Source organism: Thermobia domestica, chromosome 4 (genome assembly GCF_964235325.1).
Source record: "Thermobia domestica chromosome 4, izTheDome1.hap1.1, whole genome shotgun sequence".
Lineage (NCBI taxonomy): Eukaryota > Metazoa > Arthropoda > Insecta > Zygentoma > Lepismatidae > Thermobia > Thermobia domestica.
This window is the reverse complement of record NC_137457.1, coordinates 158,014,446-158,158,624: the sequence shown is the minus strand read 5'-3', so window position 1 is coordinate 158,158,624 and position 144,179 is coordinate 158,014,446.

The window sequence follows — 144,179 nt, the reverse complement described above, 5'->3', positions numbered from 1 at the left end:
TGACTTCTTCTTTCACATTTTGGAATATCTTTTAATTGTACAGGAAATTCAATAGCATCAAAATATTTCTTTTGTAACTTATTAACAAGCTGTTTATAATGTGAAGGTCTTTGATACCGAGAACATCTGTCTATAGGTTTTAAGTAACTTGCAATAGAATACAAGAAACATTTATTGTCTTAATTTTTAATATTAATCACTGCTTTTATACTTTTAATTGGTTTAGGAAGTTCTATATAGGAAGAAGCTCTTAATGGTAGATACTTGTTTATTCTGATTTGTAAGTATTTAATTTGATGCAATGTCCATCCTGATCCTCTAACTTCAAATTCTTCCATTTCTCTACGAAGCTTTTGTTTGGCATGGGATATATATTCATCTAAGTCAGTTGATTCTAATATTCTCTCATTTGATGTTTTGAAATTGCGTTCTTGTATTTCTCTATCTTTAATATAGTCACAAATGAAAACAAGGTTTACTTTAACTGGATGAAATTTTAATTCTTCTTTGATTTTGTTTATAGCAACTCTTCCACTCGTATCTAAAAGTTTATTGGATCTTTATATCCACCTGTATTTTCAACTTTAATAGTTTGTAAAGGCTTCTTGAATGCTGTTTCTTCTAATTCTACTTTGATGGGTATACGTGCTGGTTTAATTTCTTGAAATACATCTTTTTTAAACGGGAACAGTTTTAAAGCTTTCTTCCTACTTAGTCTCTTATATTTTGGTTTTTCAAAAATGTTTTCTTGAAAAGGAAATGTTTATTTAAAGTTTATTCTGTTTTGTTCATTATCATGCTGTTTAATACGGTCTATCAGTTCTGCTTTTCTTAATCGGGAATAACCTTTTATTCCCTTTTCTTTACATTGCTGTATTAACTCTACTACAGTAAATCTATTTCAATTACTCATCTTATTTATTATATAGAAAATCTTATTATCAGTTTTTATCTTCACCAAAATTTTTAAATCATTTTCGTTATCTAATACAACAGCTAATGTTCATTCTGACGCGGGAAATCTCAATGTCTATTAGCATATTGTATTAGAACATGGCTTTCGTGGGGAGAACCATCAAAGCTACTATTGATTTAATGAAAAATAATTCAATTTTATTATTCTTTTTTAAAAAAACCTGCCTCCTCACCATCATTTGTGGACTCAATCTCTTTATCGCTATACCAATTTGATTCTGGTGTAAATCTTGTTTTAATAACATTTTCGTTCTTTTAATAGCATTTCTTGTCCTTTTACTAATATCTGTTTTTCTAGTAGTTCTGTTATGAGTTTAAGATCTTAGTGAATAAGGATAAGCTTATTGTGTATCAATTTACAATGTGCTTCCATATTTATTATATAGAAAATTAGCAAAAATGATTATTATTTTTTAAAAAATTTATATACAAAACGAGACTATGGATGGAAATCAATTCCCCAACTTATACAATACTGCAGAGAGAAAGGAATACATGCTTATTCAAAGCTTAGGAAAGCAGAACTAATAACCTTAATCAACGAGCACAGAAATAAGTATCTAAGAACTACTACCAAAAATTCACAACAAGCAAATGAACAAGCTAAACAACTGTAAATTCACAACAACTAACTGAACTTATAAATGACATGCTTCAAAAATTAAATCCTGAACATATTGTAAACTACTTTCAAAATCCACTTTGTAGAAATATAGTTATAAATGAACTTAATAACCGAAATGCCAAAGAATGGAAACCAATTTCAGAAACAAAGAGCTTATCCAATGAATTTTTACATACTTTCAAAAACGAGGTATTTAGTTACATCAAACCATAATCTATCACTTTCGTTTATTGAAAATCATTAAGAACGCATCGATTGGGTCAGATTACCAAAAAGAAAAGACCTACTTAAACACGAAAACATCATTAACAAATATGGTGATAAACTTTCCTGGGACAAATTGTGTGAACCAAAGTATAGATCAAGGTTTTATCCTCATTTAAAACCAGAATTCGTATTAAAACATAAAGGACATACAAGACAACATATTCAATGGGATTACTACACGTACGAATATGCTCGACAAATGAGTGAAGATTTTCTTAACGAGTTTAAAGAAGAGATTGATTGGCTTGCGTTCAGTGAAAAAATAACTAAAGAAAGTATACACAGAAACAAGCATACAATTCAGAGATTGCAAGCAACAAGCAACAAGCAGAGAAACAAGCAACAGTTTTGCATCCAATTCAGAGAATACTAACATTGGGATATAATCTCTCATCATTCAAATTTGCTTAAACTTGCGTTCTTAAGAACCTTTAAAGATAAACTCCGCTGGAATATAGTTTGTAATAGCTGTTACATTGAAGGAAAAGAACTAACAACCTTCTTGAGCGAATTTAATTCTCTTATCGATTGGCAAGCTATTACACCACAACTAGATGAAACACATGTGAGAAAATACCAAAATCAAGTTTATTGGCCAAAAGTTAGTTTCGATGACAAAAGCGAAAAATTCATTCTCGAGTTTGAAAGAAAAGGCTTAGATTTAAGCAAGATAGTATATACTTGTTGGAATAGGAGGTTCTCTGAAAACTTTCTAATAGCGATCAAAGACAAGATCAATATAGTTCAATTCTTAAGTGTAAATAAGCATGTCAGCAATCCCCTTAGAAACAAGCTAATATTACTTTCATCAGGTTTTCACTTAATAAAAAACTCAAAAGAATGTCCAATATGCAAAGAAACAAAAACGCAATTGTGTAAAACAACATGCGAAAATGTGTTCTGTGTTGAGTGTATGCTTAATTGGTTAGGAATAACACTTGTCCATTAAGTAGAGCGGTTAACATAACAACAACAACAACAACAGCGACAACAGCGATACTGAATATTCTACAGAAGAAGTTGTTTTTGATAATCTGGTTTATGTTAAGCTTTTACATAGGATTAGATATTAATCGATCATATAAACCATCAATATCTTTAACCAAATCTTCTTCTGATAGGGATGTCCAAAACTCATTACCCTTACTTTTACGAATATCTAGTTTTTGCTGCATTAGGTTGAACAATTTAATACTGTTAGGATCTATAACCTTTTCGTATATTACCTCATGATTCGGATATTTTTCTTCTGCTTCATTAAGAGGATTCTCTTTTGGCATCTGATAGCAAAATAAGGGAAAGGATCATGAAGTTTGTTCTTCTTGTATATGAATAGGCAATTATCTTTTGAATTATCGTCTGCGTATGGTGCTGCAATTTCTTTTAAGCCCTCGTTTTGAATTCTCATTCTCTCCATTGTTTGTTCTATTTTCCCTACTCTTATTTGCAACTCTTTTTGGTCATCTTGAGTCTGTTTAAAGTCTTGTGTGAAGTAATCTTCGATTATATTGTAACACTTATCATAAAACTCATTTGAAATCCAAAACGAGATACTCAATATTAATTCCTTTCTTACATATGTTCCTGATACTAATAGATCTTGTTTATTTGTTCCTTTTGACTCAAATATGTAAATTGAGTTTTGGTGGTGCAGATCTGGCCCACCTAATTTCTTGTTATAATATCGTAGGAGATCTTTTGATTTATCTAACCTTGTCCAATGTTTAAATTCTTTCCCCCCATTTTGACACAACTTAGTAGCATTGAAATATCCTGTACTCTTATCTATAATCAATTTATAATCACCAAAACACCATACCAATAATTGTCTTTAATCTGTTCGTGACAAATATCATTTAAACTAAGATAACTATCCATAGTACCCATATTTATTGTTTAGAAAATATTTTTTAACTTTATTTCGTAACCATCTAGTTTTACTATGTAAGATGTGCCCTTTGTTGTTTGAAGACTAACGTTTTGTTACCCTTATCTCAATCAAACTAAACTTTTATGGTTATTATTCCATAAAAGACAACATCTATATTTACAACATTACTTTTACATATCTAGCTATTATGTGAATCATCAAATCCTAGCCATTTAACGTATACCTTGTCACCTTTCTTTCTCAACACTTTTCCACCAAGTATTCATCTTTATAGTTCGTCTTTAATAGTTCTGGTTCGAAAAATGTACCTTGCACATATTCTTCTTCTAAATCTTTAATTGTATACTTAGGTGGGTTAGATGGAATAACTTCGCTAATAACAAGTACTTCTGTTGACCAATTAGGTGTATATCCTTTCTCAAATAGCCCTTTCGATTTACTTATACGAACATGATTACCTAATTTGTATTTGGGTTTAACACGCTTATATTCTTTCTTATCCATTTGCTCCAATATTGTTCGCTCGTTCTTCTTGCTAACATCTATAGGCTTTAAACCAATTGTTCTATGCATACGTTTATTATATTCGCTAACTAGAGTTGGTAATATCTCTATCCATTTATAATTTCTTTGTGTTGTAAATTTTTTCCACATGTTTTGTTTAAGAGTTCAATTGAATCTCTCAACAACAGAAGCTTTCTTACCACTATAGGTTGAGTAGTGATTAATTTTATTTTCATCCATCAACTTCTTAAACTCTTTATTGTAAAACTCTTTACCTTGATCAGTTTGTAAGTTACTAGGCTTTCTCGTTCTTAATATGGATTCGAATGTTTCTGTAACATTCTTCCCACTCTTATCTTTAGCAGGAACAGCAAACGCATATTTCGAGAACACATCTATAATCGTTAGCAAATACTTATAACCTTTATTGAATTTGGAAACACCTTTTAATACTCCACTATCAATTTCTACAAGATCAGCTTGCCAAAAATCATCGATACCTTTTATAACTACACTTAATCTGTCAAAGTTTTTTCTAGATGGTTTGTGAATTTCTTCTATAATGTCTTCTCTAACACCTTTACCTTCTTCTAGTCAATCAGGCTTTTTAACGAATTGAGTTTTAATAACACCACATACAGAACAAATACCTTTCTTTAGATATCTTCTTAAATTATTTATTGTAAAACTCTTTGCCTTGATCAGTTTGTAAGTTATTACTTTTTCTCATTCTTAATATAGATTCAAGTGCTTCTGTAACATTCTTACTGCTCTATCTTCAACAGGAATAGCAAAAGCATTTTTCGAAAATACATCTATAATTGTTAGCAGATATTTATAGTCTTTGTTTAACTTGGAAACACCTTTTGATAATCCGCTATCCATTTATATAAGACCTGCTTGCCATAAATCATCTATACCTTTAAAAATAACACATAACCTAGGATAACTCTTTCTGGAAGGTTTGTGAATTTCTTCTATAATGTATTCTCTAATACCTTTACTTTCTTCTAGTCAATCTTTCTTTTTAACGAATTGTGATTTAGTAACACCACATACAGAACAAATACCTTTCTTAATATATTCTATTAGCAAGACTGACCCCATACGCAGATGAAATTATTGGAGATTATCAATGCGGATTTAGAAGGAATCGATCAACTATCGACCAAATTATTACCATTCGCCAAATACTCGAAAAAAGTTAGAATACAATACCCCGGTACATCAACTATTTATTGATTTTAGAAAGGCGTACGACTCGGTTAGGAGAGAAACATTGTACAACGTTCTTACAGAACTTGGAGTACCGAGAAAGCTAATTAGATTAATTAAGATATGTTTAAATGAATCGCAAAATAAAGTCCGGGTAGGAAAATTTTTGTCCATGATCTTTCACGTCGAAAATGGCCTGAAACAAGGAGATGCATTGTCGCCATTATTATTTAACTTCGTTTTGGAATACGCTATAAAGAAAATCAAAGATAGCAACCAGGGCCTGCAGTTGAACGGTATTCACCAGGTTATGGCATATGTTGATGATGTAAATTTAATAGGAGATAATAGGAGAAATATAGAAAGAAATGCAGAGATCTTATTACACGCTTGCAGGGATGAGTTCAGAAGTAAATGCAGATAAAACTAAATACATGGAATTGCGTTGGGACCGCAATACAGCAAATTATGGATGCGTTAAAATATTAAATAATACTTTTGATAAAGCGGATACTTTCAAATATCTAGGATCAATATTAACAGAGGAAAATCATATTCACGAAGAAATTAAATGTCGACTAAAAACGGGGAATTCGTGTTACTATTCGGTTCAAAATCTCTTGTCGTCGCGAATTCTGTCGAGGAATTTGAAGTTTAAAATAAACAAAACGATAATCATGCCTCTTGTTCTGTATGGCTGCAAAACATGGTCACTTACTCTGAGGGAAGAACATAGGCTGAAAGTATTTGAAAACAAGGTCCTGAGACGAATATTCGGACCCAAGAGGAACGGGAATGTGGAATGGCGGAAACTTCATACCGAGGAACTATATAATTTATATGGTTCACTCAACATTGTTAGGGTCGTGAAATCTGAGAGGTTTAGGTGCTCGGGTCATGTAGCTAGAATGGAAGAAAGTAGAAACGCTTTCAAAGTCTCGACTGGAAGACCAATCGGAAAATGACCATTAGGAAGACCTAGACGCAGATGGGAGGACAATATTAAAATGGATCTCGCAAAGATTGGAATACAAAGTAGAAACTGGATGCAGTTAGCTAAGGATAGAAGTCAGTGGAGAGCTTTTGTGAACGCGGCATTGAACCTCCGGGTTCCATAAGCCATAGAGTTAGTTAGTTAGTTAGTTAATATATTTTCCATTCTTTGTTCTATTCTAATGGTATTTTTCTTCGTATCTGTTGATTTCTTACACTTAACACAATACATCCAGTTTATTATACAGACAATCATTTCAGTTCTCTTTCTACGTACATAATAACATATAGTAATTGTCCTTCTTCGAAAACATAATTTTTATCTGCTTGAAACGTAATTATATCAGCATTTTTAACGTCTAAAGGAAAAGTTTCAACTAAAGTATCGTTCAAAAGTATATGTAGATAGTATTTATCCAAACTTAATTCCATATGCATTTTTTTTTCATTATAGAGAAACTTATAAAAACTCGATAGATTAAATATTCTGAAGATTGGGTCTTTAACATTCTTAGTTCTCAATCGACATAATAAATTTATAGTTTCTTTCTTCATAATGAACATGTTTGTTTTCTGTTTGATATTTGGAAATCTTCTTTTGTAACAAATTTATCTACATCATTCTTTCTAACAACATTCTCTATTTGCGATGACATTTCTGCTTTGTATTTATTGATACTCTGATATAGGAATCTTTGCACTAAACAAAAGAACTTCATTATTATTAGTATTTTGGATTTCTTCCATATACTTTGTCCTCAAGGCATTAACATAATTTATCTTTATGTATGTGTTTTGTAATGATTTTAATACATCCTCAAATTTGTTTCTATCACTTTCTAATTGACTATTTATTGACTCAAGCTGATGAAAAGTTACTACATCTTGTTGGTCAATAGCATCAGCTACATTAAGAAGTTTTTTTTTTCTTTTAAAATTAAACCATGTTCTATTATTTGATGTAAAAACTTTATCTGAATCAATTAGGTCTTTGAACTCTTCGCTAATGACGCCATTCTTCCTACTTTTAACATTACCAAAGATATCCAAATTTATTATATACAAAATTTAAACTTATTTAACACCGAGAAGAACAGTTATACGAGCTCCATCAAAATCAATCAAATCACCATTCTCATCTCGAATTGAAACTTTGATATTATTAAATCTGTTGTAATGTATTGGGAAAATATCTTTTCTCTAGGCTCATATATAATTGGCTCTCTAAATTCTGCATTTGCTCTAAACGTTGCAATTAAATCTGTTTCGTTATGTGTTGTATCATTATGTTTTAAAATCATGCCTTCTGCTAAATCACAGTGAATATTTATAGTATCGAATGGATGAACTTTGGTACCTTATCTCCAATATGTTCTGAACCTTTAGCTAACTCCTTCTGACTGAAACCTAATACAGTGTTAATGGTATCTAAGGTTATATCACAATGTTCGCAAAATATTTTAACCCTATTTTTTCTCTGTCTTCGGTAAATTTAATATTTTTAAAAGCATCGGCTGAGTATGGAATATTTGATCTAATATATTCTTCTAACTCTTTTAAATTATATTGACCAGGTTGAATTATGAGTTGTTCTGTAAGAATAGGATAGTTAGAAAAGTTACAACAAAATGTTAATTTATTATTTCTTTCTGTAATGTTTGGTGTTATGTGTGTTGTATAAAATCCTGCAACAGCTACTTCTAAATCGTTTTCAAATGGATAATGCTAGTACATGCTTAGTACAGATGAATAACCGTTTAAGTCAAATACTTTCATTTATTATATAATAAAAGTTGAAATGAATAAATGGGATATCAGAGTAAGGTTATAAGACCAAACTGTAAAAAAGAAGAAGAATGGTATATTGCTACCTGATGATATAAGATGTTTAATTGTAGGACCTAGTGCTTGTGGTAAAACAACACTAATGACTGATAACTTTTTACTAGCACCGGATTGGCTTAAATATACAAATGTTTATATCTATTCTAAAAGTTTACATCAATCTAAATGCCAAAAGCTAATACAACTTTTCCAAGACATAGAACGAGATTTTAATAAGAAAATTGCAATAGTAAAAGGAAACAAGGAAGAGATTATTCTATTAGATGAGTGTGAGAACGATTCTGTGGTAGTGTTTGATGATTTCATTTTAGAACTACAAAACCATGTTAGAGAATATTTTACTCGAGGTAGACGTAAAGGTTTAAACTGTTTCTATCTTGGACAAAAATATTCTAAAGTACCAAAACAATTAATAAGATACAACTTAAATTTTCTTCGTATCTTTAGGCAGTAGAATATGAATTTAAAACATATATATGATGAATTTGTTGGATCTGATATGTCGTTTGAAAAATTACAATCACTATGCAATAAGTGTTGGGAAGAAGAGCATGGTTTCTTAACAATAGGTATGACTAGGAAAACGAATAATGGGAAATACAGAAATAAAATTAAAAACTTTTTAAAAGTATAATGAACGTGAATGAACGGACTTGAACGTGTACGTTTTTATTTTTTTCTTTATATAATCAATGAGTGAGTTAGATGCTGCTGAAGAAAGGAAATATATAAAGTTAAAAGAAGAACTTGTGAAAAGATTTAAGGAAATTAAACAAGCTAATCGAGGTAGATATGAGAAATATAAGGAAGAAAGTCAGCCTGTTATAGATGAATTTGAAGGCTTAGAACAAAATATAGCAAAAGTAACAGAGGAAAATAAAAATTTAATTCGAGAGTTAGTTCCGGTTGTAAATAAAAATGCAAGACTAGATTTTGATTTATTTGAAACATCTCCAAGAACAAGTTATGATGGTTCAATAGGTGACGATGACTCGCCTGTGACTAAAGAAATTAAGTATATGAGAAAACGAATTAAAGATAAAGTGGAAGGTATAGAACCAATTGAAAAGGAAAACGGGTTGATAAAGTTGCTACAAGATATTATACAACAAGAGATGATAAGGCTTTTGGAATACAAGCATATAATGAGGATGGGAAAATAATAAATATGGTTGGAGATAAAGAAGTTAAAATAAATAGTGATGATTTAATAATAAAAAAATCGACATTATACAGGAACAGAAGGCTTATGGGAACTATTGACAAGGAACAATCCAACAAATTATTATGAGGTTGATTTACAAAGTATACCCAGATAGTTATTGATTCTAATATAGCATTCAAGATAGCGACCCATGTAGAAGAAATCAAAGATCTAACAGAGGTAAAAATGACTTGAAATCATTAAACCCATCTGGGATGAATATATAAAACCAACACCACCAAGGAAGAAAACAACAAAGTCAGGAGAGGGAATAAAATATATAACGAATTACCTAAAGAATATGTATGGATGGATGATGTGAGAAAATTAGTTGATAGATTGATAGTTATAGATGGAGAAGAAAAAGCTGGAAACGATAATTTTTACAATGAGAAAGTAGGTATAATGGATATGTTGAATTTTAAACTCGCAAAATTTATTCCTAATGATCAAAGGGTATAGATTTTTTGATAAAGATATTGAATACGTTACCACAAAAGTTATGGAATAGTGAGAAGTATGGAAAAGGATTAATGAATAGAATTTTAAACATGAAGAGTATACCAGAGTTACATATTTCAGGCTATGAATTTTGCGGGCCTTTCACGAAGCTACAGGAAAGGTTAGAAAGAGGATATACAGGCATTAACCCAGTAGACGAAGCTTGTAGAGAACATGATATTTACTACAGAGACAATAAAAATACTGCTTCTAGACATATTGCAGACAAAGAATTAGAAAATAAAGCATGGGAAAGAGCTTTTGCTAAAGATGCAAACTTATTAACACAACGATTACCTGCTTTAGGAACTGCTTAGGCTATTATTACAAAAATAAGATTTGGTATAGGTTTATAAGTATTTGTGTTTAATTTTTATGGATTTTACCATAAAAGTTTTATAATAAATATATAAGTATGAAGTTGACTAGTTTTATATTTAAAATTCCTAACGAACAACTTGAACAATTAAAAATTGATCACACTTTAACTAAGGAACAATTCAAACAAAAGGAAGCGAAACTGAGTAAAGGACAATGTATGTCTTTAACTCTTTCTATACCACAAGTTAAGAAAATAAACAAAGAAATAAAGTGAAATGATAATAAAGTTCATTATGGAGGTTTTATATTTACAATTCCAACCACTCTAGCTTTAATAGGTTCTCTTGGTTCAAGTTCTGGAGGTGTAGCTACTATTGTAAAAGCTGCAAATGATATAAAAAAGAATACACAGGAATTAGAAAAACAAAAGAGACATAATTTAGCAATGGAAGAGAAAGAAGGTGGTACGCTTACAAAAAAACGAAAAGCCCAAAAGAGTAAAGAAAAAGAAGAGATCAAACCTTTAAGTAATTTAGACCAACAACTTGTTAAACGACTTAAGATAAGAAACTTTAGAGGAGTGTTTATGAGTGATGAATTGCCTAAACAGCCAAAGAAGAATGAGTGTGGTATTGTTAATTTTGATGCATCTAAAAATATAGGAACACATTGATTTCTTACTGGAAAGAAGGAAATAGAAAGTACCTGTTTGATTCATTCGGAGGTAATCCACTAAAAATACTTGTAAAATATCTTGGTCATAATATAGGGTACAATACAAAAGAATAGAATACAATATCTTAACGAAGTAGTCTATGGGCATTTATGTATTGTAGTATTAAAAATGTTTACAGATGGATATAGTTTTTCAGAAATCATTAGTTAGGTGAATAGAAATAATGATATTTGAAGAAGTTACATTTAAGTTGTTTTATGGATTCAATTCATAAAACGATAAGAACATTTTTTTCTTTATAATTAATATGAATATGATAGAACCATATGAGTTACAGAAATTTAAACCTAATCAAAGAACAATTGAAAACCTAAACAAACCAAACAGATCAATTCAGTTTGATATCGACATTGGTGTCGAGTATATTCATCCTTATTATGCTTATATGTATGTACGTTTTGAAATTAGAGGAAGAGATGCAGACGGTGAGTACACTGGTAAACCAAATTTTAAACTCATTAATAATTTCTTTCCACATCTGTTTTCTCAAATTCAAATTAGCAAGCATGTACAAATATTAGATACTACAGACCATCCCGGGTTAACTTCAACTGCTGTAAATGCATGTACTATTTCAAAACCAAAAGAAAATCATTATGATGAAAGTGGATGGGAAGGAAACAAATGGTGGAGAAGAGATGAGGAAGTATTATTTCTATTAAGCCCTTTACCTGGGTTTTGTTCTGATTATAAGACATTATGTGGAAAAGAGGATTGAAATATATATTTAAAAGAGGGGGAACAGATGATAGCGCATTTTTCATTTGGAAAACTAAGAAACAAGATGGAACATTTGAAAATGGTCAACCACATCCAGGTAAACTTAAGATTACAAATACGGAGTTAAGAATGCCTGTTGTTAATTATGAATCTAGCTATGGTACCTTTTTAAGAACTAACATGTTAAAAGAAGGTGAGATTCCTATTTCCTTCAACACATATAAATATTTAAAAAGCCAGTTACAGGGAAATATTTACAATTTGATTTAACCACACAATTTAACTAACGAATTCGATATGCCTGATTTCGTTATTTCCTTTTTTCAAAACTGATAGAAATGATAATCAAGAAAGAGACTCAAGCAAATTCGATCACTGTAAGGTTCAAAATATTCACTTTAATAATGGAAGAAATTAATGTTTCAACTTTGAATCTTTGAACTTAGATTTCGAAAAACACAAATATCTCAAAGCTTACGAAATGTATACGGTATTTAAGAGAGTTACAATTGGAAACACGGAGATGTTCTACTAGCCAAGAGAATTCTTAGAAAATAGATCAATGTTTCTTATTAATACAAGCAAGCATAAATCAGTAACCGTAAGTGATAGAACTAATTTGAAATTGACTGTGAATTTTGAAAGTGATGTTCCTGATAAAACCATTTGTTATGTGGTTATGATTGGTAAGAAAAACTTCGAATACGATGCACAGAAAGAAACGATGATTGAGAAAATTTAAATTCGATTAGATGTTTTTTAGTTTGTAAAGTGTTTTTATGGTAATTATCATACAAACTTATATATAGACCAAGAAGGTAAACAGATTGTAATCCAAACCGTACAAAACGGAACGAATTTTTCCCTTTGTTTATTTAAAGAAACCGATAATTTAAAAATGATCATAAAAACTTATTTAATAATATGAATATACCAGATAACATTCCACGAGAAAATCTAATTGCGTTAATTTAGGATAATGTATTAACACTCCAAAACTTACTAACAAAAAATAAGAGAAAATTTAAGAGATTAAAATGTATCTATGTTACTCTTATAGCATTTTCGATAGTACTTTCTGCTTCTACAGGGTTTATCAATATATTTATTCCTGTTACTGTCTATTCAAGTATTACAACAGCATTTGCACCTGCTTCTTCCGTTATCACTGGTTTAACAACTTATAGCTATATATTTAATATAGCTTCGAAGAAAGAGTATTATAAAAATATGGTTACTCAAATTGCTATGTTTAAGAATCAGCTTAATGTTATTAAAGTAATGAATGGAGAATTGACAGACGAACATATAAAAGACATTGTTGATAGAATAAAGTATATATATAACGAGATAAGATCACTACCAAAGAAAAAATTTTTAAAAGTTTTATACAATAAATGAGAAATGGCCTCACAATTAAACAAGAAAAACATTATTAACATTTTAAAGCTGGTTAAATTGCAAGATCTGGAAGAAGGAAAATCATACGAAATAACCTCATGGAAATTGATACTAACAAAATACACTGGGGAAATGGTATTAATACATCTAAATGAGAAATGCAAAACCTTATTCCCACAGAGATATAATGAAGATACTGATCAAGGTTTAAAAGAGACGAAAACTAAGAAACTGTGTATGACGTATGTTGGAATGAAGGAAATTTCTAATGGTTACAAAATACATCAACTGTTCTTTAAAAATGATTCTAAGAAGTAAGAAAATGAATATTTTTTCTAAAGTAATAAAAAATGGAGTGGTTATGGATCCCCAAAAGAAGATTATACTTACTAAAAATTTGAATGTAATTGTGAAAAATGTGCAAACCGAAGTCCAGGTAGGTTTTGATATTAACGGTTGTCTATTCAGCTTGAACTATGATCAGTAGACAGAGTTTAAGAAATAATTGTTTCCGATAGAAAACGAGGTTAACAGAAGCTTCCATTATCAGTATCGAAACTTGTAATTTTAAGTATGTTTTAAATTATAGTTAATTGATTTTAAGAGTTTTATTGTTATAAGGCTATTAATCTAACACCTTTAGACATACAGAACACAATGCCATTTGAATTTTAAAGATCCGTATATAAATGAGAGGGTTATTTGAGTTTTTGTAATATATATCCGTAGAGTTATGCAGCCAACAAGACATTCAAAAGATAGCAAATTTATTAATCTATCGATTGTCGTTTGAATTTTGAAAATCAGTTAATATTTGGCAAAGTTATAACAAATTCAAAATTTTGAGAATTTTGTACGGGTTTATGTTTGCGTTTTCAGGAAAATATTATTCTTTAAAAAAGTCTTAGGATTTTATGTAGATGACGCTATTTTTATTTTTCCAAAGTGACAAAATTAGTAAATTTATAAAAAAAAATTAAAATCGTATCCTTAAAGGTAGGTAACCAGTTAGACATCAGAAAATAGTAGCTTTTATTCTCTATTGGTCGCCGTTTGAATTATGAAAATCGGTTAATAAATAAGGATGGTATATCGATTTAAAAATATTACCCATCAAATACGCTACTGAATTACAGGGTTGGTTATCTTGTTTAAAATATTATCATGTTTACATTATTTGGTAGTAATTCATTAGTAATAGTTTCAAGGCTTAATTCGTAATTTTAACAATTCTGGGGAAAAACATGTTAAAAATAATTAGTTTCCAACCCTGTTTATATAAAATTCTTTCAGGTCTAGAGATGTGACCGCTGCATGCGGTATGTTTCAAAGTTCTAAACGCTAGAGATATGCGGACAGATTTTCATCAAGGACTTTTCTTCAAAGTGATGACCTTGAATCGAAAAAAGCGTGACAGACAACGAGCCGTGACAGGTAGGACAGGACAGTTTTGGTGTTTTTATTATTACATACTCAGAGAAAAGAGAAATCTCATGTTAGGGTGTTCCGGCGCGGGTACTGGAATCGTTCAAATGAATCAGTGACAGATCACTTACTCCAGTAAATACTGTATATATTAATCGTTCCTTCTTATTGACTATTTAAACTTAATTTTAACCGATTTTAATGATTCAAATGTCAAATGAAAGCTTAGAAACTTGAGATTAAGACATAGTAAATATATTTTGTGTAGGATACTATTGTAAGTTTTTGGATGTAAGTTTTTATGGTTTTAAAATGCCATAAAAGCCTATGTTCAGTGCAATTACTCAATCTACTTTGTGCTATTCTTCTTTGTTAAAGTAGTATGGTCAGTTGCGGATTCATAATTATTTTGCAGTTAGGGATGGAGGGGAAAAGTTGTCTGCAGAACATACATACACACTCTACTTGCACAAATTGTCGCTCCGCGGGAACTGACGTATGAACATATTAAATGAAGAATGTAAAGAATTCTCGTCCTACTTTAAGAGAATATTTACATGTCCTTCTTCCTGTCTACTTAAGCTCTTATTGTTCTTAAAACTACTGTGAAGTTTATTGCCGTGTATCTATCTATTTAAGATAGAGGAAATAAAACTCACTTTATTTGTTTAATCAGTTCGCTTTCTTGTCACGTTTCCTTCTGCCGTCTGATGCAAAAAGACATGATGTTTCACTTTGACATAACACAAGAGTAACAGAATTTCAGATCGAGTCGAGGCCGGTTAGCGGATATCACATGTAAAGCTCAAAACATATCCTAATGGTGAGTTAATTATACTCTCTAAACAATTTAGAAATGCAATTCAAAACTACTTACAGATTAAACTCGTAATATCATATGTGTTGTAATATTTTCCTTGTTGCCACGCCACTGTTCACTAGCTACATACTACGTAGCTTGAATTCTTGGACTCCAATGACAACTTTCATAATTCATTTGATGTAAAACACACAAAAAACGAGACGGTAGCAACACTTAGACACAAAAAATCACAGAAAAATAAAAGTAATAAAAGAGAAACTGTATTTCTGAGTCAGAAGGGCAAAGGCCCCAAAGATGCACATACACGGGTAAACGATATAAAGAGTGTAAGAGTAGAACAACGATACCAACGGCGCCTGCGACCAACTATTACGGTTACGGTGTGGTTACATGGCTAGCGCGGGCCACTGATTGTGAACCGGTGGCCGAACACTAACATCTCAGGGGCCGAACACTAACAACTCTAACATCCACCGTAACAAGACTTGTGATAGAAACCACACAGTGTTAGTTCGTGACAAAGCGTGAATACAAAGTATTGCGCCTAAGATAATTTTCATAGAGAACCTTGATTTATACGGAGTTAGGAATCCCTTCTCTCTCTCTTTCTTTGCCCAGCCAAACGGGGCCGTAAAGAGATAACATACTGCAATTAATCTCAGATAGTCCTATCATCATAGATTCGCTGGTATGAAGTAAAGCTGAAAGAGAAAACGTATCAAAGTCGTTGCTCAGGTAATTGGTTGTCTGTAAATGATTCTTACCCAGTCAATGAAGACTGAAATTTCAGAATAGTAGAGTTTATTGCAATAACAGGATAGTTATACAGAACCAGTACAAGAGAGAGAACATGAGACAAACACTAAATTCTTACAAAAGTCATGATTACTTACTTGAGCAATGTTAAAATATTATTGACACTTTGTCTATTCCAAACGTCTAAGTTTCTAGAATACGACCACGCTTCAACTATTCCTTTAACTCGTTCAAAAATCGCGGGAAGGAGTAAAACTCATAAAGAGAAGGAAAAGGAAACACGTAGAAAGAGGCCAAAGCGATTCAAACTCGACCGATGGGACATAGTAGTCTGTCTGACCCAGGCAATGTGAAGGGTGAGGCCATTTGCGGAATCTAAGTCCAAAACCTACATATTGAAGAAAAACTCAGCTCAGAGGCTAAGTTCAATGTTACCTCACTAGTGTAGGACACTAGATGGTGGACTTCTATTCGTCTTGAAATGATGACCGAAACTGATCAAGGCCGTTTACGACTCCTTATATAGAACATGTTCAAGGTCAGAATCAGTGTTATGATGTGGAGAGGGAACTTTAATCAGAAGAGGGAAGGAAAACAGAAAAAAAAATGGGATGAGGTAGAAGTGGTAGAGCTTCTGAGCAAGCTATACTACGCCACGATTTCCAGCTGGGGCTAACTGGCTAATCCAACCGGCTTTATTTGCTACAGATATGTTTCGCAAGGTGATTTTTTATATTACAAACTTTCTTTCTTTTTTCACTTCCTTGTATGTAACCATTGTTTACACAAAGTACAATTTATTTTAATTATATGTAAATAATTTCCTCAGCCGGTTGGACGCGTATGCTAACCAGGCGAACTGAATTAAATAATTCGTTTAACACTACAGTCATTCCCAACCTCTTCTGTTCCATCAATGCCTCCACGTTGAAAACAAAGAACGCGGAGTTCACAATCCAAGAATCGAAAGCCGGCCATCAGACTTTTGTGCCTTATGTAAGAATACCTAGGTAGTAGCTAGTATAATAATATAATACAGCGTTTTTTGTATCGTATACACCTGTAAGTATGAAATATTTAGTTTTTACTTAAGGGAGCTTTCAAAAACGTTTTGTCGAGACTAACTTCTTGTATAAGAGACAATATAAGTTATACAATCAATTAATTTAGTTAGAAATCGTTTGTTTCCTTTACAAGTAAATTTATTACTGTGGGTTATTAACAAAAAACAATAATTTCAAATATTGTCTATATGACTGGTACTCATATTATTCTGGGAAAATTCTTAATAAACGAATAATCAATGTATTGCTAAATTAATTTCAAATTTATTGTCTGAGACTAAAATAGTTATAAAGTTATTACGTGCACAACTCACACTTTTGTAAGAGTATTATATTAAATGTTTTAATATGGACGAATAAACACAGGTGCATTTCGCCAGCCCCCCCACCTTGGAGTTTCGAAAAAAAACTATGCCAATCGTTTGTGCTACGTTTGTGCCGGAATGTACCGCAAAAATTTTCGCTTGCACCACTTCCGGGTACGAAGTTATAAGAGTTTTAAAGTGGGGGGCTGGGGAAACGGCAGCCCCCCACCTTGAAATTTCGAAACAAAACCTATGGCAATCGTTTGTGCTACGTTTGTGCCGGAATGTACCGCAAAAATTTTCGTTTGTACCACTTCGGGTACGAAGTTATAATGGTTTTAAAGTGGGAGGGCTGGAGAAACGGCAGCCTCCAAACTTGGAATTTCGAAACAAAACCTATCGCTGTCGTTTGTGCTGCGTTTGTGCCGGAATGTTCCGCAAAACGTTTCGTTTGTACCACTTCCGGTACGAAGTTATAAGGGTTTTAAAGTGGGAGGGATGGAGAAACGGAAGCCTCCAACCTTGGAATTTCGAAACAAAAACTATGCCAATCGTTTGTGCTACCTTTGTGCCCTAATGTAGCGCAAAAAATTGTCATTTGTATCACTTCCGGTACGAAGTTATAAGGGTTTTAAAGTGGGGGTCTGGAGAAACGGCAGGCTCCAACCTTGGAATTTAGAAACAAAAACTATGGCATTCGTTTGTGCTACGTTTGTGCCGGAATGTACCGCAAAAAATTTCGTTTGTACCAGTTCCGGTACGAAGTTATAAGGGTTTCAAAGTGGGAGGCTGGAGAAACGAAAACCCCCTACAGTGAAATTTCGAAACAAAATCTGTGCCAATCGTTTGTGCTACGTTTGAACCGGAATGTACCGCAAAAAATTTCGTTTTGTACCACTTCCGGTTTTGAAGGGGGGCTCGGGAAACGGCAGCCCCCCACCTAGGAATTTCAAAACAAAAGCTAGGCATATCGTTTGTGCTTCGTTTGTGCCGGAATGTACCGCAAAAAGTTTCGTTTGCATCACTTCCGGTGCGAAGTTATAAGGGGTTAAAAGTGGGGGTGCTAAATAAACGGGAGCCTCCAACCTTGGAATTTAGAAACAAAAACTATGACAATCGTTTGTGCTACGTTTGTGCCGGAATGTACCGCAAAAATTTTCGTTTGTACCACTTCCGGTACGTAGTTACAAGGGTTTTAAAGTGGGGTGTTGGAGAAACGGCAGCCTCGAACCTTGAAATTTCGAAACAAAATCTATGCCAATCGTGTGTGCTACGTTTGTACCAGAATGTATCGCAAAAATTTGCGTTTGTTCCCCTTCCGGTACGAAGTTATATGAGTTTTCAAGAGGGGCTGTGGAAACGGCAGCCCCGCACCCAGACATTTCGAAATGAAACCTATGCTCACTCTTTGCACTACTTTTGAACAGGAACATTTCGCTAAACTCTTTTCTGTACCACTTCCGGTACAAAGATACGAGAGTTTGAAACTGCGGTGCTGCCGTTTTCATTCCCCCTCTGAATTTCGAAACGAGACCTATGCAAATCGTTTAACAACATTTGTGTCGGAATGTATCGCAAACATTTTTGTTTGTATCACTTCCAGTACAAAAATATGACAGTTTTAACTAGGGGGCTGCTGGAACCCCCCACCTTGGAATTTCGAGATAAGACTATGTCAATTGTTTGTGGTACGTTTTTACCGGAATGTACCACAAAAAAAAATTACGTGCCTGAAGTTGGCCCCCCACCTCTCCCAAATTACACTAAACGTTCCACATCGCTAATGAATCGTTAGTGCACGTTAGTGCATTTAGAACTAACATTAGTGCTATCAGCGTTTACGAGATATTGAAGATTTTGGTGGGGGACCAACTTCATATGAAGTTAGCACCCCACCCATCTTTATGCAGACAGATTTTCACAAAACTTAGCGTATCGTTAGTGCATCGTTAGTGCATAGTTAGTGCACTTAAATACATTAAGCACTGTCGTAAGTGTTACCATATTTTGGGATTATTCAAGATTTTCGGTGGGTGGGGGCAACTTCAGAAATATCAAATTCTATACAAATAGAGGTAAAAACATGGGGTTGACGGTAATCGTTAGTGCATCGTTAGTGCACTTATAAGCACTAAGCACTAACGTTAGTGCTTCCATATTTTGTGATTTATTCAAGATTTTTGGTGGGTGGGCCAACTTCAAAAATATCAAATTTTATACAAATAGAGGTAGAAACATCGAGTTAACGGCAATCGTTAGAGCGTGATTAGTGCACTTAAATGCACTAAGCACTAACGTTAGTGTTACCACATTTTGAGATTTATTCAAAACTTTTGGTTTGGGCCAACTTCAGAAATATCAAATTCCATACAAAGTGTCAGTATTTTCAGGAATCAGTAACGAATGCACTAATTACTTTGTTAGTGCTTGAAGAGGGCGCAAATTCACGCTGACCACCAAAGATATTTTACTTGTAGCACCTACACTAATTAAGCACTAACGTTAGGGGTTGGTGCACGAAGAAGCACTAACGATGCACTAAGGATTGTACTGGAAATGATCATTAGTGCTTTTTAATTTGGCAGAAATTTGACACAGTGAAAAACTCCCCTTAAATTTCTTATGTGAGTTTCCTGAGATGTAACTGGTCATAACTACACTAATAGTGAAGCACTAACGAAAACGGCTCTAATGTTTTCGTTATTGGTTGAAGTGGGGCGCCAAGTTCATGAAAGCTTCCAAAGGTTTTTTTACCTGTAGGACCTATATTAATGAAGAACTAACGTTAGCTGTTAATGCACTAAGAAGCACTAACGATTTCAGTAGAAGAGGTCATTAGTGCTTTTGATTTTGGCGGAAATTTGAAGCAATGAAAAATTCCACATGAATCTCTTATGGGATTTTTGTGGCATATAATTGGCCATATCTACATCAATAGTTAAGCATTAACGGAACTATGAGTGTTTTGCAGAAGCGCTAACGATACATTAACGAATGGACTTATTTTTCGTTACTGCTTGAAGTTAGAACCAAGTTCGCGCTGGCCCCCAAAGGTTTCTTACTTGTAGCACCTACACTAATGAAGCACGAAACTTAGGTGTCGGTGCACTAGGAAGCACTAATGTTACAAGGAAAGAAAACTTTCGAAATTATCGTGAACTTAGCCCCCACTACAAGCACTAACGAAAAAATTAGTTCTATACGTTAGTGCATTGTTAGTACTTCTAGAAGATACAAGTAGTTTCGTTAGTGTTTCACCATTAGTGTAGAAATGGCCAATTATAAGTCTCAAAACTCCCATAAGAAACACATGGGGAATTATTCATTGTATCAAATTCCTATCGCATTCAAAAGCACTAATTACCTCTGTTAGTGCAATTGTTAGTGCATCGTAATTGCTTCTTAGAGCACAAACACCTAACGTTAGTGCTTCATTAGTGTAGGTGTTACAAGTAAAGAAAACCTATGGGGAATTCAGCGTGAATTTCGCACCGACACTTTAAGCACTAACGGAAAAAATAGTGAAATTCGTTAGTGCTTCTATAAAGCACTAACAATTTCGTTAGTGCTTCACTATTAGTGTAGTTATGGCCAATTACGTATCACGAGACTCACAAGAAATTTAGGCAAATTTTTCATTGAATCAAATTTCCGCCAAATTCAAAATCACTAATGATCTCTTCTAGAGCGATCGTTAGTGCATTGTTAGTGCTTCTTAGTACATCTACATCTAAGGTCAGTGCTTCATTAGTAAATGTGCTACAATTAAAATACCTTTTGAGGCCAGAGTGAACTTAGCGCTCCCACTTCAAGCACTAATTAAAAACTTAGAGCCATTCGTTAGTGCATTGGTAGTGCTTCTGGAAAACACTAACAATTTAGTTAGAACTTCAATATTAGTTTAGTTATGGCCAACTACATTTAACGAAACACATAATAAATTTATGGGAAATTTTTCATTGCATCAAATTTCCGCAAATTCAAGAGTACTAATGATCTATTCTAGTGCAATCGTTAGTGCATCATTAGTGCTTCTAGAAAACACTAACAGTTTCGTTTGTCCTTCAATATTAGTGTAGTTATGGACAATTACATGTCGCTAAACTCCTATAAGACATTTATTGGGAATTTTTGGTCAGTATGTCTTCTTAGGTATATAAGGAGTAGTCACTAACTCGCTAATATTTCTACAGATAATGATATACCTTGTGGAAGTGACGGATTCTCACTAATAATGCTGGATTTACGGAAACCGGGCACAATTATGTTAGAATTAAGAAAAAGATGGAAGTCGTGATCAGGAAAAGAAGCATCTAACTCAAATTAAAAAAAACTGTTCTGAACTTTGACTTTAAACATTTATAAAGAAAATGCAAAAGTACCAAAACAATTGCAAATAAAATTATAAAACAGAAAATAAGTAAAAGATTCCAATGAAACTAATGACGTAAGTGTAACTCGGGAAAACAGTTCGGAAGATTACTGCTTTCTTGCTGAAAAATGACCATGTAATGATGTAATTGTTTGCTTGATTGTTTGTTGATTAAAGGTGAAGTTAAAACTGTAGTCAGATGGAATATTGTGATATTGCAACTTAAAATGTCCCAAATGTCGGGTGGATCAATTAAAAGTATCAGTTTTAAGATATTCATAATCGTCATACCGAAAACGATTATCTATGAGAGTTCGCGAAACTCATCTGCAATATGGATATGGTTTTGCTGTCGTGCATTCTATCGTCCAATAGTAAGTTGGAGATCATTCGGTTTGTATAAATACTTTTCCCCATTGTCGAAAAAGATGTTTTAATTTGACAATTTGTAGTATGATTCCAAGAGGTACAGTTATGGTAACAATGAGTGTTATGTTACCTGATTTGAAGGTGAAACTTAAAAATTTCATCGAAAATTCCAGGATCATGTACAATGACAATAATATAATAATGGACGTGATTGTTTGGACACCCTCCTTATAGTAATGTGGATTTGCATATGTTGAGCGTCTGTATACTGAGAAGAATATGTTACGCTATTGGTAGTAAGATAAGTCACATTGAAGAAACAATATAAGAAGCAAGAAGTTATTGTAGTTTGTTCTTGCAAAGATTATTGATCTTCGAAGCCGAAGAAAGACAAAATGCGAGGTTATTGGTTTTCATGCAGTGAAGAATATTCGTGGTCAGCAAAGTTAAATAACACATTAATATTGTATCTATAACTGGACGAGAAAATGCAATTACCTATACATTATTCGGCGTAAGCTCTAAACTGCGATAAACAAAGCCACGTGAAACTAAATATCGCTGATTTGCTGTTGTCCAACCAAAGCTTTTGCTCCTCCGCAAATTAGTTCATGTGTTTGCATTATTACTTTTACTATGAAGCTTCATATAAAAGTGTTATATTATTATAAATGACAAAAATATAATACGGATTATCTAATAATACTGCAATCGAGTGTGCCTAATAAAACAATAGAAATAAAAAGTAAGCAGGCGCAGTAATTATGGCGCCAACTCAACTGTGGACGGGTGTTCTGCTTTTGAAGTCTAAAAGATGACTGGTATGAATCCCGGTTCCGCAAGTGTTGTGGTGAAACACCAACAAGGCAAACACTTATTCACTAAGCAACTATTGTTTACGAGCGAAATTCAAATACTTTTTTTTTAATCTTCCGAGTGTCTTTTCTTTCTTTTCTGCTGCTGCTGTAAGTATCTGGACAACACGGGACAGTATTGTCAATATGCACGTGTATAATTTGCTCCTCCCCGTGGGGAGTGGGAGTGAAACATCACTAGCCAATCGTATTTGTGAGAAGCGGAAGGATACAAATATTTTGTTTATCAGAGTTTAGAGCTTACGCTGAACAATGTATAGTTACTACTTGTCCACTTGTCCTCTCCTTGTACTATGGTCTAATTCTATCCTTTGAATAATTTTGAATTGGCCTCCTAAAGGTACTCTGTAACTCCACACGCTACAGATTAGCATTTAATTATTGGAACCTGTACTTTAAGACTAAAAAGTCACTAAATTCACTGTGTTTTCTAAAAATGTCGCACGTTTGGTGGGCGTTAGTCCAAAATTCTCTCCAACTCCCTAAATACACCACTTATTTGTCATTTAGGCCGAGAGTAAAGATCGTTAAATACAGTAAGTACGAATGACTCACGAATGAGATTTTAATTCACCTTATGCGCACTGTGAGGTGTGAAAAGGTCGTGAATAATATGAAAATATCCAATTGTTGTCATATTTATGTACAGCTAAAATAAAGCTACTAACTAATGGTTATTTTTCTTCCTTTCGTAATAGCGTCTGATAATCTCCGGTAGACATCTTTAATGAAAGGGTGCAACATGAACAAGACACACGAAAACGCAGTAGAGATCTACATTTTGCGGAAATGAAGGGTTCAGAACTACCAAAGGACATATCACGCAGTGTCAGAATATCAATAATCTTTCATGTCAAATCTGAAGAGATGGCAGAAGTCAAACATACATAAAATCGTTTTTTGAAAGACAATGTGACCTGGTTGCAGTGCAATGATATGTTCTTTGAAGATGTAAGTCAAGTTGTACCGAGCTTCAGTATGTCAGTCACGAAAAAAGGCACACCGTCATAAACATTGCAGCTCTAGCTGTAAGGTACAAAGGCGGAAAGAGAAACCGCTCGTAGATTCTTTCAGTCAGGAAGGGCTGTGTTAAGCTTCAGAACTTAAACTGTACAACGAAGGAAAACGTGATTTTGCTGCGATCATTAAAGAGCAAAATGTTGCCTCCCCAACAAGAAATACTAAACTCAAGAAGACCGAAAAAAAACTATCTGTGCGGTACCCGAAATATGATTTCCTGATCAAGCGCTAGCTTTAATAACGGGCTGTGATCTTTCCCCAAATCATTAAAACATTATGCGCATACAAGCTGAACAAGTTAAGTGTAAATTTAACCGTCCTTATTATAAAGTTAGAGAAGCTAAAACGTTGTAAAATCCTTCTGGTATACTAGTAACAGAAACGTCAGCGGAAGTATCAGTGCAATCTCTTATAGATCACACTGTGACACGACTAAGCCAAGTGGAAGAAAATGTTTTTTGGATATTGTGCAATAGTGATAATGTGAGGACTATTATAAAGTGAGGATGTGATGGGGCAAAACAGATTAGGTATAAACAGAAGTTTACTCAAGGGCAATTTACGGACGAAAGCCTTTTCAGTGTAGCCCTGCTAATAATTCAAATGTGTTTTGTCATATGGCAAAACAAAACTCCATCCGTTACGCGATATTGTCGTGATATGAAATTTGCCTTTCATAAAGAAGCTGTAGAATTCATAACTGCAGAATTGGACAAAATTAATCGACATACTTGTGAACTTTCACCAACAATTGCAACTGTGGATGATGTAAAGTTTGCTCTTAGTACCACACTGATCGGCATGGTTGTAGTATCATTGTATGCTTCGTCTCAAAAGATATTATTTGTGTCGCACAAAGCCCAGTGAAATGAATTCCTTTAATCGTGGATGACATACGTTTTATTACCTTCAGATATTTGAATACTTGAATGTTTCAATAGTTGAACTAGCAAATCTTCAGGAATAATTGTACTACTACTACTACTACTACTACTACTACTACTACTACTAATAATAATAATAATAATAATTATTATTATTATTATTATTATTATTATTACTTTATTATTTTATTATTATTATATAGTAGAAAATTTCAAGTTACGAGCTTATAACCGCTCAGGTGATACCATTACAAGTAGAAACCTGACATTCGTTAAGATTTTTGAGTTATTGTTGAGTGTTCCCCACGAGAAGAGCCACTTCTCATCTCGTTTCTTAAATAAATCGAGACGAGTGTTAACACTTTAAATTCGAGGTAGGACGAGGTTAATTCGAATTGCCGTTTCGCATTGGAGATGAAAATCTTCACGAGTAGAAATGTATCGTAAACATTTCTGGTTTTAACTCGTTTTTCGAAATAGTGTATGTCCATTCTTTAGGTAAGAATTGCTCTTTAAGACTGAATCCTGTATGTTATTTTGTGTTTCGAAGCACATCGTCTGTGTACTAAAACTTTTATAATTACTTCTGCACATCCTTAAAGTCACTATGTTATATGGCTAACTTTTCAGTGAGATTCAGTTACCCTTATTATAGTTATTTTCGTTTAAACGTAGAGTAGAATATTTGTATATGAAATTTCAGTAAACACTTTCGTTTAATAGTTTCGTAGTTGCAGATGCGAGTCCTCGAGGTGCGGAAACCCACCCCGAAATAGCGACTTCCCTGTATATTTTCTAAATTTTAGGGTAACTTTAAAAATAATATAATAACAATATTATTGTTGTTGCTGAAGATTTCTGAATTTATAGGTTCAACCTTTCCCAAAATATTTTACTGCCTTGCTCACGGTTGTTTCAGTCGTAGCCCACTCAACTCTGAAGCTTGAGTCCCAGGATCTATCCCAGCTCGCCTCCAGTGGGCATTGTGGTAGACAAACGCCGTGTGTGCAGTTTTTTCGAAGATACGTTTCCTCCAACTATCTTCATTTCAATATTTCTTTCATTCTCATCATTGACGTTTACTTAACTTAGCCGTCATAACCATGAAACGTAAAACTTAAAAACATATTTTTCTTAGGACCCTTCAGAATTTGGTAGTCCTTTCTATAAGAAATTTTACTGGTAATCTTTCATTTAACATTTAGGTTTTATAGGTACCTACTTCTGTTGTATGTTCTGGTTGTCCGGACACTTTTTTCCAATGTCGACTATTTTGTAACTTTTCCCATTAGTAATATGATTATTATTATTACTGAAGATTTGGGATGTAAATATTATATAAGACTTCCTTTGTTCAGTGGTAGAGCTTTTACCTCTGCTGCAAGGTCCCTGGTTCGATCCTATCTCGGGCCATCTGAACGTTGTGGTTCCAAAAATTTTTACATGTGTTTTCTCGGGCAAATATTTTATCGCCCGATCGCAAATATTTTATGTATTTTTAACATATAGGTGTGATGCAATAATAAAGAGTCGGGCCACCGTCTTGCATACCGGCCCTGTGATAGAGAGTCGGTAGAGAGTCGAGACGGCAGAAAGTCTTAATTGTACATTTTCTGCTTCTCTAAATCGACTCGACAAAAAAGCAGCAATTAGCGGCGGCGGCTCCCCTTTCCCAACGGCTCCTCAATGCTTTTCCGACGGTGCATCGGCAAAGGCACTACTTAGCGGTAGCGTCAAAGGTTTTCCAACATTTGAAATCGGAAAACTAAGGCTCCTTTCCACGATCGGTGCCGCTTGACTTAGCGGTCTTCCTAACTGTATCCCAACTGGAAAACTACAGTCAAAACGACCGATATCTGCCGATGACACCGCCGCGTGTCGCAATCTCTCCTTCCCTTCGCCACATGAAAATCACAATTGGATCACCCTCCATTCACTGTATTCGAAGCCGCTTGCTGCAGCCTTTCCTATCATCTGCCACCTCAAAGCCACCGTTAGATCACCCTTGATCCACTCTGTTCACCTGTGCTTGCTGCAGTTCTCTCTACGGTCTGCCTTCTCAAACCAACCGTTGGATCACTCTCGATTTCCTTGTATTGCCACAACTTGCCGTCGTCGCCCTTACAGCTTGTCAACCCAAAAAACACTATAAATAGTAGGCTTCCAGAATCCAAATGTATCCTTGGCAAGTAGTCCTTTATACCACTGCCACCGTTCACCTAATAGGCATGCCTCTGGTTCTTCGTTTCTCTTTCTCAGAGAAAGAAGGGGATATCATATTGCTTATCTTTAAAGTAAATGGTGGCAAGAGGTAGAAATAACTACTTGCCAAGGATATATTTGGAGTCGGGAAGATTACTATTTACAGCCTTTTGCGTTGACACAGAAAACGCAAAACGGAAATAAAAGCAGTGTACGAACCCAAAAGACTCATAAATACATACAATCGTATTCAATGGTGTGTCAAAAAAGCCATGAATAATATTGAAAAGTGTAAGTGAAACAGTAGTAAAGTAAATTTAGTCACCAGGATCTGCATATGTGTTTATAAGATAATGATTACACGTTTGAACATGACTGTACATACAAACGAATCAGAATACCTTTCTGCACTCCTTTACTTATTTAATATTTAATAGAATATACTTATTTAATAGAATACTATCGTAGAAAAGAACGAAGAGAAATAAACACAACACTTAACACAGAAAATGTGTAATAATTTTCATCGCTAATATCACACTTTGTCTTTTTAATGCAATGTAGCCCTTTATATTTATATATATATATGAGATTATATCTGAAATTTCACTATGAATGCTTCTCTCACACCATTGACGCACTTGGAGGATTTGCAGTGAGGAAATGATCGCCCAGGTAATCCCACGTAGTATCGTGGTTGCCACTCCAAACAGTTCTGAGGAGCCGACGTGAGTCTTCATCGAAATAATTTCCGAAGTGGAATGTTGATTTTGGAGGGCGCGTTTATAACTTTTTAGGCGCACAAGATTTGTGAATCTGGGACTTCACTAGTTGGGGCTAGCCGTAGGAAAACGTCCTTCGCCGGCTAATAGCTTGTGCCCCTTAACACAAAATCAGACTTAATTCCCGACGCAACGTGCGGGGTGGCTGCACACAATTCCACAGTCAAACTCCCCGAGTTCAAAATTTCTAGATACGTGCTGCAGTGGTCGACTGAAGAGTGTTGAAGTTCATTCTAAGAACCACTCAGTTAAATAACCTGCATGCACATGCAAACAGAATACGGAAAAGCATTTCTGTTAATTTTAGTCCACTGGTCACAATGCACGAGACATTGCGATAACTCGGGCGTGCGAAAGTACAGATAAGAGATTGCAAAAGTAATGTAGTTGGTGCCACTCTGGTGCTCAAACATCTGGTTCTTCACTGAAATGTTCTCACCGAAAAGCAGTTTTAAATATATATATGAAAAAGGAATGAAAGATGTCTTTGTCCAGTTGTGTGGGAAAAAAAGCAATTCCCACCGAAGAAAGAACTTGTATGCGTCGCAGAACATAATATAAATCGCAAAAATTATCATTGTCTTTACGAAATATACAGAGCGTCCACAAAAATACTTGTATAACCTGGTAGCGGTTATAGCTTTGACGTCAGTAAAGGAAGCGACCTTTCAAGTGCACATGTAGACAGGTTGAGAAATCCTTGCCGTATTATGAGATATGAACAAAATTAGGTTTTTCACCAAAAATTTCAAATCAGTTAGTTGGCAACAGTGTGATATCATGTGAGACTTAGTGCATAAACAATGAATGGTTTTTCACGTGAAAAAGGGTTATTTGAAATAGTTAAATAACTGGTTGTTCACTAGCTACAACATGATGAGGTTCCTGCATGAGCAGGATCCAATCCAAATGTTCCATGAAGTAATAAGATCCTCTTGAACTATTGATGCAGTTGGGTTTCCTTATCTTCCGTTCCTTCACATGTTGAAACCATGCTGTCTTCCTGTGTTGAATATAGTCCACGGTTCTCCAACGATAAGTTGATGAGGGAGAAGGGGATTTTTTAACACTGGTGTGACAAATGAGGTATTGTTATAACACCTGTATAATAACTTTACTCAAAATTGCGCAGAAAGCGTTTATACGACTATTTATTTCTTACTTTTTAAAATAATTTTCGTAAAATATTTTAAGTGTTCCGTTTCGGTCACTTTCTTGTTATTACATGAAGCAAATATACACACTCAATAACCATTCGTTAAAATATCGACTTAAAGAATTATCAGACATCTCAATAAAATTAGTAAATGTCTTCTTTTAAAATATACTAATATACTAATACTTTTAAAATATACTAATATCTGTATTTAAAGCATTAAGAATGAATGAATGTGCAAATGCAAACAGGTTAATGGCATTTAAATATTAAAATTATTGTCAAAGTTTCAATATTACTATAAGATATTTGAAGAATATGAAAATTATTGAAAAAGTAAAATGAATGAAAATGTAAACACATAGTAAACTGACAATATACAAAGAAAATAAGATTGTCACCTGTATGTCCGCTTTTTTTTAAAAAAAATTGCAAAAGCAATGTAGTTGGTGTCATTATGGTGCTCGCATATCTGGTCTAGTCTGACCTGCTCTAATCTATTCCAATTTTTCCATAAACGATTAAACAAAGCACTTAATTCACTTCCCAATAACTTCATAATATATAGTGTGCGTAATTATAACTCAGGGAGAAACAGTAAAAAGGTTCGTACTTCACTGAAATGTTCTCACCAAAAAGCAATGTTTTAAATATATATATGAAAAAGCAATGAAAGTCTTCTATGTCCAGTTCTGTGGGAAAGAAGCAATTCCTACCGAAGAAAGAACTTTTATGCGTCGTAGAATAAAATGTAAATCGCAAAAATGATCATTGTCTTTACGAAATATACAGAGTGTCCACAAAAATACTTTTGTAGCCTGGTGGCGGTTATAAACTATGATATGAAAGCCGAAGGCACTGCTTTATTGAATACATTATTGCGTCAAGTAATTGCAATACTTAATTACGTCAATGGTTGTACAACAGTCCCACCAACAGAGAAAGAGGCGGAACCAGATAAAGCATAAACAACAAACAGTTTAACATTTTGTACCAATAAGATACTAGAAAGTAGAAAAATACATTAAAGGAAGTGCAGGATAACTGATATTTTCAGCATACTTAGCTGTTTATTTTGGCCATTGCAGGCAATTACTTATTACATACAGCACTTAGGAAAGCAAATATATATCACTAAAAGTGAAAATTATTGTGCACACACTATATAATTCTACTTCAGTATCTATGTAAGAAATGTGTAAGAACTCTTCTTCAAATGAAAACGTTAACAAACATACCAACATGACAGCAATATTATCAATTTTCACTCGCCTCAGGAAAAAAATATATGAAAATTGTTGTTTGTACCCAAATGAATAAGAACATTTGTTGATGTTGTTGTTTCCTATTCACTGAAATCAAAGATGTAACTTCTGTAAAAGATTGACTTCTTTAATGTTCTTTAAGTAAAAAAAATCTACATCTACTACATGAAATGTATGAATTTTCCTCACTCACTTCATGTGTTCCTCCTTCATCGTCCACATCGTCCTTCCACTGCTGTTAATATAGAGGATTTGGATATAAAAAAAAACTTGCCTGAGTGTCATCTTCAGACTCAGACGCTGCAGAATTAAACGCCAACCTGGCAAGGATGGCAGTTGCAAGAAAAAAGAACATCTTAGTTAGTTACCTATCGACGTACCCATGGAAGAGAAAGTTTCTGCATGAAGAAGTAAGTGTTGAGACAGAAACCGACATAATTTTACATGCCTCAGGTAAGAAACATGAAAAGTATGCATACTGGCAATAATCAAAATACACATATGAATGCATAAGCCTGAAATGCCAGGGTAACAGGAGAATCGTATACTTTAAACTTCGTCTCTGTGACTCCATTCAATGTCCTACTGTCAGTAAAATTACAAATGAAGGACGTTCATAGTGAAGAACTTAGGAACCAAAGAGCCTAATAAAAACTCCAAGTTCAATTGACAGTTTGTAAGTATATATAAAGGATGGAGCCACATGCAAAAGTTATGAAAAAACAAATGAAGAAACAAAAATGAAACGAAATCTTTCAGATTTAAGCCCACGATATGCGGTGTAATCTAAACAAAACGGCAATAGTGATAATGAGGAATAAATGAAACAATAGAATGAAGACAGTGATAGGAAACAGGAAAACACCGAGCAAACCCACGAACACACTGTTGATCCATCACAAAGTTCACTTCGTGCCAGCTGGGATCGAACCAGGGACCCTATGTACCAAAGTTGAACGCTCTACCACTGAGCCATTGTGGCCTTATGGAGAAACAAACATATATATATATATATATATATATATATATATATATATATATATATATATATATATATATATATACAGACTGTTCCATAATTCGTGTAATTTTCTACAGCACTAGGAGAAGATGAAGTTTTCACAGTATTAATGAAAAATTTGGCACTCTTATTGGAAAATATCGGAATTTTTCGCATTTCTAAAGGAAATAAGAGAATATTGCTCTTCATCCCCTCTTTTGAGGATGTAAACACAAAAGTTCGTTTTCTTTATGGGAGATTCGATGTTAAATTTTGGAAGCAGTTTTCTCCAATAATTATGTGGGGCAAGGGGCGTAAAAAGGTGGTGGGTGATGTGTTATCAAAATCCCAAAATTTATTTTCAGATTGCCAGTAAGCGTCAGATTAATCACGAATGTCACAGAATTAATGCTCCAATGCTCCTAACATGTAAGAGTGACTGATAATGGAGCTACAGCCCCCTTTCAAAAATAAGAAAATCACAATAAATATCCTTAGTAGGGACATACCAGATGAAGGTATTTTTTTGTTAATTTATGTGACATTTGGCGTCATTGTAGCAAAAGAGTATGCTTTTTAAAATCTGGAATGCTATTTTGGTAACGCACCGTCTTAGAGGTGGCACTGGGGACGAAGCAATACATGATGGATCTTCATAAAAATTCAAAATTTTGTTCAGGAGGTGTCAGTGAGCGTCAGATGTTTCACAAATGTCACAGAATTAATATTTTAATGCTCCTTGCATGTGCCAGTGACTAACGTGGGGCTATAGCCCCCTTTCAAAAATAAAAAATCACATATAATATCCCTAGTATGGACATACGAGATAAAGGTATTTTCTATCAATTAATGTGAAATTTGGCGTCGTCGTAGCAATAAAAGTATGCGTTCTTCTTATCTGGAATGTTATTTTGGTAACCACGGCCTTAGGGAGTCAGGAAATGCAATTTTTTTTCAGATGATTCACAAAGGTAACAGAATAAATATTCTAATGCTCCTTGCATGTGCCAGTGACTTATATAGGGCTATAGCACCATTTCAAAAATTAAAAAATCACCGTAAATATCCTTAGTAATTAGTATTGACATACCGAAAGAATGATTTTTTTCTCAATTAATGTGAAACTCGGCGTCGTTTTGACAAAAAGTTATGCGTTTACCAAATCTTGAATATTATTTTGGTAATGCACCTCCTTAGGGGGCACAGGGACTGAAGCATAAATTATTGGATCTTTTTAGTTTCTCATTTTATTTTGGAAAATCCAGTGTGTGTGAGATTTATCACAAATAATGCAAAATTAATATTCCGATGCTCCTTGCATGTGCCAGTGACTGATATTGAACTACAGCCCCCTTTGAACAATTACATTAAAAATTTATAATAACTATCCTTAGCATGGACATACGGAAGAAGCTACATTTTTCGAACGCCCGTCATCTCTACAAATATTTAAGAACATGCCCGAATCTCGGTTATTGTATTCGGGAAGTGTCGAAATTACTGCAGAAAAGGAAGCTGTTTTTGTTTTTACCTACAGGTGGCTCTATTGTCTGCTGAAGGCGGGAAGAAGACAATTGGGGTTATGGACGCATCTGATCCAGGTACATTGATTGAATAATTTCTCAGAAAATAAAACATAGTGCAGTAAATTTCAAGTTTAATGATTTATACATATTTTATGCTTATATTACGAAGGGAAATATAAATTTTCCTCGTGCACTGTATGCAATACATAGCAATTTGAGACCCAAAGTACTGCATACAATTTGACCCATTACCGATCAATAGGAAAGCAGTATAACAAAATGGTTTTTAAATATGTACTATTGGGTATATTGTTACCTAATATACAAAATTTCATAAAAAGTTCTTGACAAATAAATGCTCGGGTCTCAGGTTAATGTGAAATTAGGCGTTGTGATAGTAAAAATCTGGAATATTATGTTGGCAAATCGGAGACACAGGGCACGGAGGGTAATTTGGTACCTTTGGGGTTCATAGGGGGAGGACTGATAGAAATTCCAAATTTTATTTTGGGAGTGCTCATGAGCGTCAAATTAGTTGTAAGATGTACAAAATTAATACTCCATACTGCTTTTATGTACCAGTGGCTAATATGTTACTACAGACATCTTTGAAAAGCATCATAAATTCAATAGGATTATTCTTACGCAAAGACCTACTGGCGGAAGCACTTTTTTACAATGTGAAATTTGGCATTATTTTAGAAAACAATGTTTGTGACAATAAGATAAACGCATAAGTGGATATCTTTTAGGGGCGTGGACTCAGAATTTCTTTTGCCAAATTGGAGAGCCAAATGGGTAAATTTCAATTTTTACTTATAAAATACAATAACACTCTTTCGCGTGTATCTATGATGGTGCATGCGTCTGGAATTTTATTACGACCATTCCTCCTTATTGAGCAACATAAAACAATGAATTGTTCAGAGCGTAGTCATCCAGATATGTATGAGAAGATGTTCACAGTGGCTCTAGGAAATAGCATTAATTCATTTATGGCTTGCTCGTTCACGAGGACATGCCAAATAAAAGTAAGTTCATTTTATCTGTTTTACACTTAGATTAATGAAATCTTTAAGCTAATGACAAATAAACCAAAAGAAAAGTGTGTGTTTAGAAAGGAATAATATGATTTCTTGGGTTTATGGTATAACCTTGCTCAACCTGATCCTTATTCCTCGCGGGACGTTTGTTTTTACTACAACCATATGTCCATAGTATACGATTTCCTGACGTGCTTACATGTGCAGTATACGAGTAGTCTACTGCGTGGAAAGTGGGATCATACAGTTATTGTGTAATAAGTAGGGAAAAGATACTTTTTTCTATGAATAAAGAAAACAACATTTTAATTTTTAAAATATTACTTTTGATTAAGATCTTGTCGTTCGTGGTACCTGTGGCATTTTCCATTGTCATTTTGTGTTCTATTTCTAGCTGATTTGCTTAAGTGTGCCGAAAATATGCTGGTGACTCTATGTGTGACTTCATGCTATAAGAGGAGATCAATTTGGTTTTTGAGAAAGCAAAATTCTTTGATTATATTCCAGTGATGTCAAAAAAACGAAGCTATATCCTCTATCTGTTACACTGAAAGACGATATTCATTTACACTAGATTCGAATTTTTTTGAAAAATCAAAGCTTTTTTCCACAATAAAGACAAATTGCACATTAATTGTAAAGCATATTTACCTCCTTCCGGTACGTCCCTGCTAAGGATGTTTACCGTAAATTTTAATTGTGAATAAAGGTATAATTGTGAATCATTGACAGGTAAAATTTGATTGACTTGTATATCTGGAGCAGTTAATTTCAGATGAAATTCTTTGCGGCCGTTAATGATGGTCGTTTGGCTGAAATACAGCGAGTCGTCCCCAGAACGCATTCAAGCAGAGTTTTGCAAGACTACGGTGTTCTGATATTGTCATTATATTTGCTGCATTCCAAGTTATGCCTTCAAGTTGTGGTAACATTTTAATGTACTGTTGGTTTCCTTCTTCGGTGACGCAATTGGCCGGCCATCCAGAAGCTTCCATCTTCGATTTCAAAAATGTGTTTATGTATTCGGTGAATCCGCCTGTCTTGGTTTCTGGATCATATACAAAATGATCTGGATGTCGTAATACAAAATTTCGTAGATTTTAACTACTTCATTACCAAGTTCGAAGGCTTTTGGAAATTCCATAGGACACCACTGTTCCTGTTAGACTTCGATCACTGTCTGGAATGTGTAGAATTCAGAATCTTGATTTACTGCTGTGGCGCAAGCAGCACAAAGTGGGAACAGCAACTTTTAATTTGTGCCAAATGGGAGCACTGGATGGAAGACATTTCTGCTAGGCAAGATTTTTAACTTGACTAAACCGTTCACATCTTGATTGCCACACATTTTTGTATCTCCCTGCAGATAAATTCGTGGGTGCCCTATTGGATACCGTCCACATTTATTGATACACGGATACAGAGGAACACTATCAAATATCGAATTGCTTCGTCTTCATTTTCAACTGCTAGTGAACAATTTAATGCCATTGTAACATCCACCCTTCAAGGGATCATCTTATTGTGATAGTAGCATTGCCCAATCAAACAATGTACAATCAATAGCTGAGTGAACGAAAGAGAGAAACCCATAGTTAAACGCGCAGCTACCCAGAAACACAGGAGATACAGGGAAAAGGAATATAGAATCTTGCGAAAATAGCAATGCAAAAGATACACTACCACAGAAAGAACTTCAAAATAATTAAAGTAATCAAAGTGATTTTTAAACAGCAGTATAGTAAGCAAAGATTGTACCCATAGACATGCTCAATTGCATCGAAGATTATTCAGTGTTGCCAACTTAGCACAAAATGAGCTTTTGTTAAATGACACGGAGCAAAAATTATAACATGTAGAAAATCCAATTAGGAGTAGAACCATACCTGTGAAGTCGTTATGTACAGTGTTGACAACGTTTGAAAATAGGCCTACATGAACCTTGGATGTGGAAGAGTACATTCAGTACATGATTCGGACTAATTTAAACGAAATTATAAGACCACAAAAAATATAATTACTGAAGTACAAAAATAACGAACGAAACACAGCTTCGAAGCACAATGTTACCAAAGCAAAATGTTAGAATAGAACGAAACCACTGTACATCAGCTGAATTGATCGTTGCCCTCCATTCTTCTTTGTGGTCTCTTTTTGGTTTTAACTAGTTCGAATCGTGTACTGTATGTACTCTTTTTTCATCCAAGATTCATATAGTAATTCATATAGGCCTATCCTCAAACGTTAATAACACTGTAGATAAAAATTTCAAATGTATGGTTCTACTCCTCATTAGGTTTTGTAGCTGTTATAATTTTTGTTCCGTGCCATTTACCAAAAATCCATTTTGTGCTAGGTAAGCAACAATGCATTACATATGATGGTTTTGAGCATGTCTGTGGGTACAATGTTTGTTTACTATACTGTTGTGTAAAACTCATTTTGATTATTTTAATCTTTTTTATGTTCTTTCTGTGTTAGTTAATCTTTTGCATTGCTACTTTCACTGATTCTAGATCCCTCTTTCCTCTGGATCTCCTGTGTTTCTGGTTGTCGGCCGTAAAACTTTGAATTTCTTACTTTCCTTCAATCCTCTATCGATTGCACATTGCTTGATTGAGCAATGCTACTACCAAAATAAGATGTTTACCTCTTAGAAGCTGCCTCTTGAATTTAATGTTGCCTTATTGGTGTAAGCATGTGTGCTTTAAAACAAGGTAAATGCTGGTTTAGATTTTAACACTTGACGAAATTCACATTCCCATATTTTATGTATTCTATATCCAATGCATTAAATAATTTCGCTTTACGCTTTGTTCTCTCGTAGTGATAGTTCATAGTTTCTTCGGAATGTTCATAAATGATGTTATCTCGGAGAGAGACACACAGAGGGCAAGCATAGAACCTACATCCTAGGACCACCAACAAAAACTTATTTTCCTCTTGCTGCACGTAGAATTGAATGACATTCTTTTTCCATGTAGGCAAGCAAATGCAAAGAAATCCGTGATTGATTATTCTTGTGAGGGTATCCTCGTGCAGGAGGAATTCTAATTGTATTGGGTTTCAGAAAGTTTCTAGAAGGAGTATACTAAATTAAAAGCTCTCGCCAAGATGATAGCCTCCAGGAATACATTTACGTGGGTTTCTTGTTCAAATTGGTTATGAAATATATGCAAGCCATTCGAAGTAGACTTACATCCTGGACATAATATTTCATCAATTCTTCTTCGAATATAAAAGTATCGTTCTTTTGTTCGTTATACTATTTCATAAATTTCTCTCGTTCATCCACTTTCATTTCATCTGCAACATAATAATGAATGACCGGTAATTTTTTCACATACATTTCATTTGCAGCAGTATTTCAAAATACTGAAATATCCTCTGGTCGCAGGTAAATAAAATGCCTTGAAAAAATTATTTAAAGCCATTGACATACAATTTCAGAAGTCAATAACGATAGTTGATTCATTTTCATGCTTAACATTTTTCTCGGTTCAATATCAAAGTAGGTTTCAATTCATGTTCTTCTACTAAGGATTAAAGAATAAGATGAGCATCATATCCCTTAGAATTATGTGCCAAAGGTACAATATGCTTAAAGTTGGATCTTGGTTGACGTAGATATGCAAGAAAGGCATTATTGCAATCATTTTGAAAAATCTGTACCAACTGTCCACAAACTTCACACGGATGATGTATACCTTCATCTTGAATGCAGTTGAAACATACTTGTTGGGCGACCCGTACGTTGGGCTTATGAACGAACGTGTTTTCATCAAACAAAGTATCCTGTTTGGCTTCGATATCATAAAAGAAAATCATAGAATTCTTTGCATGTAACACTGATGGAACTCGGAGTTTTAATTCAGTGGCATCAGTCAAAGTAAGAGGACGAAACGTGTTTGTTACACACAATACAGTACTTATTTGTAAAAGCATGTTGCTTTTCCCCTGTATGAAAAAATGCGTAGACATTCGGAACACTGTTTCTCCATCTTGCATATTGGTTGACCTTTATGGTGTAGTACAGTCAGATGATTTGTATAGCATGTTTCACCATAAAATTTACGTTTGCAATCTCGGCACTGTTTTTTTCTATATTGGTCTTACTGTCTGGCGGTTTCTGCAAACATTTAACACACAAGGCCGAAGACGTCTTGACGTGTCTATTAAGATGGTCATATTTTCGTGGCATGCAACACAATAGTACTTAGTAGAAAAACAGATATTAATGATGTGATGAGAATCCATGCACATTAAATTGACTGGAATTTTGTCGTCGCCACCAGGTCCTTCAAACAAAATATCTTCTCCGGAAAAGCTGGGGTATACTGTAAGTTTATAATCGGTCAAGTAAAGTTGTAATTGTCGCAACACTTCCACGGATCCGGCATTATCTAAATTCCCCGAGGATCTGGAGAAAAGTTCACGTCTGGAATAACAACACACTTACGCTGGCTTTGATATTTAGGTACAGTTTCTGATTTTTATGCTTATAACTTTTCAGTGCAATATCAATCGCAATCGCATAAGCTAAACATTTGTTTTCCACTCGTAAAATGCCTTTGTTGTATTTTAGTAACCCCTCATTTGAAAAATCCTTGACGCACTAATCCAAATACACGGGGCACATTAACAAGATGGAAATGTACAACGAACGGTTCGTTCATGAGAAAAGTATCGTTTTCTTAAAGGATGCGAACGAAGGAAGTCCATAGTTTCCACTGTCAGATTAGAGACACGGCTAAAAAATAAATAAAACGGCTTGTTCTTCTCATCAGACAAAATAGATAATCCAACCATCGATGACTCATTCTCAATTCCCAATAAGTAATACAAAATATTCTGAAAGGAGGTCTGAACCCACTCAAAAATATCAGCGGCGCTGGCAGGAATATTTATTTAATTTCAATCATTGGTCCGTCGATATTAAAACGCCGATAAGGTCTATTGATTTCTGCCAAGACAGGAAACCCAGAGGTATCAGTATTCACACAGGAAAAGGAAATGTAAAAGAAAAAGGAATAAAAACGATGTAGGCAAAAAAATATCTAAAGCGAGAAAAAAGTAAGCACGACTTAAAAATTGAGGTCCCAGATCGGAAAAAGCTAACACGTTTATCAAAGAAAGAGAGAGGGCGAGAAACTTTGAGCGATATCAAATGACTACACGATCAATCTTCCAACAAAAAACAATTATGATATCACAAATAGTCCTGCTGCTGAAACGTTTTATTGTCGTCATACTCGAACATGAAACGGACACAAAATTTCATGTATGTGCTTTGTATGCACCCTTTTTGGAGCTAAGTTGTTAGAGTACGCGCCTCTGGCTTGGAGGACTCTAGTTCGATTCGCCGTGGTAGATCAGATACCAAATTAAATTCTAGGTACACGTCCCGCTATTGAAACGCACGCTGTAGAGGAACAAATTCGTCCGTTGATATTGAAAAGTGGTTATTTTAGAAACTGAGCTTCCCCATATGCAAATGGTTAGCGTATTCGCCTCGCCTCATTTCAACACCTTGTATGCGCTCAGATTTAACATTAAGCTATATTCCTAGACTCGCTGTTGAAGTGACACTAAAAGAAAATCAAGAAATCATATCGTTCCTCGTGCTCAGCTTTAGAGAACACAATACTTTTAAGGTGTGGGGTTCCTGATTCGATCCCCGGCCAAGTAAGTGAGAGTTTATTCGGGTACTCACAATAATTCTTCCGTGATCATTAAACTTCTGTCCCTTAGACTAAATATTTCATAATAAAAGTAAAGGGTACGAGATATGAGACTAATTTTATCTTTATGCGTAATACGGTTCAAAAAGCATTCCAATGATATTGAGTAAAGTGGTTTATAAACTTGTCTGACGATAAAATCTTAATGAGCCTACTTTAAATTGAAGAAACGAAAATTCGTTGAAGTAAAGTCACGCTGACACAAGAGTTACACATTCGTTCATTCCACGACTTTCGTAGATGTAGGATGTGAAAAACGAAATTTATATTTTTAGAAACATGTTCAACTATATAGTGTCATAAATATCAGCCAATCAGAAACGAGCACATTAATAAATGACATCACGAACAACAAATAAAACATAGCTTTCAATATTGAGAACATTATGTATCACGAACCGAAACGATATGTAACAAACAATCTGATTTATTGATCATTGTTATGATTTCATAGAATTACAAATTCCCGCTTCGCCTGACTCATTGCACTGTACCTTGAGACGGGATATAAATCTTCTCACAAGACTTCTTACGTGTTTTTCCAGAACTTTCTTCTATTTATTAGAAAGAGAAAGATAGTGGCTCAGAATTTTAAGAAATTCTAGGCCAATACCTTGAAAGAAGTTGCAGATAAAGTATAGGTCGGTCAAACCGAATTTGTGAAAGATCATAATAACCTAATTCAAAAATGAATAAGCAAAGATTTAATCGACATAAAAGGCAGTCTGTACAGTCGTTTTAAGATTAGCCCGTCTTTGAAAAAATCATTTGTTTTTATTCTTTCAAAAATGTATCAAACTAATTTAAACCTTTTTTACTTCATTTTGAATAACTTGAGGGTAGCGACTCAGTATATACGCAGAATAATTTTCTCTTCCCGGAATGTGTTCAAATTGTAAGGTATATAGTTGCAATTTTCAGATTAATTTCGTCGTTCTAGCGTCTAAATTTTTCATTGCGAAAGCATTGGTTACTGTGCTATTGTCGCAGTGGACAATAGTTTTTCTCGCTAATATGTAACTTGAAAAATATTCAGAGAGGCAAAAGACCGAAGCTCATTCTAATTGGTACACAGACACAGATACTTCATGGAGTTTCATACGTCGACTATCCTACGCTTTCACTAATGGATCAGTAGAATTATCTTGAAATTGGCGAGAAAACCTGCTAAATTAAAAGCACAAGAGTCACGGTATATATAGATACTGTTAGTAAAATAAGGTTGAGCTAAGGCTGCAGCCTCGCTGGCCAGAATTCGTAGAACATTGAAAGCTTTTAGCGCTTCTTCATTAAAAACAAATGGACGATTCTTTTTTAACACATCAAACGAAAATGCAGTCAATTGCGTGAAATTTCCTAAATGTCTATGACACCAACCAATGTGACTTAAAAATCCCTAAATGCTTCTTGTCAGGTGGTATTGGAAAGTATATTATACTCTCATTTTATTTTGGATTGATTTTGACTTGCTACGTATTGACTACATATCCCAAGAAAACTATCTCTTCTAGCTTGAATTTACATTTTTTAATGTTGAGAGAGAAATTTCCTTTATCAAAGATGGTAAAAACAGATTCCAAATGCTGTAAATGATCCTCACTAGATGCCGAGAAACATAGAACATCATCAAGACATACTATAACATAATGTCGGGTGTTCATTGTGAAGAAAGCTTCATAGTTTCATGGAAGATAGCAGGCGCCGAACGAAGTCCCATAGGAAGCACAAGCATACTATATTGCCTGCCCATATACACAAAACTCGTAAACTGATAAGACGATGGATGAAGCCGAACACCGTAATAACCTGAAGAACAATCAAAAGAAGAAATATGCTTGCCTCGGATAGACGTGATGACAGTTCAGTAATGGGCTACGCCTGCTCCTTAGGAGAAATAACTTTTTGATTTAATCCACTTAGATCGAGCGCTGGCCGTACTCCTAGATTTGCGCACGCAATGCATGGGATTACGGTATGGCGAAGTCACACTTTAGCATTGTCATGTTCGAACCATTTGTTCAGTTAATTCTCAAGCTCGGTTCTCATAGCTTGACGTATCCCATATAAATTACCAACTACAGGCACATTATCTGTCACCTCTAATTTGTACGGCTACTTGTAAATACCTCTGGGATTTTCAAAAAATAAATGTTTGTATTTGGAGAGAGATCGAAATAATCTTAGTTTAATTTCTTCATTTAAGTCTTCTCTTTCGTAAATCGTTTTCCTCAATTCATCGTCAGTAACATTAGGCTCGGGAATAAGATAATTAGTTTAAGGTTATATTTCATGAGCCTCATGATTATTATTATCATGAATAGATAAATGAGTATGGATAGGTTGCGCTGTTTTAATAATAATTGCATCCATCCTTGTCTGCTCGTTGTATCTATTGTTGGCAACTATCTACTACACCTTCATATCTTCTTAAAAATGGGCTAGCCAAAAGTAAATCAGGTTACATTCCTTGAACAACAAATACGGGAACTTCAAACAAATGATCTTGTATACAGAAATGTAAGTGCGAACTTTGATATTGGAATATGTTCTGAATTTAGCAAACGGAAATTTTGATTGGATTGGTTTCCAAATACGAGCACTTAGTAAATTTCTCTCGGCTCTTGAGTCTATTATTCCAGTTAAATTAATAGAGGCCACACTGCAAGAAAAAGTAGGATACGGAAAACAATGATAATTAATTCCCAAAATAGCTTCTTGTTCTACATTTCTATGAGAAACGATACGATATAGTCTACTCCCTTAACATCATCTTTGACAAAAGGGTATTTACTAATTTACTCATTTCGGAATTCCTCAGAACAATTGTATGGTTTTAGATTTCTAAAATTTTGTTTCCCTATAAATTTCCACTCAAAATAGCAAATTTCCTTAAAAGCTTAGTAACAATATAAGGTTTTGTATATGTTAACATATATTTGTGAACTTTATTTATAGAGGCCACCGATATGGGATGCGTTTCAAGCATCACTAGATCATTCTCCCGGATTGACAACTGCGAAGAATTAATTTCTTTACTTTTCTTTGCATTTCTTCTGTTGGACGTATCTATTAGTCGTTGTCGATCTTTTACATCTAACGACAATAATTCAGACGGCCACGGGAAGTGACGTTTGAAGTTGTTTGTGGCAGAGAAAGATATCAATTCTTCAGCAGGGCATTTTCCTGTAGAAACACTAAGGGAATTATTCAACAAATCTTGCACTTCCATCATCAAGTTACTCCATTTTGTGTGCTCCTGATGACATTATTCAATCACCGATACTATCGTTCGATCAGGCCATTCGCTTGTGGTGAGAAAGGAGATGTGAGGTGATGAGTTATGTGATACTTCATACCTTTGAGAGGAACTGTGGCCCTTGACTATTAGCGATATGTTCCTGATAAGGGAAGTTATGAAAATATAGTAAAACACTGAATATTTCTTTCGTATGCGCCGTTTTAAGTGAACAGAAACTCACAAATCTGGGATATACATCGACTACTGAGAAAATGTATTTAGAGCCTTTATTTTAGGCAACTTTTACACCACATATAAACACAGTTTTTTAGTATTGCACGATTCCGATATCTCGCTCTTGCGCAATTTAAACACTGTCTTATATGAAATGTGAAAACCCGTTTCTGTTCTCTGTAGTAAAATAACGATTTAGGGAATCCGACATATTTCTTAACACCAATATGCCCCTGTTCATGAATTTTTACCACAAATTTCGCAACAAGAGATTTCTGTGTTACGAACAGCCATATTTGCTTCTTTTCATCTTTTACAAACAAAAGACCTTCCACTATAGTCACATTTTCTGGCCGGTTACCACTATTAATTACATTCCTTAATTTTCTACAATACTTGTCTGTAGCCAGCTCTTCTAACATTTTATCCGATGAAAAGATGTCGGCATCTTCAGTATATACAAAATGAGATAAAACTTCGTTGACTTGTGGAGGGCATTCGTCCTTCCGCAACCATATCCCCCTTCTAGACGCGGTTGCTCACGTGTTTCCCGTGTTAGCGGCTAATAATGCCTGCTCGGACGTGAGATTTTCTGGACTCCCGTCAGTTGTTTGACAGCTCTGATCAGTATTATAACGTCTTCTGTCATTAACATAATAAAAATTGTTAGGCCCCTGAAAGTTGTTCGAATATTGCTTCTCGAATATTGCCGTGCATTATCACTAGATCTACTTGCTTGCATATTAGATTTTTTTTATTTCTGCTTTGCAATCGGTCTGTGTCACTCTTCATATAGCGTTCTATTTACATTGTTGGAGTTGGTTCGACTCGATGGCACTTCCACAGATGTCACCTCAATGAGTCGTTCTACTATCTCTTCGGTCGTTTTAATTGGCATTACCCTTACTAATCGAGATCCTTCGGGTGGAAGACATGTTAAAACGATATTAACTAACTCCTTTTCATTATATTACTCCGCTAGTCCCGATAATTTGTCACTTAATGCACATACATATTACAAAACAGCCGAATATTTAGATTTGTCATATTTCATTGACAATAAATGTCTTATTTGTGCCCTTTTCAGAGTTTCATATCGGTGGTTAGCCATAAACCGCGCTTCAAATTCTGCAAAGCTCGAGATATCTTTCTCGATTTTCCGACACCATCCATAAGCCGCTTTACTTAGACATCGTCGCACGACTGCAAATTTCTGTTCATCTGTTATACCAAGCAATTGGGAAAATCTGTTGAATTCTTCGAGAAAATTTCTGGCGCTATCAGGAGTCATCTATCCCGAAAAACGGGGAAAATCGCGCACATTTCGAGGTTTAAACGAGGAATCCGCACAATTCTATTCCTTAATTCATTTTGCCTATTATTTTTAGAATTTGAACGAAAATCTCCGGTATGTAAAGGATTAATCATTGAGATAACTTTGAACGGGTTTCTATGCACATTTTCTAAATTAACACTATTTGATCACTTATTACCAAACATATAGGTTTCCGTGCATTCACCATTGCTTACACTATAAGGAAAATTACTCCTAGAACTAGATACAATCGTTACCTTATCGCTAACATTTGATGTAACAATAGGTATTACAATAAGATCATTAAATTAATGCATGTAAAAGTGATTCGTTTTCGATAACATTGATTGAAAAAATGTAACACACATCGATATGTAACGAAACTTTCTATGACAAAAAGATCAGTTTAGAAAGACTGTCGTTGCAGTAACAGCGTAGAGAAAAATGCTGATGTAGTAAGACATAGTACTCTTCGTAAAAGCAGATTCTGCTAATTCACAACGAACTGGTATGCATAACAACTAGGAGCAAAAATGTGTAATGTAATATAATATGGTTAAATCTGCTCATGTTGATTCCATATGTGGAAATGCTCGCACCGAAAAAATAAAAAAGTGTCAATTTGCCACGGTGGTTCAGTGCTTACCTCTGATGTGTGAGGTCCCTACTTCAATCCTCAACCAACTAAGTTTATGATGTTTCCTCTGGTTTTCTCATTTCACGATTTGTCTTCATCATCGTTTCCATTAGAATCTCATGGGACATTACACTCAAAATTTCTTAAACTATCACCACGAATCAAACTCGAATCATTGGAATGTCTATAACATAGTATTCAACACATGTATGATGTTCATGTTCATCTCTGAGGCATATTTTAAGAAGTGAAGTGGATCACGAAGTACATATCAAATGTAAGGGAATAATCTTACGTACGTCTCCATATAATCATGTAACGTAATAATCATTTATTGATACTCATCAAAGGGATTGAAAAAAATTAACGTGGGCTATACTTAAAGCATATCATATAAGAAGTGAAGATACGAATCTTCAAAATTTTGTACTCATAAAAGGGTACAAAATCGGCCCCTTCGGTGGGATTATCCCATAAAGACGAAGCGTAAAGCCATGTAAATCAAAGGGGCGGGGCAAAAGATTTCGGCTGACGTCACAATCCAGGTGTCGCAAACTTAAAATCAACCTCCACAAATTGGGCTATACATACACCTGCACTACATGAAAAGGGATAACAATCTCCTAATTTTATGCCATAAAAAGGTACGAAATAAGACCCTTCGGTGGCACTATCCATAAAGAAGGAGTGATAAGCCATGTAAACCACAGGGAATGGGGCGTGGCGTAGGGGCGCCTGGGGAGCAAAAGTAAAATCAAGTACCGCAAAATGGGTTATACATATAACTGTATTCTATCATAAGGTAACAATCTACAAGTTTTATGCTGAAAAAAAGAACAAAATCGAACCCCTCGGTGAAACGTACCCGATGAAGGCTTCACCTAACACCAGGAGACCCAAAGACGCATGGCCTAACATCACGTGATAAAAAGTGGCGTGGCCTAATAACAATGACGTCATACCACTTGATCCCGAGGTGCAAAATGTTTGCGGGCGTCGGGGGCCACGATCCAGGGTGGGGAAAATTGAGATCAAGTGGGTCCAATACTACTCGCTTTGAAAGTACTGAGTTGAAGCCCAGTAGATGGATGTAAACCCGCGCGAGTGACCATGAATCCAATTGAGATTAGAGAGCTCTATCTCAATTAAGCTTGTGTCTGAAAGAGATTAGAGAACGCGAGCTTGAAGGAGTTTAGTCACTGCCAGCCTGATTGAGCGATATCTTCCCGAGGCCAAGTAGAAGCTAGCTTGATTGAAATATGTAAGCCTCAGTTCGAGTAGGCATGGGCGTCAATGAATAATATAAACTAGAGCACAAATGAGTACAAGCCAAACAGACATCACTAAGACCAAGTCCCGCTGAGTATAGGAGCCTGAGCCGAAGTCAGGGCGTACTCGAAAGGATTAATTGAATTGAATTGAATCTTTAAGTTTTACGTCCAACAGTTAGGCCCGTTAGGATAAGGAGACGGTGATGAGGAGAGATACGTGAAATGTTGGAATGAAGAAACTGGGAGGAAACGGGAAAACCCCGAGAAAACCCACGAGCACGGTGTTTGCCACCACAAAGTCCACACGGCTTGAGATAGGATGGTACAAAGGACCACAAGCACCTGAAGTAAATGTTCTACAACTGAGCCACCACGCCTCCCTCCGAAATGATTATTGAGCGCGAATTCCTAGGAGACTAGTGAATTCGATCCATATTGAAGGATGTGAATCCGGGTCCAAGCAAGCATGAGTCTCAACGGGGTCTGCAGCGCGAGCAACACTGAGGCCATAAGCTCCACATATAACCATTTTGAACGTTATAGAGAAGAGTTAAACAAAAATAAACGCAGCAAACTCTATATGTTCAAGGACGGAAAACTACGTACGTTATTTTAGTTTCTATATTATCTCTTCGTTTCTGTTTGTATATAGAAGGGTACGGTAGCTCAGTGATAGAGCACTTGCCTTTGGTGCATGTATTTGGCTATGTACGTATGTGGTGAACGACTTTGTGTCCGTAGGTGTTTTCGGGGTATTTCTTTTCTTCCACATTCACATTCCATCAATTCATCCAATTTTTCCTTTTCTTAGTCTTACATCTCTCTTAGATTAAAAGACATAACAGTGAGAAAGATTTCATTTCATTTAAATTCAATTTGAATGAAAAAAGAAATCAGTGAGTAGTTTCAAGATGTGTGCTTATTTTACCCTTAAATATAGCATATTGTTAATAAGGTATAACTTTCAGAACGAAAACGTTTGTACACACTAACCGTATTAAGATGTTGCCCTCATACATGTATAGGCACCAGTGCTGCAAAAGGCCATTGAGAAAAAATACAATCTTTCGTTGTTACCCTTAGAAGTCCGTTTTGAACCACCCCTGCGCATGCTACCATCTAACAAACGTTAGTTGATTTTGGAAGGCTGTAGTTCGAAGAGCTGCACTACACTTGGGGAGAAAACTTCATTAGCTACAAAGTCCATACGATATAGTTACACAAAATTTCGTTGACATTACACGCAAGACTTTGACAATATTTTTGAAAAAAAAAAATAATTGATTTAAAGATAAAATAATGGACTGGAAGATAACATTATCAAGAAAAATATTCAGAGCGTGGATAAGGGATTCAACTTATTCAAGAAATGACATCAACACAACGCTTATGTATTAGAGAGATTTTATGAAGCTATTCACACTGGTATGGATGAACCTTCAATAAATGAAACATAAACAATACTCAAACACACATCCAAAACACTATCGTTTGCGAGAAAAAGGATATTCGCATATAATAATTATACATTGCAGAGCTTAGAGCAACAGAAGTAGAAACCGCAATAAAAATGAAAGGCACAAATCTCCTGGTGTAATTGGAATACTGTTTTTTATTTATAGATGAAGGGGAATAAATATCGAACATTATACATAATTGCACTCTCCTTATCCGGAATAAGTTGGAATTACCATAAGTGTGGAAACAGTCAATCATTGTTCCCATTCACAAGAAAGGCAACAAAGAGGATTGTAATAATATCAACACTTCTTTCCTCTGTCATCTTTCTATAAAATCCTTTCAAACATTCTATTAGCAAGATGGATCCTATACAAAGATAAAATTGTTGACCATCAGTGCGTATTAAGACAAAATCAATCAACTATCGACTAGATATTTATAATACGATACATACTTCGAAAGAAATCGAAATACAATACTCTTATACATTAATTTGTAATGTACCATTACAGAAGAGGAAATGAACTTTTTGTTTGGAGGGACCTAATATTTTTGAACATACTGTTTACTGTAGATTTTTCAATATATGTTTTGCGGTCCATGTAGTAAGAAATTTGTTCTTTATTTAAATCAAAATTAATGTGGGAGTTTCGTAATAATTATATTTCGGGGAATAATATCTTCTTTTATACATTATTTTAATATAAATCCTGTATACGGGCATTTCAAATAGAGGAGTAATAAAATTATACACTTTAATGCTATACGAAGAGATAATACGCAATTGGACAAAAAACTTGAAAATATCCATCAATCTGACAATTGGGAGAATAAGTAAGACCCCTTCGCCCCTCTGAAATGCCAATATCCTCCCAAAATCTGTGTCATCCAGTTTTTACTATTTTCTATTTGCTTTATATTTTCCGCCGCCAAAATTCTTTGTTCTCGTTGAATCTATTTCCGGTGATCTGCTATTAAGGCTCGCTTCTTGTCACTTTGTTTCCGGGAGGCCATCGAACACCACCCTGCTAGTTTTGCTTCTGAAATATTTTGGTTTTGTGCATAGAGAAGCAGTAACATCAAGGTAATGCTCAATTAAACAGTTACATAAACATTTCAGAGTTCCAAGAATATTGAAATCTTATTTCGAAAGAGACTAAACTCAGCTAAATATGGATATTCAAGTCAAGTATCAGGATCGAATGTTTGATTGCCAGGACAGGTGTCAAGTGATTTGGTTTTCTGATTTTGTGTGAGCTCAGGCTAAGATTTTCAGGTTTAAAATGCTTAGAATCGCCCTTTCAGACCTCCCAAAGTTCAGTTTAGGGTTGCGACAGCCTGTTTGTTTACATATCTGGGTAGTGTATATGTTTGTGTATCTAGTATAAGTGATTTTTTATTATTAATATGGCGGTATTTGTAGATAAGTTGATTCTTACTATTTCAGTGCAAGTTAGCACAGGAAGTCACATTTATTCCTAAATTTACCAAAGCTTGTAACGTCCCTTAGGTATTGCTCTGTCGTGGGCCTCCGGCGGTTAATGACCAAGGCAAAGATCTATAAAGGGAAACATGCCCTACAGTAATAATTGTTAAATGAGTGAAATTAGGCGATATCCTCCTACTGCAAATCTTAACTATAAGGATTTCTGCGTATTTCAGCTTAGCAAAACAAAAAAAAAAAAGTTGTAAATAATCAAAAAGATGCTAATGGGATAGTTAAATAAGAGCTTATATGTGTGAATTGAAAAGTTTATAACAATAATTAACCCGAGATTACTAACACTGCGTACATTTTACGCATAGTCACTAAAATTTTAGTGCTGTTTCCCACCCTGATGTCACAGTTTACTAACCTACTAGCAGTGCTACTTCCGTTCATTCGGCTGTCTGTTAGTGCAAGTGATGGTTCATATTTGCAGTGGGACAGCTCGCAACAGGTGCTTATTTATAAATTAGTGCGTCGATTTTACGCATGGTTAGTATTTATAGAAATCTGTTGTACGTATAGTTTACTCATGGTTAGTATTAAGAGGTTATAAATAATACGTAATGTTTATGAAAGTATATGATTAACAGTGAATCTTTCTGCGGAAAACAGGCGCAACATCCACACATAAGTTGAAAAGAATGCTATAATTATGAGGACTTTCCATTTTTCATTTTTTAAATTACCGAATGACTATGAGTGAGGAAGAACGAATAATTCGTATGCTGATAAGCAGAGAACTTAAAGTTACAACAACTAAGCTCTTGGGGATAACAGAAGAACAGTAATCCGAGCCAGTCACTGGAAAATGAAACCTCAAATACTCTTTTCTGTGTCATTATTCGAAACGGCGATTCACTACAACATACTGTAAAAAATGCAAGAAGCCAATGCAAATGCAAGTGGTGAGGATCAAAGGAAATTTTGTCTAAACTGTTAAAATAACCGTGAAGAGTGAGTGAAACTGATAACAATGTGTGGACAGTCTGGAAATCTTCATTTTAATGAAAGACAAATATTTCTGTTTTCGTAGAAAATTTTGTGTACGTGATATCAGCATAAAATTAAATTGGCTTTTATACTTAGCACATAATTTTGTATGGCAACATAGTGTAAAGCATAAATCAAAGAAACTGCTTATGCATATCTCATAGTAAGTTGTTCATGTTAGTATTGTAATGCAATAAAACACATTCAATATTAATATCTTATTATTATTCCATTTTGCCTTATATTTAACACATTTTTGGATATATGCGTCAGTTTTACGCATAGTTAGTAATAAGAGGTAAAAAATAGGGTTAGTAATCTCGGGTTAAATCAAGCAATATATACTTTCAAATGGATTTTAACAAGAACAGTAGTTTCTACATATGTAAATTTATATCCTGATATATATATATTTTTCTACTAGGAAAAACTGCTTTTACTGTAAGTATATTTCAGGAATCTAACAGCGTAGCAACCTACCACAATTCCATAACATTAATTTTCTTTTTAAAAAATCATATTCAAAATTGTTCTAATAACACGCTGTTAAATAATTTAAATAGATATAAAGTATATTTACTCCTAACTAATGTAACACCTTAAATCAGAAAATATAACAAGTTAGTACAACAACTCAACCATCTACAAAAGTGGCGTGGGAGACCCGGGTTCAATTCCCGGCGGGAGCTCATGCGGTTCGGATTCCACGCTAATCAGTATGTCCACGTCTTATATAGCCTCGCTGCTGAACGGGACATTAAACCCAAAATCAACTCAACAACTCAACCATTTACAAAAGTGGTATATAATTCCATTCACTCTCGATTTAATGAAATTGGTGTCACACAACAGAAATTTTTAACCACACAAATTTTGCCAAACCGAAATAACACTTTTCGGAAAGTAGATACCAATACTTTAGAAAATATCTGAATGTAGACTTATTTTTCAGGAATAAAGTGTAAAATTCACTAATTCTGAAACGCGTGATATGTAGTAACCTTATTCGCAGTTGAATATAGCAGAACAGATAGTGCCCACTTGCACAGTAGCAATCGAACGGCTAAGCCATCCTCTTCAAGCACCGTCGTAGGTACGTAATTCACAACTTTCCGCCAGAGGCGCTAAAAAAAATTACATCTTTATTTGGGGTTGAATACTCCTAAGGCAATACAATCCAACATTTTTTTGGTTTTATTAAGTGTAGATCAAATTTCCGCACGTAACAAGCTTCCAACAGTAATTAGTTGAACGATATTTTGTTAGGGTTCTTCTCCCTTCAGGAAAGGGACCCCTACTACTCGTAATTTCAATGTGTTCTTTCTGGGGTTTTGAAAGCATTTCAGTAATTGATAAACCATAATTTAATTAGTAGTAGGGCCATTGGGCTCTGATTATTCCGTTTCCTTTTTCCCAGTTTGTAGAACCTGTTTAATTTTGAAATTTAGTGATTTGTTTGGTTCACGTAGAGTTATGTATCGTGGAGTTATGTATCCATTTCGTGATAATGATTGAGAGTTACTAGGTACTTAAATAAATCCATTAGATCTGATTAGGTAGTATAGTGGTTTAGATTTATATTAAATGCTAATTAAGGTTTTAAATGACTATAAATGAAATTCAAATTGATGTACATTTATAGAATCATAAAATGACTGATTAACTAAACAATTCATTACAACTGTTGCATACATATTCAATATAAACCTTGGTTAAGTAGGTAAACATTTAAATAAGTAATTTAGTAATTTAGTGCACTAAAAGAATCTGCTGTCTCAAAAGACTAATAAAGAAGAAACTTTATAAAGTTACCAATATCTGAAGGATCTGGTCTTTGGTAGGCCTATCAGGAGACCTCCATGAGAACAATTAAAAACACATTTTCAAACAAGACAAACTTTAACTATATAAACGGGTAACTTACATACAAGTCTTCCTGCTAAGCGAATTCTCATTTCTCATTGATATCCACTTAATCCAGTAGTCCTTCCCGTTTTCTTTCAAATCCCCTCTCAACGGGAAGTTTTGGGAAGTTTTTATATGTATTTCAGAAATACTTGCTCTGCCTGATAATACATAAACAACTAAGACGTCACACATCCTTGTAGAATATTTTGGAGTTGATTCTGCATTTGAAAGCTTTTACATTTTAACAATAAACCATGAATATAGGTTCCTATACATACTTATACAAAAGTTTTTGATACTTTAATAATACAATAAAAATTTTAATATTTCACAGATATGATAGACGTTGTTAACGTTAGTCAACACATAGCCTTCTCTCGTTCTGAAGTTCTCTTATTTTTATAAGTCGTTTACCAGATTACGAGGAGAACGACGTTTTAATATCTCATACATTACATGCACTATCATCGCTGTCTACGTAATAAGGTTTTACTGTATAATATTTAATAGGAATGAAGAAAGCATTTTCACTGTAAGGAAACACTAAATCATGTGCTTGTAAACAAAATTGACGATAGTTCACTGAAATGGAGAAAGTCGGTTGAGGAATATTAATCACATCATGTCCGCAACTGTAGTTGAAGCATGTAACGACGAGAGTTATAGACTGAAGAATGAACATATGTGAGGGTGAGGATGAAGATGAAGATGACGCATCTAAGCATTGATTGAAGAGCGATGCAGTGAATCTTGAAACGTCTGATCCCATGGAACGTCTTCCACGAATCACGTTGAGAAGGCTCGTGCAGGATACATCGACTTGCTGAATGATGAACACATCCAAAAGGGGGTAGTGAGCTTCGAAGATGGCCAGTGTCGTAGATGACTACGACGAACGATGTGATGTGTTGATGGTTGAATATAAACTTGTAGCCAAGAATCGAAGTCTGGACCCTTGCTGCTGAAGATTAGTCAATGGCTGCAAAACCAACGATAACAAATGGACTAGGTTGGAAAAACTGCTGCAGTTCATGTTCCTTTTGCCGCGTTGATGCCGCGTTGTTAGAGATGCGGAGAATCATGGTGAGCGATAGCTGACTAATCGGAAACTTGACGTTTTCGAAACAGATGATGAGGTAACTGCATTACTCGTGGGCTGTAGGTGATGCTGAATGCAGTAACCGGGAAGCTGGAACAGCGTTTGGAAAGAGCACCTTCTTCTATCTGGAACAGGTAGTCAATCCTGGGAACGGATTAAGAAATGAGAAGGACATCTTCTTCTTCTTTACACCATGTGGATCAATCCTTGTAAGCGGTGTGTGTAGCTGGTGTGTGTATATTGATAGTGTGTGTAGTCTACATTGATGGTGTGTGTAGTCTACATTGATGGTGTGTGTAGCTGCAGAGCGCTCTGGGAGCTGCTACTGCAACTGGAACTACCATGCTCTGGACTGCATTGTTGTCATCGAGCGTCATGGGTTGTGGATATCCCGTCTAAGGAGTGGTCATATGAGGTCAAAGCGGTGTCCTCAGGAAGTCTAGTTTGTAGCTTTGTATTTTGGCACTCATATAACAGTTGAGCGTGCAGAGAATGAGAGATGGAATTAAAATCTCATATATACATATTAATATAAAATATATACAAGGGGAAAAAGAAAAAAGATTGGAGACGGGTTTGTAACTTGATAATCTAACTAGGATGGGTTAATGGGATATGTATTTATCAACATCCTGATACATATAGAAACATACTATTCATATATATTATGTAATTTATTTATATGATATACTACATATATAATACTTACTATGTTAACCTACCCTAAGAATTATACAGGATAGCAAAAATTGACCGCTTTATAAAATGAAAATTAAAAAATGATATAGAAATTGTATACTGAAATATGCTATATGAAAGAATAAAGTGCATAGAAGAAATTGAGATTTACGTAATAATTTGAAATTAGAAATATATGATTACTGAGACTGAAAAAAAAATATGGGACAAAAATTAATGAATATAGAAATGTAAAGAACATTAATACTGCGATATGATGAACGTTTTCTAAACAATTTTTGAAAGAAAATTTCGTTCTAAATTTTTCGGATTTTTTTATTATTATTAGGCTTATACAACTTTCTCTGTGTATGAAAAGAAATATGGTATTTAAGGTTAGTGTAATGGGACAAGTTTTGCCGATGGATGTCACTACAGTCTTCGTAACTCTTCCATGTATTTTCTTTTTACTTTGCACTAAAATTTACAATTTCTTTTATAAATTTCAACCTAGAGATTTAAAAATTTATAGAGGGAAATTCATAACCTATTAAAGGGGACAATCTTTGCCAGCTTTTTATTTTGAGTTATCTGCATTGCTCCAACAGTTCCATTGTTACAGGTTTGGCTATCCATTTCAACAATCAAGCCATTTCGACAATGAAGAAAATTCTAAACAAATAATTGCCACGGACTATTGCCTTTGATAAATTATGAATTCCTTTTCTAAATATTTGAAATGTGTAAGAAAAATAATGATTTTTCGTGAAAGATAAAAAAATACCTCGGAGAGACGCGAAGACTGTAGTAGCAACTAACGGCAAAACTTGTCCCTTTAAACCAACCTTAAATAAAATTTTAAAAAAACTACAGAAAAGGATGGGAAAATAAAAACAATGAACTATAGGAGATGAAAAGAAAAGTAATGTACAAATATTATTGTCGAGAGTGAAAATGTATGCATCGTACTATATGTATACTAAATGTATGCTAAATGAACGTACAGTGAAGCCTGTCTATGTTGGCCACCATCGCGATCGGTTCCATCGAAAAGTGGCCAACTTAGACAAGTGGCCTACTTACAGCAAATAAGTGTGACTTGTGTATTTTTAGAATAGGATTTCTAGTATTACTTGATTGTAAAATTTTAATAAGCAGTGGAACGACAGCTACCTATAAATAATGTATATAGAGTAATCATAAAAGTATACAGTACTAGAAAATATTATTATAGTATGCTAGAGCGCCGATTTCTCTGTAAATTTGGGGGAGGCCCATTCAGATGCAGAATGTATATTTATGAAGATTTTAAGACAAATTGCACTCAAATTATACCAAATATTGTATACTCATATATAAAATAGGGTCCACATGAGCTTTCGGGGTCCCGCGCCCCCTAGGTTCCCCCAGGATCAGCGCTCTTGATAGTATGTTTAATATATATGCATACCTTTCCCTTTCTGAAAACTAGTCTGGTACATTGGATTATTCGGATTGAAAACACAATAACACAAACAACCATGAAATACAAGTGTATGTACATAGTTTATTGAAATTGATATTATAACATACTGAGTTATTCAGATTGAAAACAAGAAAAGTTAAGTTATAAATTGAGAAATTCATATGCAATTTATATGACTTCATTTCAGTTGTTACTGAATTGTGGTTCATTCTAGACATATTTGCTTTATTCTTTTTAGCAGATATGCACATTCTAATATTGTAGTTAACTACCTCTTGTTAATGAGCTAGAAGTGTTTCCCTCGGGGCAAAATATGTTTTGAGAAAATCTTGAGGGAATTCATATCTCAAAACCTCCGCAACCTTTGACATGCAGCCAGGTGCCAATAAATGACAATTGAGCTTTAACCTTGAGAATTGTCCGAAAAGCGTCCCACTGATGACAGGAGCTGGTACTGCTGATGGTTTTAGCAAAACAGACAGGGTAAACAAATACGTACAACCATTTCCTGAATTCCTGTACGTGCTTTTTCTTATTCACATCTTCCTTAACGCCCTTTTGTGAGGGTAGTGTTCTGGCCATTGACCTCCAAGAACAAATCGTGCGAATCTATGCTTCTTTGTGTCCAGTCACAAATACAGAACATCTGCCTCTGATATGGGAATTCGAAAGAGCTAAAAAATATAACAAAACTGTATTATTCGTGGCCAAGATACGCAGGTAAATTTATCGTTATCATCATAGGGTAAACATTGCTTCAGTGTGGCCATCTTCCAAGATAGACAGGTGGCCAACTTATAGAGTAGTAAGTAACGAATGTCTTATGGGAAAATGCAGGTTCAAGACGAACTAGGCCAAGATAAGCAGGTGGCCAAATTAGAGAGGTGGCCAAGTTGACAGCTAGTAATCTCAAATAGTTAAAAAATTAATATTTAATCAGCCTTAAGGAAATTGGACTTTAGCGCTTACGCCTCAAAAGAGGTGCTAATGAATAAATTTACTCTTAAAATTTAGAAACATTGGAACATCTTCAATAACCATGACCAAATTTCATATTAATAAGGAGCAAACGTCATCTACTTGCAAAGCTGTAGAATATAACACAAATTATGCAGCAGTCCTCCTCTCTCTCTCTCTCTCTCTCTCTCTCTCTATATATATATATATATATATATATATATATATATATATAGATATAGATATATATATAGATAGATAGATAGATAGATAGATAGATAGATAGATAGATAGAAGAAATAGGGGATAATAGGTGTTGTAAGGACCTTATCTCCGAATTTACAGTGCATAATTGGAGTTGATTTCACAAGAGAATGGAATATAAACTACAACCTAGGCACAATACACGTTCCAAAATCCTGTTAAGTGGCTTGGGTTCGATTTAAGGTTGAAACAGAATCGCTGTTGCTCTCTCAAAGTTTGTAGTATTAACAATTTAAATGTGCACTACTAATGATGGCCACGAAGTTAATTTATAAAAGTCTGCTTTCCCCTTCTTAGAACTGAAAATGCTTTCCTCACATGGGAAGTACTAACAACATGATATCACATGTCTACAATCTTGGTTCTCACTGTCTGAGAAGGTGTCGTGTTTAGCAATCAATTCACGAATGCATAATGTTCATATCTAAGGCCTAGTATGAGTCATAAATGTGTCTGATTAATAGCAACCGTTTTATCGTAGCAATTCTTGAATTCTCCGTAATATTTCCACTATTACTACTATTGCTAGAAATATTATTTTCGTTCGAGTTATCTAACACATTACATATATCCGTTCAACCCAAATTTGTAAATAAGAAATTTCTTTTTATATTTGTACTTATGTTTAGTTAAAATATCAATGCATTGCATACATAAAACAAATTGTTTACCGAAAGAATTGGAGTTACTCTGTATAATGATGAAGACAATTCCTACTTATGTTCTGTTAAAGCTCCCGAAGTTTTGATCTTCGTATTCTCCAGGAGCTTTTGTTTTCCCCTTTCTTTGTTCCAGTCAATAATCATTCTAAAGTGTCTCTTATAAGGTAATTCATCCATAAGAAGTGTTCACATAGATCTTTTAGTCTCACCTATCAACTTTAGCGGGCTTAATTGCATTTAGTTCAGTCTTATTTCATCCTTCCAAGTGTTACTGATTATTCTAGGTTTGCTAAACCAAGAACTAAACCAAATATTTGTTTACAACTAAAAGTTAACAACATGGCCGATAATGCCTTCAATATTGTTGAAATATGATGTAATATTCGAGACTGAAATCTTCATTAATAATAATAATAATAATAATAATAATAATAATAATAATAATAATAATAATAATAATAATAATAATAAGAAGAAGAAGAAGAAGAAGAACAAGAAGAAGAACAAGAACAAGAAGAAAGACAAATTTCATATGAACAGATTGTATTAAAGTCTGTCAAAACACCCTTAACATTAGGCAAAAGTTACAAAATAGTTGCAATTAGAGAGAAGTTTCCGGACCAGCAGGACATACGATATGGGTACGTTCTAGCAATTCGCTAAATATTAAATGAAAGGTTTCCAGTCAAATTTGAAGTAGAAAATACCGTCACTGAAATCACAAGTGCCCTAAGAAAAAATATGTTTTTAAGTATTACGTTCCATGGTTTTCCCGGCTAAGCTTAAGTAGTCGTCGATGATGAGAATGAAAGAAATAGTGGAATGAAGAATGTGGGAGCAGACAGAACCTCGAGTAACCTGTACACACGACGTTTGTCTAGCACATGGCCCACTGGGCGATATCTGCGATACATCACGGGAGGCAATCTTCAGAGTTGAGTGTTCTACGATTGAAACAATCATAAAGAGAGTGCTTAAACTTTTTGGAACAGGGTGGACTATTAAATTCGCAAAACTTTAGTAATGATAATAATTCTAGCAACTTCATTAAAATTTTAAAGTTGACTAAAATTTCGGAAACTTACAGAAAAGTCGGGATTTGGAGGGAAGAGAAGTCCTGGTTCGCACCTTTATGTCATACCTCTGCAACTAACCAAATATTAAACGAAAGCGTTAAAGTAATGTTTCATGTAGAATGTATTCTACTGTACGTTAAAAAATACTGCAATAAAAATAACTAAATATCATTAAAATGTAAGGTATATAATAAAGTAACTTTTAGGATACGCAGTGCCCCGGGGAAACAAATTTTTCATGGAAAAGATTTTGGGCTCCCCACACTAATTTGATATGTATTCGCAAAGTTTCCTTACTCGACCGTTTCCGAAAATCTGATCCTGAATGTGACCTTTTAATGTATAGTATGGAGCTCAATTTCAAACTTTTCACGCTTATATCTCCGTAGCGATTGCGATCGAGGATGTATTCCTTTTCGTTATATGTTTCATGTTATGTGAAGGTATACAATGGCTACAGTCTCGACTCGAAGTCAAAGTTACACTTGGATAGGTTTCCTCGTTAGAGAACAGTATCAACCTCATTAAAGCCTTATATCATTAAAGCCAAGACACCTGACTCAAGTCAATATATTGTTGACACCGATGAAACCCTACAGAATATTGCTCAGGAACGTCTTAAATTATATATTCCTGATGTTCCATACGATCCGCTTTTTACGCGAAATATCGCAAATTTATAACAAATCAAGCCTCGAAATAACCACACAGAGTTTACACCAGAAAGGCTATGACCCTATGTATACTCGTAAATTCGATCTCTTTCGTGACATATCACATTCCCGCCTTTTACAGTCCCTATTACGAATATAATATTTTTTCACTTATGTCTTATAGTTTCAGTAAGATACGCTCTTTTGTAACAACTTTAGCCAATTTGGATGAACGTCGGCATATTGGGTTTTTTGAACATTTTAATTGCGAATGTCATATTTATTTTTATCTACGTCTATTTGTATGTGTGGGATACACCCTTTTATAGCGATTTTAACATATTGCATAAAACTCGGTATATAGAAGTCTTAGAACATGCTGATTATCAATATAATATAATACTATTTTTTAGCTAGATCTTATAGTTTATCTGTCTGTGCCTTTTATTGGCTACATCTTGTAATGTCGAGGAAAAAGGTATAATATTTGACCATATATAACACGTGAGTGCAATGAAATAATAAAATAGTACTTCCACAGTTAACAATAGGGTCTTGAGTTCTACTAATTATCTGCTTTCCGAGTTAACCAAAATATTTACGTTTAGGGATAATATGTAAAACTGGATTAACACGAGATATACGTTCTTGTCTAGATTAACCCGAAATATTGCGTCGTGATGAAGAATTGTGCCCGGAGGAAATATTTACACATGATTCAACCGTCATATATATTTTACGTTATTCATTTAACACCTTGGGGCAGTGTATTATTCCCATAATAGTCCTGTGTCTCATATTCAGTATTATCGTTACGAATGAGCTGTTTCTGAGATACTTTATTTTCCTCTTGAAGACGTTTTGTGTTTACGACTTCATTCTTGAGTGTATTTTACAAACAATAAGCAGTGATGAAGAAAAAAATTGTAGTGATAGCGAATTCACTACAGAAATTTTTTTTATTTTAACATTTCCAAATTATACGAAAGTAAGTATAATTGCAAACGCAGTTTATAAATTACTCTAAAGATGAAACACAGAGGAACGGGAACAGTGGAGGTCAACATGATGTAGCGTTAACGGCTCTCTGGCCTGGTTACAGTGTAATTTGTAAATTATCATAGGTCGTGCATCTTTATTTGAATTCGTATTATTCCGAAGATTTACATTGGATTTGCTTGTAACTAATGAAAATAGTAGGGATGCGCACGAGACAAGATTTATGGATGTCTCGACTCGAAAATGTGCTGTATAAGTGATGTCTCGACTCGAAAAATATATATTTTTCTATTGGAAGAGCCGTGTCTCGACTGGAATTTTGTGAGGAAAATCCTGTCTCGACTCGTCTCGTGCGCATCCCTAGAAAATAGCATATACTATGAAGATATAACCATTATACAGGATGTTCAATATACAATGTAACCCGGAGTTTGGGTAGTAGAACTTTTGAACCTGAATAAATACACAAATAATGGTTATACCAAAATGAAGCCGTGTTCATGCATATATTTTTAAACTAAGAAGCAGCGATTCTAGTACGCAGTGTTGCCAGATATAACCGAAGGTGTAGATAATTTTGTTATTGGGAAACATGTAAATTGACTCATAACTCACACTATGGATGTTCTGTCGTTAATTTTCAGTTTGTTTAGTTGGAGTGGCTTGGAAACAATGGAACAGAAAAATATTTTTTTCTTTTTCACCTATAACCTATCGGCTGAGGCCTCTGAAAGGGGTAACACAAGAAATCGTAGTTTTTACAAATTAATACTTTGAATTGGCATCTTTGCTGATGTTTCTGTGCATCAAAAGGTCTGTTAAGGATCTGTCTACATTATACAATTCCTATCAAAAATGAAAAGCCAACTTTGAAATTATAGTGACAAAATTTTTACTTGCATGCAACCAGCAACCCTGCTATTCATTTCTATGGGGCTATTTAAAGCAAGAGATACACAGAAAAAATTGTCGAGCTATTCTATAGCTTGAATCGAACATTCACAGTGTCATTGAAAACATTAACACTTCTAATCTTCAGAAAGCTGCTGCCAAGCTCGTGAATCGTATAAACCAGTGCTTAAATCAAAAGAGGGGACACTCCCAGCATCGGCAGTGGAGCTGGTAACTCATTTCTGATAGTAAGAATGTTACCGGGTGGATGTAAGTAAACGTTTTATCTTGATAATTTCAAAGTTTGATTTTCATTGTTTTCAGGATTTGCACAATGTAGACAGATGCTCATCACACTTTTGATGAACGGAAACATCAAATTAATTTGTGAAAATTATGATTTCCGTACTTGCTCCTTACAAAGGACTCATCCAAATAGTTACCGGTGGAATGAAAAATTCTTTTTTTCTGCTCCATATTTTCCAAGCTACTACAACTAAACAAACTGTAAATTAACGACAGAAGAGCCATATCTATGAATTATTAGTCAATTTATATATTTTCGAAAATAATTTATTTACACATTCTGTTACATTTAGTAACATGTGTTGTTCCTGGTGTACTTCAATCGTTGTTTCCTAGTTTTAAAATATATACATGAACACTGCTTGATTTTGGTATAACACTTGTTCGAGTATCACTTCAGGTGAAAAAGTTTTACTATCCCAAACTCCGGGTTGCATTGTATATCGGACATCCTGTAGTATGACATGTGGGAAAGTATATGACTAAATAAAGCATATTTTCAACGTATATTTTACTTTGTTCTTACTTTTTTCTACTTTTCAGTGCCCGAAATAATTCGGAATAGTCCAGAAGGTGTGGTTACTTTTTTTTAAAAAGTAACTCAATATTAGTATGACACCGAATTTTTGCTTTGTTTCTGTTAGGCAATAAGTAGATAAAGATGTTTCCAAATAGGGCATACTTTTTAGAGCGCAAATAAATTCCATTCTTAAAGTTCTATTTTGAACTATGCCGGTAACAACTCGGGATAATCCAGGAGTTTTTCAGGGTCTATAACTTTCGAAATTTAGTTCTGAATGACAATTAACATGGCTCATGATAGTTTGAATTTATGATAGATTTAAAATATGAAATATAAAATAACTTTTCGGGAAGTTTTTCCGCAAAAATATAGACCGGGATGCGGTTAAAAAAGTGATCACTTCGAACTCAAAGCTCAAATATTTAACCATGCGTAATCGTAAAGAAAAAACAAATTGAAATTTTGTTTTTAGTTTTTGCTATAATGATACCAAAAATTTTATGTGAAGAAAGCGCAATCCTCACAAGTCAATGACATTTTTGTCTATTTCTATTTAACGTAGAGTGACGTCACATGAACAATATTATCCATTTTAAATGCTATTTCTATTATAGTTGAAATTACACATGAAAGAATATGACCCTTCGAAAAACCCGATGTAGCATACAAGAAATTATATAACTAATTTAGAAGATTATATGTTATCTTTTGAAATACTACGAAAAATATTCTATAGAGTATCTTATGAATACGCTTTATATAAGTTCGAATTCAAAGGACGTAAACGATAAAATATAATGAAATTATGATTAAATATTTTTATGAGGACAATGGAAAGCGCGGACCTTCTGAATTTAAGGTAACCGTTACAGGAAACCATTTTGTTTTTGATTACGACATTTAAATAGCAGCAGATGCAAAATATTTTCCTTAACAAACCATAAATCAAAGTTGCATTAGTAGCGGCATATTTAGTTATATTGTAACATTTTTTCAAACTTTAATTTTACGTAACTCAGAACTTTGTACCTACCGGACGAAATTCAAACTTGTTAAGCAAATTTAGCTATTTTGGAATTATGTATTATTTAAATAAGTTTATAAAGGTAGTTTTAGCTAGCTCACAATTGTATACCTTTTTCCGCAACTAAGAAAATATTTATATAACTTAAATAAAAAGAAGAGAATTATTTAATATTTGGTTGACCTAATTAATTTCATAATATTGTGTGTAGCTTTCTAAAAGCGAACAAAAAATTGTATTATTTAATTAAGCAACGCAGGTATATTTTAACTAGCTCAGAGTTTAATATCATTTTGTGCTATTCAAATAAACAAAGGAATAAATTTATGTGTTGTTTTAACTATATTACCAACCAGAAAAACCGAAGAAGATCCATTTTAACAACTTCAGAATATTACAACATTTTCAGCTACACAAATAAACAAAGAAATAAATGTGACTGTCCTAGTTAATTTTGTAGCAACCAGAGAAAATGTAGAAGGTTCATTTTATATAATTTTTCTGTATTCAAATAACCGAACGTACTAATGTGGGTGGACCATTCTTTGTGTCAACTAAAAAAGTACCATTTTAACTAACACGGAATTTTATAACTTTTTGTGCCTCACAAATAAACGAAGGAATAAACTTGGGTGGAGTTTTCAATTTTGTACCATCCTAAAAAGGCGAAGAAAGACCATTTTAACTAACGGAGAATTATGTATCATTTTATACTGCTGAAATAAAGGAAGGAATAAAGTTAGCTGAAATACTTTAATTTTTGTATCATTAAAAAAAGCCGAAGAAAGGCTATTTGAAGTAGATATGATTTTCTTATCATTTTGTAGTGTTCAAATAAATGAAGTAATAAACCTAGGTGGACTATTTTTGCTTCAACCAAAAAAGAATTATTTTAACTAACTCATCATTTTATATCTTTCTGTGTTACACAAATTAAAGAAGGAATAAATTTGGGTAAATCATCTATTGTTGTACCAAACTTAACAAGGCAAAACTGGACCATTAAACTAACTCAGAATATCATATTTTGTACTACTGACGTAAAACAAAGAATAAAGTTTGATGGCCTATTTTATCTTTGTACCAACTAAAAAAGGCAAAGAAGGACCACGTAAACTCCCTGAAAATTTCATATCAGTTGGTACTATTCAAATAATCGAAGGAATAAATTTGGGTTTACTATTTTTGAGTCAACGAGAAAAACTACAATTTTAACTAGCTCAGTTCTTTGTACCTTTTGTACATTTCAAATAAACGACGGAATAAATTCGCCTGGCATACTAGCTTTTATACCAACGAGAGTAATAGCGAAGAAGGACCATATTAACTAGAACAGAATTTTAAACCTCTTTGTGCAACTAAGAAAATATTTGCATCCTTTAAATAAACGGAAGAGAATCATTTAAAATTTGATTGACCTAATTACTTTTATAATATTTTGTATACTTTTGAATCAACGAATAAGAAATTGTATTATTTAATTGAGCAAAAAAGTACTTTTTTACTTAGCTCAGAGTTTGATATCATTTTGTGCTATTCAAATAAACAAAGGAATAAATTTGAGTGGTGTTTCTAACCATTTTACCAACTAGAAAAAGCAAAGAATATCCTCTTTAACTAACTCAGAATTTTATATTATTTGTGCTACACAAATAAACGAAGAAATAAATATGAGTGTCCTATTTAATTTTATACCAATCAGAGATACCGAAGAATTTCCAATTTTGAATCATTTTTATCTATTGAAATAAAGGAAGCTATAAATGTGAGTGGACTATTTTTTGTGTCAATTCTAATTAACTCAATATTTTATATCCTTTAGTGCCAAACAAACAAACGAAGGAATAAATTTGGGCCGAGTATTTAATTTGTTACCAACCTAAGAACATGACGAAGGGCAATTTAAACTATCCCAGAATTTTATATCATTTTTTACTACTGAAATAAAGGAAGGAATAAAGTTTGATGGAATATATTATATTTGGATCACCAAAAAAGGCGACGAAGTTCCATTTTAATTAGCTGGATTTTTTTATAATTTTATAATATTAAAATAAACGAAGGAATAAATTTGGGTAGACTATTTTTGTGTCAACAAGAAAACGCACCATTTTAACTAGCTCAGTGTTTTGTACCATTAATGCTATTCAAATAAACGAAAGAATAAAGTTGAATTGTCTATTAAGTTTTGTAACAACCTTAAAAAAAATACGAAGTAAGGACGTTTTAATTAAATCTAAAAATACCCTTTTTAATACGCGAAGTAATAAATTAAAGTTTACTCTTTATTTTTGTAGGAAAAAGAGAAAAATTCATTTAAGTAACTCATCTTTTTATACAATTTATGCTATTCAAAGAAACGAAGAAATAAATTTGGGTGGACCATTTTTATGTCAACTTGTAAAATGACAATTTTAACTAGCTCTGAATTTTGTACCTTTTGTGCTATTCAAATAAGTGAAGGGGAAATTTAAGTGCAAAATTTATTTTTGGACCAACGAGAAAAATTAATGAAGGTGTATTTTAACCAGCTAAGTATTTTATATCTTCTGGCGCTACTCAGTTAAACTAAGGCATACATTTGGGTTGAGTATTTAATTTTGTACCAGCCAAAAAAGTCGAACAGAGATCATTTTAATTAACTTAGAATTTGTACCTTTTGTAGTGTTCAAATAAATGAAGGAGTAAATTTTGGTGGACTGTTTTATTTTTGTAATGACAAGAAAAAGGATTGTTTTAACTAGCTCTTAATTTGTACCCTTTTGTGCTTTTAAAAAAACAAATCAGAAACTTGTGGTGCCTTTTCTAGTTTTGTAACAATCAAAAAACGAGAAGAATAACCATTTTAACTAACTCATTATTTTACACCTATTCTACCATTTAAACAAACGAAGGAATAAATTTGGGTTGGTTATTTGCTTTTGCCAATGTGAATTAATGTGAAGTAGAGCCATTTTATCTAACTCAGTAGCTGTAACTTTTGTGCTTCTCAAATAAACGAATTAGTAACTTTGGTTAGAGTATCTTATTGTGGAACCAAGGAGAATAGGAGCTATTTTAAATATATCAGCACTTTGTACGTTTTGGAGGTATTGAAATAAACTAAGTAATAAATTTGGGTGGCGTATATAGTTATGGTGCTATATTTTGTACTATTTTGTTATAGTTTTACGTCACCCAGAAAAAATACCGTCTTAAAATTTTACAAACCAATTTTTGAGGATAGAAATTTGTAGGTCAAAATTTTATAGTACCCTTTCACGAGGGGAGACATACTACTATATTTGTGCGTTTTGCATTAAGGAAGAAAAACTATATCTTCAATTCAACTAAGAGGGGTCATTTACTTATGTTGCGACACTTTTAAATTTAAATTTCCTGTTATTATATAACACTAAGAAAATGTTTGTATCATTCTAAGAATCAAAGGGGAATTCAGACGTTTCAGTAATTTATGGTACTACATGTTTAAAGTAGATTTTTTGTACCAACAATAAACAAATATTCCGTTTGAATAAACAACACATTGTTGTGATATTTCTTCCGGGTTAAAACTCAGAGGTGATAGGCCAAATTCCTCATGAGAAAAATGCTAAACAAGATAAAAGGAGAACCATTTTGAATTTTAATTGCCTCTCTGGTCACTAAGTGTGGTTCATATTTATATGATTAATGGACGCACGTTTATCGAATTAAGTCTTAGTTTTAGTTATAGTTTGATACTTCAAAAAGCTTCAATACTAACTGGGACGTAAATATCCAAATTTGCAGGGCCACTAACTAATGTTGAACATAAAAGAAATTCGCTGTATAAGTAATTAATTATGTTGATGTTCTTATTATTTTGCATTAAACAGCTTTTGATTAAGGAAATTACACTGAAGCAAAAAAGCAAAAAATAACATTAATACCCGTTTCATTTCCACACTGGGAAATGCCTAATGTAATATACCGGGTGTTTCAAAACAACATCGATACAAAGGAGAACAGGAGCTATTTTGCATTTTTCATAGTTTGAGAGGCAATTCCTAACACTGAAATAAGACAAAAGTATACATGAACCTGGGTGCACAAATGCTTCCTTTCGGAGTTATAGGCTTACGAAAACATAAAAAATGAACTTTAAATCTCCATAGCTCCAATTCTATAGGCCCTACACTCGTCGGCCAAGACTTCACCTAAGAACTACTATGTGCCTTATCAGGCACGTAGCCAAGGAATGAGTCCGAGGGGTCCGGATCCCCCTTCGAGACCTGAAATTTTAAAAAAAATTAAGGAAAGATGATACAAAAAGAAACAGGAAAAAGAAGAATCAGCGCTAAAAATAAAAAACTACAGCAAGAGTTTGGTTACTCTTTCTTATGGGGAGTTTTGTGTAGAGGAAACGAGGGGAGGGGGTCAGGCTAAAAATGGATGTTATTGTAACGAAGCATTCCGAATTCCATCAAGCCCCATGCTAATCCTATGGACTACCGAAAGCGATATCGTTGCTATCCTTAACGACATTAAACGAAGATAAAAAGAAGAAGAAAGAAGATAAGAAGAACTTAGATCAAGTTACTTCGGAAGATCTTTTTCAATACTGTTTTGTTTACTTCTACTCAAGAATGCTTCATAGTTTGTTATACCAATACTTACTAATATATCCTATTTTTTGTCCTAACAAACAATTATGGGTATGTTGCCAACAAAATAGCATAGATGGCTTGAGTCCCTGGTGTGTAAGCACAGTTTTCATGTCATTACCCCCCTCACTCCGAAATTCGAAATCCGAAACGAACCAATAGGGTCTATACGTTGCCGGTAAAATATTTGTGAATTGTCGAGCCCTTTGTGTGATAACCACAGTATTTCGTCACGGACCACCCTATTACGAAATCCTGTCTTCGTGCCTGGCCTTATCCAAATATCCATGTTTCAGAATCCAGCGGTACTTCTGTAACAGTTTTTACAGAGGTAGTTGGTGAGTACTTAAATTTATATGGCCTTAACTAAAATCCCTCTATAAAAATTGTTGCGTGAGTACAGCTGGATTCTGAAACATGTATTTTTGGATAGGGCACATATTAGTTCCTAAGTGAAGTCTTGACCTGACTACGGTAGGTCCTACAGAGCTATGGATCCTTAAATTTCATTTTTCATGCTTTTGGCAGCCTATAACTCCGAAAGAAAGCATTTGTGCACCCATGTCGGCCTATACCCTTTGTGTTATTTTGTTGTCAGGAATCACCTTCCAAACTTTGTCGGTGTTATTTTGAAACACCCTGTATAAAAACGAAGTTGCGTTCAATAGACTGTACCTTAGGATCTTCACTATACATCACTAAACGCATTCTCTTCAGAAGTTATATAGGGTTAAATATTTGAGTTTTACCTCGACATTACAAGTAGTAGTCAAGAAAAGTGCGTATCCCACATAAACTATAAGTGGTAGGTAAAAATAAATACTATATTTATTTATTTATTTATTTATTTATGACTTCTTTTACGTGGCGAAGTTAAGGCTGAGCAGCCTTCTACGAGCACTTAACCACGTGCATACATTAAAAGAAGCACTAATACATAGAAACTATTAACAATTATAACAGAAAAGTATTTTACCACATAAAAAGAAGAATATACTACGTAAGCAAAAAAATTAAACACTTCAAAAAACTGAAAATAATATACAATAGGGGAAACAAAACTACATGGAGAAACCTAAATCGCATATTTCATATAGCGGTCCTAGAAGTATGAATATATAAGCAGTACAAATTAACATAGGTTACCTATTGGTTGTGTGTTCATATGTGGGTTATTAATAATCTGGTAAGAGGAAGATATCTCATGTGCTACCAGTATCCTTATCTTTACTGAAAAAAGGGAATTTACAGATTTTATATATTTGTCAATTGTGGAAACATTGTGTAATAATTGAGGTAGACTGTTCCAGAGACGTGTAGTACTTACTGTGAAGTACGTACTAAATACGTGCTTAATATTCGTAATGAGTTAAGTTGATTTTGAGTCTAACGTCCCTTTCAGCAGCGAGGCTATATGTGACAGGACCTACTGATTCATGGATGGAATCAGAACCTCATGATCTCTCGTCGAGAATCGAACCCTGGTCTCCCTCACCAAAGGCGCACACTCTAACCGATTGGTCACGAGTGAGCACTATTCGTAATGAGGGAACTCAAAAACCACTATTTACCGATTTTCATCCACATCGGTTAAAAATATTACAAAAGGGTGTATCCCACATAAATTAAAAGACCTAAGTAAAAATAAACATATGTTCGTAATAGGGACTGTAAAAGGAGGGCATCTGCTTTGTCGTTAAAGAGAAAAATGTATACATAGGGTCATAGCCTTTCTTGTGTAAGTATAATGAAATCTTCTCCCTATGAACTTCCCGATTTTTTTCACCGCAGGTACTTTAAACCATATGCAATATACACTACATTACGTGTTTAAAGCAAGCTAATGAAAATGTTTTCTTCTACATAGAAAGCTACTGTAAAGTGACCGATCTACGTCATGAACTTATGTGAGGGAAGTCATATGGCAATTGTTAAGTGTGATGCACTATATATTTTTCCTGATGTGGATTATAAGTATACCACATGATGTAATTTTCCTGTTCACCCATCTTATGCATATGACACCGAAAGCAGAATATAAAAACTGTAATATGCAGCTGCCAGCAACCTAATAACAAAACCAATAGATAATTTTGATATTGGTAGGAATGACTTGTGGGTGATTGGTGGAGTCACTCTACCATATCGGATCGAACCGAAGAATAGTAGAATAATTTTTGTGAGTGGATATACGAGATGTTTCTATTTTCTAATACTAAATAATCATTTTGCGTTATTTTTGCGCTGTCTTGAGCAGTACTTGTGAATGTACGAGATGTTTCTATTTTCTAATACTAAATTATCATTTTGCGTTATTTTTGCGCTGTCTTGAGCAGTTCTCGAGCTATCCTGGTTTTGTACTTTGTGATACTTACAATGTGAAAAGTAAAGTATACCTGGCATCGTACTTAAAGCCAGTTCGTTCTTTTCGCTAACCGATGCAAAACAGGAGTTTTTCTATTTAATATGCCTGAATGTTTGGTCTAGTATTTCTGAGTTCAGGTTGTTAAATGAAGACAGGATATAATAGTGTAGAGCATACATGCCCATACTATTTAAGGTTTGTCTTATTGGGTTACGACCTAGAACATATATGAATATGAAGATAGGTTTCGTATGGGTAGGTCCAATTGGAAATTATCATTGCCATATGTGTAATGGTGTTGCATCTATAGATTCCTTACAGTACCAGTCTCCAAACTAAACGGTACATGATTACGCTTGCCTCTAAACTGATAAAATAATTCTTACTGTTACCTGCGCTTGCTAAAATGAGAAACGAAATTTTAAAAAAATGGTAAGTTATTTGGACGAGGAAGGAATCTTGTTTCTGTGAATCAGCATTCACATTATAGTTTGATATTTCTTAACTCGCACAACAAAATAACGCTTCCTTTGACAACACTAATCGCATCAATATCTAATTGAATGGCGTAGATTATTTTTTTTTAAATATAGTTTTTTTGTATCAGTAAACGAAACATTTATAACATTGGAAATTTCGATGATTTTTTTGTGTGTTTCGTCACTCGTATTATTTTAAAACAGAACGTTATATCAAAGACAATAATTATAAAGAACCTTTTTGTGTAATAAGTGGTCACAGAAGCTCAAATATTGAGGTTACCATTACACTATATTTGTATGAGTTCATATTTACTTGTTTGTATCAGTATACATGTACTTGTGTACTCCTACTGGGTTTAACACGTTACTTTTCAAGTGAAAAAAGCGAAAAGCAGACTGGATCTATTGTGGAGAACTTTGATTAAAGCATATTAAACGTATTTAGCTGCTCTGATTAATGCACATCCGAATTACTCTAACATAGTTCTCTGTGTTTTGCATTAAAATACAGTTGGTAAGAGATATTGCATATGCAAAGGTTAAAAGCCGAATATACTCTTTTCAATTTCATAAATCTTGGTAAACGAAAACCGACTTTTATTGTGGCAATATGTGACGTTTAGAATAGACACACTTAGAAATCAATATACACAACGTTTTCTTTTTATTGCAACAAACTTGCGGAATACACTGGGACCAACAGCAAGTTTCAAATTTATATATATATATATATATATATATATATATATATATATATATATATATATATATATATATATATATTAGCATGTCTTTTATATAAGGTAATTTTGTATTACGGTTCGCAAAACCCAAAATGTATTATATGTGGCAGTAAACATGCATTACTGAAACGTTAGTACCTCACGCCCTGGATGTAGAGTCCGCGGCATAAAATTTGTTACAAAAATTCTAAGCCCAAATGAAAAACAAACTCTTGCCCAGTTTTCTTATGCATTCCCACAATACATGTATCAATCGATTAGTTGCTTCTAGTATTTATTCCAACTAATTCCCGTCCACCACCTCTCCTTGTCTAAAGCAGTGTGTGTGACGTAGTACACTCTTTCCATTCAGCTGAAAAACAAACACGAATCAAGTTTACAACGTTATAGCTTTAAAACAGTCTTTTCCATTCGTTTGTTCTGAAATATTTTTAAGAGCCTAAATTAAAGGAAAGTCACACAATCTTCCCATAGCTTCATAAATACCTTTAGTTTCATTCTTTTCTTTCTTTAAAGAGTGCAATCTAGTAAGATGCTCCCTAAGAAATTTATGGAAATTGCCAAGAGCTCTAAACTATCTACGGACAGAAGCGAGTTTTATTCAATGATTCATTGAATTTCTTTTCAGTAAATGCAAGCAAATGTTTCAGGGGCGTCATTTGGGCAGGACAGGAGGGTGTAATTCCCACTCTCTTGAGCTTCAAAAATATGTATTTTTTGATCAAATGTATAGTAATACACTAATAAAAAATGAAAATCTTACGTCGCAGGAGAATCTCTTTCTCTCCCCTTCCCGAATAATTTCTAAAAGACACTGGTTCTAACAACAAACCTATAGAGTTACGATAGCACATTGCTAAAGAGCTTATATTTGGTTTCAAGAGTCGAAGGTTTGATCTCAAGCCATATGACTTCCTGGGTGACAATGAGAGAGACAGAGAGAGAGATATTCAAGTATGGAGACAGAGAGGGATGATTTGTATAACAGATTTAGAATTGGGGAAAAAATGATCGGACAGCATTCGTATTATGACGAAAATTCTGATTTTGTGAAAGATAAGAAGGGAAGTTTTCGAGCTGCGAGGATCACATTAGGCAGTTGTCGAATTAACCTGGAGAACTCTTTTTAGAGCATCAGATGATTACGAAAGGAGAGAATGATCTTCAGAACTGAGGAATTAAGATTTTAAAAAATCTGGTTTCGGCGACGGGTTTCGAACCACGAACCTTGTGGTCATCGAACCATGACTTTATCCATTCTGATTCGAAGTATTCAATTCCTGGTCCACATACGTTTCCCTTAGTTGCATTGAAAGCCACCTTAAGGGGATATTTCAAAAGTTGACTCGGTAGATGGGCCGTTCAGTTAGGACGTAAACCTCTTGTAACTTAGTTACAAAGTGCAAAACGAACTTCCTCTTCTTCAGGACACTTTTTGAAGCTTTAAAATTTGTTACTATTGTTTTAATTAAGTTACATTTGATAGAACCATCTGATCAAGTAGTGCCAAGCCCTGTGGGTCATTGTCTGTTAGGTGAATGGTTAATGTAAATTACTCCTAAGTTACTCCGAGCTTCCAATCAAGACTATTCTTATTGATTATTTTATTTGAGCTACGCTCATACTGTATATTCCACAAGTTCAAGTTTGAAGTAATGTAGTCACAGCTAGTTTAATTCGAAATAGTTTTCCAATATTATATTTCTTACTAAATTTCCATGGCACTCCTCACTGTTTGTAGCCCTGCATAAATGCAAAATTGTTTTAAAAGTATATTTTATTTTCAAGTTTTAATGTTTTTTTAATTGTCCTTCAACTTTATTTTAGAATTATTTTCTATTTCTTAATTATCACATATTTAATATTTACATTGTATTCTATGTTACACGTTTATTATTTATATTTTGAAGAGGAGTCTTACCTTTGAAGAGGAGCTTTTGACAATTCAGAGCAACAGGGACATACACTGGATGCAGGCCTTTGCAATCAAAAGCTTTTGCCCATACGAAATCACTACTTTTTTTTTGTAAATTATATCTAATTTTACAGATGATGATAGCAGGGGCGGATTCAGGGGAGTGCGTTCGGGCGATCACATCCCCCAGAATAGGGAACTTTTTACACTTTTTATTTTAAAAATAAAACATATACTAAGTATTTTCATCTTTGTATTATAAACTTAAATTAAAATCTAAACTAGATAGGCCTTAGTTTCTTAAGAAAGTTAACTCTGCAGAAGAGCTACTTCTCCTTTTCTAAATTTGTTTTTTTTCTTTTCTTTCTTTCTTTCTTTTTTTTTTTTTTTTGCAATCCGCTCTTACCTTGATTTCACTTCGAACGACCGCCCTCCCAAACAATCATTATGGATCCGCCCCTGGATGATAAACATTTTAGTAAAATATGCCCTCAATCGCTGAAATAAATTCCTGTCAAGATTTCGATCGCTGAAATAAATTTCTGTCTACGGCCCTGCAAAACAGTGACGATTTTAGAGAGTGATCAGTTAGTAATGCCTCCCTGGAGCAACGACATTTCCCCAGAAGTCATATCTCCGATAATTCAGAATGTGATTTGCGCATTATCACTTTTTACTCTCAGTGTCTTGAAACGCACCAAAAAGGAACTGTTCTGAAGTATTTACGTGTTCTCCCTATGAAACTATTTCAATATGGCCAACCTTGGAAATATACACATCTGAAACATCACCTTTTATGTCAGTGATCCTGAAAACTATCCATTCGACACAAATATAGGATATTTTCGATTCTTTATTCCAGTCACCCTCCCATTGCCAAGTCAATATCAGCCAAGGCTTATTTTGGACTTACGCAGCATCCACAGTGTCACGTTTCATCTTTGCACACGAATCCGACACTAATTTCGTTCGAATTTGACTACTTTTACATGTCACCTTCACCTCTTGGTAGGGACTTTTTCAGTATCTCGCCCCCACAACTATGGAGAAATTTCAACCAACTAAGTATAATTATAAATTATCATCTGAAACAACAGAACGGGTGATCTTTTTCGCAGGGGAATTCGTTAACTACTGTTTCAATATCAATGTATTGGCTTTTTTTTTTGCTCTGCATGCTGGAGATAGCCAAAGAGCTAAACTTCATTCTGTACTATTGTGCTATGAATATAGTGGTTTGATTTACTGAATACTCGCTTAGATGATGCTCTCGTCACAGGAAAAGTAAGATACAATTATAAAAGAAAAGCGAAACGAAATATTTAAATTTTACGTCCCATGTTATGCCAACTACGCTAATGGAGACAGTGATGGTGAGAAGCGAATGAAATCGTTTAATGAAGAAAGTGGGTGAAACTGGAGAAACCGAAAAAACTCATGCACACGGTGTTTGTCCATAATAAAGTTCATTCAGCCCGAGCTGGGATCTAACCAACAACTCCATGCACCATAGGTAAAATTATAAAAGAATAGGCGTCTAAACAAATACGGAACACTACTATCAATGAGAGTTCTATAAAATTAGATTTTTATTTATTTCATTCTAAGATGAAATTTCGATCAATCTTGATCTTCATTACTGTTCGAAATCCGGACCAACCAGTATTCCCTACTAGGGTAAAGATTAATTGATCATCAACAGAAATCCAAAATCCTCTGTATAACCCCACGTTCCATTATTCCCTATACACAATTAAGAGTCCAGCGTAACCTACCAGTTAATAGGTTTTCTTCTTCTTATCATTATTTTTAACACCTGAAAAATAAAGGCTCATAATTGAACCACTGATTGAAAAAAGGGAATAAGTACATAAAAATATGTTTCCACTTTTAAGCTTTCCTCACCAATTGCAGTGCTACAATACAAGATTCTTCTTCTTGTCTTAGAGTTTGTCAGTTCTTTTGCTACAATTAATCAGTTATACACGTGTTGAAACAAATACAAATACGCCTCGCGAAGGTTTTTTAGCGTTTTGAAAACTTAGGTCTGATGTATTACACTTATTCCCTTTTGCTGGAAATAGTTGCTGCAAGAACGTGATATATCTTTTCGGTAGACTTCACAGTCTATAGCTCCTTCACAACTTCCTTTTCATGTAAGGCTAAGTAGTTACATTTTAGACATTGAGGAAAAAGTGTGAAATTAATTAAAACCCTTCAAAGTGGAGTTACGAATTTTCAATGGACCCAATTTTGCTTTTGGCCTCGCTTAACGCACTCCCGTCACTGTTCAGGGTGCACTATGGAGTTTCTCCTTTTTAGGAATACTTTCTAAGACAGTACTAGTTTTTTTTTTTATTTACAGCTGTTTCAATTGAGTTGTATTTGCTAGAACTGTCGGTTAAGGGAAACAAAAGATCCTATACTCAAACACAAATCATCTCTCTAGAAGCTCTAATGGAAAACGAAACGAATCGTCGTAAACACGTTACGTTGTTGAAGAGGAAAACAGCAAAACATTGATTGCACAAACGTATAATGGTATCATTTGCTTGCAAATTTAAAACTTATAGAAGTTGATGGCTTGTTAGGTAAGGGGTTAGTGAACAGGATTTTTGTACTGGTGGTCCAGCGTTCGAATCTCGTCCGTTCTTCTTACGTTTTGTTTCTTTAAGCTACACTGAGTTTGTTCATTCCAATTCTTTAAGCTTGAATTAAAACTAATACCAGTTAGTGATTTAAAAGTAGCTAACATTATTTTCAAATACGAGAAGTTGTTACATGCTTGTCACTAGCTCACAATACTCAACTTTGATATAAACTCTTGCAACCTTCATTTAACTCATTTTTTGACGTGTTTTGTTACAAAACTCATGAATCGTGGTGAACAAAATTGCTTTACCAGATAATGGTGACTGCTTTGAAACCATATCTGTAGTTTGGTGTGGAGAAGAAACCAAATAGCGAACGAAAGGTTTAAGAACAACCACGTTATTAATATAAACTATGCTAAAGATTATTGACTTATATGATTAAAACAAATCGAGAGAAATTTTGAAAGAACGAATAATACTAACTTAGAATTTTGTAACTGGAGGCAAGGAAATTTAATTTAAACATACTAAAACATACCATTTAGCGCATATAGAGCGTGGATCTGCGCTCAAGGCGCTAGCTAATAACCTGGAGGTTCTCAGATCGGAACCATGTGTGAATATTTTGTTTAAATTTAGAATTTTTGGTGATCATTAGTCGACAATAACACACCTTTAATTGTCTTAAGGTATTTGAATATTTGGTCTTTCAATATTTGAATGATCAAATCTTCAATAATAATAATAATAATAATAATAATAATAATAATAATAATAATAATAATAATAATAATAATAATAGTGGTTATTATTATTATTATTATTATTATTATTATTAGCAAAGTAATTCAATAACACGTTAATATCTTTAATCATTTCTCGATAACTACTCGAACTTGAGACGTCCTCGAATCTAAGTCGCACCCCGATTTCGCTGGGCTAAATTAAAGAAAAATAGTAATATGTTATGGTTTTACTATTACTAAAGCACTCTTTGATATTGGTCACTTTCGATGATTTATATATATCTCTCCCCTCTCCATGTTGGGGGCACGGTATGACAAAAATTATCCCAAGGCCGAATGTCATGTACGTTGAAAATTTGATCGAAATCTGTTGGATGGTTCAAGAGTTGTTCTATTTATTTTTATATATTAATCTTCCTTCTCTTATCCTCTCCTATGTTCTACCGTCAAACTGAAAATATTAAAACAAAAGTTTCTAGGCCCGAACGTCGTCTATGTTGAAAATTAGATCGAGATCGGTCAGGTGGTTAAAGAGTTGTTAATTTTTTCATTTTTATAGATATCTCCCATCCCCTCCTCCTTCTCTACGTTCTACCATCAAAGGGATATGATAAAAACCACCCCAGGTCCGAACCTCATCTATGTTCATAATTTGATTAAGATCAGTTCGGTGGTTTAAGCGTCATGAAGTCACCAAGACAGCATTTTTATTTTTATTTTTTTACATAGTCCCCCCTGCCCCTCTCCTATATTGTGCCGTCAAGACAAAAAATGAAAACGTCCCAGGTCCGAACCTTATCTATATTAAATGTTTCATTGATTGGGATCAGTCAGATTGTTCAAGAGTTATTAAGTTTTATTCATTTTCATATATTTACCCTCCCCTCCTCTTTCGCAAGTTCTAATATCAAAATGAAATAACAAGAAAGCTTTTCAGGTTCGACTTTCATCTATGTTCAAAATTTGATTGAAAACGATCGGGTAGTTCAAGAGTTATTCACCACCGAACATCGTCACTTTTATTTTTATATTTATAGCTATTATGTATCTTCCTCCTCCTCTCCATCCTCTACATTATTCCGTCAAAGTGAAATGGTAAAATCCATCCCTCGCGTTAATCGAGAGGGGGACATATAGCCTCATTGCTGACGTCCCCATTAATCCCTCTACTCATACCTTTAGTGTGTTTAAGTTAGTTTTTTTGTCTTCAGTTGCAAATTTCTAAGTTATTTTCCTTTGTTTCAAAATTCTCGCATTTCTTGTATGATAATACAAGGTAATAATCTTTGACTTGTTTTATATTAATAATTTGAGTTGTTCTTAAACCTTTGGTTTCCAATTTTGTTTTGTCTCTACACCAAACTACAGATATGACAAATTTAATTCTAATACTTTACATTTGATTTCATAGTGGTCGCCATGAACTGCTTAAAAGCACTTTTTCCATCACGAAACACCCAGCAGAGGGCATACGATATCGTCTACAGCAATGAGAGGATACTCCGCCTTGTTACGTGACGTCACATGAAGCACGTTCCGTTCAAACACCTAATCAAAGCTATCATTCTGCTTCTGCTGTGAAAATGGCTCACTACGAAGCGTCTGTTAAAAGCAGCGTGATTGCTTTAATTGAGCATGCGGGCATGAACTATAGCGAGGCAGGCGCGAGATATGGCGTTAACCGTGCTACAGCAGGGAGGTGGTGGAGGAGATATGAGGAAACAGGAGATGTAAGACGTAAAAGAGGAAGTGGGAGGCAAAGAGTTTCCTCTGCCGAAGAAGACCAGAGTGTAATTGCTAATGCCGTGAGCACCCTTTCATGTCTGCCCGACAGTTACAAGATTAAACCAATTTCCCAGGCGATGTTATGACTGACCGTCGTAGACTCAAATCCTTTGGTTTGAGATCATACAGGGCAGCTGTTAAGGAGCGGCTAACAGAAGACCACATGGTTGACCGTCTGGCGTTTGCACAGTTAAATATTGCACTGTGTGGGACGAGGCCGTTTTCACAGACGAAAATATATTTTCCAGTGCAAACTTGGGGCCGAAGCGTGTTTACCACCCCCCTGGAAAAATTTTTGCCTCTGAATACGTTTCCCGTTCTGGTCGAATGGGACATGTAACTGTCCACTGTTGGGCATGGATATGCAAGGCTGCAAATTTCGGAGGAATCTACAGGATTCCTGGTCGCCTAAACGCCCACAAGTATCTGGATGAAACGCTTCCGGAAATAAAAGCTCATGTAGGTGACGGCATATTATATTTGCAACAGGACAATAGCTCGATACATAATTCAAATGTGGTTCAGACATGGTTGCAGAGGCAACCTGATGTTGAAATAGTTGACTGGGTTCCTCATGGAGAAGATCTGAACCCTATTTAAAATATGTGGGCCTCTGTAGCAAGAACATTGCGGGAAACCTGGTCGAACAATCCTCCACGAACATCTAATGATCTTTGGGAGCGCGTTGAAGATGCGTGGTCGATCTGTTACACCCAACGATATATCTCTCGCCTGGTGGATTCAATGCAACGGCGTATGGCAGCTGTAATCGAGTGCCAAGGGGACTCTACACACTATTAATAAATGCTCGCCCACAACAACATCAGCCTTCTCGAGGGCTACCTAATTCGACACACTTATTAACAAAATTTTATGAAATACATTACGCGACACCAGTGAATGTAAGTGTCTCAGTGTGTCCTGCATTAATAAAGAGGCGAACGTGCGAGACTTGGTGGCCGAATGATATTATGCTTGCTATGTAAACCAAAACCGCCTGTAACAGTGGTTCTAATCTAGTGAAGAAGACCCCTACTTTTTATCACCAGGGATATTTGCAATACGCCTTCTGCTATGTCCGCCTTCGTACGGTCTATTATATGACACATAATGTGGACCGCCATAAGTTTTTACTTAGTAAACAATTTATAAATATATGAACAAATACCTAGGTATATTAAAGTAACAATGGAATATAGTACTTTAGTCCGACTGACGTCGCTCTGCAAATGTTCATTGTATTACACCGGAAAATGAATTAAGCAAAGACTGGAAAATTTTATATAAAAATGATACGTAATAAGTTAAACACAAAATATGTAATTATAATCTCATATTTGAAACTAATTTCGACTACAATTAATTCTCTACCTGCTTTCATGAATAATCCAAAACAAACTTCGAGGTATGGAATGCACAAACTAAGTGTAGCTAAGAGAAAAAGTAACAAAAAGAGCAGAGATTCGAACCCACGACCACCAGCGTAAGAATTCCTCTTACTAACCCTTCATCTATCAAACCATGACGTGAACATGACTTTTGTAAGTTATAAATTTGTATCCAAGAAACACCATTAATCGTATGTGCAACTACTGCTTTGCTCTTTTTCTCTTCAAAAGCGTGACATGTTTAGGACGATTCGTTTCGTTTTCCATTAGAGTTTCGAAAGAGATTATTTGTGTTTGAGTGTAGGATCTTTAGTTTCCTTTAACCGACATTTCTAGCAAATACAACTTAATTCACACAGCAGTTAAAAAAAACTCGTACTGCCTTAAAAAGTATTCCTAAAAGCAGAAGCTGCATCATGCATCCTGAACAGTGACGTAACTAACGGCAGTGCGTTGAGGGAGCCCAGAGTAAAAAGGGGCCCATTGAAAATTCGTAATTCCACTATTTTTCCTCGATGTCTAAAATGAGTCTACTTTAGCCTTACATGAAAAAGAAGCTGTGAAGGGGACTGCGAAGTCTACTGAAAAGATTTATCACGTTCTTGCAGCAACAACTTTAAATTTTCGAACAGTAATGAAGAACAAGATTGATTGAAATTTTAACTTAGAATGAAATAACTAAAAATCTAATCTTATATAACTCTAATTGATAGAAGTGTTCCGTATTTGTTTTGACGCCTATTCTTTTATAACTTTACCTATGGTGCATGGGGTCCTTGGTTCGATCCCAGCTCACGCCGAATAAATTTTATTATGGACAAACACCGTGTGCATGAGTGTCCTCGGGTTTCTCTCGTTACCTCCCACTTTTTTCATTAAACAATTTCATTTATTTCTCACAATTACTCCCTCCATTAGCATAGTCGGCATAATCGTGGGACGTAAAAATTAGATATTTCATTTCATTTGTCTTTTATAACTGTATATCACTTTTTCTGTGACGAGAGCAACATCTAAGCGAGTATTCAGTAAATTAAACCACTAAAACCTATATTCATTGCACAATAGTGCAGATGAAGTTTAGCCCTTTGGCAATCTTCAGCAAGGACAGCAAGAAAAAGCCAATACATTGATATTGAAACAGTAGTTAACGAATTCCCTGCGAAAAAGATCACCCGTTCTGTTGTGTTTCAGATGATAATTTATAATTATACTTAGTTGGTGAAAATTTCTGCATAGTTGTGGGGGTGAGATACTGAAAAAATCACTACCAAGAGTTGAAGGTGACATGTAAAAGTAGTCAAATACGACGAAATTAGTGTCGAATTCATATGCAAAGATTAAAAGTGACAATGTGGATGCTGCGTAAGTCCAAATTAAGCTTTGGTTGGCTTCGAGTTGACAATGGGTGGGGGACAGGAATAAAGAATCGAAAATATCCTATATTTGTGTCGAATGGATAGTTTTCGGGATCACTGTCATAAAAGGTGATATTTCAGATGTGTATATGTCCAAGGTTGGCCATATTGAAATGGGGTCATAGGTAGAACCAGTAAATACTTCCTTTTTGGTGCGTTTCAAGAGACTGAGAGTGAAAAGTGATAATGCACAAATCACATTCTGAATTATCGGAGATATGACTTCTGGAGAAGTGACGTTGCTATAGGGAGGCATTACTAATTGATAACTCCCTAAAATCGTCACTGTTTTGCAGGGCCGTAGACAGAAATTTATTTCAGCGATTAAGGGCATATTTAACTAAAATGTTTATCATCCAGGGGCTGGATCCAGGATGATTGTTTGGGAGGGGCGGTTGTTCGAAGTCAAATCAAGATAAGAGAGGATTGCAAAAAAAGAAAAGAAAGAAAGAAAGAAAGAAAGAAAAGAAAAAACGAAAAGAAAAGAATAGAAAATGATAAAGAGCTCTTCTGCAGAATTAACTTCCTAAAGAAAGTAAGGCCTATGTACTTTAGGTTTTAATTTACAATACAAAGATGAAAAATACTTAGGATATGTTTTATTTTTAAAATAAAAAGTATAAAAAGATCCCTATTCTGGGGGATGCGGTCACCCCAAACACACTCCTCTGGATCCGCCCCTGCTATCACCATCTATAAAATTAGATATATATATACAAACAAAAAAGTAGTTATTTCGTGTGGGAAAAAGTTCTGGATTGCCAAGGCCTGCATCCTGTGTATGTCCCTGCTGCTCTGAATTGTCAAAAGCTCCTCTTCAAAGGTAAGACATAAAATGTAAATAATAAACGTGTAACATAGAATAAAATATATATATAAAATATGTTATAATTAAGAAATAGAAAATAATTCTAAAATAAAGTTGAAGGACAATTAAAAAAACATTAAAACTTGAAAGTAAAATATACTTTTAAAACAATTTTGCATTTATGCAGGGCTACAAACAGTGAGGAGTGCCATGGAAATTTAGTAAGAAATATAATATTAGAAAACTCTTTCGAATTAAACTAGCTGTGACTACATTACTTCAAACTTGAACTTGTGGAATATACAGTATGAGCGTAGCTCAAATAAAATAATCAATAAGAATAGTCTTGATTGGAAGCTCGGAGTAACTTAGGAGTAACTTACATTAACCATTCACCTAACAGACAATGACCCACAGGGCTTGGCACTACTTGATCAGATGGTTCTATCAAATGTAACTTAATTAAAACAATAGTAACAAATTTTAAAGCTTCAAAAAGTGTCCTGAAGAAGAGGAAGTTCGTTTTGCACTTTGTAACTAAGTTACAAGAGGTTTACGTCCTAACTGAACGGCGCATCTACCGAGTCAACTTTTGAAATATCCCCTTAAGCTGGCTTTCAACGCAGCTAAGGGAAACATATGGGACCAATTAATAGAATTCTCCGTAGCAGAATGGATAAAGTCATGGTTCGATGACCACAAGGTTCGTGGTTCGAAACCCGTCGCCGGAACCAGATTTTTTAAAATCTTAATTCCTCAGTTCTGAAGATCAATCTCTCCTTTCGTAATCATCTGATGCTCTAAAAAGAGTTCTCCAGGTTAATTCGACAACTGCCTAATGTGATCCTCGCAGTTCGAAAACTTCCCTTCTTATCTTTCACAAAATCAGAATTTTCGTCATAATACGAATGCTGTCCGATCATTTATCCCCAATTCTAAATCTGTTATACAAATCATCCCTCTCTGTCTCCATACTTGAATCTCTCTCGCTCTCTCTCTCTCTCTCAATGTCGCCCAGGAAGTCATATGGCTTGAGATCAAACTTTCGACTCTTGAATCCAAATGTAAGCTCTTTAGCAATGTGCTATCTTAACTCTATAGGTTTGTTGTTAAAACCAGTATCTTTTAGATTTTATTCGGGGGGGGGGAGGAAGAGATTCTCCGGCGGCATAAGGTTTTCACTTTTTATTAGTGTATTACTATACATTTGATCAAAAAATACATATTTATGAAGCTCAAGAGAAGGGGAATTACACCCTCCTGTCCTGTCCAAAATGACGCCCCTGAAACATTTGCTTGCACTTACTGAAAAGAAATTCAATGAATCATTGAATAAAACTCGTTTCTGTCCGTAGATTGTTTAGAGCTCTTTGCAATTTCCATAAATTTCTTAGGGAGCCTCTTACTAGCTTGCACTCTTTAAAGAAAGAAAAGAATGAAACTAAACATATTTATGAAGCTATGGGAAGATTGTGTGACTTTCCTTTAATTTAGGCTCTTAAAAATATTTCAGAACAAACGAATGGAAAAGACTGTTTTAAAGCTATAACGTTGTAAACTTGATTCGTGTTTGTTTTTCAGCTGAATGGAAAGAGTGTACTACGTCACACACACTACTTTAGACAAGGAGAGGTGGAGGACGGGGAGGAGTTGGAATAAATACTAGAAGCAACTAATCGATTGATACATGTATTGCGGGAATGCATAAGGAAACGGGGCAAGAGTTTGTTATCCATTTGGACTTAGAATTTTTGTAACACTTTTTATGCCGCGGAAATTTATATATATCTTACTTTACCATCGCATTATCTTCATTTTGTTATATATATATATATATATATATATATATATATATATATATATATATATATATATATATATATATATATATTCCGAATATTTTTTCTTTCGTAAAATGCGGTTGGGGAGAAGTATACACAGAAATTATATAGCTTAACCAGGGACGTAGCCAGGATTTTGTAATAGGGGTCCGTGACGAAATTCTGCGGTTACCACAACTGCTGGTCAACCATTCATAACTATTTTACTGACAACATATATTCGTGCACGTAACTAGGATTTCATAATGCGGCGGAGCGTGACATGAAATACTGTGGTTTCACACCAGAGGTTCGATCAACCTAAACTTTTATTAGCAATATATCCAAATTGGTTTGTTAGGACTGGAATCTGTGTTGCCACTCTCACATTGTTGGTGATTGTGAATCATTTCTTAAGTTGTTGAGCAGGTTTATCGTCATTTGTCATTTGTAGTCCATAGGATTAGTATGAAACTAGATGCAATTCGAAGTGTTCCATTACAATAATATACAGTTTATCTTTACTCCCCACCTTTTCTCCACACAAAGCAACTCATAAGTTTATATTTTTAAACTGGTTCTTCTTTTTCTCGTTTCTTTTTATTTCATCCTTCCTTGTTTTTTTCATTTCTGGTCTCGAAGGGGAAGGGTCCAAACCCTCGGACCCAACCCTTCGATAACTGCCTAGTTTAATGGATTTTTTTTTATATTTATAATTCTTCCTTTTTCTTTCCAGAGAAAGAGTTACGATTCCTTTTTTCTTTTTGAAGTTATATAATTGTATTCCGCAGCTAGAAATATTTTGGCACTTCTTTCTCTTCCTCGTGCCTCACTTTTTCCATTCCTTTTTCGCACAGTAATATAAACTGTGAACACTCTAATATTTTTTTCCCAAAAACAGCAACTTCCAATACCGGAATTATCAGAACACATTACTTTTTGGTTGAAGTTCAATGTCCATGAATTTTGGATTCCTGATATAAATAAAGCAACAAGGTGAAAGTCGGGGGTGAGAAAATTCAGCCTCTCTCCCTCTCTCACATACTGACACGACACACACATACTGACATACATAACTATACAGAACATAGGTACACGAAGAGAGAGGAACATAGAAGCCGCCAATAGGTTCAGATTTCTCTGAAAGAGAAATAATGATACAAACGGTAAATGGAAAAGTGACATCGAGGTGCAGAAGTACTTGAAAATTTCCATTCAGATATCTATACAAGCCTGTTATGAATCCTTCGTTTTGGCCGCAGGGTGTAGTTCGAACTGCAATTTCCTCATATCAATGTTACAATTTAGGTTCGAGCTTCTCAACGGAAGTGCACACTACTAAAGACGACACACATATTAGCCAACGCACTGTTGTGTCTTTGTATTCTAATGTAAAAGCAGGCAAACTTAGGCAGAAACTTTTGAAGATTGATATCGATGCCTTCTACGTCTATTAACTGCTGACACTTTGAGCAAAAAACCTTCGTAAACTACGCTACTTTCTAAAACGTTAGTAATTTACTTGCACTGAGTGAAACAACTTAACGCGTTGCACTCTGTAGTTCGTTCTAAAGTAGGTGAAAATATTGAAGTTTCGACCACTGCGCCTCAAGGTATCGTGTAAATCTGAAAATTGTCCATGTGACTGCGGTTCCAGGGACACTCAACTGTCGTGGGATGCATTGTCAACAATTAATTAATCTTTAGTTGAATTTGACGTGTGATTTGAAGTTGTAACTATTTTCTAAAATATTTTAATAGAAACTTAAAAGTATAGTTATATAGTGTATAGTGTGTAGGGAAAACCGTTTTTATTACCCCCTGATTGTAATGTAAATTTCATGGTGTATTGTATCAATAATGAATAAGTTAAGTAGTTACTTCGTCCCTCATGCTAAAAAGGTCGAAGTCAATGACACTAAAGTTAAGTGAATTCAAAACAGCAGTGATAGTAATCTTGGAAAGAATAGGAGCTTTTTGTACTCAATCTTCCTCTTTCGGTAATCAGGAGATGTATTTCGGTACTGATTGCTCGACTTTAGAACAGAAGTACGAATTTTGTCAGAACAGTGATTCGCTTTATGTCCTAATCAGAAATCTTGGGTGGAAATTGTGCAAAACGGCGGGATGTCTTACGAGGATAAAAGTGTCTAGGGAGTGGGCAAATTGTAATATCAATTACTTTGGTGAAATGTGAGAGAAATATTTGACGTCATTGAGGGAAAAATGATCATAAAGAGAGTACCAGAGAATATTTTGAAACTGGGTCTACGAAATCACTATCCAGCAAACCAGTTCCAACTAAATATACAAGTTTCAGAATTCTCTGGTACTTCTGCAAGAATTGTATATAAGTAGTTTGTGATTACTTCCAATTATATCCACGTAGCTAAACTCCCACCATTACAATTTGTTCCGAGTGTACCTTAGGATTCTCAAACATATAATTTTGGCTAGTGCACCTATTACTTCCCAAGTGATGTTTATTGTGACTACGGTACATTACATACCTTTTAGCAATGGACCTTCACAATTCATTTTTTCCATGTTTTCGGTAGCTTGTAACTCTCAAAGGAAGCATTTGTGCACCCACGTTGATCATTTGTCTTGGTTTCAGGAATCACCTTCCAAACGTGGTCAGTTTTTTTGATACACCCTGTATATACCATTTAAGAATAAACTATGCCAGGGAATATTATTCTACTTATTCACTATTATTTATTTACGCCAATCCCCCATCGCTGCTTGAACCCTCCTCCAATCACGTAATTGTCAATAGTCATAAAAGTCTCGTAATTAAAGACGAATTAGCTTCCTAGCCCCTTACTACTAAGACTAGCAATTACTTTTTCAGACCACCACCCTCTTCGAATGTCTCTTACCCACCTTTTCTACCCATCCCGTACAGTCCAACCTTCTTTTCAACAGTCTCTTTAGGATTCCTCCAACTGCTAAATTCCACCATCAATTCTTTCAAACTCACAATTTACCCGAAACCAATTCAATCCAACCTACAAATTAACTTGCTAAGACTTGCACTTTACTCACGCAGTTTCAACCAAGATAAATCGATCTGCGGTTTAATAACAGACATTTTTCGAAGTGACACTAGTACTCCTTCTCTCTGATCACTTACATTTTGTTCTTCTACTACCCCCAATGACTCAGGAGAACTTCAATCACATAATCATTCCTTCTTAGCTCCCGACACTTAGGACGCAATTGATAAACCATCCCAAACACTAACCATGTCGTTAACATTTCACAGAAGTAGCCGAAGATTACGGGAGAAATAAACGATAAGAGACAATCTATTCTAAGAGACAGTGATACAAAGGTAAACTTCCCCGGTGAATGCTTGGTTCCTCCCAAAATTAAAACTCGTCTTTAAAACTACACTAAGAGCCGTTTCCAACCTCGATTTACATCTCCATAAAGTTGTAGATTTGCGTGTTTAATTTTCCAGGAGGCTTTTACATTTCTGTTTCAAATTTATTTTATTCCGTCGAAGGGGAATTGCTTTTCCAGTATTCTTTTGTAAGATAATAGTCCTCACAAACTACTGTCACTTTACATTGCTTTAGAATTTGCTCCATCCTCTCTTTGTCCACCAAGAAGTCAGATATTGCGACGGGTTGGCTAATTACACTTTGCTTTCAAAATAAAAGTACAACTGTCATTCGTCCTCCTTCTATGAGATTAGCACCTTTAACAGCATCGCATATACGCTTCAATACTACTTACTATGCAAGTTCTCAAATTTGTTTTGCACACCAAAACTTCTACACGCACACATGGTGGTTGATTCTTCACATTTTTCATTCTTGCCGTCAACTTTACTCTGCGACATTTCAAGTTTAAACAATATACCGTAGTAGCTTCATGCATTACGTTTACTCAGCAGCAAAAACAAATAAAACATACAACAATACCAAAGCTAATACGTCTGTCGCAAAAAAAGAAGAAATCAGATCTGATGCCAGGTGTAAAGGAAAAATTTCAGGAGTTAATGCAGGATGATTATACAGGATCAATCGATGTGGTCCAAACATTCTATCAATTCCCCAAGATCTTAGTGTGGCCACTACTATTTCATGCTTGATGGTGGCGTGAAGGGCACTGTTAAGTTCTTGCTGTTCCGATTCTGTTTCTGGTTCTTCCCGTTCTATCTATGTAGAATTTTGTTGGGAGGTGAGGGTTTGGGGCCTCCCGTGTTACTAGTCTGGGGTGAGTCGTCTACTTCTGTTTCTAAAATTTTAATCTCCCTTCAGTTTTAGATTATTTAGGACGTCGTACGCATTGGGCCCTCCTGTTTTGTGTCCCTCTTCCTTCAAGTGACGCATAGAGGACGCCTTCCAGTTTGCGAGCAGGTGTGGGCCCGATCGTATTTGTCCACACATTTGGAATACTTATGTGCTTTTACGCATGTTTTATAAACATAATTGTATTCATAACATCTAGGGCAAGGTGCCAGTGCACAAAGTTTCTACAGGGCTCAACTTTAAATGTAGGGAAACCTATAGAAATTACGTTCGTGATCAAGGTCTTTCGAGAGGAGACGTAGAAGGGGGACTAGCCCCGCATAATGTTTGTCTCTTTCAGCAAGATGTGATTTTATTTCGTCAATGTTGGATTCCGTACTCACTCCTCGAATTACACACGTGAAAGTGGCCCTAGTTTCCGGTTTCTTGAGAGATTTCGGTGGTCATTTTTCATTATCTGCGTCCCAGTTGGCGCTGGTTCCGAACTTCCTAGAGGCATAAGTTGCGAGGAAACGATTTTTGTCAACTAGTGCTTCCAAGTAGAGCGAGATCCCCTTTGCACTGCTGATATTGTATGCACTTACTGCAATGTTTGCTAGCCTATCCCACTTATGAATTTTTCTACCTTAAAGGGGTCTTGGGACCTTCTCTTTATGTTGTAAATTATCACTGGGTGTATAATAGTCTCAGTTGGGCTGCTGTTACTCTGTAGCGAGGTGTTTGCTTATGACTTTGAAGGTGCTTTGTCATTAATTGGCGAGCTTTCGTCGTCTTCTTCTTATGATTTCTGTGTCTGTGGTGTTGTGTTTCTTTAATGTTCTGATATCCGCTCATTGGTTGTGGCATGGAGGAGGAGTCCTCTCATTGGTCGGTGAGCTGGCCAGTGGTGTTATTTGATTTGTCAGGGAGCTGATCTATCCTGTGATTTCCTATGAGGAGGCACTTCTCTGTCCCTCGCTGCTTGTGTTCCTCTTATCTGGCTTAGGAGTCAGTAGAGTATTTATGAGACAGTTCTGCTTCTGAATTGCAATTAGCGGGTTCTTCACTATACTTCCCTTCTTGTTGGCCTTTGCCGTTAGCGTCTACTTTGTGATAGTACCAAGTAGTGGTTAGTATCGCCTATTTCCTTGGTCTCTTCTGGCATAGAGTCTCTTGTGTCGGATCCTTTTCAGCGCCACCCGCATGTGTTGTGTTTCTGGGGGTGATTGGGGTTTGCGACCTTTTGATTTCATCGGATGTGGGAGAGGACGTGAGCACTTCATCAGTATAGTCACTGGGATGGATTGCAGGGATCTTCCTTCTATCATTTATTATGGCAAGTGTCCTGCGTTGCTTGCTTGCTCTAGTGCTCATCTGGCGGGACACAACTGCTATATCTTCTTCAGCCTGGGCCCTTGGGGATATAGATTTCCCTTTGTGGCGAATCTCCCACAAATTTTTCTTTCTCACTTTTTGCTTGCTTATGGGACAGAATTCTTGGCTATCAAGTCGTGTCGCTAGTCTGCGCCTGGTCACTGTTAGATCAATAGTTTTGTTTGATGCTTGATGCTTCCCAGTCCTTGTGCTTGCCTAGACCTCATTCTCCTTCTTCATCAACAGCAGGTTTTGAGTGCTTCCTGGTGATTTTCTGTTGAATGCATTGCTTTGTCCGTATTATTGTGATGCGTAACTTTTTTATTTCTTTATTATTGTTGTTGTTAGAAAATTTGGAACGGACAAGGTGCTATGTTCCTTAATTGGCACACTTACTGATCTGTTAAATTTATAGGATATTTCAAGTCTGGAGTAGTTTGGGGGGTCCGCAGACCAGTTTTATTCAGTCCCTAGCACAGCCACCTTTAAAGGAGGTTTGATGAGTATGTGTTATGTGGCGTGCGTGTGTGTAAACGGAGCCAACCTTTTCGTTCGCACCAGGAGGTATCCAGAGTTGGACCAGGGGTGTTCTAATCTCTATGCAGTTCCACCCAGATCGCTGATGGTTCGAGCCACCTCAGATTATGGGCAAGGGCTGTACGCACTCCAATACCAGCGCGATCTTAGTGTTGCGAAGGTCGAGTCGACTTAGGACAACAGAAGGTCTGCGAGGTTTTCAGAACAGTCATACTCTATTTATGCTTTCTCTATTTTATTTATTCTATGCTATTAGGCGGCGGCTTGCTTTTTTATTTCTGGAGATAAAATATGAACACTACACTAACCTACTTCCCTAAAAACAAATAGCGATAGGATATTTCACTGAGTAATATTGAAAAAAAATGCTCTTGGTTTTCAGCGGGATAATCTGTATAGTAGCACAAATCGCTGAGCACTTTGACTCAACGGATTTGCGAAGACACAGGAAGAACCTGAAAACGTGTCCTTCTTTAAGTTAGAGACCTTTTGATTCCTGTTGCTTCCTTCTAAATACTTCATACCAAATCAAAAAAGCTGGTTGAGTTCCATGGAAAAGGCTCTATAAATTATGCTAGTGGAAACGCGGCTACTAAAACGAACAGCAATGAACAAATTCACCTTCGATTTACATTTTCTGGAACTTTTTCTATCGAATCACGTTGAAAATTAGTGACCACTGCCGATGGCTTTTGTAAATTTTATGTAGATACAGAAGTTGTGACTTTATTATCATAACAAGAGTTGTCACTAACGTTACCAATGACACATTCGTTGATTATTTTATGAATGGTATCATCATTCACTACGAATGTAACAAAATTAAAGAGTTTGGCATGGTTCTTGCGCACACCTCTATAAAAGAAAACAGTTGTTATACACGTTCAATATTCAAGTTAAGTATGGCTTTCCAGGTGGCTATATGATAATTTTGAAAGTAGAAGAATCGAATTCAAAGCATACAACACACTTTTGAGTTTCACACATGCGCCAATCAGTCACAATGGAGTACGTTCGTATAAGCTAGTAGTAGCAAAAATCATACGCCCTTGACATTGTATGGTGTTTCTTCTTTTGAATTCGTCTTTGGAGTTTAACCTTACGTTCTTATAGTCAGACTTTTTAACGTCTCAGGCGTCAATATTAATAAACATGTTCGGTAATCCGAGTTGATAGAATTACGTTCTCTAGTGAATTATGTGAGAGAAATAGTTTTTGAGATTCAACGCTACAGAATTAAATCCCGCAACCCTCCAAGCCACTCTTTCCGAAATCAACTTGTGCTGGTTAAATGATTGTATACATGAAGGGGCTAAACTAACGTTCTCCTTTACTACTAAGCGTGTCCATTCAAAACAGTACGTAAATTAAACAAAAAATTATTACGTTTATGAGATAGAAAAGTCTCAGAAACGTGTTGGCAACGAACGGGTAAAATCATCTATACTCGCAAAATAAAAGCAAGATACAAAATTCGTAGAGCAAAACACAGCCAGTATCTACGCTCATAGCCATTGTTCTATGATCCATCGTTAAAAATAGTTTCATATAAAAATTGTCATTCCGCATTACTCTTGCAGTTACATTTTCATTTAGCTTGTTTTCCCATTGTCTCTCTAGTACATATAGCTATGAAACCTACGACTATAATATAATTACATTAACTTATACCTTCGTTTTATCAGGTGGCATTCATTCCTCTTCCTCTCTCTCTTACACACTCTTTGGCCTTGTTTGCCACTATGTTCAGATATCCTTAAGCGCTGACCATTAGAAAAAAAAGCTACGCACTTACAATTCTTTCGGCGCTCCATTATTTCTTCGAAATTCCAGTTCTAGGAAGTAATTATATGCCCATTAAGTTTACAGCTGTTGACAATAGCCCGTTATTTTCCCCTTACTTTTCCTTCTCCGGACAACTAATGACAATTTAGTCTACTATTCCTGGCCACACATGCTTCCAAGTTTGAGTACCTTTCCGTAAAAACACGCCTATCACGTGCACTCTTCCGTTTTGATGTGAATTTCGAAATTGGTTTATTAGCACGGCAACAGAATCACAGATCTCAAAGTTTGTTTCCAATGATAAATGAACAAGGGAGTCATATTCTTTCAATGGAAAATCCAGAACTTCTAGTTAACTCCTAATTAACCTAAATCTGGAAGGTAGTGTTCCATCTTGCGCAGGAAACGAAATGGGGCTTCAAAGATGTGAGTACTGCGTTTCAACCAATTGAGCGGATGAACACACCATTCAAAAAATATGTTTTAGCTTACCATATTTTTTTCTCAGATTTGTTCAGTTTCTTTTCAATTTAGGCACAACTACTTAATTAAATTAGTTAACTTATAGAAATGAATACTCTCACTGATATTATTATTTCACCAACAGAACCGTTGCAAAATTATCTTTCATCTTCATTCGACCAGTAATATATATATATTGTGACTGAGTGTACACTCTCGAATAGATATCTTGCACACATTAGACTCAGCTTTATCCGTGGTATCTTCCATATCATGCCTTCATTGTTATTGATACCCTCTTTCAATTTCCACAGGATCATTCGTTTAGATATCAGATAAGCTTTACTAATATTCCTTTAAGTTATTGCAGTCATATCTTGGCTATCTCTCTATTCAATGAACCATATACACGTCCTTCCTAGACACAGTTCTTTCTTTCTTGATTTTATCACCTGATTATATCACAATTAATTCACGAATCAATTCTATATCACTTTTATTAACTGTTTGGAATACCATTGCACTGCGGGCTATAACGAGAATCTGACTGTAAGAAAATATTTTTTGAAACTATGTCTAATATAGATATCACGCGGGAAACTTCCAAAACCTTTAGAACAAACAAACGAGATTTTCTGAAAGCTAAAATTAAGGAACTTAAAGATAATAGAAAAAATAAAAACATCTGGGACATGTATAAGGGAATCAACGAATTTAAGAAAGGCTACCAACCTCGTGCTTATATATTAAAGAAATCTGACGGTACAGTTCTCACTGACACGGATAGCATCTTAAATAGATGGAAAGATTTCTTTGACGATTTGCTTAACACGCAACCAAAAAACTAGTGTGCGTGGAGAAAAGGAGATACACACCGCAGAACCGTACATTCCAGAACCCAACCGAATAGAAGTAGAAACCGCTATAAAGAAATTAAAGACACAGAACTCTCCGGGTGTAGATGAAATTCCGGCTAAGTTAATTTTAGCTGGAGGCGAAAAATTGTGGAACAAGGTACACAAACTCATTCTCCTTATTTGGAACAAGGAAGAATTGCCACAAGAGTGGAAAGAATCAATCATTGTTCCAATTCAGAAGAAAGGCGACAAAACTGACAGTAATAATTATCGAGGCATATCTCTCCTATCAACATCCTATAAAATCCTTTCAAATATTCTATTAGCAAGACTCACCCCATAGGCAGATGAAATTATTGAAGATAATCAGTGCGGATTTGGACGAAATCGATCAACTATCGGCCAAATATTTACCATTCGCCAAATACTTCGAATACAATACCACGGTACATCAACTATTTATTGATTTTAGAAAGACTTACGACTTGATTAAGAGAGAAACATTGTACAACGTTCTTACAGAACTTGGAATACCGAAAAAGCTAATTAGATTAATTAAGATATGTTTAAATGAATCCAAAAGTAGAGTCTGGGTAGGAAAATTTTTGTCCACGAGTGTTCATTTCGAAAATGGCCTGAAACAAGGAGATGCGTTGTCGCCATTATTATTTAACATCGTTCTGGAATACGCTATAAGGAAAATCAAAGATATCAGCCAGGGCCTACAGTTGAACAGTATTCACCAGGCTATGGCATATGCTCATGATGTAAATTTAATAGGAGATGATAGGAGAATAATAGAAGAAATGCATAGATCTTATTAAACGCTTGCAGGGACATGGGTGTAGAAGTAAATGTAGAGAAAACTAAATACATGGAAGTTCGTCGGGTCCGTAATACAGCAAATTATGTATACGTTAAAATATTAATTAATACTTTTGATAAAGTAGATGGTTTCAAATATCTAGGATCAATATTAACAGAGGAAAATCATATTCGCAAGCATTTAATTGTCGACTAAAAACAAGGAAATCGTGTTACTATTCGGTTCAAAACCTCTTGTTGTCGCGAATTTTGTCGAGGAATTTGAAGCTTAAAATATATAAAACGATAATCATGCCTGTTGTTCTGTATGGCTGCGAAACATGGTCGCTTACTCTGAGGGAAGAACATAGACTGAAAGTATTTGAGAACAAGATCGTGAGACGCATATTCGGACCCAAGAATAACGGGAATGGGGAATGGCGGATACTTGATGTGTGTCGGTAAACACGGATAACAGCCTTTAGTGTGATAGCAGCAAGTCAAAGTTGTTAGCTGATCACCTGCTTTGTAGCACGCAGAATTGGGGTGCTATGAACATTATGTTTGTGGTTTTACTATACATGTGAAAAAGTAAGGAATGTTCGTGAAATCTGCTATAAGTAAATGTTTGTATACACCACTTCAAAAGTGCATTACCACCTGCAATTCTCCTTTTCCTGCGAAAGCAGGCAATCCAAAAAGCTCGGCGGTTGGGTTGATTGGTATTTCGAAAGGCGTTGGACCTAAGCTCAATTTTGTAACAAATATAAACTGCAAATAACAGAATAAAACATATTGTTAAGAATGACAATTTTATTATCGTGACGGAATTAAATGACACCAAAAGTTACAAAATGATCTTACTTGCGCAGTTGAAACTAGATGAATGGCAAGAAAGAGATACCAGGCGAAAGAATTCCCTCCTCTCCCCAAAAAGAATCTCATAAAAAACAAAAAGTTACATAATGTAAACGTTTAATATAAAATCCCGACCGAAAATTTTGAAAGTTGACACCCGAAAGGCAAGAACAACTGAACCGAAGTAAATGAAATTCTGCACAGATATTGCGGACGTAAAATAAGGGAATATAGTTTCGTATTTTCCTAAAAAAAAAACACGGTTGGGTGGGGCACGGACCCCTCCAAACATTTGATCACGAAATATCTAAAGTGCTAGTAACAGTATGTCAGATATATGTAAAGGACATGAAGAATTGCAGCATAACGTTACGTGTGGCCAATACGCAAACAATAAACGAATATGTTTTTTTTTTATTTTCTGTGGAAAAACGGTATAGGGGACAAAACTTCCCACCCAAAATTTTGAAACTTAATGCCCGAGAGGCAAGAAGAAATGAACCGATGGGAATGAAATTTTGCACAGATATTTTAGACGTAAAATGAGGGAATACCTCTTTCGTATATTCCTGGAAAAAGCGCCTGGGTGAGGCACTGACTCCTCCAAACCTTTGATCATGAAATATCAAAAGTGCTAGTAAGAGTGTGTCAAATGTATGTAAATGACATGAAGAATTGCAATATAATTTTGTGTATGGACAATACGAAAAAATAAATGCATGCGGGTATTTTATGTTCTGCGGAAAAAGGGTTCTAGGGGAAACAACCCCAACAAATTTTGAAATTTTACAATCGGACAGCAAGCAGAAGTGAACCGAATTGAATGAAATTGTGCACAGATATTGTAGACGTAAAATCAGATTACCTGGGTTTCGTATTTTCCTGAAAAAAAAAACGGCTGGGTGGGGCATGGATCCGTCCAAACTTTTCATATTGAATTATCAAAAGTGCTAGTAACAGTGTGTCAAATGTGTGTAAAGGACACGAAGAATTGCAACAAAACTTGGTGTATGGACAATACGCAAAAAATAAAGAAATACTTTTTTCTATTTTCTGGTGAAAATCGGTTTTAATGAGGAATAGAACACATACAAAATTTTCAAAGTTCGTGCCCAAAAAGATGTGAACCGAAGTGAATTAAATTTTGTAGACATATTGTAGCCATAAAATGAGGAAATATAGGATTCGTATTTTTCTGGAAAAAAAGGTTTCGGTGGGCCCGAACATGTCCAAATCTTTGATCACGAAATGTAAAAAGTGCTAGTAAGAGTATGTCAGATGTGTGTAAAGGACATGAAAAATTGCAACAAAACTCTCTCTATTAACAACTGTCTAAAAATAAACGAATACGATTTTTAATTTTCGGGGGAAAACGGTTTTTGTGGGCAAGAGCCCCCATCCAAAATTTTGGAATTTTAGCCAAAAGGCAAGAAGAAGTGGACCGAAGTGAATGAAATGTGCACAAATATTGTATTGGTAAGATGAGAGAATACGTGTATCGTATTTTCCTGAAATAAAAAGAAAATGTTGAGTGGACCAAGACGTTGAGTAGCAGGAGGAGTGGACCAAGGCGAATGAAATTGTATGTAGATATTGGATATGTAAAATATGGCGTTTCGTGTTTCCATCTGATTTTTACAAATTAGGCAGCTCGACTACAAGCACAAACAGTATAGCGTATTTTATAGTATTTCAGGAAGCGGCTTTAACGCTTACAAAGTTTTTGCGCATAAACAAGAACAAGTGTCGATTTATTTCCAGTTTGCTGTTGATCTGCCAGATTTGAAGCAAAACGGATAGGGTACTTGAGAAACACGAAATACCTTATTTTGCATAGGGACTATATAATATCTACACTCAATTTCATTTGCTACTCCTTCCTGCGCTATTACGGTAGTATTTACTTTTTTTGATGGGGTCTAGGAGCCAACACTATTTTCCGCAAATATTACTCCATATTCTTTACAAACTTCTGATGTATGCTTATTTGCACTTTTGATATTTCGTAATCTCCGGTGTAAAAGGTTCGTGACTCACGCAACCGTTTTCTTTATAGGAAAATACGAAACCTAATTATCTCATTTACGTCTACAATATCGGGGCACAATGTCATTCAAATTCTCTGCACTTCCTGCCTTTTGGGCCTCAAATTTCAAAAAATTTCGGTAGGGGCCTTTGCCCCTAAAATTGTTTTCCGCAGAAAGTTAAAAAGAACATATTCGTTTATTTTTTGCGTATTATCCCCACGCAATATATCGTTCCAATTCTTCATGTCTTTCAAGCACTTCTGACATGCTATTATTAGCACTTTTGATATTTCACGATCTAAGTTTTGGAGGTGTCAGGATCCCACCTAAACGTTTTTTTCCTCAGAAAAATAAGAAATCCGTATTACCTCATTTTATGTCTATAATATCTGTCCATAATTACATTCACTTCGGTTCACTTCCTCTGACTTTTCGGGCCTCACCTTCCAAAATATTGCGCGCTTGCTTTTGCCCTCTAAAACCGTTTTTACGCGGAAAATATAAAAAGAATTTGTTTATTTTTTGAGTACAGAATGTGTCGTTCCAATTTTTTATGTCCATCAAGCATTTCTGATATACTGTAATTAGCACTTTTGATATTTCACGATCAAATTTTTGGAGGGATCGTGTCCCACCTAAACGGTTTTCTTTTTTTTTTTCAGAAAAATAAGAAATCTGTATTCCCCACGGTGGCGATTGCCAGAAAAAGTTTGCAATCACAACTCTTTTAATCGTGTATTTTCGATGATAACTGCTTTCGAATAGATAAAATGCAGTCGCCATATAATTTTATTACAAAATGAGGTGTGTCTGTTTACTTTATTTCATAGTACTTACATATTAACTTTCTAATGATGGGCGACATTTCGATTTAAGATGAATGAATACCGCTGCCATTTCTAAAATGTTCCCAATTGATTTATATAGGAAACTATTCCACTTTCGGAGCCGAAACGAGATTATGATCGTACTGATTTCTTCTGTGTAATTATTAGGTTGTCTGTGTCTGAATGGAAATTAATTTTTTGGTACGCAAATTTAATATTATTTAAAATAGAAAGAAAAATAAGCTAGTGAAGATCAAAGTATTTGTTTTTTTTCTGCTTGGAAATTGAGAGAAATGAAAAAGGTAAGGACAAATTACATTATCTTAGAAAATCATATGATACAGTACTAACGCAATAGCTTAACATCTGTACGTGAAATTAGTGGAATTCAAATCATTCATTCCTCGTTTTTCGTATCTGCATTTTATATTGCCATCTAATGGCGAGCAACAGAAGTCAGTGATGAGTTTATTTGGTATCACGGAGGAATATCTAGCTTGCATGTTCCTGCTACCCTCAAGCGCTAAATTTAAAGTTTAGTACCTATGTGAAAAAAATTATGCCACGAATAAGTAAAAAAAAGGTCGTTTGTGTTTATCAACGAAGAGAAAGATGCGATATTGTAAGCGAAGTTCAAAATAAAATATACAATATAATGTTTGTTATTATAAATAAACGTTGAATGTAGGTTGGAAGAATTAGTCAGAAGTTTCAGCTCGCATTTGTTTGAGGCGGGCTCGCGTGTGGCGTTGCAAACACTTTTGTACGTGTTCTGAGTGCGGCAAAGTCACTATTATATCAACTGAGAAAATAAAAAAACGAAAATTGCTCGGACGCTCAGCGAGTTGTTATTATTCTCACTATTTTTACGTTTTAGTTTCTATAACTAAGCCATGATCACAGTCGAAATCACAGTCATCTGCTATAATCAGTGCCAGATGTAGAGGCAAGGCATAAACGCTCCGAGCGGCAGTTTAGGTGACTGTGATAAAGGAAATGCAATCACTCATTGAATTCAATTTGGCGTAAACGTCTTTCAAATTTCAATGCCAGTATGCTCTTACATTTGTAATGGTAAAGCATAGAACTTGCATCCTCTGGAATTCAAAATACGTACGCGGGTCTTCACTGAAAATTAAAAAAAATTGACTACATGATGCGAGACCATAGTGGCCTTAACGTTGGCTAGTGTTGCGTAGCTAAGTGTTGGGCAAAATCAAAAGAAATCAATTGCAATTGATCAGTCAATAGAAAGTAATAGTAGTTAGGGGTGGTTACCTCTGGGCCAAAACTCTTAGCTAACACATTTTGTATATATTTTTAGTCAACACAGGAGGACCCAAGAAACTGTACTAAGTTACATGCCCCAAAGTGAGATTGAATATGCTTTTATGACATTTAAAATCATAAAAACTTATACCCTACACAAAATATATTTATTGCATCTTAATCTCCAGTTTATAAGCTTTCGTTTGACACTTGAATCATGAAAATCCGTTAATAATTAGCTTCAAACTCAATAAGAAGGAATACATGTAGATTCGGAACAGGTGATCTGTCACTGATTCATTTTGAACGATTCCAGTACTAACCTTGGAACATCACAACACGAGATCATAAAAAGTAGGTTAAATAAATATGTTTAAAAAATCAGAGTTTATTTCAGCAAAACTGCCGTCGCAGAAATCCTAGGATTCATCTGAGAGGTCAGCGCTGATGTTGTTGTTGTTGTTTTCCCCCCAGATAGATCCTAGGATTTTTTGTTCAATTTCTATGTGCCTTTCTTCTTTCTTTCCTTCCTTCCTTTGAGGTCTGTAAACGAACTTGTGGCTTTCCACCCAGCCTCAGTATAGCTACCTATCTGAATACGAGTCACAACATTCACCCACACAGCTAACAATCTTATTGCATCCATCCCATCCCATCCCTGGCGCCAGGTTCCCCTTCCTTCCCCCTTCCTTCCCCCCTTTTGCTGTCCCAAGTAACAGAGACGCAGTGATGAAAGACAGCAGTATAGCTCAGTTCACTTTACAGTTCCTTGAGAAATTACAAATTTATACCCCGGCCGCAGATATAAATTTGCAATTCCATGGCGAGGATTCGAACCTACGTTATCAGTTTACGAACCACAAGCTTTATGGAACTGCGCGCTAACCAACTGAGCTACGGGTTAACGCTGTATATAGGAGAGAAAACCGGTCCTTATATATGAACAAATACTTCTACAAGTAACGCCATCTATTAGCAAAGTGATAAACTAAATGGTATGTAACGCTATCTATTGAGTAGGTGAGTAACTGCTTGAATCTGTTCACCTAGCCGGCAAATTCAAAACAGAAAATATGAAAATAGTAGATATCTTGGTTCCTATAAGAGATAGAGGGCTGATATTTAATTTTTGGCAATTAGTCAGTAGCCTGTCCATAAGTGTTGCCAACCTATAAAATTAGAAAATCACTAAGTTTAGTAACAAATTCGATTCTAAGTTTGCAACACTGCAAAAAATAAAATTCATAAATTTGAAAAATAATAAATACTAGCATAATCTACATAAAATTCTAAGACACTTTAAGAATAACATTTTCCCGAAAACTCAAAAATAAACCCGTAAAAAATTCCCGAAATTTTGAATTGGGTATAACATCGTCAAATATTAACCGATTTTCAAAATTCAAACGTCAATCATTAGAGAAATAAATTTAAACTTTTTGAATGTATTCTAGGTTGCTTTAAGGATATTATTTAAAAATTCAAATAAATCTCTCATTTATGTATGGATATTTAAAATTCGAATGACATTCAAAAGTACTGATTCTCCTTATGCATTGTGTATGTTTAAAGATCTCAGTTTTATGGCTTTATAACCATAGAACACTTAGAAGATACTTAAAATTACAAGTTCGGATATTGATAATGTAATCTTCTGTTAACCTCGTTTTCTATAGGAAACAATGACTTCTTAAACTCTGTCCACTGATCGTAATTCAAGCTGAATAGACAGCCGTTAATATCAAAAACCACTTGAACTTCGGTTTGCACATTTTTCACAATTACATTGAAATTATTAGTAAGAATGAACTTCTTTTGAGGATCCATTTCTAACCACTCCATTTTTTACTTCTGACGACATATTTTTGTTCATTTTTGTTCATTTTTTGGATTTACATACAGAACTCAACAGTTGGATAGTAACTTTTAGACCAGTGTATTTGATTTTTATTCCATCTTTAACGATCTCATCAATCATTTTATCTCTTAAGGGTTTTGTAAATCTAGGTGGAAGAAAAACCTTAAACTTCTCACACTCGACCAAAATGCTCTTTCCAAACTTAGTTTTAATCTTTTCCATTTGTACAATCTTATATTCTGTATTTAGTTCTAATTCTCTTAATCCAATAACCTGTTTTTGTTCAAGACTTCCAAGCTTGTTTAAAAAATCAACGTGTTTTGCCATCGTATTTATTATATAGAAAATCAATGAACACTCTTCAATTTTTATCTTCAACAAAAAATATTTAATCATTTTTTATCAATTTCGTTGTATGGAAAAACTTCCATAAAACAATCCTTAATGAAAACAGTTTGAGGATGCAAGGGTATCTTTTCGATACCCTTTAAAGTCGAATACTGTTTTTGATATTTTTCTCTTACATGGTCGTCTATGGCTAACTGATAAAGAGCCAGTGATACTGGTCCTTAGATCCTTGAACTGTATGGTGAGCAAAACACTCACCTTTAAAATCTCTATATGTCCGTTGATATTTTGTTAACTATCTAAAACTCTTCTACCACTTTCTCATTCTTGGGATCATATGTAATGTTCTTTCGTCCAATTAAAATCGCATAACATATAGTATCAGCAGCCACAGCCTCTGCAAAGTCTACAACAATCTTTTTTTTGTTCTCTCATTTACCGATACATTCTTCCTCTTACTACAATTAATCACATACATTGGTCTGTTATCTATAAACTCTTTAGGGTCATAATACATTTCGGTATTGCCGCACGTTATTCTCTTAAACGCAGTATAATCTTCATACATCTTAAAATAATCCTTGTTAGCAATATCTAAGTTTCTTGATTCTTTTGGAAATACCTCATTCCTCCCATTCTTAAGATAGGTATTCTTTACCTTACAATGATCAAACTTACTTGCATCTGCTGTTTGTTTGCCACTTCTATCAGTTTGAAACATTACAACTACGAAATCAGGCATATCAAATTGTCTAGAATTAAATTGAGTAATAACATCAAACTCCAAGAAAGAACCTACAACAGTCTTCTGAACACATTGATAAGTATGGAATGAAAACATGATTTTGGGTTCTTTAAGAATATTCAACTTTAACTTGTTTTCATAATTAGACTCGTATTCAACAATAGGCATTCTTATCTCCATACTTTTATTGTTATTTTCCCATCATGAGGAGCTGCTCCTGATCCAGTCCATTTGTACAAGACATCGTTATTGTTGTTAGCTTTTGTAAATGTTATTCTCAAACCACCTTTCCACATAACCTCTTTATAATCACTTAAGATGCCTGGAATTAATCTTAATGGGTACAAAACACTAAAGTCCTTTCTTAGACCAAGTTTATCATCTGTTTCAAATCCTGCTTGTTTTAGATATTCAACTCCTGGTTTGGAAATCTTTAATGTTCCAATAGCTGTATATGTTATTCCTCGTAGTTCAATCTTATCTATAACAACTCCATGCTTTCTAACCTCAATTTGAGAAAAGAAGAATGGGAAGAAGTTATCTACAAATTTTATAGTATTGTTTGCGCCAAATGTTCCTCCAACTGATGCACCAACAACTTCAAAAGGCATATGGCAATCTGCTTTGTGTGGATGTATAAAGCCATCGCCCACATTGAAATCAAACTCAATATCTTTGTTAGCTTCATTCAAATTATTAAATGTTCTTGTGTTAGCTTTAAAACTCTGTAACTCGTAACTCTCAACACTATCCATTTATTATAAAGAAAATCTTGAAAGAACGCTTTGATGGGATATACCTATAAAAGAAACATACATAATAACAATTTAAAAACTTATAATCCCCATCCCAACTTAACCTTAGCATTCATAGCAGTACCAACCCCAAAAGCAGCTAATCGCTCACCAATTGATGCGTCACTACTAAATGCTCTTTTCCATGCTTTAGTTTCTAGTTCCTTATCTGCAATATGTCTCGACTCTGTATCTTTATTGTCTCTGTAGTATAGATCGTGTTCTTTACAAGCCTCATCTAATGGGTTAATACCTTTATCACCTCTTTCTAATATTTCTTGTAGCTTAGTTCCCGGACCGCAGTATGAAAATCCTGGAATATGTAATTCAAATGGGAGTTTATTAATCAAATCATTTGCTAATCCTTTTCCAAGCTTCTCATCATTCCAGAATCGTGGTGGTAATGTATTTAAGATCTTAATCAAATAATCTATACCTTTTGGATCATTAGGAATAAACTGTGAAAGCTTATTATTAATCATACTCACTATACCTACTTTCTCATTGTAAAAGTTATGATTACCAGCCCTTTCTTCTCCATCTATAACTATTGACCGATCAATTAACTTTCTCACATCATCCATCCATATATATTCTTTAGGTATCTCTGTATATTGTTTAATTCCTTCACCAGTCCTTTTAGGTGTCGTGTTCTTTTTAGGAGTTGGGGGTAAAGATGGTTTAATATAATTATCCCAAATAGGCTTGATAATATTAATGTACTTAGAACCTCTACTACATGCTACTTTTTTATCTCGATTATATTTTTGGAAGGCAGCATCTGAGTCTATTATTATTTTCTTGTACTGTTCAAAATCATCATCATCATAATCTTCAATGGTTTTACTAGTATTCGTCGTTAACAATTCCCATAGACCTTCTGTTCCTTTATAAGTTTTACCATTAATTATCAAATCATCACCATTCACTTTAACTTCCATATTTCCTATCTTGTTTATTATTTTTCCATCTTCTTCTACAGTTCTTATTCCAAACACAGTATCATTTCTTTTACTATAATATTTCGTTGCAAACTTGCCAAATGACTGTGCTGTTGTTAAAGGTTCCACTCCTTCCACTTTGTCTTTAATTTGTTTTCTCATTTGTTTTATTTCTCCCGTTATAGGCGTATCACTACTACTTGCAGAACTATCATAAGTTATCTTTTTAGGTGTTTCTAGTAGACTGGGATCTATTGAAGCCGTCTTATGTGCAACTGGAACAAGTTCAGTTATTAGATTTTTATTTTGTTCTGCTACTTCTTTGATCTCACTTCCCAAGTTTTGAATAGCATCAATTACAGGTTGCTCTTGTGTTTTAAATTTATCGTATATACCTGCTCTTTCTTTCTTCCAAGATTTGAAGCCCTTTATCAAGAACTCCTTCAACTTGATATTCTTATCAATTTCTTTCTCATCCATTTATTGTATAGAAAACGAACAAACGTCAATAAACGTCAAAGAACGTCCAACGTTAAAACGTAAAACGTCAATAAGCATCAAACGTTTAAGAAGTGTTTTATCTTCTTCCTATACTTACCATTGTTTAACTTCCTTGTCATATCAATTACTATAAAACCATAATCTTCTTGCCAACATTTTGAACATATCTCTTTAAATTTATCATAAGACATATCTCCTACAACAAACTCATTATACACATGTTTAAGAATTTTTCAGAAGTTAAGAGCGGCAATTCACCGCCCCACGTTGGAGGCCACCAGCACTGGCCCTCTTTCAAACAGTTTGAGGATGAACTGTAAGGCGAGCGTTTTGCTCACCTTTAAAATCTCTATATGCCTGTTGATGAAGGTTGTGTGAGGTTGTTCATTTGGAAGGGTGTCCGTAATGCGGACACCGTTTGTAGTCTCCAGGTGTTACGTTGTCTTTAAGGGCTTGACTTGTATTTACATAGCCTATCTTATATCTTTAAGTTGTTCTCTGATCTTAAGCAACGTATCTTTTATATATTCCCTATCCATTTCACCATTCAATCCTATTATCATCTCTAACTGTTCTTTAAATGAGTTAATACAAGTGACAATGGTTTTATATTCGTCTTTTCTTTTGCTTATGTTTAACTTCGAAGACAAACCTGTTATTATAGCACTTCCAGTTGCAAGAGACGTTGTTAATATTCAGTAAATTGTTACAGGTTTAAAAATATTAATAAACCCAGTTGTTGCAGAAAGTATAACTGATAACGTGATCAAAGTGTAGTATGCATATTTAACAATTCGTAGTTTTCTCTTTTTCTTCTTTAAACTGTATTCTAACTTTTGAATGACATCTTCTATTAATTTGATTACATTCTCTCTTGGAATATCTCTAGATAAATCAAACTCATTCATTTATTATATAATAAATGGCTAAGGTATTTAAGCTAACGAGTGATACTTCTGTTTTAAAGAAGAAACTCCATTACGAATTAGACAACAGGAGCAACTATTTAAGTATAGGACTAGTTTTGTTTTACAGTACACATCTGACAGCAAACATAACAACACAAAAAACAGTTTCTCATATGGTGATAGACAAGTTTTTATACCAGAAGGGCAATACAGCTTAAACAGTCTTAATGAACATTTAAAATCTCAATCCATCAACATAACATTATCAGAAGATCATTTAAGAAATAGAGTTAAAATTGAAACTGATAGTAATGATGTTACAATTGAGAGTATAGGCACTGTCCTCGGGTTTAATGTTTTTGAAGTTTTAGAAAAGAACAAAAGACATATTGGAAGTAAGTTGTCAAAGTTTCATCCGTTTGATACTATAAATGTTCATTGTAATATAGCAGATGGCATGTTTGTTAAAGATACAGAATACACACATAGAGAAACAGGAATTATTGCATCATTTAAAACAGATGCTGAGTTCAAACATAGTATTATTTACGAGCCTACTTATCCATTATTTTTCCCTATATCCAAAGACAAGGTTGACAATTTTGAGATAAGGATAACAGATGAGAATGATCATTTAATTGATTTTGGTGGAGCTACAACAACTGTACTTTTACAAACTAAGATTTTCTCTTAAATAAATAGGAAGATGTGTTCTATTAAAGGTTGTATGTTTAGTGTTCCTTACAACGAACTAAAGATTTAAATATTGATCATGTATTAACAAAGAAAAAACTTAACGATAAATCTAAGAAAATTAAAGAAGGTAAAGGAATGAATTTAACTTTAACTACTGCACAAATTAAAAAGATTAAGAAAGAGCATATGGGCGGTTTTATTTTTACAATTCCAGCTATTCTAGCAGCTGTAGGAGCAGTTGGCTCATTAGCAGGTGGTGCGGCAGCAATTACTAAAACTGTACTGGATCCTAAGAAGAATAAACAAGAACTTGAAGAACAAAAAAGACACAATATGTCTATGGAAGAAAAGCAGGGGGCAGGTAAACCAAAGAAGTCAAAAAACTAAAACCATTGACCAACTTCGATATAGAGAGGTTGGCTAAAGAATTAAAGATAAAACGATTTAAAGGTGTATTTATGAGTGATGAACTTCCACAAAAACCCCATATACATGAGTGTGGTGTAGTTAACTTCGATAAATCAGAAAACATTGGTACTCATTGGATATGCTATTGGAAAGATAACAACATAAAGTACGTGTTCGATTCTTATGGTGGTGTTCCTCCTAAACAACTAGTACAATATCTTGGCACCAAAAACTTATTTTACAGTGCTGAGCGAATACAAGACTTGAATTCAGTTATATTTGGTCATCTTTGTGTTAAGGTTTTAAATCTTGTAAATCAAGGGTATTCTTTTAGTGATGTTATGTATATGATTAAAAATGATTAAGTGCTTTTATGGTTTGTATCCATAAAAGTTTTGTTTTGAGATAAATATGGAAACTATACACAATAGATTTTTAGGTTATTTTCAGAAGCATCAGGATGAACTCGATGATTTAGTTAGATATAATTTTTATCAGTATTTTGATCAAGTTAGTGAGATAGACTTTAAAGATAAAAACAGCGTATATGATGTTATTGATTTATGAAAAATGCTAATACCTAAATTTTTGTACACGGAAGAAGAGTTGGAAAAGTTACGTCCAATAATTACCTTAAAGGAGTTGTTGACAAATTATAGTTCTAGACCATTACAATGCAGTAATTGTGGTAGTAAGTCATTACAAATGGTATGAGTAGATACATTTGTGATGATTGTTCTTTAGAGAGTGGTTGGGTTTACGATACTAATGAAGGAATGAGAGCTGCTTGTGCGAGAAAACCATGGTACGATACTACAAAAAGATTTAAGTTACAGTTATCTCGTTTGCAAGCTTTACAGGATAGAATTATTCCCGAAGAGGTGTTAAAGGTGTTAAATGATGAATTTGGAGATATACCAAGAGATTTAATATCAATAAAAGATGTTCTAGAAGTACTAAAGAAAAACAAATACACAAAATATTATGATGATGTCTATTTAATACACTATCACCTTACCGATCAGAAACCATTAAAATTACAACATATGGAGGAAACACTTATAAACGACTTCGAAAACTTACACGAGGTCTTTAGGGAGCTGTATCCGGAAAGATCATTGTTTATTAACCTAAAATGTGTATTGTACTATCTGTTGAAAAAGCACGATGTTCATGTTGATATTGATTTTAAACACTCGCATGGACAAATAGAGATGTTAAAGAAATGTTTTGATAAATTACTATGGGCATTTTCTGTATAACAAATGAGTATGGATATATTTGGTAATATTAAAGATAGAAAAGATAATGTTGATATTAGTGAAGAAAAATTAAAATTGTTGGAGAATTTAAATGATATTGTTAGTGTAAGTCAACTTAGATCAGTAGAAGCTCAACTAGAGAACGATAGAAAACGATTTGAAGATGCATTAGAAACGTTACAAGACACATACATAAAGAAAGATTTTCAAAACATTATAATGGATACTACTAAATTGATTATGCAAAAAGGAACCATGTCTCTATTATATCGATTAAGAGCTAAAAACGTTAAGGAGCCAATCTTTAGAATATTCAATCTCTCTAACGGTTACAAATTTCTCTATAATGGGAAAATAATGCACACGGAATTAAGTTTGGATAAATACTTTCTAGATATATATTTGGGTGATACTGTGATGGAAAATATACCTTTTAACTTTAAGAAAACGATATAATTACGATTAAACCAAATAAAAATTCTGCTATGGAAGAAGGACAATTATTGTTTGTTGTAATGTACATAGAAAGAGAGCTTTCCTAAAGACGTTTGCTATATAATAAATATGGATATCTTTGGTAATGTTAAAATGACATCAGAGTTAGATAATACAGTTGTGAGAAAAGATATTGCTATGTTGAAAGAAGAGCTTAACTTCATCAAACGGAGTTATGTTATAGAGCTTCATAGTCGATTGATATCAGAAAATGTTGAAACTCCGTTCTTTTTAATACATCATCTATCTATCGCATACAAATTTCTTTATAAAGGTAGGTTAATGCATATAGAATCATCTTACAATACGTATTATATAGATATACATTTAAATGATTCTCTAGTTGAAACTTTTCCATTACAGTTTAATACAAATGATAAATTAGCAGTTAGACCATCTAAAGGTTCTGATCTGAAACATGGTAAATTACTATTGCTTCTTATGCATGTAGAAAGAGAAGACGAAGATAGTGATGATGATGGTGAGAATGTTGATAGCATAATATTAAACAGCGATAGTTATTGATTTTCTATATAATAAACAGGATGCATTGTGTTAAGTGTGAGAAATCGACAGAAACGAAGAAAGATACTATTAGAATTGAACAAACAAAGAATGGAAGATATCTACAGAAAGGTATTTGTTCTGTATGTGGTGTTATTAAAACTCAATTCGTTAAAAAGCCTGATTGACTAGAAGAAGGTAAAGGTGTTAGAGAAGACATTATAGAAGAAATTCACAAACCATCTAGAAAAAACTTTGACAGACTAAGTGTGGTTATAAAAGGTATCGATGATCTTTGGCAAGCTGATCTTGTAGAAATTGATAGTGGAGTATTAAAAGGTGTTTCCAAATTCAATAAAGGTTATAAGTATTTGCTAACGATTATAGATGTGTTCTCGAAATATGCGTTTGCTGTTCCTGTTAAAGATAAGAGTGGGAAGAATGTTACAGAAGCATTCGAATCCATATTAAGAACGAGAAAGAATAGTAACTTACAAACTGATCAAGGTAAAGAGTTTTACAATAAAGAGTTTAAGAAGTTGATGGATGAAAATAGATTAATCACTACTCAACCTATAGTGGTAAGAAAGCTTCTGTTGTTGAGAGATTTAATCGAACGCTTAAACAGAACGTGTGGAAAAGATTCACAACACAAGGGAATTATAAATGGATAGAGATATTACCAACACTAGTTAAAGAGTATAATCATCAAATTCATAGAACAATTAGTTTAAAGCCTATAGAAGTTAATAAGAAGAATGAGCGAGCAATATTGGAGAAAGTGTATCAAAAAGAATATAAGCGTGTTAAGCCCAAATACAAGTTAGGTGATCATGTTCGTATAAGTAAGTCAAAAGGGTTATTTGAGAAAGGATATACACCTAATTGGTCAACAGAAGTATTTGTTATTAGTGAAGTTATTCCATATAATCCGCCTACATATAGAATTAAAGATTTAGAAGAAGAGGATGTGCAAGGTAGATTTTACGAACCAGAACTATTAAAGACGAAGCATAAAGATGAATACTTGATGGAAAAGGTGTTGAGAAAGAAAGGTGATAGGGTATATGTTAAATGGCTAGGGTTTGATAATTCGCATAATAATTGGGTAGATAAAGGTAATGTTGTAGTGTAAATATAAATGTTTGTCTTTTATGGTTATTATACCATAAAAGGTTAGTATTTAATAATAGCAAACTAAGTGGGCCGAATTCGGGCTACTTTGAAAATTCATAAGAACTCATAGCATATATTTCCAGGGACCGAATTCGGGCCGATGAAATTATCAAAGAAAACCAGCTTCCCAGTTTTCCGGGGAGCTGCAAAACCCTATATTTCCAGGGCCGGAATTCCGGCTGTAGAAATTATTAGAAATTAACAACATAATGGAAAAAAGCAATGGAGCACGTTTGCTCTGTTGCTCTACATAAAAATTAGCTGGAGCAGATATGCTCTTTGAAAAAATAAAGATTTTCTATATAATAAATATGAGTACTATGGATAGTTCTCTTAGTTTAAACGATATTTGCTACAAACAATTTAAAGATGATTACTAGTATGTTTTGTTTGATGACTTTAGACTGATTATAGATAAGAAGACTGGTTACTTCAATGCTACTAAACTGTGTCAAGATGGTGGGAAAAGATTTGATAATTGGCTGAAAAATAAAGAATCAAAAGAATTAATAGAGTATATTTCATCTACTCTCATAATAGGAGATGAAATTATCAAAACAATAACAGGAGGTAAAGGTGAAACATGGAATGACAGTCGATAATAATGTGTCAGTATTTTGGACACTCGTAGTTTCCAGGTCTTCAAATCTACTCTGAAGATCAAAAAATAACAGACTCCTCATATACGAGGGGTCGTTCTAAGTATCTAGTGCCTTGGGCTTCTTAGATGAAAACACAAGTGAGTAAAGTCCAGATTCGTTGATAAAAACTGTTTGAGGATGAACGTTCTGTAAGGAGGGTAAAAACTCAACCTTGTCCATTTTAGTAAAGTTTTGTTTATCGAGTATAATTTCAAAAAAATTAGCTGGCTTACATCTAAGGCACCAAAACTCATCTTACACAGTAAAACTAGGTGGTAACGAAAATGAAGTTAAAAATCAACATTTTCTATATAATAAATATGAGTACTATGGATAGTTCTCTTAGTTTAAACGATATTTGCTACGAACAGATTAAAGACAACTATTGGTACGGCGTCTTTGGTGACTTCAAGCTGATTATAGAAAACAACACTGGGTACTTCAATGCAACCAAGTTGTGTCAAGATGGAGGTAAAAGGTTCGATCACTGGTTACAATATAAACAATCAAAAGATCTAATGAGGTATTATGATGAAAAATTCAACTCCCGGATTAGCGGGAGTTGCTTTTCCACATATCTAGTAAAAGGAGGTGACAGAGAATCGACCTCAGTTATCTCAGGAACATATGTACATAAGAAAATATTTCTCGCTATTGCCATTTGGATATCACAAGACTTCTATGACAAGTGCTATGATATCATTGAAGACTATTTCGTTTCTAGTTTTAAACAGATTCAAGAAGATCAAGAAGAATTGCAATCAAGAATAGAAGAGACAGAACAAGTAATGGAAAGATTAAAAATTCAAAACGAAGAACAAGCAAAGGAGATAACAAAGCTTAAGACCATAGCAGCTGAACACACAGAAGACCCAAGTAAGGTACACAAGTTAATCATCGTTAAAAAGAACCTCACGGCTACTCAGCTTCAAGACATAGTAGACAAGTACGACACAGACAAGCACGATCAGGTTAGGCGTTACGAGTCATACAAATATTGGGTTGGAAGGGTTCAGCAGCGAAACATCAAAGCAAGACTTCAGTGTCTCAAAGAAAAGTACCGAAGCATGTCAGTGTTATCAGAAACCAAAGATCCAAACTCAGTCAACCTCCTAAACAAAGTCAAAGAAAAATACAGCTGTGTTGTTTCGTATGGTTGTCACGTGGATATTGAAGGAGAAGACGACGATGAGTTTGTTGTTGATTTGTTTTTGAGTATAAGGTTATAAGTGTCTCAATTGTATTTGTCGTTGTTGAAAAGGTTTTATGGTTCGTCATCAAACCCAACTAAACAAGGGAACTAAACAGCTGGTGCCTTACATAGAAAGTTTTATTGGTTTGGTCAATCACAACATCACACCGTTTAAAAATGAGTACGGTGAACACCAAGATTACAAATACAAATGGATTCAATGCTTAGTCTTAATGACATTTGTTACGAACAGATCAAGGACAACTATTGGTATGGGGTTTTTGGCGACTTCAAGTTGATTATAGATAAGAGTACAGGATACTTCAACGCTACTAAGTTGTGTCAGAGTGGTGGTAAAATATTTAAAGAATGGTTAAAGTTACAAAAATCAAAAGAACTATTAGACTATTACAATAAAAAAGGCGATGCGGACGATTCTACCAACCGCTCTATGTACACAATCAAAGGTGGAGAAAGAGAGACAAATATAAAGTTAACAGGAACATATGTAAGAAAACAACTAATATTAAGTATTTCGTTTAGGTTCTCGAATGAGTTTTACGATAAGTGTTATAATATTATAGAAGATTACTTCACACAAGACTTTAAGCAGATTCAAGAAGATCAAGAAGAGTTGCAAAGAAGAGTAGAAGAAATAGAACAACAAATGAATGAATTACGTATAAACAATGAGAAATTAGAAACTGAAAATCAACACCTTAAATCAATCGCAGCTGAACATACAGAAGATCTAGGGAAAGTACACAAACTAGTTATTATTAAAAAGAACCTCACGGCTACTCAGCTTCAAGACATAGTAGACAAGTACGACACAGACAAGCACGATCAGGTTAGGCGTTACGAGTCATACAAATATTGGGTTGGAAGGGTTCAGCAGGGTAACGTTAAAGCAAGACTTCAGTGTCTCGAAGAAAAGTACCCAAGCATGTCAGTGTTATCAGAAACCAAAGATCCAAACTCCTAAACAAAGTCAAAGAAAAATACAGCTCTGTTGTTTCGTATGGTTGTCATGTGGATATTGAATTAGAAGACGATGAGTTTGTTGTTGATTTGTTTTTGAGTATAAGAGATTCGTAAAGGTAAGGGGTATGAGTTTTGGACACCTCCCTATCAGAAGAAGAATTGATTAACAGTATAGATCGCTTGTATGATAGGTTATTATCTGATAATTAAGGTTACGACTTTTATGGTTTAATCCATCAAAGCACAATTTCAAGCGTTAAACAAACCATCTGTTGTAACATAGAATGCTAAATTCAATATACCACCTAAATCAGGATTATTATGATATTTTCTTATTATGGCTCTCCAATCTACGTAATGTCTAAATATATATATAAAATCTGCAGAGAGGTCTTGATAAATTGAAATGTTATGCCAATGAACTCTGTCTTTGAACTCTGCAATAAATTCCTCTGTTAAATTTTGAGACATTGAAATAATTTCCCAATCTACTTTGTCAGCATAATCTCTTATAAGGTTTTCTGATAATTGATGAGTTCCAGATAAGCACCACCAATGAACTCTATCTGCATGTTTTCGTATAAAGGCTTCAGAGAGTTTGTTTTTATAAGATATAGCATGAAAATCAACTTTATCTATAAACTCATTAATAAATTCTTCAGATAACTTTTGATTATACGATACTTCTCCCCAATCAACTCTATCTGCAAATTCTCTTATAAAGTTTTCTGATAAGTCTTGGCTTCCTGAAATAATCTCCCAATCAACTTTATCTGCAAATTCTCTTATAAACTCTTCCGATAACTTTTTTCCATAAACATATTTCAATCAAATTATCTTTCTCCTGATATTTGCGTATGAAGTCTTCTGTAATGTGATCATAGTTATATTCCTCCTCATAATCATCATAGCCTATAGATAGCCATTGTTCATCAGTCAGTGAATCTAATATTTCATCAGACAAGTCCATAACGTTTGCATAGAGAATGTTTTGTATAAGAAATTAGTTGTTTTCTTTAGTGGCTTTCTTGAACAAATGATCTAACATACCTATGGACACGCTAAAATTTATTTTGTCTTCATCATTATAACCACCAATATCTAAATATTTACATACACAATCAAATACAGGTTTGTAAGATAATATTTCCTTAGCAGTAGTCATGTTCGTTTTTTATTCTTAGATTTTTAAAATTTATTTCATTTTTGTCGGTTTTGTATATAATAAATATGGAGGAAGAAATTGATTTATTACATGATAGACTTAACCTTATTCATGAAGATCTTAAACTTTCAGCAGCACTACTAGAGAAGCAAATACTGTTGAAGGAAAAAGAATTATTAATAATGCAACAAAAAACATCTGATTTGAGTAGTGATGATGAATATAAATATGGTAGTGATGATTATGATGATGATGATGATGAGTAAGTTTACGAAAATGATTTAATTTTAATATGTGTATATGTGACTTTGATGGGTTATTCCCATGAAATCCGTGTTCTAATACAGCGCGTAATATGTAGACAATGGCAGGAGTGTACAATGTTGTGTTGTATTAGGACAAATGAAAATGAACTGAAATAATCCGGTGAAGATAAAAGTTGAAGAGTAATAAAGATTTTCTATATAATAAATAAGATGAGTAATTATAGTAGATTTACTGTAGTAGAGTTAAGACGACAATGTAAAGAGAGGGAAACAGAAGATATTCCCGATTAAGAAAAGCAGAACTGATAGACCTTCTTAGACAATATGACGATGAACAAAGCAGAAGGCAGATTAGAAACATATTCCCCTTTAAACAAGAAGTATTTGAAGAACCAAGAATCAAAGTTGAACCACAACCAATCGATGTAAAACGCCAGAACATTGCATTAAAATCAAGATTAGAAACATGGAGATTTACAACAGATTACAAACCACAAGATCCACTTGAACAATATATTACTGCAACATCTAAAGCTATAACAAACAGATTACAAATTAGCTTAAGTAAACATAGTTCATTGAAAGCTAATCTTTATATAAGTTGTACATACAAAAAAAGTGAAGAAACTCAAAAGTTTCTATTTTAACACTGAAAACCAAGAAATATATCGATCAAGTAATCTAAAGGAAGAAATAAGTAAGATGAATCAAAGATTAAGAACAAGAATGGATGAGTTCCAAGCTAGAGGTTCTGGTTGGGCTCTTATAAACATTAACTTTTTACAACTAGCAATCGCCAAATACACACCATATAGAGGATCAACATATATAGAATTACCTAAACAAATTCAAAACAAAAAGGCAGTAATTAATGTAAAGAATGAAGATGAGAAATGTTTCTTATATTCATTATACAGAGCCCTATATCCTGCAAATGCACATCCTCAGCGAGTACTAAAAAATAATGAACTTTTGTTAAACTTAGAATCTAAATTAAAAAATATTCATTTTCCTGTAAAACTAAACGATATTCCAAAAGCTGAAAAATTACTTGATATTTCTACAAATGTTTATGCATATGATAAAGACTATTCAATCTATATACTACATCACACACAAAACAAGCAAGAAAATCATGTCAATTTATTATATGTAAAAGAACAAAATGAAGACCAAGTTAAAACACACTATTGTTGGATTAAGGATTTAAGCAGACTAGTATGTACACAGTTAACAAAAAATAGAGCTCGAAAATATTTATGTGATAGATGTTTGTTATACTTTTACTCTCAAAACGCTTTAAACAAATATGAGCAAGATTGTTCTTTAAATGAGCCAGTAAAAATAATAATGCCTGAAGAAGGTAAATGTGTTGAATTTAAAAACTACCAATACATAATGAAAATGCCATTTGTGATTTATGCCGATTTTGAATGCTTGTTACATAAAGTTATGGGTTGTAAAGAATGTTATCCGGATAACGAGCCATATACGAAAAAATATCAACAACATAAGGCATCTGGATTTTGTTATTATGTAGTAAAGAGCGTTGGAAGTAAAAGTAATCCTGTTGTGTATAGAGGTAAGAACGCTGCTAAGAAATTTATAAGACTGTTAACAAAAGAAGCTAAACACATATCGAACATATACAAACAAAATAACGAATTACCATTAACAAAAATCAGAGAAAAGAGTTCAATGAATCTAAATGTTGTTATTACTGTAAGCAGGAGTATACTAAAGAAAATCATAAAGTTAAGCACCACGATCATATAACAGGAAAATTTGTAGCACTTCTATGTAATAACTGCAATTTAAAAGTCAAAGTACCAAAGTTTGTACCAGTGATCATACATAACTTGACAGGATATGACTCACACTTGTTTATAAAAGAGCTTGGATGTAATAAAGAAGAAATAGATCTAATACCCAATAATGAAGAAAGATACATATAATTCAGTAAAACGGTCGGAACTATTAAATTGAAATTTGTAGATTCATTTAGATTTATGGCTTCTAGTTTAGACAAATTGTCATCGAACTTGAAACGCGAACAAATGATACATACCCAACACTTTTATCCTAATCAAGAACAGTTTCGACTTGTAATAAGAAAAGGTGTTTACCCATATGATTATGTTAACAATTGGGATAGGTTTAGAGAAAGAAAATTACCGCTAAAGGAAGCATTCTTCAACAAGCTTATGAACACACATATAAGTGATGAGGATTATGAACATGCACAGAACGTATGGAAAACATTTGACATTAAGAATCTCGGACAATACCATGATTTATATTTGAAAACAGATGTATTATTGTTAGCAGATGTGTTTGAGAACTTTAGAGAAACATGTCTTAAAGCTTATGATCTTGATCCTGCTTTTTATATGACGGCACCAGGTTTAGCTTGGGATGCAATGTTAAAGATGACAAAAATAAAGTTAGAATTGTTGTGGGATTATGATATGGTATTAATGGTAGAGAAAGATATAAGAGGTGGAATTAGTCAATGCTCAAAAAGGTAGGTAAAAGCAAACAATAAGTATATGGAAGATTATGATAAGAACAAAGAAGATTCTTACTTAATGTATCTAGATGCCAATAACTTGTATGGATGGGCAATGAGTCAATATTTACCTATAAGGGATTTAGATGGTTAAGTGAAGATGAGATTGAAGAAATAGATTTCACAAATATAGCTGATGATTCTGATACTGGTTACATATTAGAAGTTGATCTTGAATATCCTAAAGAATTGCATGACTATCACAAAGACTACCCATTAGCTCCTCAAAACATATGTCCGCCTGGTTCAAAACAATCAAAGCTATTAACAACCCTATATGACAAAGAAAAATATGTAATTCTTTATCGAAAACTAAAACAATGTCTTTCACTTGGATTAAAACTTAACAAGATACATCAAGTAATAGAGTTCGAACAATCAGATTGGTTAAAGAAATATATTGATTTAAACACACAGATGAGAACGAAAGCAGCAAATGATTTTGAAAAATACTTCTATAAGCTCATGAATAATTCCGTGTTTGGGAAGACTATGGAGAATATTAGAAAGAGAGTTAATATTAAACTTGTAAGTGATGATAAAAAATACGAGAAACTTGTAGCAAAACCGAATTATAAGAGTACTACAGTTTTTACGGAAAATTTAGTAGCAGTTCACATGAACAAGGTTAAAGTGCAATTTAACAAACCGATTTATGTTGGTATGTCAATTCTAAATTTATCAAAATATTTAATGTACGATTTCCATTATAATGTGATGAAACCAAAATATCAAGACAAAATAAAAGTATGTTATACAGATACCGATAGTTATATATACCATATTTAAACAGAAGATGTGTACAAAGACATGAAAAATTACATTGATTACTTCGATACGAGTATTACCCTAAAGATAACAAATATAGGATACCACAAATCAATAAGAAAATACTTGGTAAGATGAAGGATGAAATTAAAGGTACAATCATAAAAGAGTTTGTGGGTTTAAGAAGTAAGATGTACAGTATAAAAGCACCTCAAAAGGATTTAACAGATAAAGACTTTAAAGGTAAATTCGATAAAGAAAAGTGTTGTAAGAAAGCTAAAGGTGTTAAGAAGAGTGTCGTGTATAAAGAACTCACACTTAACGAATATAAAGACTGTTTGATTAGCCAAAGAGAATATTATAAGAAGATGAATTTGATTAGAAGTTATAAGCACGATTTGTACAGTATAGAAGTAAATAAGTTAGCTTTAAGTTGTGTGAATGATAAGAGATGTGTTTTAAAGGATGGGATCAATACCCTACCATGGGGACATTATAAGTTAGAAGAAAAATGAAATATATATAAAAAATTCATTTATATAATAAATGCCTAAACAAAACATAATAAAATTAGACTATTTTCGATATTATTGCACAACATGTAAATCAATTGCAACGCGAACTAAAAAAGAATGTACAAGTGACTTCTGTAGCTTTCGAATATGTAGTAGATGTGAAAATTATGGATATGATTATATTTGTAAATGCGTAGAATAATTTAGTTGTAGTTTTAGATGTAAGTTTTAGATATAAGTTTTTATGATTTTAAATGTCATAAAAGCATATTCAATCTCACTTTGGGGCATGTAACTTAGTACAGTTTCTTGGGTCCTTCTGTGTTGACTAAAAATATATACAAAATGTGTTAGCTAGGAGTTTTGGCCCAGAAGTAACCACCCCTAACTACTAGTAATTGCTCTAAAAATTAATTGTAATTGATTTCAATTTGTATTTGTCAATTAAATTCAATTGTAATTGAATTCAATCATAAAATTTGCAATTATATTTTTGTTAATTGTTAATTGATAATTGGTCACCAGGCAATTGAAACTTTTAATTGTTAATTGTCAATCGCAAAGGGTGCAATTGAAACATTTGTAAATTGCAATTGAAACTTGAAACTAGTAACTCTTAATTGAAAATGAAATCAGCAATTAAAACTGAAGATAAGATGTCTGTATATTGTGTTGTCCACTTGTTATTGTTTTACGTATTTCATTTAAGGCACTTATAAGAAATACTGGATAACTAACATCCCTTCGCCCCTGTGTGGAAAGCTGTAAAACTCAGTGTTTTTTAAACTCAGTTTATGGTTCTATCGCCCTCGAAAGAACTCTATATGCCCGTCATGCATACAATAGGGATGGGCACGAGCGAGTTCGAGCGAGTTTTCTTTAATCTCGACTCAACTTGAAGCAAATATCTTTGAGCTCGACTCGAGAACTCTGCTCGAAAAAATCCCCAACTCGATTCTAATTCGGAAAAACTTTCGAGTCTAGTCGAGCCGCTTCAAGCTAAATCCTGTGTGTAGTTCCAAGTACTACTCACTTCAAATATAATACATAGACAATATAACTATCAATGATACTACTATTATAACTAATTATTATTATAACACGATGTATTAACATGGAATATAGGTAGTTTGTATCTGAATACTAAAAATTAGTTGACTGTCGATCTCGGTAGTCATGAAACCTTCAGGAGGCAAGGGCATCGGTCACGAGGTTCTAGATTTGAGTTCAGGAGAAGCAAGTATTCGGGCTCGAACCAATAACAATTAAAAGTTATAGAAATCCAGCCAAACATGTTCAAAACTACTCGACCTGGGTTTAGGGTTGTCAACGACTCAAGCGGCTCGCTCACAGTTCATTCACTTATCGAGCAGAACCGAGAAGTGAGCCGAGCTATCAGCTCACCCGAGCCGAACCGTTTCGAGCTGATTGCTTACCCCAACCATCAGCGCAGTTGATCTGACTCGAACCCAGCCAATGGACTCGTTTCAACGGAGCTGGTTCGAGCCATTGGCTCCAATCGAGCCAAGTAGATGACTCGTCCCTACCAAGCTGGCTCAAGCCATCCGCTCAATTTAGCCCAGCCGATGGGTCATCCCAAACAAACCAGCACAAGCTGTTCGCTCAGTTGAACCGGTGAGCTGGTTAACATTACTATCCCGGTTGGGCTTCTGCTTTGGCTAAAAAATTAGACCGAGCAGTTCTCAGTCTTGATGGTAAGAACTACAGTATATACTTATATTGGTGTTCACGGCGTGATTAACGTGTTCCGCTCCAAACGAATTTCGAGGTGCATTGTTTTGCATCTTTTGTGCGTGTTTTGTGTCGCTTTGGCGCCTATTCCCGTATTTTGTGTGTCATCGGAAGTGGGTCAAAATGGGCCTACAAATATGGTAGAACAAGTTATTCCTTTCTCGCCACCAACCAATTTCGAGGTCTCTTCTTTCGCATCATTTAATGCCAGTTCCGTTTGTGCGTCACCGGAAGTGGGTCAAAATCAGCTTTCAAGATGGGACGAAATGACCAAGAGAATTTTTTTAAAAATAAGTTTTCTGTGCATACTTCCTCGTCTTGTGCGTCACCGGAAGTGAGTTAAACGGGCACTCATAGTGTGCCCTCATCACTGCTCTGCCACTCCCGAATTTCGAGGACCTTCCCTTCGCATCGACTAGTGCCTGTTTAGTGCTGTTTCTTGCCGTATTTCCACATTTAGTTCGCCACCGGAAGTGTGTCAAAAAGAGGTCTCCAAGGTGTGACGAAAATGAACCACTGTTCCGACACTATCAAATTTCTAGGGTGTTTCTTTCGCATCGTTTGGTGCTTTTTTAAGTTTTCAGCAGCTATTTCTCGTTTTGTGTATCACCAGACGTGAGATAAACGGGCCTTTAAAGTGGGAGTTAAATGACTCACTGTTCCGCCACTATCAAATTTCGAGGTCGTTTCTTTCGCATTGTTTAGTGCCTGTTTGGTAAATCTCCTGCGTCACCGGAAGCGGGTCTAAAAGGAGGTACGAACATAACGAAACAAGTTAATGCTGTTCCTCCACCAACGAATTTGAGGACGTTTCCTTCACATCGTTTAGTGTGTAATTTGTACCGTTCTTTTCGCCTATTTCCACGTTTTGAGCATCACCAGAAATGCGTCAAAATGGACCATCAACGTGTGAGGAAAAAGAGCCATTATTCCTCCACTATCGAATTTGGTGGATAGTGGCGGAAATATTGGTCATTTTCGTCCCATCTCTGATGCCCATTTTGGCCCACTTCCGGTGACGCACAAAACACGCACTAAACGATGTGAAGGAAACAACGTCGAAACACGTTGGTGGCGGATCGGCATTAATTTGTTTTGTTATAGTCGTAGGTCCATTTTGACCCATTTCCGGTGACGCACCAGACATGAAAATACACGCCCAAAACGACAAGGAACTTGGTACAGTGGGCCATTTTTGGTTGGTGGCGGTACAGTGGGCCATTTTTGTCCCACATTGGAGATCCATTTTAACCCACTTTCAATGGCGCACAAAACTTGGAAGTAAGCGCTTAAAACGGCAAAAGACGATGTGAAGGAAATTCGTTGGTGTCGGAACAGAGTTAACTTCTTCCGCCATATTTGTAGGCACATTTTGACCCATTTGCGGTGACGCAGAAAAATCGAGAATATGGGTACAAAATGGGACAAAACTATGCAAAAGAAACCATCCCGAAATTCGTTAGTGGCGGAACAAGTTAATGACGCCGGCGCTCCCGGCATTTGACGCTGTATCGTTATAAAAACCTATAGTCGTTTCGCTATCGAGACGAGACGAGATGCACTAAAAGTAACCCTCAAGATGCACTAAAGGTACCAGACAAAATGCAACCCTGTCGTGAGCACCACTAAAAGTATTCCACATTACTGCTTATATTTCTCATTGTTTCTTTTTCCACTATAATCAGATCATGATTTCAAAACGAGTTAAAACGAGCTGAACGAGGGAGCTATTTGTCAAACTCGGCTCCACACGAAACTCGACATCAATTAATGGAGCTAAAAATAGACAGAACGGGTCCTTGCATTAAAAAAAAGCTCTTTTATGGAAGGGAGGACTTTCTACATATGGGGAATTGGTAGTGGGTTGATTTGTAAAAAATAACCGAATACGATTGATAGTAGTTGAGGAACAAATTGAGAAACAAAATACAGTGCTTAGCATTATATATCCACTGCTTTCTATTATAATAATTGCTGAAGTTTGTGTTTAGCGTTCAGAGCACAAGGAAATTAAGTTGCGGGAAAAAGAGACATAAAACTTTTACAGTAAGCTTAGTTATATGGACATTTTATGTTTGTACGGTACGCCTAATTAAATGGAAAATTTTATACTTTTTCATTTACGTTGGTCTCCTTTACCTTGATTTGGAACTTTCAAATTTTATTACTTTTTCCACTGAAAAGTATCAATAATTCAACAAGGAAATAATTATCATTGATAATTATAATAATTATCTATATAATTGAATTTATTGTAACTTGGTCCATGAGAAACACCTTACCATTTCGTACTAGTTGTTATGCCTGTTCTTTGCACTGATCAGATAAAACATCAATGTAAACAAACTGAACAACGGAAGAACAATTAAGAAACATTTCTAAAATTGCATACATTTTGTGTGAATATATACCCAACAACGTATATGTGTTTTCATTGGGAAGGCCGATGGGGGCTGAATTTGAACATAACGCTATCGGGGGTGTCACTCTACATCCGAGCAATCCCGATAAGTATGGATTCGACACAAATATTGGTCATTTTCTACTACTTTTACATGTCCCGGTAAACACCCCCTGAAACCCCGTTGGTTCAAATTGTGAAAAAACCGCCTCTGGTTCTCCAGCCGATACCGCGAAAACTATGAATGTGTCACTAACATCTCCCATTTTCTACTACTTTTACATATCCCGGTAAAAGCCCGTATGATCCTCTGGTTCCAATTTTGAAAAAAACAACGCGTCTGGCCCGCAGCCGATGGGGCTTTATTTGAAGTCAACGCCTCTGGGGATATCACCATTTATCTCAGCGAAGTGAAAACCATGGATCTGACACTAACATTTGTAATTTTCCATTATTTTTGCATGTCTCGAAATTCCCCACCGCCGGTGACTCCCGGCCCGCATGCAATGGAGGTTGAATTCGAAAATCATCGTTAATGAAAGTATCACACTTTATCTCAGTGACCGCGAAAACTAATATCTGTTGTGATTTGACACTAATATCTGTCATTTTGGATTACTTTTACGTTTCGGTATCCCTCCCCCTCAGTTGACTCCCGAATAGGGTGAATTTGGAAGTTAGTGCTTTCCTAGTTTCACCATTGATCACAGCGACCGCGAAAACTATGAAATCGACACTCATATCGATCATTTTCTACTACTTTTACATGGCTTTGTAAACACCTTCCTGAGACCCCCTGGTTCGAATTTAGTCAAAAACGCTTCGCCTTGGTTTGGGTCCTAAATCAAGGTATCCGTGGCCAAAATTCGGTTACAATCGGCCAACTTGTCTGGTCCCCAGACCGGTCCCGGTTGAAAAGAAGACTCTTCGTCTTTATCTGGGGCCTACACCTAGCTACCCGTGACCAAATTTTGAAAACTTTCGTCCACTCGTCTGGTCCACAGGCCGCACACAGATAGATAGACAGACACTCAATAAAACTCTATTTTATTTATATTAGAAAGGTCAGATCCACCGTTATTGTAATAGAGCGGTGCTTGAGTGATTGATCGTAGAAATTCAAACTCCAATGAGTGACAATTTCATAGCCTTCTTTTATTGCAAGTTTAAACTCTTTAGTCAGTAGAGAAGAAGGCGTGAATCATGGGTCAGACTTGATGACAATGGGTTTTCTTTGGGTCTGTGGGTCACAATGGGTGACAGTGTTTCATGGTAGGTGGTGGATCAGAGTGGGTCACGGTGGGTCGTGGATCACGATGGGTGCTAGGTCAATTGGTCATGGCTAAAGTTTTCAGTGTCCAACACCCTCTCTGAACTACAGTGTTGAAAATTAATCAGTGATAATCAATTGCAATTGATCAGTCAATTGAAAGTAATTACTGTGGAAATCAATTATAATTGAATTAATTGCCAATTAATTTCAATTGCAATAGAATGACTGAATTCAATTGCAATTACTTTCCACTGCAATTACTTTCAAACGATTGATTAATTGCAATTGATTCTCCTTTAATTAACTGCAATTAACAATTAACCATTACTAACTTCAGTTGTTAATTGCACTTAACAATCACATTTACACATTAATTGTTAATTTTTAGTTCAATTGAAATGTGCCCAACACTGTGAATCTTCTCTTCACTGTCCCGATCCGTCCTCCAAACTCTTTTTTTTTCTATCGAAACCATACATCGATAAGCGGTACATCCGCCGTTCTGTTGGAAAGGGGTGGCAGGTGGAAAATGTCGTAAAATTTTACGTTGCCCCATAGGGAAATATCTAGCTTCGACACTACTAATCTATTTATCTATCTACCTATCTATCTATCTATCTATCTATCTATCTATCTAACTATTTATCTCTCTCTCTCTCTCTCTCTCTCTATATATATATATATATATATATATATATATATATATAATATTAAAAACACTATGTTACTTACTCTAAATCTCCCGAACCGCCCCACCGATCTTGATCAAATTTTCAACATAGATGATTCTCAGATCTGGGATCGTTTTTATAATTTAAATTTGCCTGAGCAACGTGGGTGGAGGAGGAAGGGAGATTTGTATAAAAATCAATTTATATAAGACTGAAAGTGACTATTTTTGTAACTTAATACCTGTTGAACTATCTGACCGATCGCAATCACATTTTCAAGATATATGAGTTTTAGATCTGGAAAATTTTTTGCAATTTCACTTTAACGGTACATCCTGGTGGTAGGGAGGGGGACGTATAAATAAAAAACTAATAAAACCTAATATCTTTTGAGCCACTCACCCAATCTCGATCTAATTTTCAACATATATGAAGGTCGGGCCTTGGGTGCTTTTTTATCGTTTTACTTTGACGAAACAACGTAGTTGAGGGAGAGGCGAAGATATATGTAAAAATATAAAAATGACTGCCTTTGTGACTTCATCACTCTTGAACCCCCCGACCGATCTAAATCAAATTTTCAAAATACATGAGTTTAGGGGCAGGAATTACTTTAGGCCATTCACTTTGACGAAGCAACGTAGGGGAGGGGGGAGGGAGAGAAATTTTAAAAAAATGATCAAAAATGACCGATATTAGTGTTAAATCCATAGTTTTCGGGCCCGATGAGACAAACAGTGACACTTTTGATGCTGTTTCAATCAAACTTCAGCCCTAATAGTTGCGGAGATAGAGGGTACAATGGAGAAGAGGAGGTTAAACTTTTAAAAATGATCGAAACTGACTAATATAAGTGTCGAATCAATAGACGTAAAAGTATCTTGGATTAACAGTGACATTTCTGTTGCCGTGTGCCACAGCACGGGTGAGGGGGAGCTATATATAATAATAATCGAAAATGACCAATATTAGTGTCTAGTCCTTAGTTTTCAGATCATTCTTATGAACTGTGATAACTTCGATTCGGTTTAAATGCAAGATCAGTTCCATCACTTGCGGGAAGGGGAGAAAGTGATATATAAAATGATCGATAATGGCCACTATCAGTGTCGATTTATAGTTCTGGGTCGCTTAGATAAACAGTGGTACTTTTGATCCCGTTTAAATTCAAATTCAACCCCACAATTTGGGGGAGAGGGAGAAAGAGATATTTAAAAATGATGGAAAATGACCGAGTGCTGAATCCACGTTTGTGGGGGTTCGCTGAGATAAACAGTGACACTTTCGATGCCATGACCAGCAACATGGGGGAGGAGGAAATCTACATATAAATGATCGAAAATGACCATTATTGGTGTCGAATGCATGATATTTGTGCTCGCCGAGATGATCAATGATCTTTCGATCATCGTTGGCTGTTTAAATCGATGCCATTAAAAACGAAAGCAGCATATTTCACGGGTACTATACACATGATTTACGGAGTTGTGCATTTAAATTTTCATTTCAACTCAGCAAAACGGGTAATATATATTCTAGTAATACTAATAAAGCTCAGGTACTGTCCCTTCTCTATTTCAAAACCAACTATTTTTTAAAAAAAAATCTTCCCTATAACATTTATTACTGCAGCTATCAGTATATTTTTGCTTTTCGTCCTTATACAACACCAAGGTTATAAAGGAAGGGCTTTTTAATGTGGGTAGGAGCTTGAATCTGATAGGCCGTTCCCAACCATACTATCTTCCCTCCGAAAAGCTGGATTACATGGCAGAGTCTATAGCAAGAAATATATATTTTTTGCTAAAAAAACTTTATTTATTTATTTATTTCGGAAAAACAACAGGCAAATGCCTAATTACAGTTTTCCCTTATTGTAAAGTGTATTTAATACTCTTTAAAATACATATATAATAACATATTAATATGACCTCAATTCTATTATAATACACTCTAAGATACACATATAATAAAATAATAATATGAAAGTAAAGTATACGTTAAAATACAAATAGCACGATATACAGGATACAACAAATTTATGTAGAATGAAAATTTTGTTTGTAACTAAAAATATCTACATCTGGGTGTTCTTGTGACATCTTATTATACAATATACACATTTTTCTGACAGGCGATACATCTAATGCATTAGTCCTTTGCGCTGAAAGATGGAATATGTCATTATGGGGTCTCGTTGCTCTATGTGGGACGCGAATTTTGATTTCTGATAACAAATATTCTGAATCTATTGCACCATGAATTATTTTATGTAAGAAAGATAATATGAAATGACTTCTTCTGCTTTCAAGAGATTGTAATAAATATTTGTTTCGAAGACCTTCGTAGTTCTCAAATTTTGGATATATACCTGTTTCTTTATATGTCAAAAAGCGCACAAATTTATTTTGAATGTTTTCGATTTTATTTATATATTTCTTACTATTAGAACCCCATATTATCGCTGCATATTCCACTTTAGACCGTACATAGGCAGTGTATAATGTTTTGAGAGCATTAGTATTAGAAAATTCACCTCCTAATCTCATCACAAAGTCAAGATTCCTAAAGGCCTCACCAATTACTCTGTTGACATGAATATCGAATGATAGGTTTGACTGCAGAGTGACTCCAAGATCAGTAACATAATCCACTCTCTCAATTGGTGTTTGATTAATAGTATACACATTGCGTACATAGTTTATTCTCCTGGTGTATGATACTACTTTACATTTTCTAATATTTAGTAGCTACTTGTTTGATTCACACCATTGGGAAATAGCATTAATGTCATTTTGCAAAGAAATTGCGTCTAATTCCGTGGAGATACTGCGATAGATTTTTAGATCGTCAGCAAACAAAAGTTTATGGGAAGATGTTATGATAGGTGGTAAATCGTTAACAAATAGTATAAATAACAGAGGTCCTAAGTTCGATCCCTGAGGCACACCAGAGTCTACGACATATTCCTTAGTTGAAATATTCTTGTATCGAACGCGATGTTTCCGTTGGTAAAGATAGGATGCTATAAGTTGTTGAAGATTTTGTGAAAAATTGAATGTCACAAGTTTGCTTAGAAGTATATCGTGATTAATTACGTCGAACGCCTTGGAGAAATCTGTATAAATTACATCTACTTGTTCCTTTTTATCAACTTGATTAGCTATAAAATGTGTAAGTTCTGATAGATTAGTTACAGTTGACCTCTTTGGCATGAAACCATGTTGAAAGGGAGATATTACTGACCGTACATGTGAATAAATTTTTTCGTATATAATAATTTCAAATATCTTAGATGGGGCAGATAATAGGGTTATCGGTCGATAATTTTTTATTTGGTCTGTAGGACAGCCTGTTTTGGGAATGGGACAGACGTCACCAATCTTCCATTTCGTAGGAAATATAGAAGAAGCTATTGACTTGTTAAAAATAACTTGTAGGGGATGTTTCAGTATTTCTGAGCAGCCTTTAATGATATATGGTGGTATTTTGTCTGGTCCACAAGATGACCGTGGTTTAAGTTTTTTAATAGCATTCTCCACATGTTCGATATTTATAAAGTTAATGTTTAATTTGTCCAGCATTTCCGAATTATTGTGTTGCTCCATAGGAATAAGATTGTAGCTCGATTTATTGTGTGTAACTTGAAAATTTGTCATAAACGCGTTTGCAATATCAGTATCGTCGCTCAAAGTTTGACCATCATAATGAAAGATATTACTTCCCGAATTACTCTTTTTATTCTTAACATACGCCCAGAAAGTCTTAGGATTATTTATAATATTGGCCTCACAGTTGTTTAAATATATATTGTATGCATTAGAAATTTCTTTTTTAGAAAGAGCTCTCAATTCTTTAAATTTATTATAGTGATAAAGTGCGTCCCGAGAACCCTGCTTCCAATTCTTATGGTGATATGATTTGCTCTTAATTAATCTGATTATGTCACTTGAAAACCAAGTAGGATAATTGAATTTAGCTCTTTTTATCGGGATGCATCGGTCAAAAATAGAATAGAGTATATTATAGAAAAAATCCACAGAGTCATCTACAGTCAAACCATCTGTGATAGGTTCCCAATTTGTTAGTGATATTTCGCGGTACAGTTTATCAAAGTCAGCTTTAAAAAAAATTATAGTCTCTTACTTCGCTTTTGTTTGTACACTTAGCATTTCTAGAATTAATATATTTATATTCAGCTAGGAGGGCTGGGTGATGAGCATCCTCCGGCAAAAGGGGAGGGTGTTTGTGTATGAGCTCTACGCTGGTAAGATTCGATAGTATTAGGTCAAGCGTTTTGCCATACGAGTTTCTAATATTATTGTAGGTTTGTAAATTATAAAAATTCATTAAGTGAAATAACTCTTGACAGGTTCCAGTAGATGTTAAAAAATTGAAATCAGTTCCCGTGACCTGTGAGAGATTATAGTCGCCTGTCAGAAGAATGTTACTCTTTGGTTGTAATACACTAAATATGTATTCAAAATATTCTCTATATATTGATTGATTTGACCCAGGTGCAATATATACAAGACCAATATATATACAATTAACCGTATTTACAAAAACTTTTACTGTAATACAATCAACACCAGAAATGTTTGGGGAAGGAATTTTCTGCACACGATATTTTTTATTTACAGCTAATACAACACCACCACCCAATTTCTTACCAGAAGTAACAATATTTCTGTCAGCTCTTACCACGACATACCGCGAATCAAAGAGTTCAGAGTCATTATGACTGTTAGTAAGCCAAGATTCAGTTAATGCAATTACCTGATAATTGTTACTTAATACATTTTCGGTCAGTGTTCTTAATTTGGTACGAGTTCCCCTTACGTTTTGAATATATATATTAAAATAGCCATCTTTCCCCTTAACTATATTGTCACTTTCACTTCTCACTTCGAATGTTTTTGTACTTACGGAAGTGTCCTTGGTGCACCCCCCTCATGCTGACATATTTCTGCCTGCCTTGGAATGTCCAGATTGAGGGCTGGGGGAGGGAGCGGATGCTTGGTTTTCTTGTCGCAGATGCTGTCGAGGTTTTCCTTGTTCTTGATTGACAGTTGCTTTAGGCGATTCAGGTGGCTGATTGTAAATTCCCTCGGCTTGGGCAGTTTCTTGGAAATACCTGTCTTCACTGTTCTGCAGTTCGGCAAGCGTGAATCTTTTCCCTTCAATATACAAATATCGGAAATTGATATTTGCATATTTTCCTTCTTTGCGCGCTTTCATTAAATAATATTGCAACTGTTTACGTTCCTGTCTTACAGAACTAGAGTAATCTTGGTCCACATAAATGTTTGTACCCCGAAGTTTATTTCTATTTTTTAATACGTGTTCCTTTTTCTTATCACTTAAAAATTTACATACTATGGGTCTTGTTCTGCCCTGACACTTTCTTCCAACGCGGTGAGCCCTCTGTATAAGTTGGTCATCAGTTTCCATTTGCAGTCCGTCGTTAAGCAAATCACACACTTTTTTTTCTGCACTTGCCCAGTCTTCATTTCCTTCTTCCTTCACCCCATAAAACACTAAATTTTGTCTTCGTGACCTGTTTTCGAGATCGTCAATTTTTTGTTCTAAGAACGTAGTATAGCGATGTAGCTCACTTACTTCACTTGTCACTTCCAATAATTTCGTCTCGATGGTATCTAGTCTGTCAACCAGTTTTGTTACTGTTTCCCTTAATGTTTTGATTTCAGTTGTTAAGCGTTCATTAGCTGCACAAAGGGATGCCACTTCAAACACTACTTTTTCATTGGACGCGCGAAGAGAAGATAATATATCTTTAATTTCAGCAATGTCATTGCGTTGAGTGCTAGGAGGCCCAGGATGCTGCTCTACACCCCCGATGATTAACAAAGTAAATATTATTAATCCGTAGGCAAAAAACAGTTTCGTATAGCCTGGTGTATTCACTAACATAGAACATGATGATTCTTTCACAGCAATTCTGAATAAGCCTATTCTGGCCCTATAAATTCCAAGCTCAACACCCATCACGGTTCACTGCACTCAGGAGCAAAAGAAAAACACGTCCACTCGCTTCCACTAACAGCTGCAAAACTAGTCATACTAGTCATAGCACATGTTTAATGGTTTTTTTAACGAATCTGTATGAGACGAGACCTATAAATGACACAGGACTGATAGTTGAGCTTACATCAGAAGTCAAATCTAGTATCATTCTAAAACAAAAAATCCTAATGGATGACTACTTTAATGCTCATATTTCATTCTCATATAAGCATTTAGGATGAGCCCCTTCCCCTAGACTCCCTGTGGATACGGGCCTGTGTGACTCTTCACCTTCGAACACAATTTTCTGGAAGAAAGCCTCTATTCTTCCTTTTGCCTGTCTAGTTTACTAAAAACATGAAAAGCAAACTAGGTTACGGAGCATATGTTGGAAATGATTGACAGGTTGCATTGCAGACATATTTCGTACCGTTGATGATTTGGGAGGTTTTCCAGGGACAAAATTCCCCTCGGAGTTATATTTCCTTTGGTGCTCAATATGAGTTGAGTTGATTTTGGCGTCTCTTTCAGCAGCGAGGCTATATGAGACGGGACCTACCGATTAATCGTGAAATCCGAACTACATGAACTCTCTCCGGAATCGAACCCGGGAGTTTCACGTCAAAGGCGCGTACGCTAACCAATTAGCCCCGAAGAAGCTCGGAGCGCATATTAGAAAAGAAGAAAGCTCATTATGGGAATTTCAGTGCAGGCAACTAAGCGTGACGACTGTTAAATGAATATTTTTCATCTTGAATATATTTAGATAATGGTCAATCTTATTCGATAATGTCATTTTCTCTTTAAAAAATAGCATTCTCTTTTCTGTAGCTTACTACAGTATACAAGTTAAATTTCATACAGTATGCAAAAGAGGGGAGGGATTACAACGTACGATGGACTCTGCTAGCTATCCTATGAACAAAACCTTTCTTGTAAAATTCAGCGTTGCAAAGAACCTGTGTGTTTGACTGATAACTTCATATAAATTGACAGAATGAAAGTCTTAATGAATTTTGGTACTGAACCTGCCCTCAGGGAAAAAAGCAAGCCTTTCGCACTAGTACCTTCTGTGTCTTGTAACGTTGTGCTTTTTAAAAAAACAGACACAAGGTCAGTTGTCAGTAGTTTAGTTCTTTGTAAAACAACTAAGAAGGCTTTTTTCTTTTATACAAATCATATTGTTGTTTGTAGCCTTTTTATTTCTTATAAAAACAATATAACCAGATTCACGGAAGGCCACAGGAATTGTAAATAAAGTTGAAAAAATATCTTTTTCATTCAGATCCTTTATTATTATTATATCATTATTACTAATATTATTATTATCACATATTTTTCGTTAGTCCTCACAGCAATTAATACTTAGCAGCAGGGGAAAAAGTGCGTGGGAACGCGGGGGACACCATCCTCACCTCAAAAAACTTTGTACGGCATCCCCCAAGTTCCTAAGCTATTATAATGGGCAAAGATAGGCATGGGGGACGGCGTGACGTCATACTGCTACCTACCGTCCCCCTACCTTTTCAGATGATACGATCCAGTCTAGCCTCATCCCACTTCACCTAACGATCAGCCACCTATATCTCCAAGATAAGAATGCCCACCATTTTAGGCGAGATGGGAATTTCCATCTTACCTAATACCATCTCGCCTAAAATGGCGGCAGGATGCAAGAAAGGAACTTCTGTACTAAAGAGGGAATTGCTTTAATAGCATTTTAATCAAATATTTCAATCAATTTTGTCAATCTCTGTCAACTACAATATAATTATATAACAGGTACTACACAAGAAGAGGCATAGGTGGAAGGTGATTTAGTGAATTTAGTTCAATTGTGGTTTGTTTTCGGAATACTGGAAATTGATTGACAAACAGAAGCTAATCGGAAACAGGATAGAAAATATAGAGTGTGTTTGAAAACAAAACTGATAGCGTTTGTGAGCTGATTCCTGACACGAAAATAAGACAACCTGGGTGCACAAGTGCTTCGTTTTGGCGCTATGACCAGTCGGAAAAATGCCATAAAGAGCCGTAACTCGAGAACAAAATGTCGGATCGAAGTCGGGGGAAAGGAAATGTATATATTTTTAGCCATAGCTTCCATTAATGCACAACTCGATAGAGTACAGGTGCTGCACAAAGGTCACCCCAAAGAAATTGAAGAATTATTGGGATATTTTATGAAACGTTGACTGAGGCAAGTTAACTACAATTAAATATGGTATTTCAAATAACAGGAATCTTAGAACACGGTCAAAGGGTCAAAGTTACAAAAACATCATTAAAATTATAAAAAAAGAGAACATGGTTACTTTTGATTGATCTACTTTGTCTCAGTATAGAATTGGCTATCAAGGAAGAACTGAAATTATATGAAGTCCATAAAGTTTAAATATTATGCCCTCTTGGCTAATTAAGACAGAGAGATCACGCATGGCTGTGGGGTAGCGTGTGCGACTTTTGCAAAGGAGACCTGGCTCAGACTCGCGGCGGGAGCGCAAACAGTTCGGATTTCACGTTAATCCGTAGCTCCTTATCTCATGTAATTTTGCTATCGCAGGGATGCTAAACAGAAATTCGATCCAATAATAAAGAGAGTTAATAGATGGAAGCTAATTTTTGGGAAATAATTCGTGAAATGAGAATGTAGGAGAAAATAGTATAATTCCGAGAAATCTCACGGGTACGATGGTATCCACTACAAACTTTTATCGTCTGCGATCGAACGAGGTCCATCACGCACCAGATGTAATCGCTCTATCACTATGTCACCCTGCCCCTAGTTTGGAGGAAACACTATGATTCTGGCAGATGTATCGATATACTAAATAATGTGTGTGATAAACCAACAAACAAGAAGTAAAAACGGTCAGAATATGGGATTCGTGAAATTTCCTTTGTGCGAAAATGGTATGTACGTTTTCCTATGTCAGTTATTCTTAACTGGGTGCCCGCGTCTCTTAGGGATTAGCGGAAGTCTCTGTGACACAGTGGTAAACACTTGCTTCTGGTACGTGGGGCATCTGATTCGATCCTCAGCCAAGAAACTTTGTGATAGACACCATTGTATCGTGTGAGGGTTTTCTCGGTATACTCCTATTTTATTCCACATTCTCATTCCATCATATATTCCATCAACATTGACATGCCTTAATCATTGTCTCCCTTAGCCCAAAGAGCATAATCGTTTTTAGTTAAAATGAAATACTTCATTTTATTTTACAGGAGTTGCTTACAATTTTTCACTGCGTTATCGCTTTTAATAGGTTGTATTATTGATACTAATATCTGTAAGAAAGAAGGGGTTAATGGGGCTCATAATTTTCGAAAGGCTGAGAACTACAATTGTACGTTGATTGTAAGAGGTGCTAAAGGTACGAACTACATTTGATTTGTGAGTCTTTTAGCATTATTAGTCGTATTATGGACATGAAATGACTCACATATCTACAAATCAGGAATACTAAAAGTTACATTTGATATTCGACAGTGACATAATAATATACAGGTTGAATATCAAATTTCGAGGTTAGTTTTCTTGGCATCGGACATGTTCAACTTACATGTGTTTTCTTGATAGTAAAAAACTTTCAACATAGGAGTATCAGTCTCTAGATTTTATTAAATAACTATGAAAATTATCCTAAATCTAACAAATAAGTACAGATAACGATCACTAAAGTTCATAATTGACTTTTGAGAACATGCTTGCCTTACAAGATATATCACAACACTACCTTTCCATTTCCAAAATTATCACAGATTTCAAAATGGCGGATTTCAAGGTGCCTCCGGAAGTTCGTGATCTACTCTGCCCATTGTAGATCACATTTTGTCAATATGTGAAACTACCACCGTTTGAATTGTCTATCTTTCACTATTTTCACGATACAACAGTTTATTTGATGTATTTCAATAACATAGCATAGCCCTTCTCCCATCCATTTTGACGCTCCTCCGTTTCTTATAACGTTCAGTCCTTATAACCTTGCACATTTACATATCTCCACATCCTCGATCAGTCACGCTACGTCTCATCCCGCAACTCGATTCATCCATTTGGACCCTTTACATGTCAGGCAATTTCTTATTGATGGAGAAACAGGGATAATAATTCTACAATGATTGAGAAGTAACACTTCCCAACTGTAACACTCCGATTTTGATAAAATTTGATAGGTAGATACTACACATAAAATAAACGAATACGTGTATTTTTATTTTCTTCGATAAATCTGCTTTAGTGGGCAAAAAACCCCACCCAAAATTTTGAAAGTTGACGCCCCAAAGCCATAAACAAGTGGACCGAAGTTAACGAAATTGTGCACTGATATTGAAAACGTAAAATGCAGAAAAACAGGTTTCGTATTTTGCTGTTAAACAAGGTTAGGTGGAGCAAGGACCCATCCAAATCTTTGATCACGAAATATCAAAATTGCTAATAACAGTATGTCAGAAGTGTCTAAACGACATGAAGAATTGGAACAAAACTTTTTGCAGGGACAATAAGCAAAAAATAAACGAGTACGGGTTTCCTATTTCCTGCTAAAAAACAGTTTTGGGGGGCAAAATCTCCACAAAAAATTTTGAAATTTAACACCCGAAAGCCAATAACAAGTGGACCGAAGTGAATGAAATTGTGTAGAGATATTGTAAACATAAAATGAGGGAATACGGGTTTCGTAAGATGAATTCTTGTGAAAATTTGGTTTGAATATTTAGTTCGAAACATTTTGTTTTAATTTTTTTAGTTTCAATTTTTTTATTAAAATTTTTTGTTTGAAAAAATTTTAGTTACGAAAATCTTTTTTAGTTTGAAAACCATTGCACTCTGTGGAATTGCTTCGAAAAGAATTCGGAAGAGCAATTTAGAATTTAGAAATCTGGCAACACTGTTTCCATCAATGAGGCGCTTACTGAGCAACAAAACGCTGAGCGTTTAAAAAAATTTCTCAAAATCACAACATTGCTTTATAAGAGTTCTAAAAATGAAATCTACAAGGGACAAGAAGGGACCCTTCTTTCACCATAGAGAGAATAAATGTAACCTTTGAGAGACATACTAATTCAAGGTCAAGATTCTGTACTCATTCTCAACTTAAACATATAAGATGGGCTCGTTCTCCATGGAGGTAAGAAAGAGGTTAATCATGTTACCCATAAAAGAAAACAATAATATATATAGTAAACTTCAGTACACTATCGTGTTACCAAGAGGGTAACCATAAAAAGGAACAACATTCTAAAATCATGGTTAAGGATGGATCCCCTGATCTCATGACGTCATATCATGTGACCTGAAAATTTAGATTTATTGCATTTGTGGGGGTGAGATCATATAAATTCTATCAACCAATTAGAATCGAGGTACCAAATCATTCCTCAAAGAGGATAGCCTTAAAAGGAAACGAATTTCAAAAATTCAGAATGAGGTATTTCCGCACAAAGGTGAATCGCAACGTGATACCATGTAACCTGTTCACGGTGTGGCGGGTCTAAAATCATGTGACGGATATCAGCAGTAATAGAAAATGGATCGATTTGGAATATACTAGAACATAGTAGAACCACTCAGAAGCCCCTGGGAAATCGAGCACCTTGAACCGTCGACCCACGGTCTTTTACGACCTCCGTTTTAGGGGTGTATTTGTTCCCTTTTATGAGCACTTTTTAGGGGTGTATTCGTTCTCTTTTATGAGCACTTTTTAAGGGTGAACTCGTTCCCTTTTATGAGCATATTTTCCAACCCCTATGAAGACACAGCAGAGCAGAAAATACATAAGACTGCGTAACATAGCAAGGGTGTACTCGTTTCCACCCCTAATTGAACATAGCATAGATTACATAGGATTACGTTTCAACCCCTATTTTAACATAGCAGTTGGCCTATTTTTCCACCCCTATTTGTACTCGTTCTCTTTTCCAACCGAAAACTACTCCAACCTAGTTTAGTTTCCAACCAAAACTTACTTTAACATAGCAGAGACTACATACTTTTTCCACTCTTATTTTACCATAGTAGAACTAGTAAAAAAGTATGGTTTATTTGCCAACCCCTATTTTAAACATAGCAAAAATTACGTAAGATTCGTTCCCTTTTTCAACCCCTATTTTACCATAGCAAATAAAACATAGTAGGGATGTATTCGTTTTCACCCCTAATTGAACACATCATAGATTTAGACTCGTTCCCTTTTATGAGCAGTTTTTAGGAGTGTACTCCTTTTTTAACCCCTATTTGAACATATTCCATTTTAGGGTGGACTCGTTCTCTTTTATGAGCATATTTTAACATAACGGACATATCACATAACACATAGCAGACAAAAGTCTACGGGGGTGTATTCGTTTTTTATGAGCCCTTTTCAACCCCTATTTTAACATAACACATGGCCACGAAACATAACAGGGGTGTATTAATTCAACCCCTATTTAAACAGCAGAAATTACACAGAGACTACGAACACACAACTATTTAACATAGTAAAGCTGTATTCGTTCTCTATTTTAACATAACAGAAATAGCAAAGACTACCAACATAGTTCGTTCTCAACATAGCAGGGGTGTACTCGTTCCAACCCCTAACTTGTTCTAACCCCTATTTGAACATAGCAGAGATTATTTTCTTTTACAAGGAGACAATATTTAAAGATTGCAAAGGAATGCAATCTTCCGTGTTTTGTAATCAGTTACATAATAACTTCCACCATATGTTAATAATTCTCATTACGTCATTCATCCGGATTTTAAAAACATTGTGCTAGTTTTTTCCTCAACAGACAATACTGATTTAATAGTATGTATTAATCGCTCGCGGTAGACGCAATGCAATCACAAAGGTTTGTGTTGATCGCTCGCGATCTGTCTTGTCATTCAAACCCTGACCGTGACTCGATGACTTCATCCCTATTGCGCAGTATTGCGCAATGCAATTACAAACGTATAAAAGACTGACCGAGAAATTCTTTTTTTAATCAGTTGCTTGTTGGTGCTTAAAGAGTAAACTTCTTATCGGTGAAGCTCTGTTTAAAAGTTGATTTTTGTGTGTGTGTGTGTGTATGTGTGCTTTTCTTAGTTGTCTATAGGTAGGATATCTTATAACGATAACAACATATTATAAAAACTCACTTCTGAACTATTATAGTAACGTTGTATTATGTTTTAAAGAACTCACATCTGAACATATAATCATGCCAACGTAAAAACGTTAAACCAAATACTATGAATTTACGAACTGATAATCTATTTAATAATAATTTTAAAACATCATTTTAAAATGTGAAAATGTTTTAAATGAGGATAGTGGATGCTTTTTAAATAATAAAAGAAAAGACTGTTTTGATATATTAATACTGGAGCAAGCTAATACATCTTTTAAAGTAAATTTTTCTTTGGCTACAACTTTTGTAAAACCAGTAGATTTCGAAACATGTAGATTCTTTGTAAATAGTGGTAACGAAATTATTTTACCGAGTACAGATGTGAATGCTATAATTGAAAAACTATTTAATAAAATTTTACTTGAACAAGAAAACAGAGCAATTAAAAAGGGTGGTCTTTATGTTCTCAACCAAACCATCTCTTAGAAATTAAAATTAGTAAATATGATCCATTGACCGCATCATCGCATATAAAATTGCCTCAATGGATTTTATCTACAAAATGTTTTTTAAAAATTCAAAATAATGATAATAGATGTTATATGTATTGCATTCTAGCTGCACTGCATCCTATAAAAGATAATCCACATCGTGTAAGTAATTACATGCAATATATTAATACTTTATTACCTTTTTTTGAAAAAACGAATATAAAATTCCCTGTTGAAGTAGCACACGTAAGCAAATTTGAAAATATGTATAATTCTGTATTTACTAAGGAACAAATTTCTATTAATATACCGGGTGCGTCATTTATAATGTCAAACCTTGATGACGGAAAAACCAAAAAAGAGAGAGAAGCAAAACTTTGCACGAGGTAACTATACAAAGGGGCACATTGGTACACGTATTATTTGATATCACCGGATGAACAGTGTTGCCAACCCAATATAAAGTTATGATTTTTTAAATCGAACGACCTAAATTGCATTTCATAATTTAATTCAACATTAAAAAGGAAGACGAAAGATATGACACCCGCAGGTCAGTGTTGCAATCTTCTCGAGAAGTGACGTTAAATATGTGTCATATTTAAATGCCTTTGTATCATATCATTTAGTTAGACATCAATTAGGTACTCATCAAGTATTTATTTGTAGACGATGTTTCGTATCTTTTTATAACAAATCAAATTAGATGAACATGAGAAATTATGTAAAGAACACACTCCAACCAAAATTAACATTCCGAAACAAGATGTTTTAGAATTTCGTAAATTAAAATTGTTATTAGAGAACGATGTCATAATAGTTGCAGATTTCGAAAGTTTATTAAAACCTATAAATAAACAAATTGGATACAATACAAAACAAATTCAGGAACATACGCCATGCAGTTTTAGTTATATTGTGTGTTGGAGTAACAAATATATAAAAACAGATCTAGTTGTTTATCGTGGAGAAAATGTATCGATTAAATTTATGTCTGCTATGGAGAAGGAATTAAAAAATAATAAATATATTAGATCAACAAAAACCAATAATACCATTAAATAGTTCTCAGTTACAGGAGTATAATCTATCCACCGAATGCTCTGTTTGCGATAGTAAATATATGGGTAACAATAGAAAAGTTAAACATCATAACCATTTAACTGGGAAATATATTGCCACGGTGTGCAATAATTGTAATTTGCAAATTAAACATCAGAGTAATTTTATCCCTGTATTCTTCCATAACTTATCTGCCTATGATCCACATTTATTCGTGAAAGATATGACAATATAGCTGTAATTGCTGAAAGCACTGAGAAATACATCACATTCTCCAAACATTTTAATTTTAATGGTAGACCTATTCAGTTACGTTTTGTAGACTTATATAAATTTCTTCCGTAGTCTCGAAAATTTGGTGTCAAAATTAAAGCCTGAGCAATTTGTATATACAAAGCCATATTTTTCCGACGATAAGTTTCCTTTAATTTTCCATAAGGGAATTTATTTTTATGAATATATAACAAATTAGGATACATTTTAAGAAACTGAATTACCTTGAAGAGAGGCGTTTAATAGCAAATTGAACGGAACACAAATTTCCGAGACCGACTATCAATATGTAAAACTGATTTGGCATGCGTTTAATTGTCAAAATTTAGGAGACTACCATTATCTACATTTAAGATGTGATGTCAATCTAAATGGCTTGCATCTTATATAGAAGAAAATACTAAGCGTCGTGCAAATTCTACAATTGAATTTGAAAAATATTTTTATAAGCTATTAAATAATTCTGTATACGGAAAGACAATGGAGAATGTACGAAAACGCATTGATATAAAATTAATTAATAATGAGAAAGTGTAAAAAATTAGTAGCGCAAAATCAGTTTCAAAATTGGGTAAAATTAGGAGACAATCTTGCATTATTCCATATGTTAAAAAAATTGTAACTCTAAATAAACCGATCTATGTAGGAGCTACAGTTTTAGAATTATCAAAATTAGCAATGTATGAATTCCATTATAATGTTATGAAACCTCGATATGGAGATAAGATTAGTATTACTAACATAGATACTGACTCTTTCATTTACTACATTAAAACCGACGATATTTATAAAGATATAAAAGACATGAATGAGTATTTTGATACCTCAAATTATGCGGAAAATCATGCTTTATATAGCACAAAAAATAACCACGTTTTAGGTAAAATGAAAGATGAATTGAAAGGTAAGCCAGTCAGTGAAGTAAGTAGTTTACGAGCTAAAAATTATGCAATAAAAACTGATGAAAATAAAGAACTGAAAAAATGTAAAGGGATCAAGAAAAATGTAGTTAAAGAACAAATTACGTTTGAGGATTATAAATCATGTCTATTTCAAAACTAAACGATTCATAAAACTCTATTTGAATTTAAAAGTAAATATCACAATTTAAGAACAAATCAGATAACAAAATTAGCCTTAGATCCGTATGATGATAAAAGAAAAATTTTTAATTGTAATATACACACTTTCCTTGGGGGTATCATAACAAAGATTTAACATGTGGGATTTGTATATTGTGAATATGATATTTTAGTTTTTGTATATATATTAGTGTAATAGTTTTGGTAAACAAAAATTTGTCACAATCAGTTCGACAACAAATAGTTGCAGAATTGCAGAAAGGTGCAAGACGAAAGTATCCTCGAATACCCGTTATAACGAAAGGAATTCATGATCTATGGCAGGCTGATTTAGTTGAAATGAATAGTGGAAAATTGAAAGGTCTAGCAAATATTAATCGAAATTTCAAATATTTATTAACTGTGATAGACACATTCTCTAAATATGCTTGGGCTATTCCTGTGAAAAATAAAACTGGGAAAGAAATTACACAAGCATTTATAACAGTACTGAGAAAAGCAAACAAAAGCTTCAAATTTTTACAAACTGACAGGGGTCGAGAATTTTATAATTCAGAGTTTGAAAAGGCGATGAACCAAAATAACATTAAATATTATTCCACGTACAGTGATGTGAAACCAAGTATTAATTGAAAGATTTAATAGAACATTACGTAATTTAATGTGGAGAAAATTTACACTGCAGGGAAATTAAATAGATTGGCATTCTGCCGGAATTACTAAATAAATATAATAATACTATTCATTCCACTATTAAAATGAAACCTATCGACGCTGTTACAAAAGAAAATGAAAAACATCTATTGACAAACATCTACTGCAAAAAGTTTTCTGTGATAAAAAGAAAAAGTAAATTTAAGATAGGTGAATATGTAAGAATTAGTAAACTTAAGGGTCCTGGTTTTGATAGAGGTTTTACACGCAATCGGAATACAGAAATGTTTCGAATTGCATAAGTTTTCTTCATTAATCCTCCGACATATCACTTAGTAGACTCAAATAATAAACCTATTGAAGGAAGATTTTACGGATACGAATTACAATTAACGAAATTTCCAAAAACACATTTAATTGAAAATGTTTTGCGAAAGAAAAACAATAAAGCCTATATGAAATTGTTAGGTCTGCCAAAAAGTGAAAATTCTTGGATTGATTTAAAGCATACTCTATTGTAACAAAAAGAAAAGTCAAAAATTTATAGGTGAAGCATGTCGTCACGAGTATTTCTTGTAGATTTTATAATTTCAAAAGGTAAATTTTATATTTTAAATTCTAGCAACACTGTAAATTTTCGTTGCGTAGTTAAATTGTCATCATCATCATCACGAGATCTACTAGTACCACAAGCAAAAAGTATAATAAATCAAATTTGTTCTTCAACAAACGCTGTGTTTTTATGTAAAGGAGAAAAGAAAGCAAAATATTTAAAAACGTTATTTAAAATAAATGTGATATATCGGTAATATGGAGTGGAAAATTCCTTTTACATGTATGGTAGCAGGTCCTACAGGCTGTGGAAAATAATATTTTGTTAAAACATTTCTCAACCATTATAGTAAATTATTTAAAAACATTGTATGGTGTTATGGTGAATAGTAGCCGTTGTATGATACTGTTTTTTGACTGCACGTTTAAAAAAGGTTTACCTCAAAATAATGAATTTCAAGCACACGAAGGTCCACATCTTGTAATTATTGATGATTTAATGCTTGAGTGTGACCATCGGATTGTAGATATTTTTACTAAGGGTAGTCATCATAGAATATAAGTGTACTATTTATAACACAGAATATTTTTCATCAACAAAAAGGAATGCGAGATATTCCGTTAAATTGTCATTATATTGTTTGTTTGAAAAATCCTGGAGGCCAAGCTCAAATTAATTATCTGGGACGACAATTGTATCCAGGTAATACAAAATTTAATCAAGAAGCATATTTCCAGATGCAACTGGAATTAAACATGGTTATTTACTTTTTGATTTAAACAAAATACTCCTGATGAGGAGCGAGTTCGAACAAATATCTTTCTAACAGATTCTTTAATTATGTTTATGTGCCTGTAAAAAATAATTGCATTATGGTTTATATTCTAACAAGTATTTGTGCTTTCATAGCAGTAAAAAATAAAAAATGATTAGTAAGGAAAATGAACATTTGTTAAAACTTTTAGCAAAGTCAAAACCGAAAGCACGTAAGGCAATTTTACAAAATGCAGATCCTGATTTAATTCGCTCTATTTGCTAATGTTCCTATAACGTATTACAGGGAAATGTTCCGCAAAATAAAACAAAGATAAATAAGCTAAAAATATAAGAAGGAACTGAGATATTTGGTGAAAAAAGGTACGTCATTAAAACAAAAGGAAAAGCGAATAATTATACAAAAAAGGTGGTTTCCTTACTGCATTGCTTGCTCCTATCTTAGGAGGTATATTATCAAATTTAATTAAGTAATTATGCAAAACGCACAGAAACGCATTTTAATCTCACCAGAAAAATTAAGTCATTATCAAACGATATCTAATCTTGATGATGAACTGAAAGAAATTTTAAATAATAAAAGTTTAAATGCAGAAGAAAAATGGGTACGATATAGAGAGTTCTTACAAATATATTTAAATATAATTCAAAAACTGTCAAAAGTTACAACAGCAACTACTACTACTACTATTGATAAAGAGGAGGAGGAGGAAGAAGAAGAGGAGGAGGAGGATTATTATGAAATAATATCTACTCTCCCTAAAATTGGTAAACGTAAAGCAAGACCTTTATTACGTAAATTGAAACAAAATCCTAATATTCAATGGGATGAAAATGGAAATTTGAATATTAATAGTAAATTAATTCCAGGTGCAAATATAGTAGATTTGGTGTCCGATTTTGTTAGATGTCGTAAGGAAAATATTTCAGTTCCCGGTTGGAAACCTTTTGCTACATTATTAGCTAAAGCCAATATATTCTTAGAGTACATTGGTAATCCTCAACGAATAGAATATATTAGAAAACTCACAGAAGACGAAAAGGATGGGCCTCCACCACGTAAACGTAAATGGTGTACATATAAGCAATAATACTAATATAATATTGTAATCTATTGATATTTTTGAGTATATAGAAAGAAAGATGAATAATCCGTACTTTCATTATTACAACAATCAAGCAGGAGGTGGTTACAATGTATATAAAGGTACAGCATATCAAGAAGATTATGGCATTGGTAGTTTTCTAGGAGGTTTATTCCGCATTGTATTTCCTTTATTAACCCTTTCACAGAGGAAGTCGACTTTTGTCAACAGAATCAAATTTCCTTAACATGCGAGTGACGACTATAGTCGACGTGTTAAAATTTGTTTCTCCGTATCTTGGCTTTGTCGAGAGTAGTCGCCAAAGTTGTACCGTTCATTTTTGTTTGTGTTCTATTGTTTTCGATAAACAATAGAAATCACACAGAAAACCTTTGGCGACTACAATCGACAAACCCAAGATTCAGACAAATTTTAACACGTCGACTATAATCGACATTCGCAGGTTAGGTAATTTTTTTTCCGTCGCCTTCCACAGTGAAAGGGTTAAAACAAGGTGCAAAACCTGTTGGTAAAGAGTTGATACGTACAGGAATTAATATAGCAGGAGATGTACTAGATAATGACAGGCCTATTGAAGAGTCTTTACACAATCGATGGCAAGAAGCTAAAACAAATATAAAAAATAAAGCTCAAAAAATAAATCAAGTATTGGAAGGATCTGGAAGAAAAAGAAACAAATTTTATTTTAGTAGCGTGAAGCGGATAAAAAACCCAAAGATATTTTTGATTGATTGATTATGGAGCAAAGTGATAGTTTTAATCTTACAGTTCTAGAAATAGTTCTATGGAATATTTTCCTCAAAATACTCTTGCTTTTTATACTATTAAATTATATCATCCTATTGTACTGGAGAAGGGAGTGTGGGAAACAGCTGTGGTTGAAGTACATTATACAAGTTCATTTCAGAATGTTCCCAAATATATTAATAATATTTATTACCGTCTCGTGGATACAAAAGGCTGGAACATAACTAAAATCTTACCAGGACACTATTATCATGTGGATCATATTCGGTCTCAAACTAATCATAAAAGTGATATGTTAAATTTACAATTAAAAGTTAAAGCACCAGTAAAACGAATTGAGGTTAATAGAGTAACAGAAGATCAAGAGAAGCATATACAAGTACGCCTATCTCCTGAACTAGCCAGAATACTAGGTTTTGATCATATTCAACAGGAATATATTGCAGTTGTTCATCATGCTCGTTATCCACCTGATTTACGAAAAGCGCTACCTACACTTATGTATACTTACAGTGATATTGTAGAACCACAAATGGTAGGTGACACCATAGCTCCATTGTCACGTATTATAAATACAAATATTACAGAGCATGGTATTAATAATGTACATGTTTTTCACAATCCTCATAATGTCACCGTGCAAATTAAACAATTTGATAAAATTATAATTGATTTAAGAGATAGTACAGGTAATCCACTTCTTTTCCAATATGGCAGTGTATGTGTAAAATTACATTTTCGTAGACGTAATACAGTATTGTAAATTTTACCATGTGTGGATATTAATAGTAAGAAAA